Below are 121326 nucleotides of genomic sequence, written 5' to 3'. Positions count from 1 at the left end.
TATGCATTGCTCACGTTATTTTGCAAAATTCGTAAGCAAAAAGTATTCGTATTAAATCAATTGATCCCAAGAATATTAACTAGAGTCTATTCATAACAGCCAAATGTGCTATCCACAAAGGCTTCGAACACGACGTGATCGGTAAAGCGTCCGTCGTAAAAGCATATACTACGACATGGAATCCAGATGACATTATTAACGCGGTGACAATAGAAAACGATAATTGGTACACCATCATACCCCAAGCCATTTCATCTATCTGATGAGTGCCTATATGAGCTAATGGCTTCTGGATTTCTTCTCACAGCCGCTTATCATGTTCCACGTTGATGCTGAGCAGAAGCCTTTTATCAGACTTTAGGACATTGTTGCTTCGGACGACGATCAAGATCTACGGGAACATCAACGCAAAATATTGCGTCTATTATTAGCAGCAGGTTCCAGCCCTCCGAGAGGTAAAATGGATTACGAAGGTTTGAATAGGTTTGTATTTCGATATACTCTTTTGCCTTCTATAGGACTGAATGCCAGCACAAAGGCACGCTAAGACTTCCACTGAATGAGATTGAGAGTGTCAGCGAATTAGAATAATGTACTTTTTAGATGACACGTTCCTGTGTTCCTTAAGCCTCCTATCTTCTAAATGCGTCCTATAGGTTTCTCGCTTTGCTGATGGAATATGTGATGCTCTTCTGGGCAGGCGGTCTTTTTTAATTGCCATCGTCACGTCTGATTGTTGTATACTGCTGGCGTTTAAAGGAGATCCCAGCAGAATAAACCAACCCTCGACTACACACTAAAGAGCTACAAAAATTAAACTGGGAGACACTGAAAACCCGATTCGGGCGGCAAACATGCAACTATTGCGCTGTACATATTATAGATCGTCCTGCAGATAGTGAAAAAAGCACAACTGCGCTCTTAGTTCATACCACGTTGCATGAGGAACCATAACGGTAGATAACTCTTCTGCTTCGCAGAGTGTTGGGATTTTTATGAGACGGGAGTTACGGTCGGATAAGAACCAACACTATACGAAATGCTTCAACTTAGTCAGCAAACAAAAGCAGAAAATGACAGAGATCCATAGCCCAAAAAAGTCTTCTAGTTAACGCAGTAATACATAGGTATATATATACCTATGATAACTGTAGTGTTTACATTTACATGTACGGTAGTAACTGTGGCTCATTTACTCAAAATGCTATGCCTGCACCTAACAGATGCGTTATATAATACAAAGGCTCATTGACTAATGCGGATTCATACTGTTTGACTTAACATAATTTACATCAGTTACCTTCCAGAAGTTTGAGTTACCTACGAATATTCGATGCACATCTATCTGCTTGAAGATCCACCATCTTGTATGTATCGTAATATAGTAATTATGTCGCATGTGCCGTAAACAAATCATATGATTTTATTAGTTACTGGTCGATTTCTTTTTTAGTCGTCAATCTTATTACGAATTCGAATTGATTAGTATTCTTAAATTGACGTTACACAGCCTCTTTAAATTCTCCACTACTCACCATTTGTAACTCTGCCTCCGATGGTCGGATACTGAAAGAATCTACCGGTTTTTCATCTTCTACAAACAAATTATCCCGCCTGTATATATGAATATAAACAAAGGCCACTCCCTCAGGTCAGTTAACATGTGGTGAATAGACGGCTTGACAGTATCCAAATATGGAAACGTTCGCCGAAGGATATCTGACGTACGGATTTTACAAACACAAGTCGAACTAAATTTTCCGGATCTGTTTAACGTCCATCCGCCTATTTTCTTCCCGGTTGGGGACCACATTGCGGGAACCGCGTTTAGACCTACAGTTTAAACTCATGACCCAGGACATCGCAAACAATGCGCAGTCCAGCGGGTGCATGGAACACCGGCACGAGAAGAACGGTAGGACAGGACTGAGCCCGAAAAGGCTTGTTGCTGAGCAGGTGACTAGCGTTTAAATTTCAAATTGTCCAAGCCGTACCAGGGCATTGTAAACCGAACCTCATCGCCGCTGTTTAACTCCGCTGAGCCCGTCCCTGCGCCCTGGTTCTGTTTTCATGTTGCAGGTTGATGCGTGCCCTCTTGATGGCGTCAGCTTGTCCCAAATGACGTAGAGCCCAAAGGCCCCCTTGTCGTCCCCTGAATCATCTTCGCTTCGGTGCGCGTTCGACTAGTGTGGCTAGACTCGGGGTAGTGCGACCACCAAAGCAGCGACTGTCTCTACAAACGGGCTAAATGAGAGAGCACACTTTACGGCTGTTTTCGACGAGAGCGATTTACAAGCCAATCCTGGAAGCAGCAGTCGGATGGAGACGGGGCGTGAGTGCAGAAATAGGGATTCGACATTTGGGATTTAAGCTTGCTCTGAGGACGAACGGAGCCACGCAGCCATGCCGCCAGGTCCTCCATCGTTGCTATGAGTCGCTTGATCCACCAGAACAACAGCACAGCACAGACGACCGATCCATCGACAAACCCGTTTCTATTTTAGCACACGGTAAAAGGGGATTTGAGCTATTAAGTGAACAAACGAATCGCATCGTTGTTGTGGTCCTCCAACCTCGTACTACCAGCAAACGAATGTTCTGTCGAGTGCGAGGATTCAAGCATCGTTAGGTCAATATTGGCATTCATCGCGCTCCGACGAACAGCAGCTGGTTAAGGTCCAGGCCCTCACCCGACACCTCCCGTTTCATCTGTTCCTTCCGTGAGGTCAGCCGAGCAGCAATGAACGAGAGAGTTATACACATTGCGACACGTTCAATCTATGGCTGCATGTGTTTGTTCCGACAGGCCACCACCAAAATCTAGGTATTATTTATTAGACAACGCATTTAATAGCAAAGGAGAGGTTACGATAGTTCCTCATGTTATATTACGTAGCTTCTCGAGACACCTAAAAGACAGCCTTTATGCGGGAAAATGATTCAAATATACCGTCGATAATTTCTATAACAGGTCAACCCTGTTGTTCCTGTATCCACCCATAGTTTGCCTTCTTAAATACATAGATATGTACCAAGAACATGAATTAGCTGCGATACGAGTAGTTCTGGGCGAACTCTATCAGCCCTCTATAGATGTATGTAGACTGCTGGTGCTGAGCCTATTAGAAAGGACAATTTTGATAGTCAGGACCAGTTCAGTATTTAAAAGAAATCATGTTAGATTATAACTGTCTATAGTCAGACACTTGTTGTGCTGTGAGTTGAATAGAAACGTACGGATAAGTATGGATGAAGGTAGCAAAAATAAACCTTTGGGTGCGCTCGAGGTGAAGAAACGTAGGCTACAGGATGGAAAAAATGAATTGACAGTTATTGATGCACAGAAATATGTACACATAACTATGGTTATATGAATACCTTTATCATTCTAAGCTATTGGTGTCAGTATGCTTAATTGCAGGACTGTGGGTGGTCATAAATGGCTCGGTGTAAAGCTCGTTACCACTACGGATTGGCAGGGTCCGCCTATAAATGAACTTTTATTTCACTAATTACACTTGAATTTCCGCATGTACCCACCAAAGCTGATATTAAAGCTCGAATTCCTAACAACTAAGCTATACATTGGTTGGGTACATTTTTAACATGTGAGTAGTAATTTGTGACATCTTGTCAGACTGGGGCTTCTATATTAGAATATATCATGCCTGGTCTATGTTCCAGTGCCTTTCTATGAAACAGCTACCACATCATTGTAATATATACATGTATCTATGCTTACCATGAGATTTTTCTTTTAGGTGTACTTAAATAGATTCTATAATCGATGTTTCTTTATAGGTTTTCTTTTGGCCGACTTGCGGGCGTCAGGATTGCCTTATCGTGTACGGCTTTTCAAACCCTTATTCATTGTCTGGGAACTACGAGGTACGCATGCCCAGCCTCGTAGCCACGAGTCTTCCACACATGTTCCTTTAATATGTTATTGGTAGCACTTTGATTTTGTTTAAAGACATCTTTTTTGTGTTCGTCAGGTTTCTGATGACATGATGTACTTACTGAGTCCTGTCCGTTATTCTCTCGTGTACGAGGTTGTATCTTCTTCATCATTTGCTTTTGCACCTTCAGGTTACTTTCTTGTGTCCACGTTAGAACGACCCCAAGCCACCAAGTTTGTGACTTACATATGAGTTCCCCACTGTGGAGATTCTTTCCTTTTATGAAAAAGGTCCGGGTAAAGCTGTTTCGTGTGAATGTCCAAATTCAAATACGTAACTTTGGCAAAATTGCCTTATGAATACTATGCTGTATTACAGAACCCTAACCGCATCTGGCATGTTTGAAGAGCCACTCGTTCTGTGTTGAAGATAAAATTGGCTATGTATACAAATCCCAACTGAAGTTTACACATGAATTAATGTATAATTATAGTCAATATTATTAGGCGGTGCGCAAAGAATCTTGTTGTTGGATAAACACGTGCTTATTTTTAATTTTATCTTCTAATCTCCCATCTGTTTATATATATATAATGTAAATGGAGAAAGTAAGTTGAATCGTAGTAGTAGATAATAATACAGTTGTAGTAATGGTAGCTTTAGCATGCATCGGATCTCTTTCAAACATACGTTGTGGGTGAAAGTTACATTTTAAGAGAGCGGAATGATAGAAGTTCCAAAGAGATCTAAACGAATTGAGAGTAAAGTATGATATCTTATATATGTGTATTCCCTAACTATATCTGATATCCGATAATTTCGACGACAAACCATGTCAAACTAAATCGAAATTGATATATCCGTATACTTTGGTTCTGTTAAAGTGTATGAAAAAGTGCTTCCGACTCTCGGCATATGGATTCCACTTACATACGTTTCTCCTGGGTCTATGTAGCCATGTACGGCCCAATCACTCCTGGTACGGCCGCCTGCTTGCCCTTGTTAGAGAATCAGATTTTGGACGTTACTACTCGATATCAAGCACGCCATTGGGCAAGTAAAGCAAATGAGCTATCAAAACCTTATGTAATATAAACCAATTAGTCACTATGGTAGGTTAACCCAGTTTATTTTTAGGCATAGTTCATGTTCAGGGCCGTTGCGCTCTCAGTGAGCTGCTAGATGTATCTAGAACCATCAGAAACAGAACCAATTTACCTGTAGATATCTTTACGCGCTACCATCCGGCTCTGTCTTCACGAATCTAGTGAGCCTGGCAGCAATTAACCCGAATCAATAATAATAATATAAATGCTACAAATTGGTTTTATTTTTGCTCTAAAAATGCACCACGCCTGCTAGACATGATTTGAAGAGACTATCCTACTATGCTGTATCTTTACGTTGAGAAAAATCACACCGACACAATATTATAACACGACAAAAGATAATCAGAATAGGTATTTTTATTAGAAATAAGTACCATCTTCGCTATCCTTTGAAGGTATGTAGATTTTCGGAGACTCGTTTTTATGTATAGTATTCTATGTATTTAATTAGTTTTAGAACCATGAACGTTCTGGTGTTACCGTAATGACAAGATAACACTATAAATAGACCTTACGATATTGCCTAGTATTTTATATAGGCATATTCGTTATACTTACGGTCACATAGAGGTTAAGTGGAGAAAGATGGCCTATTTTTTTGGTTAAAATGGTTATAGAAGGCCGCTATTCCTTCCTGATTCGTTGTACTCATTACTATTCTGATCTGTTTTCGATTCTTGTACATCAAAGCTCTAACAAGCGAGCAAAAAGAGAGAACAAGGCTAAAGAATATCACTCAATTATTATTAACCACTAACGATAACACGTACCATAATGGTCATTGTGCTATATATATATATATATATACATATAGCCGCGACGTTTATAGGTTTCAACTTCACGGCCTATATAACACATCACACTATGGTATACTCTGTTTCAGCTGCGAGAGTAACTTTACGATGGAACATTATCTCGTATGTCCTGACGACTTAAAGGAAGAAAATAAAAAGACCCCTTTAACATGTATATGCTAACTTGCGGGTTACTAAGATTCGTCATAGTTATTCACGAGATAGCCAAGTAATGGCATTGTTGCCAGTCGCTCTCGGGCCGAATTAAAATCCACTGTACCTAAAAAAATATTTGATAGCGCACGGTCCTTAAATGTAAGAACAACAGACATCGCTGACTGGACCAGCAATGTAGCACCAGGATACGTTGCTAATCATAGGAACAGGTTGTGGTCTGGGTCCGAATTCGGGCGTAAGCAGACTTTCGTTTCGTGCTTAGCCGTCTGATAGAATGCCTAAGGGAGATACTAGACATGAAACTCAGGACATGGGGGATGCGTGATGAACGACGACGTCAAGAAGACTACCATGGTAATTTCTTTCAAAGCTTTGCTCCTATCAATTACTTATTAGATCAGATTAAAACAACTATTGTGATCTTTCAATTGGATATTTCGTGTAGCTTGGAGTCTAGGGCATTTTTAGCTGTATTTGGTATTGTAATGTTAAAGATTTTGATGCCCTCTAAGAACTCTACTTTGATAAAAATGTAGGCCTAGGAAATAAATTTGCTGATAGTTCCTATCAGGATCTCTACCAGTAGATTGTCATAAAAATAAAGAAAATAATATAAAGATAATATTATTACGGTTTAGCGTTATATATATATATATATATATATATATATATATATATAGCGTTCTGCAGTCTTTTGTATCTTTGACCTCATCACTCACATGAACGTTCACACAAGGAAATTCTTCATACGCATATCATATTTGGTGATTAAAAAACAATGACGGCTTTCGAGCCAAAATTTAAGCAAATATTTCTTATATTTTGAAACAATATTACTGCAGTAAAGACATGTTATTTTGACCGATAACCTTCTGAAATTTTTCCGATAACATCATAATCACAAAAACGTAGATTTTTTGTGGTTTTTGGTCTAAAAGTTGTATTAAGGGATTTTTGTTTCCCCAAACTTTAAAGCCATTAGAGGGAGCTCCGCAGAGACCAAAGCGGAAAGAATCTGATGGTGGAAGATACGGGTTATACGACGAATGTGTTCTCAATGTGTGCATCAACAGGTACGGAGTAACACTATGCAATCAGTTGAAACTAATCAGATAAACAGTTTTTTTTTTTTTTATAGCCAATTATAAGTATCTGTTTATAAAATAGCTGTTTATTATTTTTAATATACCGTATATGGCTGGCACAGATTGAACCGCATGGAAATGGTTACCTATCGTCGGGAAATACAGTTAAGAGGGGCTTTATCGACAATCGAACTTTAAGGGTGGCTATTTCCAACAGTGTAGGACGAACAGAGGTTAATTTAGAGGGTTCACAATGGCTTGGATAGCCTCAGGTTATTGCAAACCTCCCCTTTACTTTTTCTTTTTGTTCCTTTCGCAGATCTATCGGGTTCTCGTTCACATAGATACTTGGATTTTTGACGAAGCTCAAACGGCAACGATGGAAACTAGGATTAGAGCCTAGAAGATAGGAAGTGGTATCTAGCCCAAAACTCCAGTTCTGTTTGTTGATTTATGGTTATATACATTTACGCAGCATCTCTTTTCATAGATTAAAAAAAATTACTCACGTTACTGCGCAAAGGCGGCGTGACATATAATCTTCGTTTTTAACTTAATGGACATCGTAAATTTGGAGACATTGTGTGTATCGTATAGTTTTAATGCACCATTAAAACGGGTGTATTCCTCTTGTAATGCGCGCCTCAGCTTAGTACGGAACGCGTATTTTCAAGGCAGAGTTCCACGTGAAGAGCTTGTAAAAAATAAACCTTCCATTTGCTAAGTATACTTCAACGTCCAAGCTGGCGTAAAATCCCTAAATGGTTTAATTTTCTTAACCCATCATAAGGCTTAGTCATACCCAATAAATAAAAGTAAAATGTCGTTGTCTAAACCTAGATCGAATAGATAGGCTATTCGATGGGATGTCTGCTACTTTGAGTTCCGAACTGAATTCATGAAAAAGGTTACTCTTAAGCGTCTGATATGTTGTCTAGATGTTATTCAACAACGCCTATATGTATGTATGTAGGTGGTTCCATCAATTTCGACACACACTTCCATCGATTATGGAGTAACACTCCGTAGAGTCGAAGTAGAGCACCTGTCCCTAAGTAGCGGTGAAGACATAGCTAATTGCTAGTGTTAATTTTAGGGACACAGATTTGCGTTGTACTTGTATTGCCGTTTTTGAGGTACCTTACCTATAATTACATGGTATTATTGTACGCCTATATACGATTTATCTTTTTCATCTGTATCACTTACGTAACTTTCACCCGAAAACACCGTTGGCCTATTCGTACAACAATACGTTCGCATAGTATACATCTGACACGTCTTATAATGTATTATTTTCTTCACTCTGCTTCAATTTAGTACAATATTACTTTAATTTCCGTATCACAGCCAACGACTGAACTTTGAACAAATATATTTGATATAAGCGAAAGCTCCATGTCAGTTAGTTAACACAATTCATTCGTGTTTGGCTCTTTACTAGGACAGGGTTTCATAGTGAGGGTAGTTTTTTTTGCCTACTTAAGTTCAATATTTGGAGTACACAAGTAACAACTTGCCCATCAACGTCGGACGATCGACGATGTTCTGTCTCCAACGCCTCTGCGCCTTACTTGTTGTTTAAATATCTATTCTGACGGCAGTAACTAGGCCATGTTCGGGAGCTTTTTTTAACGTATTTAGGTGCAGTCTGTAACACCTTCAAGTTCCCTTCACAAAGTGCGAAAGCTGAATTTAAGAACAGCTTGACGAAATAGGTTTGCTTTAAGAATATGGAAATGCAGCAGATCTGATGTTCCATCATAAATAGCTAAAGAATTATCTAAATGCTTAAATGAACATAACATATAATCATTGTAGTGGTTCAAATAAGTGCGTGTCGTACTTTAGGTAGATATTACATGATAAACAATATGGCTTTACTGGTCCAATCGCTAATACGCACCCGCCCAGTCAGACGCGAACCAGGAACCACTATTTCCAGCATAATCAGAATAGCTATAAAAAAAGGCTTGATATATAGATCTATTTAATAGCTTAACTTAAATAAATATATGAATAGGATAATACATGTTCCGCGTTTGGAATCGTACTATACGAGCTATGTAGCCGATAGTAAACGGAGCTACGGTTTTTCTGTCTTCTGCACCACCATATTCAGACTGTAGTATGGCGAAGAATTGCAATCATCGCGTTAAAATTACCCATTATCCTCAGCCTTGACACCTGACAATACGTAGCGACTTAATTTAAGTTTGTATGTATATGTATAATTGTTCGTTTTTATATAAATCCTGCCATGTCGAAAAAACGCTACGCTGAGAGTAATAAGTTCCAGACACTCGAGGTTACATAAGAAGAGTAAAATGCTCGAATTAACGGCTTGTAAACTTTTTTCCAGCGCAGGCCGAATGCTTCCGTGAGCTGAGTTGCGGTGCTGACCACTACGCTAACCGATCATGTACGTATGCAGCCGTAGGAATGAATGCCCCAGGATGGAACCCATTAGCACTAGACGAAAAGGGGCTTGCGTACAAATGCTTTTATACAACAATTATTTTCTGGAAGCATACTATCCGCTCTGCAATAACACTTAAAGGAAACACGAATGGCATTTGAAGGGATTCCGGAATCCCGATACCAATAGTGTGTTGCTGGTGCCACAGAAGACAATAATCAGGTACTCTGGAATGCCAACGAGAAATACTTTAGTCTGCCGTGGAATGTCTTTTCGTTCTGTCGTTTCGGTGGTTGCAGTCAACTCGTCCATGTGACCCGCCACTTGACAGGGCAGCATTTCCATAAATTGCACCAAATAATGCCTATACAGAAAAAAAAAACCCATTCTTCAACAAGAAGAACCCGTAGTTCATATGCAGATAATTAGAATAATGAAACGGTGGAGCTAAACAACATAAGATCCACAAATGATACCAAATCGATGTTGCCTTGTTTCTAGTAAATAATTCTGCTGACAGACTGGTGATCGGGCTCATTTAGATGAAAATTTTCGGTGCGGAGGATGAACAGACCTTAAGTCGCGATTTGATAAGCACAACAATTGTTTGGATACATATATATATTTTATCTCTAAGCCCTTTGAGATAAATATTAGTCTAGAATAGGTAGATTTTTCAAGATAGCGGATTTCGAAGCCGTTTGTTTTTTGTCGTTACAACCTGTTCACATTTTATCGAATCATCACACATCTATTGAATATATATGAATAAATATGCGGGTGCTGCAACCGTGGAAGAGTACAGTTCCTCAAATTTCGAATCGATGCGATGGCCTGAACGGCCAAAGTGACCCTCGGCTAAACAAGCTAATGGTCACGCACTCGACGATAAACTGTGACGGAACAAAGAACGAAACTCATTTGCTTCTCAGATATTCCGCTCTAATAGCAACAAAATTATATGCGACAACCAATGGTTGATTTTGTCTTGTACAGTCCTCATATAGGTTTAAGGTCAATTCGGTAATATTGCACTGCTGCAGAAACCCTGACAGAAGACGCTCTAGTGTACCTAGCCAAACAGGCGTCATACTTTACAACCATAGAAGGATTATAGTATACATATATATAATAACTAGACGTCTGTAAACTTGTATATAAGGCTAAAATCTATTCACTACAGAATAGTAATACTCTCTAGTAGCAGACCTCCTAATTTTATATTATAGCAACGCGCAAATATGAATTGGACTTGACCAAAATTACAAAAGAAAAAACTGTCTCCGTTTAATATGTTAGTGGTTCTGGTAATTTCGGATGGTTCGATTAGTAATTTTGAGACCCATGTCAACATACCGTTTTGTCATTTGTTTCACTACCGTAAAATACAATTTACAGAGACCCGCAGTTTGTGCATGTAACTTTTTTCTTCAACAAGGAAATATACATTTGAATTCACCAGTAGACAGCTTATACTTAGTTTGCCGGATAAAAACAAATATTATCCTTGAAGACCCGGGTGGATAATGCGCACAGTTGCTCTATAATAACGCAGCACCTACCCTATTATATTATCGTCGATATGCAAGGACCTCAGTTTCCATGATGAACGTCGTTTGAAAGCGAATGCACATAGGCATTATTATGGATACTTTAAGCAACTTTTTTAAACGATTTTTTAGATGGGCATCAACAATCCTACTGAAAGTCGTGATAAAAGTAAATAGTACCGCATTTGGATGAAACTATTTAATTCCTATAATACCTTCCGTCGATCATTGAGTATTGAAATCAGATCTCTGAACTTTCAGACGATGCCTTACCATGTGGCTCGGCAAATTCTAGATATTGGGGAAATGCACGTTTAAGATTTCGTTGCTTGGTATTAATCTCTTTCGATCGGTTTTTACGTTGCAGCAAAAATTTGTATCTCCTTTTTACACTAGAAATAGCAGCTGACATAGCCAGGAATAATTCTGAGTCTTCGAGAAGAAACCCATACTCTTCCAAAACTAGAAGCCTCACGAGGATACCATGAAGTTCTCCATGGATCCGTCGCTCGAAAGCAGACGCTTAACCTCGCGGACATAGGTCCCTGACCCATGTATAGTTCAGAACGTTCTTCACAAGATTTATCTATTCACTCAAGATGAATACTCCGCTGTACTCACTGATGCGCAATACGTTCGAAAAGTCTTAGTCTTAGTCTTATTCTTATAGCACTACTATGATTTTGCGAGGTTTGCTACTAGGTTGACGGCCAGCATGTAGTGCTACTGAGCTAGCATTGGTTTTTTATGTGCCCTCAATTTCTGAGGTAAGTTTAAGATAAGTTCACTAGACACGCACTGTAAAACTGCTTCTTAGACGTGTTTCTCTGGGGGGCACGTCCAGCATGAAAATAATGATTACTTTCCTTGTTTCACGAACAACTTGCTTTGGCTGCACAACTCATAGAGGGGCATAGTTTTTATAGTTACTCTATATGCTATTATTTTAGGATTAAGTTAATAATTGTATCCAAGAAAAACTAGACTAAAAATTTAGTTGTCAACTACTCATCCTTAACTTCAAAACGTCGTCATTTCTAAATGCCAAGATGGAATGACAATGGGCTCCTTTTATGAATTTATATGATAATGAAAAGAATAAATATGCAGTAAAGACGACACCTATCTACAACAGAGGTTTCGACTACTTATCATTAGCGTATCATCAAGTTCGACATTTCACTTACGGCAAGGCGACATGACAAAGCAAATGTATTGACTCGCAAAAACACTACCCTAATTATATATTTTTCGTTCGTACTTGCAATTATAAGAGTCAATGATGAGATACTGAAAAATTGTAGCAAGTAAAGGGTTCAAGTTATTCAATTTAGCCTTTTTCATCTGACAAGGCATAAATGAAGTTATATACTAAAGCGAACGATAAGATTACTTTGGTATTTCGCGAGCCTAGAGGAAGTTGGGCATCCCCCATAACAATATATTTATATTATAATTATATTTCATATATTGCATTTAACAAAAAGTCTCACAATTCGGAACGAACACTTTGTGTCTTATTGCGACATATACTATAATTCGCAATTTACATGATGAAAGAAAATAACTTAGTTTCCTATCTGAGAACTTATTGCGAAATGTTACATCGAACGGCCTTGTTATATAAAGTACTTTCATGGAGTCTTATGCCGCATGTGCATATCCATTTGGGGCATTTTTATGGTCATCGTACTGCTTTTTCCCCCCATTAACTTCTTTTTAGCAATCTGCGGAAAGGGCGAATGGGACTTGATGTTTTTGTATGTTCCTTTGTTCCGTTGTTTTTTTCACGCAAAATCCTGTTTCTGCCTCTGTGATGTTTCGTTCCTCGCGACGCATTCCATTTACTATTGACGTTTCTGTAACTTACGGTAGCTAAAAATTGAGAGTAACACTTTGAAGCGAGAAACAAAAGAACACACAGTGAACGTTTGAGGTAAAATGGCAAGATAAATAACTTTAGGACGACTGGCGGATTTTTTTTGCCAAGAGCTGACAGCCTTGAAATTGTAACACATAGTCTTATCACTTGATAAAGATTGAAAAGTGAAACGCCAATGATCATTTTTAGAAATACTACCTAAACAATATCGAACATTTTTGCAAGGATTTTTTAATATTAGTAAAATGCGTTTAAGTTAACTTGAGCATTCTTCAAGACAATTCAATTTTGAAGTCGACAATTGTGATAGTAGATAGATTGATCTATGGAATTATTCGATTTAGTCGTTACATTTTCTTTCTAAACATTTTTTTTTTTTTTTTTTTTTTTAGAAAAAATTTAACTTTGTTTTATTTTCATATCTTACAATCATTTCCATGGATACTTCTTAACTAACACAGAAATGTATTTTGCCCTTTAACTTGAAAATTGCATCTTCTATTATCGGAAACAAGAACGTTTCACTGTTCTGGGTTAGCATAGCAATAACAACACTTTCGTTTGTAACAGAAGTTAGTAACAACGAACATGGAGCACACAAAAGGACCTTTGTGTTTAAATTTCTCGTTGCATTGCAGCCAATGAAAATATTTTCTGGTCCAGAACTCTGAAGGGATTAGCCCGATCCAATCACTGATCACGGAATCCCATTACTTTGGGTTTTCTTTTTAACAGTTAAGCCTTTTCTTGTTTTTAAAGGCCTTGATCTAGCCGGCGTATTCGACAATGGATCCTCAAATCGGAGGTGAAATTTGGCCGAGTTCTAAGGCTGCTTTAAGACATACGCTGACAACAAAAGAAAAAAGCAGCGTCAATTTTTATCACTGCTGTTTGAGATTTTGAGTGTTCGAGTGTCCGTCACGGATAGCTAATCTCAAAGTATGAGCTTGTGCTTTTAGCAACAATCGTACGATTATAGTATCGTACTTGCATGCCTAGCCCGGTGTTGCACAAACACTTATGATGGCAAAATTCTACACTAAATTGGAAAGCAGTCATAAAAGTAATGTTAAAATGATAAAGAGAAAGTAGACATCGTTGGCTGACCAATCGCCGAGAAACGAAATTCTACTATATTATATAAGCCCAAATAAACCTAACGAAAGCTTATTAGAAAGCAAAAGCTCTATTCGTCCGGTCCTAAGGCCACGTACATTGTGTACAACAACACATTTCTACTCTGTAGAGCCATTTTGGCTTACGTAAACATATATTGATCGATTAAGGAAGCAGATCTAATATGTACATTTATATTCATCGCAGGCAGGAGTCATAGAGAAGGTGTTTCTCATACTCAACGAAATCATTGAATATCATGATGATTCATTTGTCAAACTGATTTAGTTCCCGAAAGTACTTCCTTGGAACCTACGAATTTCCTGTAAAGGAACACTTCGTTATAGCTGCAATTTACTGAAAGGTCTCATCTATGCCAACAAGATAGAAAGTGCTTTCAATTGGTTTCTTTAATACTGCCTCAAGAGCCATCCAAGTGGCTGCACACTGTTGCAGTGTGCTTGTTTACCTGTTCTTCACTAAATACGTTGTTTGCGTATTTTTTGTTACCATTAACTAAAGTACTCCTACTAGCATTTGGGATTAGCGCGAAATTTTGCGAGGTCGTCGGCTACTGTAGAACGGGCTTCTGCTTGGACGTGCTTACTGCGTCGGAAATGCATGGACCATTTCACTCTGCCTCCATCCAAAAATATTTGTTTGGACATTTCTAGCATAATTTTTCTTCATAAACTGAAATATATCATCTTATTCCGCGTAATTATTTCTCATTAAGCAACTTTTCTAGTTTCATTTCTTGCTAAATCTCTGTTTATAAATGCACGCTTTTGAAACGTATATTAGAACACAAGAAACGTATTGCTTGTACTTATAGACGATTTGAAATCTTCGAGATCAATCATTTATATGATTGGTAAGCTTCTCGTATTAGCAACATTTCATAGAAGATCTGGTTTGTTGGAAATCTTCATACTTAAAATTTCACACAGCCCATAGATATCCTAAAAAAGATGTAAAGCGACCATTTTTAACGGTGTTTAGAAGGCCGTTCACTGGTTATCTTTAGGTGGCCGAAAATAAATTTCTACCGCATATTTTAATTCGTTCCCGAACCAATGTGACGCTTGGCGGTCCATTCATAACACTATGGCGTCTCTTTTGTGCAATATATACATATATATGTATGTTCTTTCTCAGTAAGGTATGTAACACACATACTGGTACCAATGTGTTGGCACGTTAATTACCTTCTTTGGTTTATTACCATATACTAATGAAATGTACGTGTCTCTAGATACACTCAGCTCTCCGCCTGAACCCATCGCATTAACTGAAGATTTCTGCAACATGCTTGCATACAGAACAAAGAAATGATCTCGACCCAAACGGGGAGAACCCGCCGGGGCCAGTCAGAAGGTGAGAGATAATCACTAGTAGCTTTTTGAATTTAGCTCACAAGTTGATCTGCCTGAGAGATTTACACAGAAAGCATTAAATAAGACGTTGCTGGTAATCAAGCCATGCATCTGCAACTGATACGTATAGGCAATATTGAATTATACTCTTAGAAAAATAAGATTGATCACCTTATTTATCTAAAAGTATAATTCAAATGTACCTGACTTTGCGTTTTGATCATTGTATTGAATAGAAAGACTCGAGATTTAAACTAGGGCGTAACAATGATTTATTATACTTAACTATCAGGCTGTAGATGAGCCCCCTCGTTAGGCCCTAACATCGTACGAGACCTGGTTCTCCGCTTTGCGAATAAAAGCTACCGATGCGCAGTTGTAACGTGACGTCCTTCAATAGAAAACCAGCTGATTCCGTCCTTTTATATAGGCTACTAGATGCAACGATAATATAAAGGATATGATATTATATAGAGTTGCGTTGTTTATTCGCTGCGTTCTACCCCTGTTTTGTAAGCATTCTATCCCAGCTAAACTAGCTTACGTTTTCTCTTGTTACATAGGATACTTAGTGTATTACATATGATGTGTTACAAAATCAGATCTTTTCTTTTTGTAAGACCTATGCAAAAAACAGCGTCCGTTTAAGGATTACCTCCGGAGGTTACACCAAATTTTCCGTGTATCTATGAAAACATTATTAGCTTCAAAATTTGGCAAATATTTTAGACTTCATGGTAAAGTAACGGTAGCATAATATGCTGATCATTGCATTTTCAGGACATATATGTGTGTACATTTTGTAGTGTCAATAAACAGAGGGCTAAAAAAATATTACCTATCATAATTCGGGGTTGCATTTAATGATATTTAAGCACACCTTGACCTATGACAAAATTTAAACGGTACGTCGTAGAGTTAACATGTATCATTTGGCTTTCAAGTGAGGGCATGCGCCTAGGCTAGGATAAAAGAATAGAGGTGCAACAGATACACAATCGAACCATCCTGCTTCGTGTTTGCCCTGGGATGTTAGGAACATGAAATGACCTCAAATACATCCTGCTTCGTGTTTGCCCTGGGATGTTAGGAACATGAAATGACCTCAAATACATCCATCGTTATTTTGCGTCATATATATATATATATATATATATACATATATATATAACGCAAAATATATATAAAAAAAAATATATATATATATATATATATTTTTTTTATGTATTACTATTTGTATAGTTTAAAATTGGGTTGCTTTTTGTCCAGTTTTTTCATATAGAGCACTAGTGTATCTATCGTCTACCAGTGCCGGGAATATCACACCTTTATGAATCTCATATAGCGCAACGTATAGCGCTATCATATCATAAACGGCGGCCTCTTTTATCAAGACTTAATCAGCAGAATCGTGCGTCGAATTATGTTCGCGATTAAGTTTATATGACCAAGAAAGTATTTGCTTCGAGTAGATTTAGCAGTGGTGAGGGCCATCGAAAGCTGTTTCAGTGATGGCTTCCAAGTCTTTAGTGCCCTTGTCAGCACATTTTTTTGGAGCTTTATGTTTCTCCGGTAGTTGGTTTCAATTTATCCCGGGTAAAGCGCCCCAGGCTGGTCGATGAAGGAGAATAGGCTGTTCACTTCCCCAGCTGACGCGAGAAAACTTCTACTCGGTAAGGCGTTCTATAAGTTCGTTTCGAACTTCAAAATAGCGTGTTCATTGTCTTCCACACCAAGCAAACACTCTTCAAAACAACGCTTAACAACTTTGACAAAGGAAGATTTTTGCTTATCATTATAGCTCTGAGCAAAAAAGTGGACCGACAGGTGCAAACGCATAACTAGCAACTTATTATGATGTCTTAACGACACTTAGAGTCAAACACGTTTATTGTGTTCATTGGCCATCGTAAGGACAGTCCTGGTTGCGATACCGCCATTACCTGTCACACTGCAGGAAAAACAACCTTTTTCATTAATTGGCGCAAGTATATACCTTCGGGACCAAAAAAAAACAGCCTTGTTAACAGATTATGCCCCTAAGCATCATATTATAGAGTAAATACCCCTTACGCAAATAACCTCATATGAAGGCAGGAGGGAAAAAATGGCTCGAGGAATAAATGGCTTACCAGACAAAGGAGTTCACCTTAGAAATGTTCTAAATGTAGTATATCGTAATCTTGAGATAAGCAGTTACTTGCTACAGCATTAAACTTTTCTGATATGCGGCATAATAAGTCGTTAATTTCTATATGTGTTCTATATATATTTTTATAGTCAAACGGAGGCTCTATTTATTCACATAAATGTATGTAATACTTGTGTTGTTGGAACTGGAAGCAGCATATGTATCAAAGATAGAAACGTTTGTATGATTAGTGTGAAAAGTTGCCCTAAGCAAACGCTAATGACGTTTTGCACATAAAAAATTAACGATATGAAGAAAAAATTCAATTTCGGGACCTGTGTTCGACATTCAGTTGAGAGCGTGATTTCTATATCCATATATCGTTAGGAAGGGTATAATTTGTATTTGAATGTAGATTCGAATATGTGGAAATATATCATAAAACCATTGCGGGTTGAAAGCCCGAAAAAAATGATGAGGTCCCAATTTTGGCCCTCTATCAGTTAGACGTGTGGATGTTTCTTAGCATCCCGCAAAACAATGTTTACCGGTCTCCTCAATCTTTGTTTACTTCTCAGCTGTGACTTCCATTCAGCTTTGAACAGCTTTCCCTGTTGATGACCCGTATCGCCTCTAGAAACTTTAACAACCGTAGAGTACTACGTCTAACTCGTACCGTTTGGGTCCAAACTCGGTGCCCACAAACCAAACATCTAAGTCGATCGTAAGTGAACAACCTGATTATTCGGGGAAGGGGGCTCTAAGCTTTTCTGTACTATACTATTATAGCTTGCATTTTTTTTTTGCTGCCGATTGTTAAAATATACTGCTGACTGGTCTTGTTCACCGCTGCCCAACTTCCAATTAGAAATACTGACACGATAGTTGGATTAGAGTTTCTACCTTAAAGTGGTACTTACAAAGGATACACCTGGCTTCTGTGATAAGCCAACTCCATCCCTGATGAAAAGGCAGCCATTGGTGTCTAAAAGGAACAAGGAGCATGAAGTACACCGCTGGCCTGCGGTGTAACCATTAAACCCATCGCTTCGTTCGAAGCTGGCGCTGCTGCCGTCGCCGTTTCTGTTACAGAGTGGTGCTACAAAACACGACAGGCCCATAGCCCTTCTCTAGCCTAACTGCAAGCAGCACTGAGCCATTTCGAAAAAACACGCATACAGTTTGCAAGCAATGCTCGAAAACTGGCAGACAAGCACCAAACATCACCACAAGTACCAAAACATAAAAACACAGCAGCAGTAGCGGCAAAGAAGGCAGCGTGATCGGTTCGTGCATTTGCGAAGAGTGTTTAGCGGTGGTCTGGCCTAAATGGAAGAAAGGATAGGGACGATAAGCTGACAGCGACTTTAAATTGCATTGTAGATAAATTCCAACACTTGGCTTGTCTGTTGGCATGATACTATCGTTCTTCACGATATGTTCTTTTTGGGTAGCTATATACCACATAAGTGAGTAGCGCATGTGACCCATATAGGAAAGCGGAGCAAAGAAGGTGAGCCTATCATGAATAAGCCTGGGTCGAACTATCGGCATGAACGGTACAGTGAGACGATTCGCATCGAGAGTAAAAGAACGCGGAGAAAAAGACAGGCAATATTGAGACCATAATGGCTGGCTGGAGGGGTTTGTATCGTCAGAGATAGAGAGAGAGAGGGAGAGAGAGAGAGAGAGAGAGAGAGAGAGAGAGAGAGAGAGAGAAACTAGCAGTTTGTGTAGGGTTTAAAAGGTCATCGAAAAGACGGTGAGAACAAAGGGAAAAGATGTTGTATTGAGAAGGGGAGGCAGACACGCGAATTTTGAGTTTTGGGAAAGTTATGATCAAGGCAAAAGGGGAAGCAAAACAGATTTGAGTCGCGCGGGGTTTCCATAGGCAGATGACGGGCGGGGGTAATGGGGATTACGGCATACGCAAGAGTCGAGAGAAGAAAACGCATGCGTGATGTCGACAGGTGCTCAAAATCTGTGAAAACTTTTACAGCTATTTTCGATAAGATGATAGTGATGGTTTCACCTTTAGCTATGCATGTTGTTCCAACGCCTTATACCGAATCGGTCGGCGAAGTCACCTACATACAACAGTGGTTTCAGGTAATGTTGACCCCTTCTATATAATGGTACGGTTTACAGAACAATTATTATATGATCCTCCCCACCCATAGGCATTAACATAATTAGGAGTAATAAAAGTATTTTATCATTAGAAAAAAATACTAAGCTACCGGATTAAAACGCTATGTTACAACAAGCGGCTCAAGGGATTGCTCTATTTGGATGATTTAGCAGAATGATGTTTTTATATAAAAACTTACTTATTGAGCGAAGTATCTTCTTCAAAAAGCTTTCTTTCACATAACACAGTCGAGAGAAATTGTTGCAAAGAAGAAAACAAAGTAATTAGAGTTTAAGTTTGAACTAAACTAACTTTTACGGACGTACGAAGCAGCAGACGTTACGGCTTTTGACTTCATCAAATTTTTTTGTCACCAACGTGATATCACGGAGTTTCGCATACATGTATTATTTGGATGATCCACTCTGTATACACCTTGCAACTGATTATCCTAAAGCAGAAGCTCCACGCTACAATGGGATTCAAGGGGTAGTCTGATGTTACCTTACGATAACGCGTTATATAGTGCATTAAACGGTAAACGTATATAGTGAATCAATGCAGTAAATGAGTTCGATCCACGGCGATCTACGATTTACAGCGCTATAAACGTGTTCATTTTACACATAACAAGACAATATTTATGGTTGAGTCGATTGTGTCTTCAATAGAGCGCTTGATAATGTTCTTCAAAGTTATGTGCTTGTACACAGCTAGAAACATCGTTCACACAGATTTCCGTGCGCCTATTTAACTATTTTTTCTGACGATAATCGAGATAGCATCGTCGTCTGTTGACGATCGCTTATGCTAAAACTATTCTTTGTTACGAGTGGGACAATTATGCCTGTGGGGCGATAGGGATAAATTTATAATAATCTAGAAAAAAAAAGAGAGCGTAATCATATCCAAGCTGGTTAAAAAAGTACGAACCATAATTCATTTTATATATAATTTATATCATCTGAATTGCATAGCGACGATGGTGAACAGGTCAGCCGAGAGGTATATTTCATAGCTCAATAAAGTGGTACTGGGGTCTCACCTACACGCGCTATTGGTTATTAATTTTTTAATAACTAATGTTAGATATTGCACAACATTTAACAACAAGGCATCCGTACCTGGATGAATTTTCTTCTAGGACAAAGGGCCCTGCAGAAGCTTTTACAGCCGCAACGGCCTCATAACGGCTGCCTGCAGCTTCAGTCAATCAGTCAGGCAATTCATCCCCATGGGTTTTGACTCGGCTAAAGCGACATTGGCCTTAGGAGCCGCAATGAAGCCGTCGTAGTGCCCACGTTTGCCCATGTTCTCTGATTGTGATAAGACAGTTGCTCACGTTACTGGTTGAACATATTATATTACCTCACGCAGCTCCGACTGCCGATTTCGTGGCCCTTTGGGAGATCGGCTAATTCATCGTCGGCTTCGCATGAGTCCGTTCCTTCGTATCATCGTCTCACTATGTTCAGTTACCAAGGGTATTAGAACTACGTTGCTTTCCAATATGTTGTCACTAAATATATTGCGTTCTTCGGTTTTCCTAATTCGCGTTGGGGTACAGCACGCGCGTTGTACAGTTGGTATAAGCTAATTCAAAGAGCTGATGTCTTACTTGGCTGTGATCTGACTACCATGCATGCGAATGACGCTGGAAAACTGCGGCAACCTGTATCGGTATATGCTGAAATCTCCAGTGAAGCACACGAAGCGAAATAGTCGTTTTAAAAGCTCGTAAATTTATGTTCTTCCACGTTCGTTACATGTTCCTTAATTTAGTATATTTGGTTTCATGTCCAGGCTTTAGATGAAGTGGTTGATAGTGATCCACAATGATGCGTGGCGGATAGCCCCTCTGTTAGAAGGCCTATTTTCCGTATGGAGCTCCAGTCATGTATAACGTAACTGTTCATCAAATGCTACATCATCTAAAGTATTTTTCAATATGTATAATTCCATAATCTACAACTTTAATTAGATTCTATACGGCACTCAAGTTCATGGCCCACTTGTCTTTAGACAGCTTGCAGACCGACATCTTCTTCGCAGATCTATTGTTATAGAAGAGTTTGTCAATGATTCGTTGCAACTATGTAAAGCGACAAGCGAGTATTTGTAAACAAGGAATCGTACGTTTTTTTCGCCTTGAAAATGGATGAACGTCTTAATAAATCTATAGCAAGTTCACTTTTACGCCACATTTTGGCCATACGCCATTTTTTTATAAATATCGAAATAGCAGTGTCAAACAAAGTAGGACGATGTAGATTACGTTGAAGGTTACTCATATTAATAGAAAGAGAGCAGATTTACGTAGATTCCGAATTGAGACAATCCAGCGACGCCAGTGCATATTAACTGCAAAACGAAACAATTTCTAAAAAACTGAGTTTTGCGTCTATTTCTATTTGGAAGATCCTGGAGCTGCACTATGATAGCTATTAGAGGCTTAGTTAAATTATTGCCGACAGTTACTCTTTTGATGTGTCCTGTGCAGAAGCCTTTTTGCCCTGTCAGCTGCTTTTTGAGTGTTTTGGTTGATTTACTGGTGTTGCGGCATGCGGATGACGAGGTTATGCCGGCAAGCGTTGGCTTTGCGGTAAAGACCAAGGGTCTGATGGAGCATCCGAAGATGGGATGGTAGTACGGAAATATTATTGAACCCAAAACATAGCCATCAATTCCTTTTTTTGCCTGACCTTCGCGGATTAAACTTGTCAATGTTCTTTAACGTTCCTACTTGGTTCTTACACTTCGGGTCGCCCTGTCCTATGTGAGATTTTTTTCCCTTCGCGCTACCTCGTCCTATCATCGTCTTCTTAACCATCTTAGGTGGGCACTTGGGTAGGCACTCACACAATTGTAATGCTGTTGCCTTTTTTGTTTCTTCTACCTTCGTATCATTGAGAGTAGAACCAACACCTTGACAGTATCAGGCACTAGCAATATCTATCGAAGTATCTACAAAGAAAACGGATTTTAAGGCTAAGCGAATGGAGTGGCACACTTTAGTTCGATGCAGTAAAAAAGCGCGCTGTTCGTAGGATTTTCTACTGGCAATATTTTCGTTAGAAGATTTAATATTTATTTAACGATTACGGCGTCGTATGCGACTGATGAGGTGTAGAATCGTTAGCTTCTACATTATCTGCTGAAACCTCAACTGATTGCGTTTGGTATCAAATATATTTAATAAAATTCGACTTATAGGACAGCTTTATAAAGCTACTTCGTAACGAAGAGTAAGCAACAGCTATAGAAACATTAATGTACAAGAACGCGCAGTTGGGTCTTTGTAACGCTCTATTTTGACTAACACTGTTTGACGCCTTCCTGTATCACAGGTGATTGCTGGGATAGAATGTTAGAACTGGCAGAGTGAGCTAAAAAAGATAATGTTGCTTGCCCTTTAAAGAAAGCATGCATGGCCAGGAATTGGTTGGGACAAGGAAAGTTGAGTGAGTAGAGATGCGTCAAGAATCAAAGGAAGGCGCTTTTCGACATTTCTCATCCTTTGCCCCCAGTCGTCCGTCAGTAGAATGATGGCGTTGCCGTTTTTCTCCCATCTGCCTTTTCTTTATCCAGCCAAGCGGGTGGAGTGTTGGCTTCAAAGTTTCTTCCGCTCGAACGCCTGCTCAACTGGCAGAAACGAAAATGGGACCTTTGAGATGTCTCATTCTCTAGTGAGACCCGTTTTAGGTAAGTATTGGGGTGCTGTTTGAAATATAACGGTTCTGTTGTCTTACCAAATTAATAACAGAAATTTGGCCAGTTACTACCAAAGCACTCTGTAGAAACAACTGGCTATTTGCCAATCATGTTCCGACAAAATGGATGATCAGTTTAGATTCAACGGAGCTATTGTGAAATGTTTATGCATCACTAAAATTGTAGGTTAGATGTGCAGGTGGCATTCTCGAATGAGGCATCGAAATTTCATTCAGAAATTTATCACTGTACAATTATTGGGTTACGAAAAAAGCATACCCTTTTGAGTGACCCTGGGCACATAAAAGCTCATGTTGGTACAACCATTTTTCGTGCATTGGTAATAGGGGTTAACACTCGATCTTCCATCACTTCGATGGGGCTTCCGTGTGATGGCCGATTGCACCCTTAATAGAACTGTAGTGGGTAAACTCATATTCGATATACAAGCAATCTAAACATTGGCTCCTTATATAAATATATATAAACAAAATATTGAGCCGGTTACGATTAATACGAAATACGACGAGCTGAGAAACGTTAATCTGCTAAACAAAATGCCTGAAAAAAATATGTGCTATCACAGATTTCTATCTGAAGCGCTTATACTAGTCTATACTGGCTTACTGACGATGTAAGCGAAAGGGTAACTGCGTGGCTAACTATAAAAGTAAGTTGTCGATAATACGTTTCATATGCCTTTTGGCTCAAGGTGTTATATGCCTTAATACAGAATCAACGATATTTTTGAAGCAACAATATATATCTTATTTTATGTTATGTCCGGACCCTAAATGTCGTTGTATAGCGGGTAAAACAGAATCTGGGCATATTCATTCTCTTCCAATTCGGTGCGCATTCTTTCCAGTGTCAAAAAGCTGCGAAAGCAACTATGCACGACCTCATAGCTAAAATATTTAGACTTGTCTAACAACTAAGTGGCCCAAATAAATACTTGACTAACTCCGGAAGCCCTTTTATTATTGAATCTGTTATATTTCGAAGAGTGATCTCAGCGGTAACACACGCCAAATTCACGCAGGCTAAGTTCAGCGGTTTGCCCTTGCTGAAAAACAAAGAAATTGTTTCAAAAACACTTTTCTTGTCACCGAGCAAATTCTGATTTGAACAAAATGGCGACAACAGATTTGAAGAGAAGAAGGAACTTAACCCTTGACCATCAATGAACAAAAACAGATTTACTAATCACCGACTTGGTAATTTTTTAGGAACTGTCTCTGGAGATCTAAACGCCTATAAAAGTTGTCTTTACCGATCTTCTTTGCGAAATCAAATTCGTCTTCACAAACGATCCGAATACCCCGCTTCTCAGAAGATAAACACGAAAAACTTTCGAATATCGAAATTACTTCCACAATAAAAACAAACAGGATTATTATGATCATAATTACTATGACTCCCATAATAGGTTGCTCTTTAAACCTTAAGCGTACTAGTGGATCCATATATTTAACACAAAGTTAGCGACATATATGCCAGGATGAACCATGTCTCACTCTCGTCGGTTTCGTTACAAAGACGGCTTCGCGTGTATATGACTGACAGCAGACAGAGAAAAACCTTGAGACAAACGCGTGGTTTTTTCGTGGATGTTAATCATACTTCAGTGTCATCATTTATTTATTTCAGCATTGTGCATTCTCTTGGAGCTTTAGCTAACATCTTTCTTCCACTCCTGGGACAAAGTACGTTTGAGTGGGTCTTCTTAAACACTCCCTTTAGAAATCTCAATGTGACTTGCCGGTGGTACTAGCAGTATTCCTACAACATGAAGGGCGGATGCAGTAGCGACTTTAACAAATGCCCTTGTCCTCTTTAAATTCTTCAAGTCTTCGCAATGTATCTATCCCATCCGTTGTCGTTGTTGGGATTGTGACCATGCGCTCAACGCGGCCCAACCATAAATATAATTTTTTTTATGTGGATCGACTCGTCGCCATGAGCATTGCTGTCGCTTTCATCGTCTTTCTGGGGGCAGCAGCTTTTCCACATCTCTTTACCGGGTTTCACTGTTGTCCGTTTTTCTTTCTGTTTGCTGCTCCAGAGGTCGCCAGTTTTCGTAAGACGAACAAGCCACATAGAATATTTTTTTGAATAAGAACCACTCATTGAGGCCAACACCAATGAGTACTTTCTGTTAGATATCGGTCGGTTTGTAGGGTGGTACACACAGGATCGGACAGACAGGGCTCGTGCCATGACACAGGGGCTCCGGACGACGAGGAGGTTATCAGTGACAAGTGAGGTCCAAGAAGACTAGTAGGCACTAAGCAGCAAATAGCTAGAGTGTTAGTGTTGCGTCAATAATCAGAAGAGAAATAAGATTAATGACATGGACGGCAAATGCGTAATAAGTACCTTTATCAGAAAAGGAACTTGGACGATGTGTCACTACCGCTTCATTCGTGGAGCCGCTGGAGAAGGACGTGGGACGGGTAGTTGAAGTTCAGTTTCTTTATCCGAGAGTTGTTACGCAAATCATTTTTTTATGTCGACGGAATCCTTAGGCAGGTCATCTTCATGTGCGCAGGGAGTCGGCTACAATGAAAAGATGGTCTAAATAGAAAATTGATCCTTTGAAAAAATCCTGAAAGGCTCCTACTGCGGCAAGTGAGCTAGCTATGTCGATCATGCCAGAATAGTTTTTACACGTCCGACAGTGCATGTTAAAATAACACCACTTAAATAATAATAAGAACACGAAACAAAGTTTTTATAAAACGCATCATTGCATCTACAATGTACTGACGAACATAATGCCAGCACGCTTAATATCAGAGGACAGGCGCAAAAACCAGGCCGATTTATCCGTGCGTCTCTTCGTATTTGTCTTACAATCGTAGTTTCATTTATATACTAACTATATACAAAAAGAATAAATATAAAAAAAAAACACATACAGTATACGAAGAGAATGATCACAAAAAATACATTGAAACTTAGAACAGAAAGCGGGCTAAAATACAATAACGCCTTGCACTGCGAGCGCAGTTTCGGCAGTTGACAATTAATAATCAAATCCTTAATAAAAAGAACGCTAGAAAACTATTTATGGTCTGCGCATGCACGTTACACTTTCTCCTACATATACGACAAACGCTCGTGCGCTTCTGAGGTAAGAAACCTTGTCAACATCGGTAAAGTTACGATTGTCCTTTTGCATACGGCTGCAGCTTTGGCGAACTTTGTATATCTTGGTGTCATGCCTCTGCTGGATCAGTAGAGATCAGTGCGTGAAACGATAGGCTAGAATGACATGCAACGTAGGAGGCCCAATGAAATATTGTGGTTGGACACGTCTCAACCTATTTACCGTGCAACCTAATCGTGCGGGACGGTATTTACCATATTGACATTTGCGTCTTTGCGCGGGCCGAATTTGCTGCAGTTGTTCTACAGCTGGGTGCATGTGCGGACGTAACTGCTTATTGCCCATCTTACGTAAATGATGGTACAGCAGGACCTACTTTGGATGCTAGCGTAATAATAAAGATTATTCGGAGAAAGAGTCGCTGCGTTGAGGACATAAAGCGGAAACGACCGTGAGAACAAGGGAAAATAGTTAAGTACTAAACTATTTTCGTCCACACTTTAAGTCCACCTTGCTCTTATCACACGTAGCCAGTCTCATGTTCTTCCTGCTCATAGTGTGTCTAATTGTGTCTCTAGAATTTAACTGCTACGTTATAAACGTAACATTTGTTAGCCCTAATTTTTTTATTATAAACAGCTGAGTTCAAAAGCTAATGGTCGAACATTCAAAGACTATTCATTGGAAAAAAGTGGCTTTAACATGCATAATGTAATAGGCGGGTACAAGCTTTTCTTTCTAGCACCAGATCAGCTTTAGCGGAGACCGCCTCCTCTCAAAAGTTCCAAATAGATGCGGAGCGCCATAAGAGTTAACGGAATAAGAAAACTGGGAATTAGGCTTCTACGGCAGCGGATGACGCGAAAAGCAAAAGAAAATAGGGGGCTATCGCTGAGGCAATGAAAGAGGACAAGGAGGAGGTGACTCATTACAGTACTCATACCGTTGTTGTTGCTCCATAGCGGCAGTTGTTGTCAATACATCATCATGAGAAAAAGCAGCAGCATTGAATGTTACGGCGGAACAGGGGCCCGCCCCTCTTATTCACTTCGCCTATCTACTGCCTGCCCGAGTCTCCGCTTCTTGTCGAATGGATGGAGGCAGATTGGGTGCAAGAGATTGGCCGGAGGGGCATTCAGTGGTGCTGGTAATAATAGTAGTAGAATCCAAGTGCAGACTCTTAGAGGAACAGGATCCGAGGCAGTATCGGCCCACATTGAAAAGGTGACACTCAGTGCGCCTCCAAAGGAGGCTTGTGGATGTACGGCGTTGGCATATACCACTTGTTGAAGTGAGCTTTGATCCATTAGTACAGAACGTAGAATAGAACGTAGGTAACGTGGTGCCTACGGACTCGTCCTTATGGGTCCATCCTCACAACGATGCGAATGAGGAAGAAAAGTAGCGGCCGTTGAGTGGGGGTGGCAATAGTGTAGAGTAGCCATATGAGCTATCCCATACTGTATTGACCTTGTTTGTGTAGAAGAAGAAGAAGCAAGCCTTCACTTCTTTTCCTTGGTTCGTTTTACCCTATTTTAGCTTCCTTCATTCCTCTGTCGACCCACTCTTCCCACAAGCCGGATAGCCCCCACCGAACCTTCTACGACTGCAACATCATCATCATCATCATCATCATCATCTTGTACCGCTTCGACACAATGTTCTGCCTTTCTTATGTTTTTCTGAACGACAAGAATCTACGCATACATATATACACATCTATATCTGTGTTGTCTTGTCCCATTTGCGTTAGAGTTACGCTGCTTACGGATCGGCGACGAGACTGGCTATACGGGACGAAAGGACTATACGAGACAGGCGGTTTGCGAAGTCGGAAAGTCCCAACTGCCCTAAGGGAGCACCTACATTTTTTTACTTTCGCTTTAGATATGTCTCGTGATGGCCTTCTTAGCTCTGTTTCCAACTTCGAAGCAGGACCAACAAGTTGAAATGGATCCGAGAAGAAAAGTATATTTGGTTGACTCTGTATCTTCTGATTTTCAAGGGGCGACCTGAATCGGTGACGCGACAAAATAACTCAAGTCTCTGTAACCAAGCGTCCCTGACCCGAACACCTAGGTCAAAATATCTCACTTGATTTACTAAGACCTCTTGGGACCCTGTCCAACAGTAACACTGCTTGAGCTGTGACGCAAGACGAGTCTAGCAAACGTAGAGAAGAAGAACCGCCCCGGGCATTTACATACAACACATATTGGCCTGCATAGCTTATGTATGCAGAGACCCGCGATTGACAAGCAAAAGAAAGAAGCAGTATAAAGGAGAACGTTAGTACGAGAACAAAGGGTGAACTAAACGAGATAAGATGACACATAGTAGAAGTAGCTGTAGTATATGTGGTAGTAAAAGGTTGAATCGAGGATTTCGATCTGAAGGAAGCTGTTTGCCTCTTATACCGGTGCTAACTGACTGGGAATACATGATGTATCGATATCAGAGTCGTAATCATTTCATTCTAAAAGCTACGTAAAATAAGAATCTTACGCAAGCTCGAGCAATCCCTACAAAGACCCAAATGGTTATAAACCCCAATGTAAAATTTCATCATTCTGTGGCTACCCTATATAGGCAACTAAAGTTGCTCAAAGCAATTATTACGTAGCGTATTTCTGTGCATGAATTAGTACAAGCTTGTATCCGTGGGTCAGTGGAACTAGCATAACCGGTTACCGCTAATCCTTCTGTCATTTCACAGGGTCTATCTCGCCTATAAAGTGTACATAATACAAATAACAATACATTCGAGATGCACCAAAGGGCAAATCGTATAGAAAATCAATTGGCCCTAAGCCGAAGCCAAATTAGCTCACGCCTGCATATACAAAATGCCATGTTACAAATCTTTTAGCATATATGTATATATACATTTTTTATTCAAAGTGACATACCGGCATTTCAGCAGGAAATAGAACAAGATACCCAACGTTGTTCGGTAGGATTTCTCTATCAGTCAATTTTAGCAAATGACATATTTTAATAACAACGACATGTTTTTTTTCACACACAAAACACTTAAACATATGCGATTTGTAATACAGTCATTGAAAGTAGCTCAAGCGTCACCATGACATATCGTATGGCAGACCTATTTGTAAAGCTAGAAATCTCAGCTTCAATTGGTCAAACTACGATGCGGAATAAAAATTATGTATGTGTATTGGCAGTACAGTTTAAGGCAATTTGTTCCAAAATAGTGGATAACATATGGTCGTACTTCTTTTCGTTCGCAGCCAGAATTAATATAATATGGCTTATAGTTCCGTGTGTCGCAGCTGCACATAAGTGTCGTTCAAACCAAAAATGGTAACACCCATTACTCTCGAAATATGGTTACGTGAGGTGCATCGCGTATTTAGCCCACGACCTGAGGTAGTTTATAATTGAGTTTGAAAAAAATATTGTTTACTACTTTCAGATGCACTTGGCTCTTCGATAGTATAGCCCCTGCTATTGGGGTACGGTTGCTATATAGTTATCCACTAGGGTATGGCCAGTAGTACACTCACTATCCGCTATAGCTTTTATTACCGAAGAGGCTTTCGACACGGACAAAGACTTGTGGGATCTCCAGCCTAAATAAAGGCCAGACTTGGTGTCGTATTGCACTGAGCAGACAAAATATTAGGTTACAATATCGCTACGAGAATGTCCACACAAACAGACACAGAAAAAGTGCCCCGTCGGGTTGAAGGTATGTTTCAAGTTACACACGAGGATTCTTCCTCTACGACATTTTTGCCTAATCTACAAGCCCTTCCCCTTATGCCTCTGTCATAATTCAATTGTTCGATAGCTTAATAAAGCGCATTTTGATCAGTGCTTCAGACTGTCGTCTCAAATTCGAGCGTACACACTTTTTCCGGTGCAGGATTCAACGTCGGAGTCGCTTTTTCAATTTGTCCATTGAATAAAACAATTTAGTGAAATTTAATGCGCGGAGTAACATTATTCATGGGGCTTCTGTTCGAACACCTTGCCAATGAAGCTTGCTTACCACCATCACGCGCTATCGAGATTTTTTCGACTGTTAACAGGTAGACACAGCCTCCTCCCTTGCTTTCGTCCAACCTCAGTAAGGACTCCATCAAAATATTGCCCCTGCACTCACTCTCCATATAAACCGCATTTAACCGGATCTCCACCAGAATGACTAAATATTGTCTGAACTACAACTCGGTTGAGGTTATATAGTTAGGTTGGGATCATATTAAAATCTATTCTAGTGTGATCCTAACTGATACGCTCTCCATTGCCTCCCTTCCAGATTCACAAGGATCCTATCATTTTTAGGGTTATTAAAGCGCATAGCATGCGGTAGCGCCTGCTTTGTCAGTGAATTCTGCCTTAGAGCTCTGTTTAAGCGACAATGCAGGCCATTTTCAACTCGTTTTTGATGTCCGGTAGACGTCGATTGAAAGCCAACTAACAACCCAGCTAAAAAAAAGCCTTAATGCCATCGTAATGGCGGAAGTAGGGCGGCAAAGATAGCCAGGCCGTGAGCAACCCCATGGCAGAACAAAGGGTCTAAATCTTGTCGCTAGTTATTTGGTTGCTTTAGGAAGACGGGCTGCTGGTCGGACCCGATCCTGTCATGTTGATACATGCCAATATGCATAGTTAGTTAGTTGGCAAGCTCATCCTTCGGACTCCGTAGCTCATTGATGCTGAACTGAAACCGCTGGGACTTGTTCCGGTCTCAGAATTTCGGACGAAGTCAAAAAAAGGCGGGGCGCGCTTTAGACAGCTATCACTCAGGCAACTCAGAAGCTTTTGGGGCACATGATAGGCCACGGAATTCTGGACCAGAGGCAAACGAGGAAATCCCGTGGTTTTAAGGCTACATACTATACGAAAGCGACGAGACTGATAAGCGGATGAGCCTATTGTGGAAGTGACTCTGATATGTGAGAATTACCTTAGAAAAAAAAAGAAAGCGAGTTTTATTAAATCCAATCCCTGAGGAGGCATAAAGGGGCTACGAAGCAATGAACAGCGAAACCGTTTTTGTAAATCGTGTAGCAGTAGCCGCAGCCGCGGCGCGAAAAACTGGCTACCCTTAACTCGTATCCAAACGAACCGAGTAACAATCACACGGCAGGCAAAACAAGAAATTGGTCGGCGTCCTCATTCCTACAGTATCCATCTACGGCAAGCAAATCAGGAGCGCTACGGAACCAATGCCCTTACCTCGTTACGTTGTAACGCGTTCATGGAAGCGGCTATCTTAGCTTCTCCCAAAGGGCAACATGGCTAAATGGGGAAGGCCACCCATACTCTTTCTATTCCCAGTACTAAACTCGCGTTAAACTAACTCAACACCCCCTACAGTTGCCTAGAATAGTAGGTTGAAGTTGGCCGATTAGTGCTTACCGTACACTTGGTGCGTGACTGCATCGGTCAGGCAAACCTAGTGAATGTCGACAGACATTATCGTCATCTGCCTGTAATTAAATGTTTCGCTATTCGTTCAAGTATGTAACGTTGTTGCTCATTGTAATCCTTGGCTAAAATGGTATCAGATAGAATATATCGCGGAAAATGACAGAGATTTCTAGAAGAGGGTAAAATGGACATAAATGGTGACTTCAATGATAACGTCAGGATCGAACGTGAGCGAGTTTCTCTAGTAAAAGCAAATAATAATCAATAATATATGGTTTATACTTATCGATTGTAAAGAATTTCAACCATCCTCACACGGGAGGGCCTCAGCAAGCTTCAATTTCTCACCAATTATTGGGTGCATTATATACATAAAAGCTGCAATGAACTGTTCAAGATATAGCGATCGATAAAAGAGCTGCTAGCTCTTTTAGTCGCGAGTACACGAAATTTAAATTATCGTTTGCAGGATCTACCAATGAAGGTTGAGGCATTTTTTGGAACCCACAGAGAAAGACGTTTGTCTATGAATAAATAGACTCATTACTAGACATCGTTCAAATACACTCAAGCTGAAGCTCAAGCTTTAGCTAGGAAAGTCTGAGATTCCCAGTTCGAGCTTTCGTGGAATCAATCGTAACCGAAAAACTTTTTCGAAATTCTAATTTTCTATATAGCATAAAAGCTCGGGCAAAGTGAAGCAGGAGAGCAATCAACACGATATCGACCGTAATATATGATTGCAACACACATCGCAGTCTTCAATACGGTTGAAAAGTTTTTCGAACTTACACGATCTTACCGTGGATTACCGGTGTCTAGCAATGCTACTTCGAACCTTATTGTCGTTTATTATTATTATATAGGCCATTTGCCCTGTTGTTGACTGGATCAGATTTTGCTTCTCAAGTGAACAGTATAAGACAAACGATTTTAAGAACAATTCTTTTTTATTTTTTTTTATATTTTATCGGCCATCAGTAATAAATAGTATTGTTCGAACGTTGCAAATAGGTCATACAAGCTGAGTAACTAAATCTTGGCAAGTTTCGCTTGTCGAAATGTACACTTTTAGATTTTGAAACGCTACCATGTTTAGGGCTGTGAGCGACTATTTTTTTTTTAGTGGCTATTATTTTATATAATATTTCCAGTCAGTTAGCAGAAGGGCAAAGTAATTCTAAAACTAGATGAACTTTAGATAACCAAACAAGTAGTAGCATCTATGAACATGGAGCCGTTTCTTCGCGAGCTAAAACTGGAAGCAACAACAAAACAAAGTATGTAGCTTTTTACATGAATTTAATGGAATCACCATTGAAGAATACCGCAATGTTGATTTTCTATCCTAGTCTCCCCTGGAAGCATTGACTAGCGTTGTGCACACAACGCATTTTTATTCAACCGATTCGTTTTCCACACAAATACTATTTTTTTTAAGTCAAAAAGTACTCGACCAAGTACATCTATATGTTTCTATTTGAGAGCATACATTTCCATTAGCATCGATGACTCTCTTCAAGGCTAAATGTTCATGTCCTGGCGGGAACCATCCTGAACCTGAGCCTGTTCACCGAGAGTCTGGCATTATCGACATTCGTCAAGCGTAATTGGATAATAATAGTAAATGATTTAAAAATATCGCTCTCTTTCAGTTCGGTAACATTATCCCTTTCTCGTGAGTCCTGCACCTTACTCATCCTGTCACTGAAGCAATTTTTACATTAGTTAATCGATACGTATCAGTATGTTAACTTATTTGGGTTTGTGCTTAGAACTGGTTTCAGCCATTGCCAATTCGAACTCTAGTATACGGTGAAAAACGTTCTGCAAAAAAACATTCCTATAATTTCCTATCATAATCTCGTGATAATAATGTATAAGTAAGTGGGTTAATAATAGTGGGTTTAATTTACTGTAACTTTAGTGTTAGTTGCTAGAATTACACTCCATACTCTTCAAGATTTGCTTAAAAACGTTAGTCTACGATTTTCGTCTTATGAAGGTAGAGACATAATTATTATCTACAATAGACTAGGGATCTACTACAATAGATCGATAGACTTTTGTAGAGTAAGGCCGTACGATACGAAGAAACCATATGGGGTCACTTCACTAGCAAGGAAACGTTGATTTTGGGTTTCGTTTCTTTTTTAGATGTACAGGTAAAAAAAAATCTTGTACGACTCGCATTACTGACCTTATATTTCGGCCAAGGGACGAACAGTCGAGCTATGTGAGGCAGATAAGTATTTTTGTCACTACAGTAAAGAAGGAAAGTAATCACCATATTTTTTTTTATCACAGTTACTCCTGTCCTTAGTTTTTAAAATCAAGCTGAAAGTAGGTCAAATCTTCATTACATTTAGTTAAATTCTGTAATCATACTTGGAATTATCTAAGCCAATATAAGGTGAGACTGTGTGATTTACTGAATTTCGAGCATGTATGACACTAGATACCGTCAATGCTAATTTTATAGAAAAACTGGAAAAACCACATGGTTTTAGAGTACGACCCAGCTTAGAAAGAAAGCGTGTGCGTCTACGTATACCACGTAAACCATGGCAGCGTAGTTCCTATTTTGTTTTATTACATCCCACTGCATTCTTCTTCGTATACATGCATCCTGTATCGTTCGGTCAAGCTGTATGGTAGATATGTGTGCGACATCACAAATAAGCGTGACTCTAAAGTAGAATTGACCACCAGAATCCATGACAATTTGACGGGCTGCAATCCGATCGAGTTCGCCTTAGCGCTTATTGATACTGTTCCTCCTTCTGCCCTGAACATAATGCAACTTGTGGATCTGCCACTAGTTGAGCATTCAGAAGCTGGCTTTACACTGCGCAGCAAGGCTTCAGCAAAGAATCTATAGTAACTGGCTCATAATTGCTGATCTGTTTCAGCCGGCAGTAAATAAATACGAAGCATCGGCTTCTCTAGTTCCATGGGGCAGCAATATAGGTGTCTCCAAATGATATTTTGTCAAAAATAAGTTAATGATCATGAGCCCACTTTGACCATATACTAGGAGAGTCTTTCACAAATATACCGGCCCATAGCGTTCGGAAAAATTATATCGACATTTTTTTTCGCTGCATCTATCACTAAGGGCGTATATGTATATATATATAGTCTTCTATTCTAGTGGCTTGAGCTAAACAACTCACCTTAGTTTTGAGCGCTTTTTTGGTATAGCATAGTAAAAAGCAAACCCACTTCCGAGCGTCAAGGGACCTCCAATATTCTCCTTATAAAAAGCAAAAAAATCAGCTTTTGGCTTAGACGCTACCCGGTGACGATGAATAGATAAAATACAAAATGTACGTTTGAAAAATAATGAAACGATCCTAGTCGTCGGCTGTCTGAAAAAGAAGTCGCATGCAAGTGGCTATTGCTACAGATCAGCCGGGTATGATGGTTTTTCTTCAACAGTCCTCTGGAATCGCTAAGAACTGGTAAAGGCTATCGTACCATGTCATGGAAACATGAAGATGTACCCATCGGATTCTACCAGCCTATTACGAACACTATTCACGAGTTCTCCAGTGTCCCAACCAGCCTTTGCATGTGTCCTAGTATTAGTGGACGCTGGAAGGTTACATTTTCCGGGAAATTTAACTTATAATAAAGTAGCAGTAATTCCCTCAGGCCGCCGCAGTGGTAGCCGCATGGTAGTGCGTAAAAGAGATTTCTGAAGGCATCCTACGCAGTTTGCAGTAGATGCCTCATTCGACGGAAAGACCTCCTAGAAGCAAACGCCAAGTAACTGATTTGGGTTGAAGTACTAGCAGAAAGTGGCAAGACTTGAGAGAAATAAGAGAGGAGGACGGGAAACGTTTGCGGGGGCTGGCGTTTAGATTCTGGGCAAGCTCCTTCCGTCGTGACATCTCTCTTAATGCGAATGAATGCAAAGAAACAGAGCGCCTGAAGTAGGAAAATTTAGTCTCGAGGCCGTGGGAGTGGGGTAGATGTTTAGTAAGGGAACTTCTCTCAATGTATTTCGTGCCTTCTTACTGCCGCCTTCTTTTAACTTGAAGAAACTGCTATCTACCACCCCGCTGGGTTTGCCACATACACGCAGAAGACCAAGTACGATCATCGCGTCAAGTGCATCGACGCAAGGGGGCGTTGTTATTAAGTACCAACGGCTAATTAAACATATATATACAGATGGTTACAATAATGCTTTACGATCTACAAGTATAGAACAAAAGAAAGAATATGTATAAAAGAAAGAAAATGAAAAGCAAAACACATATCGTGCTATTGGTATTAAGCAATGTATAGAACCTAGGAAATCAAATGGCAAATTTTTGTTAATTTCATCAACTTTATTTTAGAAATTGTATTTGAGCATGACTATGAGGTTTTCCTTGGCTTACAACCATACGGGTCCAGAGGTAGCAGAAACGACGATCTCTGCCATTTTAGCTTGGTTGCATCCTGTTGATACGTTCCACCGAATAAACATACGTGCGCAAGCCAGCCCTCTCTTTTTCCGTCATTCTCCTTTTCGTTCCAACCGAGCGGCTACTTAAATAAATGCTTTGCACTTTAAGCTCTCATCCAGCGCCGACCCTGCTTAGAGGGAGTCAGGGGCGCACGGCAAACGTAGCGGGGCCTTTTTCCCACTTCAGCCAAGAAAAGGAACGTCCACGGTGTGTCAGCAGCATCACCGAAGAGCAGGCAAATGGAATGGCATCGTAGCACCCGACTCTATGCTTCAGAGCTTCGGAGCTCTGACGGCAGCAGGAAACGGATCCGACGATGGGAGCGCCCATCGTAAGAAAAAGACAGAAACGAAGGGAACGAAACATACATAAACAGAAACACGCAGGCGGGGAGAAAGAGGAAACGCAGTCATAGGAAACGACAAAAAAGAAAAAGAGAATGACGAGGACGGAACAGGCGAAGAGAGACGGGGAGTTGGCCAGGAGATAAAGCGGTAGCTGTAAGCGATGCCGTGAGCAAATAAAATGAAAAGTCTGACTAGAAATGAAGGGAATGCACCACCTACGCCACGCATCTCGGACCCAATCTCATCTGGATTCCAGCCAGTTCTGCCAGGCAGGGCAAAGCCATCACAGCAGGTGGCCATTTCTTTCAGCACATGCGTACAGAATAGATTCTGGAATACATGATATGCGCTGATACCTTGCATTTATATTTGATTCCTAGCTAACAATCAATAGTACAGAAGATAGGCTCGGAGCAGAGTAATAATTAGTCATTTCAATGCTTAAATGATCTGTGAAGTGCTTGTCTGTAATGTGCTCCTTCTGGTGTCGGGTAATATATTTTTAAAAAGTAAACATAAGTAAAGTCATTTTTTATACCTGCACGGTGCCTAAATGCTATCGGTATTTGAAATAACTATTAACGGGAAATTTTAAACGTTAAACTAAAACTTTAGCATGAGTTCATTTTTGAGATTAACTTAGCGGAAAATCAGTGAAACAAGTTCCAGACATCTTAGCACGTAAATGAATTTTCGCGACCCCCGAGGCCGTTCTCATTACAGAGTGAAGCATTCCTGTGACATCTCTTTGAACGCTGCTTTCATATACCGCTTAGGAGTCAAAATATGCCTTTATGCATCCCTTACTATACTGACCTTATGGATATTCGACAGCGCCCGGAAAAAGCTACGTACCACCCTGGTAAACCAAATTTTAATTGTTCCTGATTAATAAGTAAAGGTAATGAGAATTCCATAACAGTAATTACATTTTATTTAGATAGATATGCTATGGCACTCTTAGTTATTATGTCGTCTTCACTGCTAGCAACATTGCTGTCTAGAATTTGCATTTGTTAATGAAACTTTGAAAAGTTAGCGTTTGTTATACATACATTAGCTCTACTGTCGCTTTGATGACCAAGTAAGCAGAAGGTGGTAATCCTAAAGGAAAAAAGTCGAGGAAAAGCCTGTATCATAGGAGCGTCAATCTAAACTGCAGCAAAACAGCACACTTTTTTCTTACTTGATTTCAACTTCGACTTCTTAAGAAGCACATCGATTTAGCTAACGAAATGAAAATTTTCGTTGCTAGCACAGACACAACATAAGTACGTGTTATGGTTCACGGTAAGAAAGGGTCAGGGGTTGTCCCTCGCAGACAATATCTTTTTAATGTAGTGGAATAGGCGGCCCTTTTCATGAACTGTCTGTTTTCGATGAAAACATTGCATGCTATCAGACTATAATTATAGTCGTTATCGGCCTGTACGTAACTTAATTCTAGTACAAAAAATATGCAAAACAGCATTTCTGTAATACGCTCGAGCTGCGACCTACTAGTTTTTCTCTAGGGCATTTTTCGGTGAGTTTTTATGATAAAATAACCTATCTGGTAGAACAAAGAACGCTTTTATCACAAATACGGCAATCCAAATCATTAGTTTAAAGTTTGTTGCAATTAATAAATAATGTAATCATGCTCGCGTTGCACAAGTTCTGCGAACCGATGCGCACGTATCTAAATGGAAATCAACTACCTTTAGGTAAATGCTGCTTAACGAGCCGACGCATATCGTAGCTGAGGGAGAATTAGTTGGCAAGCTGGCGTAGGATTTGACTGGGTTATGTTTTTGCTAAATTAAGTTCCTCTCAAGGTATATTTTTATTTAAGAATTATTGTTAAAATATTATATTCTACTGACATTATATCAAAGAAGCGTCCCTTGTAGACACATTTTATTCGCTAGCTTGAGGTATATTTTCACAAAAAGTTTCTATTTCCCAAAATAATATAAATAGACAAGTAAATGATAAGTCGAAACTGTCCACACTTGCCAATATACAGTATACTCAAATATGCACTTCTGATTATAATGAAACACTTATTAACTTACAGCTAAGAAAAAAGAGAGCGCATTTGATCTTTCACAAAAACAGTTCAATAGGATTGCTAAAATAGTGCTACAACATCTGTCGTTAGTTTATGAAAGGACAGCCATTAAATGTCAGTAATTTCCTAAGAAGAGCTAAGTCTTGCATCCTGCATTGTTTTTCTAATCGCTCTGAATGCAGTGCAATACACCGAAGTAAACACATCAAGTACTCACTGTAAAGTGTCTATCTGTGCGTTCTCAGAACTGTTTCAGTTTGCTAATAGCTCAGGCTAGCCTCTTAATTAGAATTAATTTCATAAAATAAAACTGTTGAGTATGTGGTAACGCACCTCGTCCAACCATGTGCTTAACTCGTTCCGGACAAAGGCTCCAGCGTTGTAATATAATGAAGCTTACTTCTTTCGGTAGAAACGGCAAATAGCAGGATCGCAAAAACTCCACAATAGTCAAATGTAGCAAACGTCAAATGTCAAAGCAAATGTCAAAGTAGCAAACGAGAATCATCGATGGAACTTGGATGAAGTTGCAAAAATACTTTGCTTTATAACAAAAAAAAAAATGTACCTGTATCAACAATATGTAGAGCTCATTTAGTTAGCGAGAATGATTGACGCATTGTAATTTTAGGTACTGTGTTTCGTAAGCCAGCCTGACGAAAAATACCGCATCTGGCCGCGTTTGCGCCAGTCTGAACAAACGGGGCTAACAACCAGGTGTTGTTCAGGGTTCGCGGTCTTCAATACCTTTTTCATTTGAGCAAATCACTTGAATCTACTACTATGCCACAATCGCCACACTATATATGCTAGCAGTCGGAAAGAATAAAAGTAGCCGAAATCGTCCGATAAGTATAATCTCTGCACTTCTGATTGATGCTAGTAAATAGATGGTGTGCTTTTTGTTGCTCTTATAGGCACACATAGGGTTGTCGTCTGATCTATGTAGTTTGGTTTAACGAAGCCCGCGCGTCATAGGATTCTAATTCGAAACTATCTGTGGTGACCTCTGTTTGTTTTGTAGTAGCTTCTTCTACACGGGTCAGCATAAAACTGATCAGTGGCAACCTACACAGTTGGGGAATGTGTAGAAGAACACTACAACTCAAATAGTGCTAAACTAAGCAGCACCGATTAACGAAGTTAAATAGGAACATTTTTAATATCGGTTTAATAATCTAATACTATACTCAGATTTAACATGAACGTAAAGTATGCGTAGGAGGAAACTCCCTTTGCGTGTTGACCATTTTCTTTTTAGAGTAAGTCAATACTATCTCGAGAAGAGACTCTGTTTCATCAAATAACTAGACTTATTTCGAGCCGCGTACGTTCTGTATTCTACGACATGGTTGGTCTCGGATGGGCTGTTTTAGACACAATAATAGTAAATAGTATTCGTGGCTGTGACGACGGACAGCGACAACTCAGTTTATTAAACGGCAGAAGGATTGACTGACCGGATGAACGCTAATGGAGGGATGACACATATATGTAGGGACTGAGCAAGAGACGGAACAGCCGGTCTGAGCTGCATCTGCCACAGAGAAGGCACAGTTATCCTTAACTTAAACAGAGGAGACAGAACAACGCTGGCGAAGATCAGAGGCCGAAAATGGACTCAGAGGTAGTTGGAGAAAGGGAACTCCGAATACTAAGGGACTTCTATAGCAACGAGTTTGGATACCGAAGAGGCGTGGATGAGGGAGTAGGATAAAATTGAAGGAAATGTGTCAGTGTCTTCGTTTTTGTGCCCGTTAACTCCCTCCTTTCGTCTTTTTCGTCGTGTACAATTCCTCTCTTTTTCCAACACTCGTAGTGCTATAGAAAGCACTAGCTGTGACAGTACCAGATGGCAACAGCTACTGTGCCGGCAGCAAAGCTCCTCAACGTGCCTGCTGCTCTCGGCCAGTTACGCCTTCCTCTAAATTTGTAACGTTGTATACTACTCGTTTCAACTGATGCTGACCCTCAACCATACTCGTCGATTAGATGGTACATTTTAACACTTCATTCAGTAGGTCAATGGAAAGGGAACATGCATCCTTACCATTTAGCCATTCGACTTTGGCCTTATGCAATAAGCGTCTCTTGTACCTCTCCGGCGGAACGCTATACGCCGTACATCGACTGTCATGATCTTATCTTCCCCCTTGCCTTCGCTCCTTTTTCTCCTCCTGGTGCTTCTGTTCTTTTTCCTTATCCTGTGGCCCTTTCTGGTTCGGCTAAAGTGCTACTCCTCTTCGCCCAGTTCCAGCCGCCTCTTTTTCTCAGGACTGTATCGCACACTGCGGGTTTCGATTACACGCACCGCTGAAGCGCTTCGTCTTTGCTCTTTCTGGGTTCCGTTAAGGTCTGCTCTTCGCTTTTTCGTTGCCATCGATGGCTGAACAGAGGGACAGCCATCGCCCAACGTCAACCTCTTCGAATCCCTTCCGTATCCAGTGGATTGTCTTCCGTCGGACGTCAAACGCTCACCGTTATTGCGACAAGTAGCAGGCTTTCCATAAAGTCAGGAAATTCACATCTAACAAGTTGGCATACATATAATCCACTACACATTGCATTTTAGTTTCCCTCTTCCAGTACTCATTTAATATACAAGAGGTAATATCTACGTCAATTGTCTATAATTACGTTTTTTGCCAAAAACTTGTTTACCATGATATTCCGTGTACCATTTTCATAAAAAATATGATTCAAAGATTACCAATACGAAATTTTCAGTTAGTTAATCTTCATCACAAAACGGAACGTTTGCATAATACAGTATCTCATTTTCATATCTTTAATTAGAGTTTATTTAGTTGGTCTCCAGCTACAGCAGATATTATCTGTGTGGGCTCATTCTCTGACTGGTGTTTTCTGTTACGTCTGCAGAGTGTTCTTTGTCCTTTATCCACCTGCGTCACTTCGGGTCCTCTCTTGTATCCTGCCGAGTTTCTATCTCATATGCTATTAGCAGTCATGGTATACTGTACTACTCATGGGAGGCCTGTTACAGAAAGGGCATGCTTGTCAGTACAGCGAGCTTTGCTTGACAACGTTGGGATTCATTGTTTTCTTCTCAAAGACTCCCAACGGGCTCTTTGAATCCCACTTTTTTCAGACCTCCCAGATTGCTTGGACCTTTTTCTCTTCGCTGCCCCACTAACTTTGTCAATTGGTTGAGAAAAAAGCTTAATATAGGCGTTTGAAGACTCACTTTTCTCGAACAACATTTAGTGCTATTTCTCTCAATATTTTTTAGGCTGGGAATGATATTGGTCCTAAACGTGTATTGGTTTTAGCAAGATCTTAAACGAGGCAGTTCAAAAAATATACACGTGTGGGTTAAAATCTACAATATCTGCATTTCATATACTACAAACTGATTCGTGGTCGGTTAAGTCTTATCGCATAACAAAGGCGCGAGAATAGTATTAATAATAATTCGACCTTTATTTACTTTCTATGCCCGCGCGAATTTCAATTCTATAGCATATATCCATGGTAGCTATAGCTACCGTGAAATTGTGACTTATCTTAGTTACAATAGCATAATTATTGCTTTTTTGGTAAGCATTTTAAGTCAGATTTTTCGACGGCTGATATTCGATTAACAAGCTAGTTGAAGATACGTTAAGGGCTATAGTGGTGACATCCTGCTTGCAGTTCTGAGTTGAATTACTTACCAACCTAACAATAAGAGTATGTTCAGTAGTTTAATCAAAGGAGGCAATCCATTAAGTATACGTGTCTAGGAAATACTTGCAGACTGAGAACACTGTCCAGACATGGACTGTATATATCTAGAAACCTGTTTTATGTGCGGGCTACCTGTACCTTTCGTCGTTTTCTAAGAAGGATCTCATTAATCACGTGCCAGTCCAGGGAAACTTTCAACTAAGGTATTATATGATTCACAATACAATTCACCCCAGAATAACCATTCTCGTACGAAACTCTATTTTGTAACGTTTGCTACAGGCTACGTGAGTCTACAATTTGTATTTCTAATGCAAGAGCAGTTGCAAGGGCTAGTTACAAGATTCCCAGGCTCGTATTGGTATATAAAGGATGTTCGATTAATCATCAAAAGTTATTTTGTTTGGGTAAAAGTAAATTTTCTTTAGCTAATACATTTGGGTTCTGATGGTTTCCTTTACATTTTTCAACATCGATCTCTGAGGTATCTCTAAGATATCAATTGTTTCAGGATTTTTTTTTTTACTTCATGTAGTGGCTTAAATATTTTTTTATCGAATATTTTCAATAGAGGGTACAGGGAGCTAAATCAGGTGAATAAGGTTCCAAGACACAGCAAAAACTAAAGGATTCTACAAAATAATTATTCCAAAAAGGGAAGTGTCTTAATGCGGTAGGCGACTCAGAAATTATTCGTCCAAAAATATAGCCTCTTGGACGAATTGCACTAAACAATAGTTTGGAAACTTTTTTGGAAATACTTTTCAGTGTCTATAGAATTATATAAGAAAAATAGATGGTTTAGGATCTACGCGTTATTTCATATTTTTCAAAGGCTAATGTGTAGACCCCATTTAACGCTAGATGACGTTATTTGTAAATGGCAGTCTCAGTAATGCGAACATTTTCTAAGTGCAGTATCCACTATATTCCCATGCCCATTTACCTATGGCCCCACACCTTGTCTCATGGTACCATACTAATCAGAATTATGATGGTTATTTATTCAAAGAATAAGCACTTTTTGCATTTTGCTTAAGTGATTCTTATTTTTATTTTGATTTCATAGTTTTTGCTCAGACGGAGTCCGCCCAGAGAGCTGTGAAAATTCCAATCAAGGCAAACGGCTCTCTTCCTCGGCCTACTAAGACCTGGTACAGCCATGCACACGATTTCAGTTGAGCCTTGGTCGAGCCTTTTGGGTGCTAACTCTTGTAACATTGCTATTGGCTAACGCTCCAGCTTGTAATATTGCATAGGGTTATATTAGTTGTTTTCTCTACTTCATTCTGGATCTTGGCCGTGATCACTAACAGTAGGCCGTCTGCATAAGTTATGGTATTAACTCTTTATGTTAGAGATGATATGAACATTTTATAAGCATGGTACTGAAAGCCATTTTCTGTTTAAGTTTAGAACATATACACCTCGAAAGAGAAGATATGGGTTTATATTTTCGACGGGTCCTCCTTTGCCTTCAGCATGACCAAAGTCATCAAAGTGAAGGCAATTCTTACACTTAGAAGAATAGAAAATAGAAACCCGTGGTCTTCGACGTACTTTCCCATTCTTTATAGGCGCGTTCCAGTACTACTTCTTTCGGTGGGTGTCGATCGACCTTCCCAAAACCCAAGCAAATTTTGCAAGCGCTCCATTTTCCTCTATTTCCAGTCAGTCTCTTCATGATGAGGGTTTCAAGGATCTTATTCATAGTATTGAAAAGGCAAGGTGGAGTGTACGAACTCGGTTGTTCAACAGACCTACCACGTAGTACTAGCCTATTTATCTCCATTCTTTTGAGAAGTGACGTTCCAGTAAATGTTTTATGGCCGTTTGTTTGAAAATTTCTGGGTATTTGGTTTGTAAGTGCTTTACAGTCTCAAGTGGTATTCTATCTGGCCTTACTGCTTTTTCCACTTCTATTCCCTCACCCGCTTCCACGACCTGTTTTCGGGTCAACTCAATATTATCTTGGACCTCAATCAGTTTTCCTTCATTTTGTGTTCGATGCACCGGAAAAAAAAATTTCGACTGTCTCTTGATCAAGCGATTACATAGTTTTCCGTATCTCTATCGTAGCTTTTCTCCGTAAATTGTCCTTCGCTTCTCTGATAGGCCCTTGGCAATTTTGACCCTTGCTATATTTATTCTTTTTGTCTAGATTGACGCTGGTTTATTGGACTTCTCTGAAGTGCTGCATAAAAACCCTTCCTTTAGCTATGGCGTCAACTTAACTTGCTTTGCTACGTGCTTTTTTGATTCACTTCCTCCGTCCGGCTGTATTTTTCTTAGCGACCAGCCGCTAAAGTTTTCTTAGCTTTGCAGGCTCACTTACATCACGTAATCATATTCTAAGACGCTTCGTAATGTACCATCGCCCTAAAAAATGTCCTTTAACTGTTCATTGTGGGTTGCTGGGCCGTTAATTCCTTGGGATTCTTCCTGAAACATACAGGGTATTTATTCGGTAGAGGTTTTGTTTTGATTCATTTTTTCTAGATCAGGGTCCTATAATTGCTAGGAAGACCCCGCTCGTCTATACCATGTCAGTCCCTAATTTTCTTTACTAGAACGATTTCGGACGTCAGCTCTACGCAGGTCTTTTGTCTCTTTCAGACAGGAAAGACAACGGGCCTATTTTACGCGAATGATAAGCTATTTGAGGGCCTTATTGTCAACCGATATAAGTGCATCATTGATTCACTACAAGCTTTTTCAGCGAACCCCTCGAGAAAAGCGCTCTGCAACTAGTGACAGCTGCGCAAAAATCTATAACGATCGCCGTTTTGTCACTTTGACCTAATCCTTTCCTCCTCTTTCTGGTGGTTAAAAAAACTTCAGATTTTTTTATCACCTGAGTTTTTATGCAGCAATTATACTATAGAATACCCGTTACAGAAATTCAAACGAAGCCTATACCTTTTCCGGCCCCTCGACCGGCGGCTCCCCATGCTTAAAACATAAGGTAAAACAAATAGGACATATACCTTGCAACATCTGTCGAGATTAATCGGAGATGGCTTTTGGGTCATAATTTTTATCATTGTTAGTTGGCCCGTATTTCCATTCAACTTTCCAGCTTTAACATGTTAATTCTATGTGTAGAGTAAAAATTCGTGCTTCGTATTCTACAGTCGAATATTTAAAACAACATTTGCTATAAAACGTACCTTTAAAACGGTCGTGCATCCGTTGATTCTTCTTAAGATAGTTAAATCACACGGCAGTTCAGCCACCTCGCTTACGCGTCAGTAGCTTGAAGAGGTTTCATAGTTCTTTGTGCTAAAATGTTCGGATTTAAATTCGTACTAGCGCGGTCCAATCCCCTGTTCTTCCTGATCTAGGCACTTCTTTCGTTTTCTACTGAGATATTTCTGCTTTTTGAGATTAGTCTACCTCTCCGAGAAGTACCAGTTCGCTTCAAAATTGCCAGTTCCGGTTTCCATTTCTGAGACCCTAGTGATGACGACGAACTTAAAAACGCCCAGTTAGAACGCCGTCTTTGGATACGGCTGTAGCTACCTCTCGTGCTGACAGTCCCAAGTCATTGAAAGTTGAAGGACTTCGCCACCCTTCAACATTCTTTGGAGATTAAGACTAGCTTCGTCGAGTGTCTCTTCCCCGAGGATTTTCCTGTTGATCCCATCTACATGTATGCATTCTCCGGCCGCTTCAACTGAACCAATGATGTTATGTCTTCATTAGAATTTTCTGTTCTTTTCATGTTGTGAGACCTCAAAGGCAATGCCTTGTCACACCAGTTGCGAAATATTGCCACTTGTCATTCCTGCCTTGCCGCCGATTGCGCTTTTTATTTTTCGGCAGACAAGATAAGAAATGCCTCACTCATTTAAATTAAACTAAGAGCTTTTTACTTTCCGTTTAGTTGGAAGCCGCGCTGGTCCAAAACCACTGGTGGCAAAAAGCACAGGTGGTTCAGTGGCCCTTGTGTGCTAGTAAGATATCGTCTGCTAAAAGATAACGCAACAAGTGCTGAAAAAAGTCCGTATTCAAAGTAGGGCGGTCAGTGTGATTGTGGAAGTCAGTTTAATCAAATTGACTTTGTTGTGTGACCGTTTCTACTGTTCTGTAATCAAATCCTGTAATGGTAGCACTGGTTCCAACAGATCCAAGCCTTGTGCAGAAAAATTTATGATAAATTTTTTTGCAGATAACATTAATTTTCCCATTTCAGATATTTTATTTGAATAATCTGTTTATATTATCATGTTTTGAATTGAAAAATAGTGCGGCAATACTAGGACTCCTGCATAGACTAGTAAACCCTTCGACGTAATCTACTCGGTTCCCCTTCGTTGCCCAGTTCAACTAAGCTTTTCAATTTTAAGGTCACAAGAACATCTTGTTCCAGTATCTTTAACACAATGCCACCTCGGAAAGATTAGTTATGCATCAGCTTACATACAGGCCGATATACAACTAAAAAAACGGAAATTTCCTCACAAGCGCATAAGGTACAAACCCTTGTAGACAAGGATAGATTAAAGAGCAACGTTGAAACAAGATATTTTTAGATAAAACATTAACCAATGAGTGATGTTCATTCTCAACTAATAAAAAGCACAGGACATCACCTAAATTACAACAACAAATTTTTTTTGTATTTGCAGTTGTTCTCTACGAATTTCACTCTTGTTCTAGCCATTTTATTCCATTCCGTCCCATCAGAAGTTTTGAGGTTGCGAAATTCGTTGAATCTATTTTGCAACTCTCTATATTAGCAAATGTATTGTGATGAATTTCATTATTTCAGCGGTCGAAAAAGGAGTGATGAGCTCCGTTTAATGTGGTGGGTGCAAAAGTGTAAGGTAAAGATCTTTGCCTTGCTTTTCAGATATATTCTATTGGACAGCCTCGCTAACTTGGGATAAGTGGGCCATATACAGATTCCTGTCGATAGTCCTGCTTTTTGAAAGTATTTTTTTCTTTTCCAATCGACCTAAACGCAAATCGTAGTCTTGTGCAAGCTTCGCTTAAATCCAGACTTAGATGGGGCCACTTGTTCCTTTTCCGCTTTATATTGAAGTAGCGACATCGCTTACTTATATAAAAGTTAGCTGAAAACACTGAAACTATATATATATATATATATATATATATATATATAAACCACACCTTTTTTGCCCCGCCGATACTCCCACCTTGACGTGGCAACGACGAGAGAGAGAGAGAGAGCGAGAAAAAGCGGCAACGTAAAAGAAAACGAAATCTGTTCCCGTCCTCTTCCCCGTGAGGACGGCGCGCCAGTCTCCACCACGGCGAATCGTTGATGACAATGAAACTGCCACCATCACTACAGTCGCTTTACGATGCTTATTTCCTGTGCTTAGCTTGCACTGGAGTCACTATGGCAAGTAGTGCGAGAGCTGCGCGACCAGAGGCCAAAGCGGCCGTTCGAGGACGGCCGTCGGGCCCTGCCGGTGATAAGAATAACATACGGCACCCCTTCCCACACCTCAATCTAGGAAGTTAGCCCTGTTCCATCGAACACCGGTCGCCGGCATACTCACTAGTGAGTTAAATATCAGGGGTTTGTTTTCGGCGTTACAAGTTCGATATATACCACATTTCCTTCCAGTTGGTAAAAGAGGTGGCACGGAAATCGCATCACATTGGGGCTGGAATGTACGTTGAGGTACTTCTTATGACAACGTTCAATCGCGTACACACAGACATTCTAGCCCATGAAACACATACGAAATTACGTACGACAAGACAGTGAGAAAAAGCAAAAGAAAATTGCATGGTGGAGGACGGTCCAGTAAGCCATGGGAAGCTGTCGATAGGTGGGAAAGCAAGCGATAGAAGATTGGAAACTGCGTAACACAGGGGGAGAGAGCAAGGCTGGGTGATACTGGACGTGTTCTGAGGCCAAGATGGGCTCATTAGCTGATATTAGATAATTCGATCCATATTGCCTCCATCCTTCCCGTCGTCGCCCTATGGTCCGCTTCTGCCGATGACAAGCGGCCAGCTGCTAGCTGCAATGCTCACGCTTTCGCGTTCCCATCCAATGACTTGACCTTCGCCTTTCGCCGCCTCTACTCCATCTTGATAACCAAAAGTATCCAGCTATGTAGGACCAAAGCAACGGCTAGCAACAAACCGCGGACAACCACCCCACGAAAGCTGACAAGCGAGCATGAAAGCATGCTTGGCGTTACAAAGCATGTGTGATGATACGGGGACACAGTAGCGGAATTTTGGGATAGAATCGAAGCACTGGACGGAATAGACGAGAAGACGGAAGGCAACGCAATACCTGAGCTGAACGGGGGAATAGGCCAGGAGTACAGACCTGACGAGCGTATCCGATTGCAACTTGCAACCAAACCGAAGAGATGGCATCGTCATGCGTGCTAAGCGCGATTGACCCAGTGGACATCTCGCGAAGAAACTGGGAATAGTAATAGGAGTAGTAATAGTACCAACAGTAAGTAGTAGACATTGGTTCTGTTTACAGCCATAAGGCGATTTGGATGGCCCGATTGCTCAGCGAATAGCGTATACGACATGTCTAAGGCGAAGCACCTGTTGTCGCTGATGCGAGGCGTATGCATGTAATGAATATCAGAACTACCAACGCTTACTATAACACGTCAATACGGCAAAATGTATCAAATATGACCGCGCAACAGAAAACAAGATGAGCTAAAGCAAAATTTTTATAATCTAGATGCGACAAAAGCAGTGTAATTTCATGCTTGAATGGCTATAAAATGAAAAAAAGTGTCGTTCTAAAATGCTAGTGGATTTATATGGTCAATATGCGTTTCGGAGCAAGAGTATGCTACGTGAAGAACGTGTAATAATAATGTGAGCAACAACAAATGAACGAACAGAAGCTGAAGTGTCTCGTAACCATCATCGTTCTACTCAAACATCATACACGTTTTGGCTATTCGAAGCGAGAACGGTAAGTTTCGCGGCTCTGTGTATTATGCGTGTCACATAGTATATTCAAATGACAGATAGAAGTTACTACTATGTTCATAGATATCGCTCTGTATACCACATCAATGACACCCTGGCCGCGATTTATTGTGGATATATCAAAAACACAATAAAGCCACACCCGTTTTGAGAGGTTAATACCATCAATATTTAACACTGACAAGATTACCAGGCCTGTTGAAATTGAACCGAGGGCAATAAGCACCTATACGACAGAAATTGTTCCCTTTATCACTATTTTTTAGTCGGAAAAGTATTCAAAGTAAAAATAGGTGTTCTTCGTTATCAGTTTGTTTAAGGACAACATAATACGAAACACCGTCGTTTGACGGGCTCTTAATCTCATGTAGATTTACAGCATTTCAGGATGATTGGAGTAACGCCAATATAAACGATTGTCATAACTAGCCAGTTCAAACTCGCTCAGTAGTGAAAAGTATTTTTTACAAACCTTTCCAACGGTAGAAACAAGTCAGTTGCATGAGCTTGAGTCTAATGCATACTTTAGTAACGAATAATATTGACAGAACATTACGAAAAATTGGATGCAGCGCCACGGTTGCTGGTTTTGGTCGAATATTTTCTTACATCCGGAAGAGTCGACTGAATTTTTCTATTTGGCGATGGAAACTACAAATCCAGAAAGGGCGGATCCAAGAACTACAGATCTTATTTTCCTTTCATATGCTTTGAAAAGGAACTGCACCCTAGCTCCAGTTGGAGGATCTATTCCCTGTCGTTAACGAGGATCTAGGATGTAGAAGTTCCTTAGCCTCGTTCATTTGTAATTTGCGTTACGTATTTGTAATTTTCGATCTTCCGGTTACTGTTACTTCATACAAGATGTCACATTTTATGTCCATGTGCCTTAATCTCATTATTACGTATTAAAACATGCCATATTTATCGGGTCAATGCGCGGGACGGCATGGTTCAGGTAGCTGGTGCGCATGTCTTTAAATGCGTTGCTGTGGTAAGTACTTCCAGCACTGGTAAATGGTTACTATGACATATGATTGCCATACCGTTTAAAAGGTCTGTTAGAGAAACCCTAGACAGGTATAGCAAGACCCACTTCTGTCAGACCTTCTAGTAAGGGCAAGTCGTGCCGAAAACGCTACTCCGGGAGCTTGTACACAGAGGAATAACACTTAGAATTATAAAAACCTAAAATTACAATATAAGTAAACTTTGGTTCGTTACCTTCCTTGATCGTTTGGGGAAAATTGCAGCTTTCATCCTTCTTTGCTTTTGGGAGCCATATCGAGAACTTTTTTACGATTAAATTAATGAGAGAGCATTTTGTAATGCGTATCCTCCATTTCTTGAATACTGTTTTATCCCCTAGTAATTAATCAACTATTAAATTAATAGACTCATCTAGTTACAGTTTCACATTGAAGTGTACCTACTGTGGCGTATATGCGGCTCCCAAAAATCGAAGAGAAGCCTTGTTACATCTTTTAACTCTAAAGGTGATGCTCGAAAGCAGAGGAAGATTTTTGGCGTGTAGGAACAATATCGGTTCTCTCTAACTCGCAGTCAAGGAATCGAAAGCTGTTGCCTTCATTTTGACACCGTCATCATCGACGAACGCTTTCACAAGCAGAACATTTTCCGGCCTTCGTAAAGGACTTGATCGCCGGACGCTTCACAACGGAGCCAAATACAGCGTCGATTTGCTGTCCACACAGTATCGTGTGCTGAGGGGGGTACAAGAGACGGAGAAAAAGATTGATATATAGTGTATTTGGAAGAAAATTGGAAACAGGAGAAACAACGGGCAATGTGCAAGACAGGGACTTAGCTATGTTCCGAAAACGATTGGTCGAGTCGTGAAGAAGAAAACTCCGTTCATATGTGTCCTGCACATATTTCCGCTGTAAATGTATACACGTGCGTTGTATGTGTGTACTCGTATCTGTATGACAGGTACAAAACACGGTGAAAAGACTGCGGAAAGGCTTTTTGGTATATCGAAATTTTGCTCTCTTTACCTTTGAAGAACGATAGCATTAGTAAAGGTTTGCGAAATTTATCGAAACAAGAAGAGAAGTTCTGTCTAGGAAGGCAGTGGCCTGGATGTTGCTCTATGACGAAAAGAAATTATCTAGCGAAATAGGACTACAAAACCGAAGAATCCAGAGACGAACAAAAGTCAAATAACAGGAAAAGCCGAACAACACTAACGCTTCTATGTTAAAAGTCTAACGGACGGAGAGAAGGCGAGGGAGAAAAACTGAACAGAAAGGCAGCGACAGCAGCCAATGACAAAAAAAAAAGTTTAATATCGTAATGAAATGTGTTTGAAGTTATGTCTTGTTCATCTGAAGTTATTTTTGTTAAACCTCCAAGCAAGCGGACAAGCAACTTCATATGAAACAATAAGTTAGTTAGCTTAAAGCTCAATATTACATTCCTGTTTACTATCTCTCGCCCACCATCATTGGATCTGAGGTGTTTAGGCTATGAAAAAGGACAAAAGTCGGCTCCTTGTCAATACAACAGAATAAATGCAAAGAAAGCAGAGAAGCAAGTACCATGGATGTGGAGACACAGCCGAGCCTCGTCGTCCGAAAAATGCCACATGTTCCAGTCAGACTCGATCGGATCCAGGCCTTGCAAAAAGGCGACTTATTGGTTCCGTAACCTTACAAGAAGGAAGTCGCTTACCTTTTAGAGTTGTAATGGCATCGTACACCTGTATGGCTGCGACATGGCCAACGGCCTTGTATACACTAAATAGTCTTGACTAGAAAATTATTTGCTGAAAATTATTTCTTGACATATTATAGAATATTATTAACATTAAGTCAAAATCTATGATTAATCACCAATTAATAATTAAGTCCATTATATAATATAGTAATTTAAATAATTAAATAATAATAGTATTAACCTCTAATAGTCATTAGAAATATATTACTCTACAGCATCAAAAGTTGTGAATACATTCTAAGAGTAAAACTTTAAAAGCTAATTCGCTTTTTCTTCAACTGACCACTATATCGTACCACACAACCTATACGACTGTAGCTACAAAAATACTAGGTAATAAGCAGCTCTTCTCGCTGTTAAATTCTAGCTACATTAACCCAATCATACTGATAACAAATTTGCTGAAGAGACAGGAGATTTCTTATAATAGCTCTGACTTTTCGTTTTAGATGCTTTTGAGCCTTTTTAGGTAGAAATAAAGACAGGTATATCTTCGATTGGTTGTCATGGTTATTGGCACAAAGGAACCCTAGGAAGTCCATGAATCCACATGGAAGAGACCGTAGTTCCAGATAAAGCTTAGATCATTAGACAGTTAAACGTTTCGCCTGCTAAAGTTACAAAATCTTAATGTATGATTCACTTTTGATCGGATACTTCTTTAGAAAGCAAGTAAAAGTAGCCATGTTTCTACACCAATACCGGAACAAAACGAAATTCGATTAAGAAGAACCTCCCATCTGATAGTGATGCCACGAGCAACGTTAATGGGCTACGCCACTAGCAATAACATAGTAGCTGTTGGCAATGACTGTCCTGCGATACCTTTTAGCTACACAGAATAGATACCCTGCACTAGAGACGCAAGTAAGGAGTGCAGCAATGGAAACTCGAAATTTCCCCCGGGGCTCTATCGACAAGCCACGTCCCAGGACATTCATATGTGCTGTATGCCTGCCTTAAAGCCTCACGAGGGGATTGGAAAGTACCAGACGATGGGTTGACGCACAGGAAAGGATGAAGCGAATATGGTTTTTATTATGTGCTTTCTCACTTATCTCCAACCCTTCGAATTTATACTGTATGCCTTTTACAGAGCAGCGTGCACAAAACGATGACTTATTTCAATGGACAGGATACCTGATCAAAGGCCAAAAGCTTGTTGCGTAGGGCTATCGAACGAGTCGAAGTACAAAGCAAAACCTAGTTAGTTCAAATAACGCAGACTCGATTTGAGACCGACACGACTTGTCATCTCTACAGCGGCTAATGCAAACGTTATCAGACAGTGTAATTTCGCTCAGGAAGACGACATTATACGGTTGTACCTACAGAAGTACAACACAGAACTGGGCCTATCGCTAGTAACTAGGTTTATAGTAAAATTATATTGACACACGAACCCTAACCTTGTGAAGTTCGCTCGTTCAAGCGTGTCCTCTGCACATATATGATCTATATACACGCATGGAAAGCTTGTAACTTAAAACGGAGTTTGCAAGGACATTTCGAGACGAGTATCCTTGCTTGCAGTGGACAGTAGTACCTACGTCATGAAGCGAACCAGTTGTAAGTATATTACGGAAAGCAAATTTAATGACATTCATGCTCAATAGCCTTAGCTGCAAAAATTCGAGAAGAGTGAATTGTCTTATTATTTTGTCAACTCCTTGGGCATATTTTGGGTACCAGGATTTGACCTAACGAGATGATAGCACACAGTTTAGAAGCTCGAGAGAAATAAAGATTCAGTGTGATTATAATACCGTGCGGCAATATTTTATTAATTAAATAGCGACACGATCAATCGAGTGGAACTAGAGACGCTATTTACAATGGTGCCAATGTCCATTGCGCTGCTTATTTAGATATTAAATGTTCTGTTTTCTCTAGTAATTTCTGGGATGGAACAGGCCATCGCGACGCATCTAAAAACCGCCGAGTTAAGGGTCTTCTTAGCCTTTTCGATTAGGTTTCCAGGTTTTGGTCCAGGCCCAATGTTTTCTATTGCATGGGACGTCCTAATTCGGTTTAACTCAATTTGACACATTGTTGAAAGTGTCTATGAAGCAACAAAGTTACATATGTAGGTAAATGGAGTTGATATCAAGATATTCGTCATATGTGTATTGGTAGAAGGGACTCTCACGGCGTCAAGTGGTTCTTTACAGTAAGCTGCATGCATCTTTTGCAGAAACTTCGAAATTTCCCCCTTGCGAAAGCTTTTAGCGAAAATAGCACTCCTGGACCACTAATACCGTAGGTTTTTATTTATAGTTGTGTCAAAATATCAAGATAAAAAAACGTTAACTCTTTTAAAATACTATGCCTTCGATAGAATTCGATAAAGATGTTAAACGTCATAGATGATAATTTTAAATTCAACTAGTTTCAAAGTTTTTCATCCTGTTTTCACTGACAAGATCTAATCCAAAGGCTGCAGTAGGTTAAAGTAACGAATGTGCACCGCCGTATTCGATACGTGGGCCTCTGGACAATGAAAAATAGAATCCATTATAACAGCGTTACTTCAGCGAATGATTAGGTCTTGTGCCGTCGACGTGTTTATCTATTTCGCATACCCAAAAGGTGAATTGGTCGGAATAAATTGCAAACGCAATTCTTGGAACTGCATTTTACATGCTGGGTCTTGCTGTACGATAAAAAATAATATTAAGTAAAAAAAAAATCATATACATAGGTACGTAGGTATTTTTCCTTCTCTCGATTTAGCCTTAGCTATATTACTCATGCAATCGTTCTCATGTAAAAGCGAAAATATGAGATAGAGATATTCGTGCTCTTGCGCTTTTGTTTTTCATGTACACATAACGTCCAAATCGGCAAAGTTTTCACTCGCGTCAGCGGGTTTTGAGACCACACAGCAGCTCGTAGCCTCAACAGCGTGCGTGATCGTCATCGATAGCGAGTTCTCCCATCTACCTCATATCCAATATACCGTACAGATCTTCTACTATTGACAAAAGAGATTGATCTGCAGGTATTGTAAGCTTCTACGGTGCTTCAGTGTTTGCAAATATAAGCAGTATACGCGTGCGATACGCATAGCGTTTTAGTATGCAAATATCTCTAGATAGATGCACAACCGTTGTGATAAGCGTTCGTCTGCGCACTTCCATATCATTTATGAGTATCCAATAAATAGCGATCTGATAAATATAAGAGAATGTTTTCGACTTTGCAGGCAATCTCTGTCTGATATCTATCTGTAGGAGACAGTGCTGGGGTCGCGGTTGGTCAACAAATTCGTTTCATCACTCTAACTCTCCTTGCTCTGCTATTCATGTAAAGGACAGAGGTTGAGAACACACGTGACGTAAATCAGATAAATTGTATGACTATAATTGCGGCCACGCATTTTCATGCAAAAGCTTCCCACGTTAGCACTTATGTAATTGTTAAATACCATTACCTTTCAACTAAGAACCTGTCGCAAAAACAATCCGAAGGAACGACGACAACGAGCGTATATAAGCGTTTTGAAGTAACTCAGAATCAGGATTTTTGTGAGGTCCATAAGTGTTTTTCGCAACTTTTTTTTAGAATACTTTACTTGAATATTCGGAGCATTGGAAAATGTTGCTCAATGTTGTTTAATTGTTTAAATGTCCAGTTTAAGGGAGAAGCTATCCGATCTTTATATACCAGCAGGGTGAGAAATTTTCAGTGATGTTATCGTAACGGTATACGTAGGAAAAAACATTACTCTTTACCTTCGCATTTGCATCTATAGATACTGGCGTGATAAATATACATATAAATGATATGGAAAGAAACATAGCACTAGTCTCTTTGGCCAATTGAAGAACGCAAATGCCTCACATTTACATTAGCTCCTCTGTACTTGAAGCATTTTGAAACTGTGACAGTTTCATTGCTGTATAGTATCGCACGTTGAACTAGGCGATGTTCAGTAAATGTTCACCTCTTACGTGCTTTTCACACTTCTGTGCAATTCTTGAAATTGTTTTGCTGTCCATATAATTGCTAGCCTAATGAGGCGCCGAGTACTTGAGTCGGCTTATTGAAGCTCATTATCGGAGGCGAACAGCAGCGAATTTGTGCTTGTTATTCTTTACACTTAGCTTCAAAATCTTCAAAAAGTAATTTTATAGCTCTGTGCACAAACACAATTTATAAAATCGAGATGGTCTTATAGAAACTGAAGTACATTTACAGAGATGACTGTAAGACAATAATGTTAAGAGACATTTTAGCCTTAGAAAAGAACTTTTAGAGGTGAATGAAACTCAAATAAACGCTCTAGGAACAGTACCAGAGAAGAGCATGACTTCTACACTGCTTATTATTCTACTTTTGGTCATGCAAACCACGATATAAAGATAGAGACTTTCACTTATAAGCTAGGTTTAGAACGCCATTCAAACGAAGAACCTGAGGATTGTCCGCTGCGCATGACCCCTTTCAATTAAGTGAGACTATGAGAGAAGAGCAGAAAAATGCTGACGCGGGTCGCGGTGAAAGCAACGTCTACTGCTGATACTGTTGTATTGCTACAGCCGCTCTTCTAGTCAGTCATAAATGACCCCATAACACGATGCTAATTGGATCAGTACGTTCAAAATTACATCCAGACTGACATGGTAATAGCAGAGGCCCAGCAATCATTTATTATTTAGGGCAAGTTAAAGTCGATAAAGTAATGTTAGTGCTTTCGTATCGTCTACTGCATCTTAAACAACTAACCGCAACGGGTTCTGCCATCCAAATTGAAGAATGGTAACTATTAGTAAAAGTGAACAGCTAGAATTAGAAACATTGACTTGAGACGACAAGAAAGACAGGTGGGGCAAGAAGGCCGAGAGGAGGTGCAGTAATTCGTACCGTTCGTTTCAGACCTGCACGATGTAGTTATATTATCGGTGTTTTGACTGTTTATTGCTCAGGGAATGGGCGTGAAAACAACAAGGGGTTGAAAAGGAAACGTGAGTAAAAAACAAAAGACCGAAGATGGCCTCTTGGTCGGTTGGCCGGCCGGCTGGTCAACCGACATTTACGAGCTGACTTTGTACTTTGGTTGATAGCTCCAGACTGAACTTGCTGTTACAACTCCTGCCGCCTTCTCGGAGCCCTCCTTGCATCTCGTCTAGTAACAAATTTATTTCTTCCATTATCAAATAATAGAGAAAGGCTGGGCTTCAGCAAATACAGCATATAAACGGCATACCAAGACTGAAGGTTCTTATCAGTCCTCATATTCCAGCGCTCTCATAGTTCACATGAACCGCAGACTTATTGCGGCGCTCGGATGGACAGCTAAGTAAAAGCACACCTTGTTTCATCCCCAGTTTAAACTGCCGTAATTTATTAAGTTATGGTTCTTTAATTAACCTCTATATGCGATCCTGTTTAACATAGCGCTGCGCAATATTTAATACACGTGTTTCTGTTTTTACTCATGTAATAAAATGGAATGTGTTAATAATCTTTTTAATAACCTTTTTTACCTAATTTGAAAATAAATTATAGGTAAAATAGAACGTATTGGACCACTTCAACCATTTTCAATTATTCTAAGCAGAATAAAATAACCAAGATGTATTGTAACGTTCTTTTTTGGATATGGTAACATTATTTATTTGGTGCTAGGGGCTTAAGAAAACGGATGTCAACTGCATAATTATTTTTCATCATTATAGTCATATAGGTTCTATGCATCTACGAAAAAAGGTACCAGGCAAATTTCATAAATCCTCAAATAATAAAGGTGGACTCGTATGATTTGTTTTTAACGTGAAAAATAATAGCTTTTGTTATTGTCAGGTACCTTCTTTTGTTAAAACTGTATATGAATCTATCGGGAAATAAAAAATTGCTTTAGATAGAGTTTTTTTTTTAAGGATTCCAGATTCCAGCATATCATATACATCACATCTCACAGCTTTGGGCTCATAGGTTGAGTAGTAATTAGTTGAAGTACCAAGAATCTTGGATTCGTGTAACTGTTTCGCCCAAAAGGAGGAAATATGAATTGTCAAAGTCTGAGTCGCATTGTAAAACTTTTAACTAGTGATGTCCCAACTTCATTAACAAAAATATAGGTACATTTTTCTACTAAACGAGGAAACTCTTTTATTAAAAAGATGAAAAAGGTACCAGAAGCCTCATATTTATGTACAACAATGGTCTTCAGTTGCGAAATACTGAACTAGATTTTTATGAGACATTTCACATAGAGTCAAAGAGTTGACGCTCGGTTGCTTAGTCTTCCCTCAAGCTCGTCACTTGAGCACTACGCTGCGCATGCAATAATTCTTAACTTACGCAGTGCAAAGTTGATGTTGAAAAAATAAACTTAGAATCTTATCCGAAACAAGTTCTGGTGGTACTTTTGTGACACGTGACTAATGAGAAGGTAACCTGATTTTATGCCAAAAGATTCAGAAATATTTCTCATGAAGCCTAACGGAAATCAAGGAGCAGATGCACTTTTTCGACACTTTTTTTACAACCGAGTGTTTGCAAAGCATACTACTGTAACAATTGTTTAAGTGGACAAGTTTCTATCCAAATGATAGGCGCAACATCGGATTTCCCAAATAAATTTAGTCTTTGTTCAATTATGGAATTCAATATAGCGTACTCTTTCAAGATACGGTCAATATATTTTCCAAAAATTTGTTCATATTTCTAGATCACTTGCCCGTTTTTTCGATCGCTGGAAGCTAACGAGTGAAGAATCACAAAGTAACGGACAAATAATGGAAACACAAAATAATTGATGCGGGGCACATGACAGTTTTTGTTTATAGCAGGATAACTAAACAATTGAAGTAAATTAACGAAAATACAGGAAACAGTATGATAGAATTGCTAAAATAGACTGATGGGATGATATAGCGAAATAAATATATGACTCCATTTCGGCTGTGAGTTCGCTAGCTTAACAGAGTGAAGCTCGAGGAAGAACGAGAACAAGTGCAACGGGATTACAAAGGTAAAGCAACAAAGTAATTGCAACGAATTTGCGTTGACAAGTCGAGATCAGCCGAACCATTCTGAAATAGCCTTAGATGAGATTCGAAAAACTACCATGAACGCTTTCAATCTATTTCGGCACAATCGCATCAAGATGGGAGCATTTAGGAATTCGATGCAGGAACCGAGTATGCAAGAACACCGGGATAATGTCGAAGAGCTAGAAACAGTACCGCCTGAATATTTGGAAAGGACCGCATACAGTTTTGAAGCGTTCAGAAAAAGCCTACAAATCAGATAACCATTCAGAAACAGTTATACAATGATAACAGCCGCATCGTGTATACCATAGCGGAGCCAGCGCAAGCTGCGGTTGAGCCCTCGTTCGTAGGTGTAATAATGAAGACATGGTTCTGCCCTTAGTAAGTCACACGGTAGCTTTTTTCGGTACAACTTTCTGTCTTAACACAGCTTATGTAGTGTGTGTGTCTAGTTTTAGCGGCGAAAATAGGGATATCTGTGAAATAATAGGATCCATTCTATAATCATTAAACTTTATTTAACTGGGAGAAAAGTTCCGCACTTTCTCATGACAGTTATGCCGGTTATAGCACTGCGTATTACATCATCTAAATAATCTTATTTATATGTAGTCTTCACTTGAACTTTACGAAAGACGCTAGTGAGTTCACCAAAAATGGCAAATTGCAATGTCTAGCTCCATGCAAACCTAAACGTGCCTTCCATGCTTTATGCAGGAAGGACCATCGGGGCATCTTCGTAACATCTGTGAATCCTACCTGCAGAACAAAAATAACGATTCCAATATTATCTGAAGCCTATGAATGATATTTTTACGAATATGATTGTATTATTCCTCCCACTTGTCTAATTTGCATATCTATATATATATATATAAATCCTTGACAGCGTGACGTAGTTTCCGTGATAAACTTTACGGATGTAAATACATCTGCTCCTAAAGATAATATTATTCGTAATCGTTGCTTTATATCGATTGTAGCACTGCCGTAATGTATCGAAAACAATTACATAAATATTAATTCGTACAAAATTGACTCCATAATGGAATCGATTTATATCCGCTCATGTAATCCAATTTTAGCATTTTCAACATTATCGACGCGCGTCTGTATCAGAACACTGTCAACATCATATCGCACACTTCGGAGTATTGTGACGTTCCTGTCGAAGCTGACGATACATTATGTAGACGTCCATTGAGGAGATCCGTTTTTGCTACAGCTTACCTTCAAAGTGAATTTGTATAGATAATAATTTGCGGCGAAAAAAAATATAAAAATAAATGAGCCCCAGCGGTATTGTGCTTCAAATGGTCTAATTTAACGATGACATTTTTCAATATACAGCTACATATGAATATAAGGTGACAAATTCGACTTTTGCAGCAGTTAAGGTCACCTAAGTTCACAAGTCCCATTCATAAGGATTTTTATGAAACCAGTCTCCTTCTACTCTTATCTACGGCTATCTAGTCGGAGGACAAGCATGGCTACATCAAACTCTTTTTTAAGAGTAACACTGTTACCGACATTAACTCGCTGCGCAGATGTAATTCACCGTAATGCTAATAACGCTAGAAGGGGCATCAAGGAATATTTTCTCTGTGCACTTACAAAAAATATATGTTAATAGAAAAACTATAGTTTTTTAGTACATATAGAGGTCATATATTCTGTAGAAACGATACTGCAATATACAATAGTGGGCTAGGTATAGCTTTGTAATAGAGCCATTATGGTTAGGTATTATCGGACGCAGCCAAAATTGCGAACATCATAATGAAGTCCGTTGCGACTAGATCACAACGTTACAACCGTAAACGCAAGCACTATTGCTTAGATGCCACAAGCCAGGAATCCAGCCGGTTTTCAAGCATTAACCTTAAACAAAAACCGCTAATACGTGGGTTGATCGAAGTAGAGGGAAAAGCCCAAAGAAGAGTTGCATGATCTTAAAAAGTACTCATGCTATGTTAACTCAGTTAAATATAAGCAGAAATGTGGGTTTTACTTAAATCGATATTCAAGCATGTACGATTCACACGCACATTTACTTCAATAGGCAAAAGTGCAGTTGTTTAATTAGTATTCAAAAACTTGTATTAACTCTGTCGCCCACTTTGCAAATTTTGTCATTATGGCTTAAGAAGTCTTAATTAGATATGTGAGGCGCATCATTGTTTCCAGAAGCCCTGGTGTCATAATCAATTTCTAGAATTTTCTACCGTTTCGACCGAAAAATGTATACTACAGACGTAATATCTTGCAGCCTTGTTTACTCTATAACAAAGGCGATAGGAAGGAACGATAAAAATTCCTCAATATTACTTTGTATCTTTACATTTGTTTTTCTCAGATGTATTTCCCAGGTGAGGATTCATGCTCTGACAATAATTCATAACCAAAAACTCTGCACTTTATATCGTGAGAAACAAGAACGAAAATTAAAATATTTACCACGATGTAAATCAATCATGCCGTTGTTCAAACGTTATGTCACAACGTCGCCGACTTGCGCGTTATCAGGTTATCCGTTCTTAATTAATAATGTGCTTACAGAAAGGCTGCTTCGATGGATACGTAATGTACTTCATTCTCCACAGCTGGGAGCTTATGTCCCACGTATCCATGGATTTATTGGCCTCAACGTCAATGGCTTCTGTGGTATTTATTCCTGTGCTTAGCTCAGTTGAGTTTCGAAATCTTTGCAGACGAAGGTGACCCTGGAGCACTGCCGCTTCCACAGTTAGTGCTATTATTGCTGATACTTCTGACACCTGGCGAAGTACTTCGTGAGAGCGCTCCAGCACCTGAGGTCTCGTTGATCTTGGGAACATCGCGCTCAGCTTCGGGTTTTTGATTCGTCCGAGGAGAAATGCCTTGCTCCTCCTCCCACTCTGAGAGAACATCATCCAGTTGATAACGCTCCCTGTGAGTAGCGTAAAAATGCTTCACGTGAGCTTCGGTTTTATTTCCAACTACTTCAGCGATAGCTTTGAAATCAGTACCATATTTTCGAACGCCTTGAACAGCCAAAAGAAGTTCTTCATTTGTCCAACGCGCACTTGTTTTGCCACTTCCAGTCTCTGGAGGACGCAATTCATCTATACCTTTAGAAGTTTCCTCGCGCAACTTCGAAATATCCGCTTTGTTTAGCTGAACCTGTATCAGTAAAATCAAATAGCACATGACCAAAAGGTTCTTCAGTAACACTTATTAAGATACCATTACGCGCAAGTATTATTCATCTAGTTGAGGTTACTATCAATACTATTCTACAGTAATGCATAAATTTTTCATAAATTTCAAACAGTAAACCTCACAAACCTGCCGCTTCAAAGAACATAGCTCAGAATCGAGCCCTTTGAGAATGGCATCTCCTTGGCCGGGAGGTCCCGCTGCGATTGCCATAAGGTCTTGGTAGTTTAAATGCATGCCTTTTGGCGGTTTTTTTTGCTTTTTGAGGTCTGCGCCAGTCACCCCATTTAAAGCACCTCCGAGTCCAACGATGTGCTTCGACAAGCCGCCGGTTTTTGGCAACATGCCAGTCTTCTTCCAATGCTGATTGCAGCCAGCACATAGGCTTCCCTTCGGCGAAGCCACCAATCCACCCTGTTATCATCCCAAGATAATTTGAATCGCTTTAAAATTAAAACAAGACGTCGAATATAGTGAAAAATAGTCTTGACAAAAAATACACTATAATATAGAACAAAATGTAGTTTTGCTTCAACTAGCTGCCAGAACAAGGTAGCACCTTTTATTCTGTATAAGTGCCGCACCTTTATGGATATATTTGTTATAACATAACATATAATACGATAACATAATATTATAATTACCTGCGGCCCACCGCTTTGCCCGCAGTGGCTACACGCGGGATCCTTTTCATCTGAATCGGACTCGTTTTCAGTTGCGTTACCGCTTCCTGTAAAATCAGGATTACAATCGTTACTGTTTTATTATCTTCTTCAATATTCTATCTAATTATTTCAGATACCCTAGTTCAAGTAGGCACGTACGTGCTACAAAAACGGTAAATTTAGATTGACAAATGGCAGTCAAACTGAACAAATAGCCAAATTGATCTTCGTTTTACATTAAAGTACTTGAACAATGTTTTTTTAAGCTAGCAATACGTGAAACCATCTGGTATTTCGAAGCTGATTGAATAACAAATTCATAAATGTGTACTTTCACATATATGTTATTATTACAATAACTCTTCTGCTTTAAATAAATCAACATTTAGTAACTATCGCCGTTTATGTGCCATAAAAAAAATGCATCAGTTCAAGCTGAAAATAATAGAAGGGTTTTTAAGAGTTTTGATGTAAACATAATTTCGCTCAAGTGTATCGCCAGAGTTCCATTTGTGCTTTTTCGTTAAGCTAAATCTATACATGAAAAATCATAGAAATCGCCAGCCTTTTTTGATATGGTTGGCGTATATATGCAGCCTTAATCTATTTGAGGCAAGGGGATAAGATCAGGCAAGAAAGAAGCGTTGTATTTCTGGATTTTCTCATACCTCCATCGTCAGCTTCGTCATGTCGAAGCCTTCTTGCCTGGCGGTCCATAAGTGATACTCGATTTTTAGCTTTTTTCCAAGAATAGTAGTACTTAACAAGTGAAGGAATAGTCTTGTCAGGCAACATCTGACGAATTTTTGCGAAGTTCTTGCCGTGGAATTGGAACGCTTGTTCAAACAGCACCTGAGGACGAATGCGAAAATGAAAACATTAACATTAAAATCAAAGCACTCAAAATGCAGACTTTGTCCTTAACTGGACGCTAAATATATTAACGGGTCTATTTCCAAATACACAGTGCGGCCTTACAGTGAAGCAGACAGAAAAGGTGCTTACACAAGATCACATTGATTTATTAATATATTTAGGTTTCTATACAAACCTTATCTTCCACGGTCCACTCATCCGGCAGCGGCGTGAAGTTCGGCAAATCGTGGATTGCCTTCTCCACATCATAACCGTGCCAGTATAACATACCCAACGCCTGTTCTCCGTTGTAGCTACAATCATATCACAAATCGTTTCAATGTTACTAAAAAAAAATATGCGCACGCCCTTTTTTTTTATCAACAGGTTGAGTCAGAAAGCAAATGTGTATTTTAGAATAAACTTACCCATACTTCTCCTTGGCCAAAGTGATATAAGTTTCTAGAGAACTGTCTGAAATATGCGCTTCGGGTTTCCATACTAAGAGGGCCTTATCGGGCACTCCGGCTGGACAGGGTGTACCTGAAGAAATAAGCTCTGGGCAGGTGGCCTGATATGCACTGCCAATGTGAATCACATTCTCTGGAATAACAAAAATGCGCATAATATTGTTACTTAATCACTGAGATCGCTCCGAATCAGGCTAGCAAGCATATTCTGAAGTGTAATATTATGTGAAATGTACTGTATAAATTTAATTTACTACTTAATTAACATCCATCGAAAATAATTGTATTTTACCAATTAATTTATGTTTCTAGAATTAGTTCGATAACGTCTATGTATTAAATAATACGTGTCACATATTATAATTTCGGGTCGTTAATGGTTAGATTGAATCAAGTAAAAAAAGTGTTTTGAGTTTAACTCACCAGAGTTGGTAGACACAGTAAAGATTCAAAAACACTCCAGAGCACATTCATAAGTACTACTTAGTAATGACTGCATGGTCCGCCTTTTTCATTCGTACTTGGACAATTTACTTGAACCAATCATATATTTTACAATGTTTTACAGCAACAACGTATAGTAAAATTTCATTTAATCTTCTGTTGATTTTAATTTACCTATAAGTGTCCCACAAAGCTGATTCGCATCTTCAAGAGGCCACTAGGACAACTATAGTAAGCTGTCTTACATTAATATATCTTATCCTAAATAATAATAATACTTACCGCGTTCACGGTCATCATCCGACGAGTCACCGTGATGCCCGTTGGCGGCGAGCACCATCCTGCGACCGGCGTTGCTATCCGTTGTGCTCGGACGGCCCGTAGCGGCTGGATGGCCGCTACTGCACTGCCTGTGTTAGCTACGACTCCAGCTAGTAAAGACAGCGACAAGCGAAAACTCACAAACAGCAGCTTTTGCAAGAAAAGTTTTTACTGTCTGCAAACGGTTGTGTCCATTACGACTTGAAAAAAGATTGTACTCAAAACGTAACAGTGCCCCCACTAGCTCACAACATTCCTCCGATAACGCAAAAGAGTACACACGGAGGCTACAGTATTGCAGCAAGTCACAACGATTAGAAGCTTTGGAATATTTAATAACATAAGACCCAAGCGAAACTTCGGCAAGAATCCAACATTTACCAACAATCCACTTTTCAACTTCCAAAAACCACACAACTTCCACTACCTGGTTCTGAAGTACAACACTGTATTAATGTTAGTGGTAGCCGAGAAGTAGATGAAGTGATTCTTAAACAGCACGCTAATCTAGATCGGCGCCAATTGCTTATGTATATATTTTTTTATTTGGTGACTTCATATTATAATTTTCCATTGCTCGTGTATTTGTTCGAAATTAGGGGTAGTTTCTGCATAATTTGTCACAGTTTATAAAGATGAAAAATAAGAATGTTCAAATACGCGGAGTAATATGCTTGAGGTATAAAATCACGGAGCAGCGTCCTTCCAAGTCTTACCTTTATTTAAACGATTTTAGTGATCTAATAAAACAATGAGGATAATCGTCGATTCGAATCTGCTAAGCAAAGTCGACAACGGCTCTCATATGTGGTTTAGATCATAATTATAGAATGTTTGCGTAAAGCACTGAGGAGTACGGTGCTCCGTAACGCTGATGTCGCATCACAACTCGCATGAAAACAACCGATTGCCGCGCACTGATCACATGCGAACACTTGGGCGCTCCAATATTCTACTTCAAACGCGCGAAAACCATAGAGTGGCGGTTTGTATATTTAATGCGATTTTGAAACTAGTTTTACATTATTAAATTTCAGTAACCGAGAACACACTTTTAGTATACAGAATATATATATATATATATATATATATATATATATATATATATCTGTAAGCGAAACGTTTAACGTACCAGGTTATAGAGGTTGTTGCATCACAGCAATGAACGAAAACCAAAAATCGACCCAGATATTTTTGCTTTTCTTTTTCCTTCCAAAATGATGTGCGCCGGCTTAATCGTAGTTAGGTTAATTGAACTACAAAACTTTTTTCTGTTTGTATGATATCGTAGTGGGAATTATCCAATTATGTCCGATATTTAGGTCGACTGAGAATACGAGTTCATTTTTCCAGCAGATATATTGCATGTGCTTGCCAAAATCAAGCGAAGATACATATTTATCATTACCTTCTGTTTAAATTTCGTATGACACGAAAAGTGGCATACGTTAACTTTTTGAAGAATTCGGACTCCTATCCATAAGGAAAATCAGAAGTAGTCTTGAGATCAGAAATTAACCACTCGAACAGATTTGGAACCACCGGCAGACAAAATTATGTGCCTTCTTACCCTTCCTACAAAGAAGTTGAAAATTGATTATTTAACCATCTTGCATAATTGCCTATAAATTTTATATGTATGGAGCGACAGACACTGCGATTATTACAGCATTAGTCAGTACTACAGATACGTAAACTAGCGTTTTGAAATCAACAAGATGATCTAAAAAAAGATAACAATTACCAACAACTGTATTCAAAGTTCAAGTATAAGAAGCTTCTGTTAGTGCTTACATTTTTTATAATTTTATACTTTTATATATAAAGATTCCCTCCATCGCGTGCTCGAATGAGCTTGCGCTTAACTAAACACAAGAGCTCTGGTATTACCTTGATGACCACCATTCTGAGGAATTTCGGCCAGTCTATACCTTGTAATCTACAGCAGGACGGTACAAAATTGAACGAATTCATAAACGTAGAGCTAAGAAAGTTTACGTAGATTTTATTTGTTTTATTATGTAGGCCATAAACTTTATACCTACAAATATATGTATGTTTATTAATGTCAGTTAGCAGATATCCCACACGTTTTAATTACCCTGTTTAGGTCTACTCCTACTACATTCGTTCTGGAGCTAAATATAAAACTTCTTGGCCAGCTTCATTAGCAACGATGTGACAATTAGATAAACGAGAAAAGCTTTCTCAGCAGATGTGTAGCAAAATCTGTAGATTATATTTAACAATTTTAATTCTTTTATGCATTACTGTGACCTCGCTGTAGTCGTATCAACTTTTATAGAAGGTATTGCTCAAAAGAAACTAGGACATTTGCATATATTTTTGTCGAGAACAGTTCGGCTCCAATCGCTCGCAAAAAAATTTGGAGTCTTTTCAAGTTAAAGATGAATCGCATTCAAATCTCTGAAGGTAAATCTCACTCGTGTATAACGGTAGAAAAAATAGTAACTGGAACTTGGAGAACGTACACAGTTTAAGCTTTTACAATAGCCTGTACACTCATTCAATATGGCCTTTCCAACGGATAAATCTTTCTCTAGTTTAACTATGCTACTTTGCCAAGGATAATGTTTATTGTCCTTTGTGTATACAAGTTTTTTGTTTCAAATATTGTAGCGTGTATATTTAACGGTATGTCATTATCAGTGTATAGATGAAAACGGAGCGAAAATAACAGGAAAACGGTGCTCCGTAATCTAGGAGAACCTTGATATCGCTCCGCCACTTAAAGCCTTGTTGTTGAAATAGCAACCTGCGCTTCATTACGTTTAACTGCAATTAATTGTTACTCTTCCCGCATCACTGTAAAAGCCAAACTAGCTGCCTTAGATAAACCATTGCAATAGCATGCTACGCCTGTGTCATAATTAAGAATTAATGAGGATCTAGATGATAGCCGCAGTAATCGAGCTATTTCGCACTCTACTCCACAGACTACTTGCTTGGCATAGTAGTCGTCGGCTATCTCTTCGTGGTGGTCTATGAGCGAAGACAGTTACGTCAATTAGGTAAAGTCTTTGCAAAAAACTTATTCTGTATTCGTGTAATTGTTCAACTGAGATTTCGGAGAAGTTTACCATTTGAATTTCGCGAAATATTTCACAACTGGAGTGGCAAAGAACTGCCACGGCTTGCTCGCCATCACGGCCACTGGTAATACGGCAGTTATTGGCCGCAGGATGGTGCTCGCTGCAAATGGGCATCATGGTGATTCATCTGATGATGAACAGGAAAGAGGTAGGTTCCAATATATACATGTATATATGTGTACATATATGACAGTCTCTATAATTTCCAACAAATGTGCATGAATATTAATTATTTATTTTTGTGCCAGCACTAAAAGTAAAGTTAACTTAAAGGCATGTCACAAACGTTTACCAACTGCGCATTGTTGCATTAAGTTATGAAATATGCGCGGGTGCATTTATTTCACTGAAATACTTGAAGAGGAGCATATACATATGTGAGTATTTGGTACATTACACGTCTAAGGGTAAGATCTTAAGCTTCTTGATTTTTTAATGATAACCACTGTAGTACTATAGTTCTATAAACTTAGGCTAACAAATACACATATATAATGTTCAATAATGGTGATGTATTAAAATAACATGAACAATACTTGAGGGGCTGTAAGTCCAAAACCATTATATGACACCATCGGAATACTGAGCGAAATGTAGAAACCGAAATAAAGTCAAAGATTACTTTAAAGCCTTTTAATATTTTTACTTTTCTGAACATTTATGTTCGGAAAAATAGATATATTATAGAAGTACCTAAAGTAATATTTCACTCTTGCGGTCTCTACATTGCATTCAATGCTCCGATGATGTCGTATGATGCTTTTGCGCCATGGAATGTATGGCCCTCTGAGCTCGTTATATTAACATTATTGAATAAGTATGTAATTCCGAGAATATTCAAATGGCTAATTGTATCCAAAAATCATTTAAGATACATCATCGTTCAGCTAATATTTAATGCAATACCAATAACAAACAACAACATATATATTATAAATATTATATTTTGCTCGTTGCGACTTTCGCGTACTTGTTCACGAAAAGACAGATAGCTAAACATATTTATATGGTTAGTTTATCTAAATCATTTATTACTTTAATATATGTATATTTTTCTTAAGAACAAGAATTTTGTAATATTAGTTTTCTAACTACACTGAAAGATTTATTTGAATTTTCTTTTATATAGCCGTCTACATTTGTCGACACTACTTACCACAAAAGATTAATAAGCGCAATAATACTCTTAATATTGATACTATAATATTGCCCCAATCTACGTGCATTCCCTTCGTCCAGTAAAGATATGCTTAATTGTGCTTGACTTGACAAATTAATCTTGAAGCTGCTTTCTCTTTTAATCGCTATTAAGACAGGTACAGAATTAGTTTCGGTTATTATGAAAATTAAACATTTTTTTTGTGGTTTTGCTAGCGCATAAGTATAAGCTTTTTTTCTAATTATATCATTTCTGTGGTCTTAGGGAACGTAATTCATATTGGCAGCGCATATCAAGCGACTTGCCCGGAGCTGATATCGTCTTGCACCCCCTGTCCCGCAAGCGTACCTGAAAAAGCTTTGTTGGTATGGAAACCCGAGCCACATATTTCAGACGTTTCTCTCGAGAACTACATTACCCTAGCTAAGGAGAAATATGGGTATGTCTATTATGTCCTTGATTCCAACTAAATATCACCAAAATAATCTTGACAGCCATGAACAAAAGTTTTGCTGACGGGTGCTCTAAATGCTCATTGATTACTTTATCTGTGTCATAATTATTTCAAACACCCTTCTCTCATATAAGTGCTGCTTTCACAATTCGGCGCCCAAATAGTGAAAATGGCTGTATTCTTGTAGGCTTTGTTTAATACGATTCATTTGAGAATATCGTCTTCAGTCATTGGGGTCGTACTATACATGTACTTAGGTCATACGCACATTTAATCTTTTAGCCAGTCAGTCATCCAGAAAATGAGGCAGATTAAGAAATACTAGTTGACGGCATTGTTTGCAGGTATAACGGAGAACAGGCCCTGGGTATGCTGTACTGGCATGGCTATGATGTGGAAAAGGCAATCCACGATTTGCCAAACTTTACGCCCCTTCCCGATGAATGGACTGTTGAGGACAAGGTTTGTGAAGGGTTCAATCAGTAATTATCCTACTAAAAAGACTAAAATGAGCAACATATATTGATGGTGTGCTAAAAGCATCGATTTTATATGAAATTACAAATAATCATAATTAACCGAAGCATACGCAGAATAATGTGAGGGCTAAATCGACGTATCAACTTTATAGGTGCTATTCGAACAAGCCTTTCAATTCCATGGAAAAAACTTTACAAAAATTCGACAGATGCTGCCGGATAAAACAATCCCATCACTGGTAAAGTATTATTATTCATGGAAAAAGGCCAAGAACCGCGTGTCGCTCATGGACCGCCAAGCTAGAAGACTTCGCCACGACGAACCTAATGACGCAGGTGAATTATATTTCGTAACTGACTGCTACCTTCAATAAAATGAATGTGCACTTTGATTAAATGGAAAGCTGGGTTAAACTGCGTAGTAGTAAGTAGTATCTATTATACCAATAGCGGCCGACGGTAATACCTAGATAACTTGGGTAATGAAGCTCAGATAAACGAACCGAGTCTCGCGTTCATATATTATATTGTAAATAGAAAGTCTTAATGTTTAAATTTTGTAATCATGCAATTGCATTTGTCTGCTCTTTTACCTGTTTAATCCGTTGAGTAAAGAGTTTTCAAATACGTTGTCCGTCAAGACCGACGAACTCAGTACTTTTTGATATGTACCGTATATGTCAGTTGGGTTAATGGGTGTTAGTATTCTTTATTGGTATAGCCTGTCGTGTCTCGTTTGTTCTAGGAAGCGGAAACGCTACGGAGAACGAATCTGACTTGGATGAAAAGGATGCAGCGTGCAGCCATTGTGGACAAAGCGGTGGAGCGCAGGTAAAAAGAAGTATTTAAACCTGTAAATCAATAGGACTTTCTTACGGTATCATCATATACAGGGCGTTCTTTTTGTACTAAAACTAAGGGGCCCCTTGTGAAAACGACTCTATTCACATATTATGCATTACAAGGTCTCAAATGGCCACCATAGAAGATGCGAATTTTCGTGGGTAAAAAATCCAGATCGAATATAAAGACAGTGCGAACTGACTATAGCCAACAAGTATTGATATAGATTTATTCTTTTCTTTATAGAGCGGTCTTGTGTCTTCTCCAAAGGGAAGCTTGTGTACAGACTGCAATCAAAATTGGAAGACGACTGGCATGCTGCCAAAAACTGGTAGCTTGTCGAAGCACATCGTGGGACAAGGAGGCGCCGCCAACGGTTTGACCGGAGTCGATCTTAAGAAACAGAAAAAACCGCCCAAAGGAATGTACCTTAATTGTCAAGACCTAATGGCTATTGCCACAGGCCCCATCGGACAAGGCGATTCCATTTTGAAGGCACTCGATTCTGAGCTTTGCTCGTTAAAGCGGCAGGTGTGTAATAAGTACAGATATTTGCAAACAATTTATCTACTTTAAGGCATGAGGCGTAAAGTATATCAGCTGTGTTCCTCTCTCTGCTGCCCAGATCGAAAATAACATTAGTTGCTACAATAACTATAGAATATTTTTTTTTAGTCGATTTAGTTGTGCCATGCAGTTTACGTTCGCTTTGCCTATTTTGCCTATCTCTAACTACTACGGTCAGAAAAAATAGTTGAATAATCTTTAAAGACAAAACGTATACTTAGGTTCAATTAAACAAAGCGGACATCTCAAAGTTACGCGAAGAAGCAGCTAAAGGAATAGATGACCTGCGGCCGCCGGAAACTGGGATAGTAAAAGCAAATCCTCGTTGGACAAACGAAGAACTTGCGCTTGCCGTTCAGGGAGTGCGCAAGTATGGTACTGACTTTAAAGCGATAGCTGAGGTCGTTGGGAACAAAACCGAGGCCCACGTGAAGAATTTCTATGCCATTCACAGGTAAAAAGAGATACATTGAATTTCAGGAGTGAGAAAGTTCAAAAAGTAAAAACAAAAATGAGACTATGTTTCGAGTGTTAAATTAGTAAAACCTATCGTTGATAAATCTTTAATAAATAGCGTAAGTATAAAAACGTATAAATTGTTTTGATGAGATGCATTGACAAATACAATTACATACCTAAAATACGATTCTGAGGCAGCATCAGTTGCTATAGTTTCACGTGACGAACGGTACAATTTTTCTTGTATTTCGTTATGACCACAGCTTTAACTTAAATGTAACTAATTTCAGCGGATATAGTTTTCTTCTACTTGACTTAGTAAGGAATAGTAATTTAGGTGCATGGGATTTACAGTAATTTCCTTAATATTCTAGGGAGCGCTACAAACTGGACGATATTCTTTCCGAGTGGGAAGCGGAACGAGGTATTTCTCCTCGCACAAATGAGAAGCCTGAAACCGAACGGAATGTTCCCAAAGTTCACGAGGTAGCCATTAGCAGCGCTCTCTCTAGAAGTGCATCTCCCAGCATTAGAAACAGCAATACGACCAATTCTGCAAACGTAGCTACCGCGCCGGGCTCACCGTTAGCCTCTAAGGCTTCTAAACTTTCATAAAGCGCAAACGAGACCCGATGACATATTATTCATTTGGTCATTAAACTAAGGTTAAATTTACGTGTACGCTATAAAGAGATTACATTGACGCTCTGGTTTGGCAAGTTTATTGCGCCGACAATGTGTTGCGTCTCATCAACAAGATATCGGCGATCTTTAACACTATAAGCAGATCAAGAAAGATATATAGGAAATGTCCAACAGCACTTAGGTGAATTGTGACTAACGCGTTAACCTTTCCTTTTGAATGGAGCTTAGCTCTTAGTTGATAGCTCAACTACATTTAAGCTGACGCAATTACTGCACATAAGAAAACATTGGCATAATCATCATTTATTTCACTATTATTATAGTGCGTTGCGTTTCCGCTCAGTGTCTGATTTAATCAAATGAGTCAAAGCTTTTTTGCGAACGATAAAGCGATGTTATGTTTCATGCCACAAATTAAACTCTATAAAAATCGCAATTTATACAACAGAGTCATAGGTTTTACCACAGAATCGTTATTGAATATGTCAGGTGGCGGTGACTTTTGTTTCAGAAAGGCTAAAATATATTACTTATCAGAAGCAAAGGTAGTAATTGTTATTGTCATTTTTCTCACACTTAATCCGAGTAACTTAGCAATTTTATTCGTACTTTTTATTAAATCTGATTTGTTTGCAAACGTCGTTTTACTTTTTAAATCAAAATAAAAAAACAACCTGATTTTTCGCCTATTCCTTTGGCTAATCACATCCAAACAGTATGCAATCTAAAGTACAGAGGGTAGAATGCTTGCAGCTATCCTCAATTAGCAAAAAATACACTCTTAGAAAAATTCATCGTAAGTAGAGCCAAGCAACATATAAATGCAACACCTATGTGTCAAATAGCTCTTTTTTGTAAAAAATATTAAGCATGCATAAATGAGTCTTTCATCTATGTTGATTTATCTTAGATATATACTGTATATAGGTTTCCTTCAGTTGACTAATTTTCCTAAAAACAATAGTTCTAACGCATGTTCACGTGCAGCTTTTATTATTAGGATTCAATTTTTTATTATTCAATTTAATATTAGGATTAAATTAGGATTCTTTTTTTACAACTTTTGTAAACTGAGATGAAGCTTAAAAACATTATCTTGTACAACATAAAATAGCCGTTAAATGCTGTAGACTTTTACCTGAAATTCTACGTCAAAACGTTATTCAGTACATTCGAATATCCTTCATTAGTGTTATTGTTCGGAGACAATTATCGTACCAAAATTATTCCACTGAAGTGGAACTAGATGGAAGGTTCATATCTAATGCACTGGAAAACAAACAAGTGTCTCTTATTATAAGGTAGGCAAATTTGCAAAATATTTATCAGGTGAATACTTTTTATTGGCTCGAGGGGCATTAAGACGCAGTCGGAGTATATCTTTAAGTACTGGCCTTTAAATCGTGGTACCATTGTTATATAATCCGACTTTCTTTACCGCGTGCTACCAGGAAAGAATAAGAGAATTACATAGCTATAAACTTAGAATTAAATTTTTTAAAAAATTATCGATACTATCGAAATAGAAAATCGACTACATTTAAAGATGATAGTATTTTATTAATATATTGCATCACTACTGCATAGTGCGCAAAGTTAACCGGTAACATTTGTGCATGGATTTTTTCGAGTTCTGCTTTTTTTTTTTGTTCTTAGTTGTCGGAATCTTAACACATTAAGATTGAAGACCCAAAATCGGCATTTTTAGTAAGATACGTTTCAGGTATCATCTAAGTTGTACGTAAAATTTATAATATTATTTCGCATGCATCATAATCATACTTTATTTTTTGAGAAATAGTATCAGATTTTCATCTGTTTATTTTATAATTTTGATTGAACCAAGTGACTGTGATGTCCAACGATTGCAAAATGTTATCCTAATTTTTTTGGGTACTTACAAGAAATGCGTTTCTATAATAAACAGTAAAGTCAGTCACTTTAAACCGTATTAATAAAGCATTTCCATCCAGTGTAACTAGCGCGAAGAAAATTAGGTCACAGAGCATTCGATTACAGGTGATCAAAATTATAGTATTACAGTTTTTGAAAGCGAAAAAGAGCTCTCATTTATATTCCTCATTACTAAAGAATCCAAGAGAAAACCTAGAGCAATAAAATTAGTACTTTTAATCAAATTACGACTTCTTTGTACCTGGTTAAATAATGTGGTAAGACTGAATAATATCTAATATATACAAAAATAGTCCTACACAGACAGCCACTATCGATAGTACATTTTTAACAAGTAGGATGCCCTCGTCATATAATCGTTAGGTTTTGGTCTAGACATTTGTTAAAATCATTCATTCTAAGGTCAAGGGCTCTAAACTAACCCCTTGACCTTGAACGGTTAGGCTATATAACACTTTCTAACAGATATACATGGTTAGAGGCCATTTCAGCCAGACAATCCGTAGGCTAGCGTGTGTGTATTATTATGAGCAGATTTCCGCTGTTACATTGCGTGTAAATCTGTGATTCGTTCTCACACACTTGTTCTCGCACAATTTTATGGGTTATTAGCAACTATGCGTTTCAATGATGCGGCGCATCGGATTATTACTGCCAGTAACAAGTTATGGAAAATTCTGTCGTGTGACGATAAATGTATATAACAACCACATAAATTAGATGCTACCTCTTTCTCTAAGGCTTTCAAATGGGGATGTCGTCTTGCTAGTAGTATTGTACTCAACCATATCAACTAGCTATTATACCGATACAGCTGAAACATACGCATATATGCAATTATGGTTAAACGCGTCCAATAGTTACGCCTTTACCTTTTTTTTAATGTTTTAAAGCTGGAATTAAGCAAGTAGAAAAGCCGCAAATTGACTGTTACTGCCACTGTGAACACTTTTTTACTAAAAATATGAATGAGGCATTAATGTCCAGTTTTCTGTGGCGTCTTAAGTAAGGTATAAATACCGATAAGAACCTAAATACACTTCTTTTTTATGCTTGTTTTTTTTCCGTCTTTAAAGGAGCAGAATCCTAAAGTAGCAACTTCCTGAATTTTTCTTGTTTTGCTTATGAATAAATAATGCATTTTGTAGTTATAATTATTTATAAGGTTTACGGGAGCCATTTGTTTATCGCGTATATAATATTACGACTTGGGAAATTTGGGTTTTTGTGGCTATTCATTTTTCTTCAGTTATATGGTGGGAGCAATAGGGCATATAATGTGTCTGCGTATGGTCTGTTTTCGCCAATATATCTCACCAATGTCTGTACGCATAATTCCTTTATTTTACTGTGCATATAATCGTTAAACAGCTTGCGTTTGCTTGCAAGACATTGTGTTGGAAAACGTGATGTAGGAGCAGAAGTCAGCGAAGGGACAAATCTCTATTGTGAAATTTTAAAATTTTACTAAATTTCCTTTGTAACATTTTATTAAACTAATTAAAACAGGACTATTTAAAATAAATTAAATAATGTTTATCTGCACTTCTCTCAAAATGTTTTTTCAAATCTTTTGTGCGTTGGCCAGCTGTGACGAAAAATGGTGTACCGGTAATAGGAGCCTTGCCTTCTATTCTGATATGCAGCACGCACTCTTATGCTTTACAAAGGTGATTATGTAAAAGCTACTGGAGTGGAGGAGCAACGCGTGTGAGGATTCCAGAAAAAATAACATTAGCTCTTCCATCATTTTCGCGTGCGATATCGGTACGCTTCAATTGGAGCCTTAGATTCTCTAGTGAAGTGTTTTTCCTATCGAAAGCACGAGACATATTTATTGACTCCTAGAATCTCGTACATTAGAAAAAAGATAACTTGTCTAAGGAATCACGAAGGCGAACGGCATAGCAACAACAAGGTTTAAGTGTAAGCATGTATATGTGTGGACGGATTACGTGCTTGCAGACTCTTATTCGACTTGACAATTTACCCGTCCTGGACATTATCACGCAAGTGTGTTGCTCGAAGTCGGTGTTTCTGAAAGGAGCTGGATATGTCTATTTTCATCGTCGTCTCTCTCGTGCTTTCAATCGATTACGTTTCAGTTAGGGGTTTTAAATGCTAAAATAATATATGAGCATATGGATCTAATTAAGCTTTCTTCCGACACTGTAGTGAACCGTTAAGATTATCCCAAATTGTATAAATGGATTATTAAACTTATTACAAAACTTCAACTTGCAGAAATTTGCTGTTGGTAACTATTTTAAAAGGACGTAGTAGATAACCTATAAAATAGAATTTAGTTTATAGCATCGATTTGGACAGCGAAGCAGAGTGCAATGAAGCGCCGCTAACTACGTTTCAAACTTATTTCACCTTTTGTCTATGGCTTCAACTATGTCAATAGCTACCATATTCCATAGGTTTGTTCCTGAGAGATGCCATATGTATCCTTGTACTTATCATATCTGTTTCCACTTGATTGATTTCTATATCTTCAACCCTGAGCTATTGGACGCACTTAAAATCTCTGTCTGTATTTGACACATTATTGCATCAGAATCGTGCCACCTCTTTAAGTCAGCGATTTATGTGGAGAAGATATAATAAGTATTGTCACAGGAGAAGTGATTCGAGCTAACCGTTTAAAAAAACAGATGGCCTAAACTTTAGATCAGCATTTTGGAGAAGCAGAGACATATAAGAGGGTCCTTTGGGTTTCTCTTGATCATACTAATAAAGCACTAAACATTTTCGCAATCAATACTCTTCTCGCTGCCTTGTTTCACCGTAAGAAATTACTAGCTAGCGCTGCTGGCATCGACTAATTTTTAACAACCCGTTTTTCATAAAGCGTAGTTTGGAATAGAAATTTGTGAACACCAAAAAAATTTGATGACAGTAAAATACATCGACAGCCCATAGACAAGCAGGATCCAGACCACATTAACGAGCTGAAAATGAATTTATTTGCCATACGAAGACAGCAAATTGTCAGCTTCAGCAGTCGAAGTCAATGCATTTTTACAGAAAAACATTGTTAATAACAGCAATGTTCCAACTGACAGATTTCGCCACATATATTATTTTTTTTAATTAGTGATATGTTTGACGTGTGTCCCTTGGACTGAGACGGTAGAGTGGCACGACGTTGTGAAAATATAAAAGTAATAGTAAAAACGAGTTCCTGGAAATCGGAAAGGATATTTTCCTGTCTCGTTCGCCCATTTCAACACAGAAGATATGTTGGAGTAAGAGAAATCGTTTGGTTTTCATGGTAAATCTCCAAGAAGATGTAACATGTGGGCAAAAATTCCTTATTAATACTGAAACCTCATGGCACCAATTCTTCTATGATAGACTACTACCGTGGAACTGTGGAAACCAGTTTAAAGAACGAGATGAAAGTGGTTTTGTCTGATTTTTGGATTCAGGAAAAGAAAAGCTAGTGACATGTATTGGGAAAGGCGTGTAAAAATTTTATTGAAATAAGCATTACTCTAATGAACAGTAACGATGAAGTATAAAGAAGTAACGAATCTTTAAAAGCGAATTATAGTTCTTTAAAAGCCTTTGCATTTTGCAAACAAAGTTCATACGCAATACTTTAAAACAGTTCTTTTCATGAACTAATTAATTGCATCAAACAATTATAGAATCGCAGTTTATTGAGAGGGTGAATTTACTGCTAAGCCCATTTGCTTTGAATAAAGAAAATATCAAAAGTTCAAGTGAAAGCATAGTATAATAAATGTGTAAGCGTTTTGAGAATAGAGGTTGAAATGTCGAACACCAGCGAGGATTGACCAGATGTTGGTGGTTGAAACACGAGAGCGTATCGTCACAATCGGGAAAAATGTTCATGAAAACAGAGCTTGGAGTCTAACGGCTTTGTCAGCCGTAACTAGCATTGCACATATATCGTGTTACAAAATTATAACACGAAAACTGAAGCAACAAAAATGGGTTCCTCCTGAGTTGACTCCAGGCCTTTTGAAATTGTCAAGTTTGTGGAACTTTAATTAAGAAAAATTTGCCTGAAACATATAGGTTTCATAGACAAAGCATAGTTCAATTTTGACCGCCACTCGAACAGAGATCAGGCGAGAGAATAGCGCCGCCTTAAAGTCGAATTTAATGCGTAGAGCAGGCTGAAATGTAAAGTAATGGTAATACCAGCAACGAATGTCAGGAGCATCTATGACTGACTCACCAAAAATGAAATCAATAATGCAACCCGCTATTTCGAGTTCCTCAAATGATTCATAAGTCGTTGGCATGGCAATAGGGATATGCAGTCTAGTTACTTATCATTTCATTGCTACGCTTTAATTACATCCTGGATTGAATAAAGGAATATCTGACGTTGGTTCCGGCCTACCGATTTTGTCGATCTAAGCCCAGATGATTACGAGGCATTCCATTCCCTAACAAGTGCAACTGATGAGCAAGAGTATCCTACTATCAATATGATTTGCGAAGGCATAAATAGAGAAATTATGTGGGCATACAAATGGTAGATACATGGCCCTTCAGAAGCTGCCAAAGTACTGGAACAAGTACATGAAGAATAAGGGAGAGTACTTCTAATTTATATTGAAAAATCACGACTATGGCCCAGCTAATTCAAAGGTTACTGAATTTCAAAATTCGCCAGATTCGCTTGTATTTTGAAAAATGAATTTTTTGCTTGAGGTATTTGTTAGGTAGACTTCGAAAAAGGGTGGAAACCTTTATGTTTTGAAATTCAAACTGTTATCAAGAAAAGCCACTATTCAGTTGGACGGATGTTATATAACTAAATAAATCAGCCGGCATCATTCCACGCCTGTTCTGCCTTTGGGTTGGATGTTACCTCCAGCTTAGCGTAAACGACAATCTACTTCAACAGTACTAACAGCGCGCTATACCACCTAACGCTTTGTTAAATAAACGTGTAATAAACGGATTCAGTTCTTTCTACTTGCCTAAAAATCTACCATGGCTTTTTTGAGATCCTGCAGCTATAATTCCGTCCGCAGTTAAACTGTCACAGTAATTCTTTTCTCCTGATTCAGCCAAGCTATTGTCTGCCTTCAGTGACCCTGCTTTATCGGTGCAGTTGTCGTATTATTCTGTTCGAGTGATTAGTTAGAACCAACATAATCTGCAGCTGCATCGCTGGTGTTGTCATCAACAGTTATTCTTCATCTCTTGTGGAACCGTCCTTGATAAAGTTATCGCATTCCGCCATTATGATTGACCTGTTGTCTAGCTCTCGTACTTATATAACCCATTAATATCTAAGAACTTTGTCGGCAATCACAGTCACACGCGCTAGCATGTGAAAAGCTAAAATATTTTCCCAAGTCAGTTTCATGGGCTTAAACTGTGTTTCGTTGCACTCAGGGAGGATTTCTTCGTATTGGACAACTGAAACTAAATCGGAATAATTACGGATACTATCTTGACCCAGTGACCTTGTTTCTCTGTTGCAACACGTCTATCATAATGATCCCAGTTACTACAGTCTTCTTGTTTCTCCCATTGCATTTGTTTTGTGGAGCTTAAAACACAATTTTTTGAAGCTTAAAAAACAGCAACAACTTTTTGATACTGATCTTTGACAAATTCTAAAAGATTTTCCAGTAAAAAAGATCAATTGCTCAATAGAAGAAAGAGATTTTTCCAATCCGGAAAAACATACGAATCGAATCTGAACCATATACCGAGATATTTTACCAATTATTTTGTGGGTTAAGCAAATAGCCAAGAAAAAAAAATTTGAAAGATAACTTTCCAATAAGGACGTGGGACATCTAACGGAAGTGAAGTACTTGCCTAAAAAGTAACAATTTGTTTTAATTACCATTATGCTTTTTAAGAAAAGAAATTCCACCCCGAAAGACTTATTCACCCACCCGGCTTTATCTCAGAAGATTCATAGAAAATCAACCCAATACGACCAGTCTTCATTTTGGTCGGACAGACATAATCGATGCAAACTATTAGTTAGCATAGCTAAGCCAATAAATGATTAGCTAGATAGTATAGATGCGCTCTTCAGAATCTGAACAGAACCGATGTAAAAGAAGATCACTTGATTGATTAACATTTAAGAGTCTAAAATGTGAATTATTTTATTTTTCCAAATGTGTACTCGTAAAAACTGTAGATCGTCAAAATTATAAATGGATAAACCTTGTTTGTGATGTTGCGTAAGTGCCTATAAAAATGCGTATACTGCGATAGCAAAGGAGTCGTTGGTAGTCCGTACTCTATGGCGCGTAGCGATTTCTCTATGGAAAGTGTCGTGCCTAAAGCGGTTGAAATGAAAGTCACTGGATTATATGCCTGCAAAACTGTTAACTTTTTTCCTTGGATCAGCGTATTTGTTTATCTATTGTTACTTTTTCTCATTTTACCTTGCTTGGTTTCTTCAGTAAATCACAGAAATATCACATCAGCTAATAATTTAGATAATCAAACGCTCAATGCTACCGTATCGGCGTTATGGCGGGATGGAAGAAATGTCCAGGAGGTGCAATACTCAATTGGTACGAAATATACAATAATGTAAAAAAAACGATTATATTTTATTACTATTCTTCCATTTTCAAGAGCTATAACTAAAAGAGCTCAAATGCCATTATCTTATTCACTTCCAGCTGCCATTGCAGCCCCTACTCCCACTCTTCTACTTTAGTTACAGCTGGTGTTTACATTCCTATTCGCTTTAATTTATACTTCAGTAATAATTTTATACGTGAATTACTTATAATTATAGCTTCTCCTTAGCCTTAAAGACAACAACGATAACTATTTTTTGCATGTGTAGGCGGTCGTTCATACAAACAAATAGAAACTAAAAACAGGCTGAGCATCTGTAAAAAGATGCCACTGCAAAATTTAAAAAAACTGGTTAGTCAAAGAAGCTTACTGACTTGTAAGCCAGTAGATATAAAACGAGCATATTCCGAACTTCTCATTTACAAAGAACATCTCGGAACACTGTAAAAACTCATACTGAAACCACACGTGCTCGCAGCGACACCATAAACTGCTTACTGAGTTAATAGTTTTAAAAGATTCAGTAAAAAAAAGATACATATATATATCCATATGATATTTGACCCGATTACATGCCTCTTTCAAGATCGTTCAGCTAAAGAAATTCGGACAATAAGAAACTAAATTAAAATGAAATATGTTGTATACCCATATACCTATGTTCTGCTGTTCTGACTATTGCCAATGACGGGTTACCACCATCCAAAGCTGACATGTATTTTCGCTTTTACAGCTTTTAAGTAGAATATGTATGCATCCCTTAAGAGGCCCTACAGTATTTAATAATTTGTTACATGTTTGTCAAAGATATGTTTTGTCTTTTTCCATTTACATTTAGACAGTAACATTTACATTTGACAGTAACTTCGCCGACCAGTGTCGGTTCTTTTAAAATTAAAACAAACAAAAAAAAACTTCCTTAGATTATTCCGTATTGCATATGTAATGTAATGATTATATCAAAGCAAGCGCTACCTCGAAGCTAAAACGGTATATGCCTAAATGTTTCTACGACTCATATCTTGTTGAGTTATGTCTGTTGTGTGTTATACAATCCGATGTAAGTTACTTTTTAAAAAAACCGGCAACAAAGAAAAAAGGTCAATACGCGCTCTGATTAGTCCGTTTGACTTGGATCCGCCTTCCTGCCTTGGGAGTCCACGATCAAACTGATGCTGATTTTCATCGCATCTCTAAATGTTGGTCAGGGATGAAGGGTAGACTTTTATGTCATATACCACAACTGTTTTTCTTTCTATTATTGTGTATGTAAGAGCTTTTATTGAGCTCTCAAGTGAGATTGATTAAGCTGATCTTTGTTGAACAAAACATCATCTTCAATTTGTCTATCATTTTAGCGATAAGGTAGCCGTTTTCTAAGAGACTCCCGATGGATTTGGTAGTGTTATACATTAGGGGGTTCGATTTTTAACCGGCGACAAGGCTTGTTACTTTCATATTGAAAACTAGTAGCTAGGTTTATATTCACACTTGGTATACTTCTAGCGGAGGGCATACGATTACATGAACAAGTGATTGAAATTTGCGAAAACATCCAGTCTATATTGAATCACACTAATATAGTCAGAGGTCATACTATGAGCAACGCATTTAACACGGCTGGATAAGTGAATGTGTTTCTGGTGAGACGGAATTCCATGTCCTAGACATACGTCAATGATATTAAAAGACTCCAAGAACTTAAGTAGAATAGTTTAGCACAAAGCACACTTTTTCCTTCTATTAATTCGTTACTGTTACCTGCAATTTTCTCCTGGAACGAGAATGGGCTGGTGACGTCCATGCGTACAAGATCGTATGGACGCATTGTATGACAAATGAAAACAGGCACAATTAAAACCAAATCAAATACTTTAAGCTCAGACATATACTTCTGACATAAGATATTTAAGACAAATCAGACATTTTCAAACCATAACGATCTTTACTTGAATAAGACCAGCTGCTAACTGAAGTGCCGACTACGTTTCGAAGGTTAGTTTGAGAAATTATCACAAGATAAACTGTCATGTATTACATTTGTTTATTTCTCAGTGCAAAGTAGATAAAATGTATTTGCTTTCGCCATCTTAGAAACAACGGTAATGATGCCTTCTGTCTCGTAATGTTTAAGCAGAGCTTGACAAGAAAACAGATTTCTACCGACGACTATCTAGGAAATATCAAAACCATACTAAATATACCTAGAGATTGAAACGCTCTATTGTCATAATATTATCTATGTCTATTATTAAGTCTAATATTAATAACCTGTAGGTTCCAGCTTTTAAATGCAGTGGTACAGAACAGTGTTTAAAATTAAAAAAAAACATTTGGATGCTCTGCGTATCGTTGACATGATAAAGAGCACCTTTTGCTTCTAGTGGTTTGTCACTTGGAGATTTTAACGATGTTTTGTCTTTGACAACGGATATTACATACGAGGATCCAGTAAGATGATTAGCTCTACCGCAATGGATACGAAGTTTGTATTTTACATTTTGGGCAATGTTCGATTTACAACTTGTTCCTTATGAAGTGAAAAAAAAAAACTACATAGATACATGAATATTTTAAAACAAACGCGATTTTTACGGCAATTACGGTTTGAGTAGAAATACATGTAAGCGATGAAATTGATAGTCCTAATTATTATTACTGTGACATTAATTACCTGCAAATTTTGTCGGCAAATGCTTTAAACGCCCATTGTTTATCCGTGTTATGTTGCCTGTTTCTCCATCCTCTGTTAGATGTCTCCCAGCCCTATAAACTCTGTATGCGTCATAGTGGAACAATAACGCATTTACTTCCTAAACTTTGAGACACGTCGGGCTTAAACTGTGAATCCATGAGGAGCTAGCCGTACAAATCAGTGCTTAACAGCAGTATCAGATTGAAAACTCCGGATATCGCTTACCCTCCTCTGGGGAATATGAGCGGGATGTGATTGTTCTACATTTTCGGGTTCTTGATTTTTAAAACCATTGTTTATTGTTATCATTATACCGCCTATATATATATACTATTATAACCGCCTGGTAAACTAAAGTAGTAACTTTTATTACAAATTATTTTTGCTATTATCAGACAGTTCCGATAATCATGATAAAAAAAAAATTAATTGTCAGTCCAACATTAACGGAACGGATCTTACAACTAATTGCTCCGCTTCTTGTAGACGAGATAGTGTCAACAACAGGGTCCTAACTTTTCCAGTAGGACATCGCTGCGTATGACTATACCCTTACGTAAGCTTACGTAAGTTCAATATAGGACTAAACAACTTAATATGCTGCTTCCGTAAGACACGTTTCTCGTACTACTGTCGTCTGAATGCTAGACGTCGCTGTTAGTAGATACTTAAAATACTGAAAAAGGAGCACTGACTACTCCTGAAATGCCCTTTTCAGCCTCAGTGCATTTAATAAGCTGCCCCTATGGGGAATACATCGAGCACAACCGACGGTAAACACAGAGTTATAAGCTAAAATTATTTAACTGAGATATTGCAAATGCCGTTCTGGTTGGAGTTCCTCTGCTAGCATATTGAGATAAATCTATTTTTAGTTGCTGAACATAGCCATTTCAGTGATTAGCAACACATTATCAATCTCAATTTTTGAAGGGATAGTGATACCTAAGAGATATGGCAAACAAGGCTTGTTTTTTTACACGCTTTTTTATTTTCACCTTTGTCAGGTACCTTGTAAATAAACAATAAAAAAACATTTTCAAATCGAGTAGGAATATTACAAATAGAATAAATAAATAAAATACTTAGCACACAATCCTACGATTGTGCTGTTCTTTTTTGCGGTACGCTGTTCAAGAAAGGAATCTTTAGGCATGAGCCACGCAGTATCGTCTAGAAGGGCTTCGCATTAAACGCAGGTGCAACTTTTGTTTGGATTGCGGTGCAGCTTTACTAATACACACACGGTGGTGCTAATGAACCACGCATTGCTTAGCGGACTACCACGTGTGGATTCCTTCTGTATAATTCCCTCCATGTTCCCTCCATTTTAGCACCAGTGGCAAGGAATTCTAAGTCAGTCTTAGCCATCTGTTCTTCCCGTAGTCAGATAAATTCTAGATAAATTGACGTTGTAGATTCCCAACAAATAGCGGCATATTATCGCTAGCCTAGATACACAGCGGTTATATCCAGATCTGTGCACACCCAGTGCTTCCTTGAAAAAGTAGGTATTACTTAATCCAGCCTATGCAACTGGACCGTCCTGGACTTGCCCCAGATGAGTTGGATGCCATATAAGGTCATTGGTGCGATACTGCTGTCAAGGAGATTCGGGAAAAGAAACGATGGCTTTTTTGGTGCAACGCTTACTACCATTGTTTTTCTGAGCTGTTCTGCTACGTGTCAAGTAGAATAAATTACCGGGCAGAATAAAATCAGCCCTAAATAATAAGAATGCTCCATGTATTCGAAAGGCGATAAATGCAAGCGAGTGGTGTTATTTGCTGATGGCAGCCCCAATTTTTGGAACTTCTGAGCTGGCATACGTTACTTATCGTGGAAGACAAGCTAGTGTCTGCTAAACCTCAAAGCGACTTGTATCGTAGACTGCGGAACTATAGGTTTGCAGTGGAATACCTGCCTTTATACATTTACGCATCCCAATTATTCTGCTTAGGAGGTTGTTCAGGAAAACTGAGGAAAGTAAGGGACTGAGGTTCTCCCCTGAACCACTTCTGTCACCTGTGTGAAAAGGCTACGTTTCGTTAGTTATTTTTTATCGTAATAAAATTGTTCTGTAGAATCGAAGCGGTGAACTGGATGAGCTTATATAGAACTTTTGCTTCGACAAGCTTGTTTATATATATATATATATATGTATATAAATATATATATATAGTTTTTTTTCATTGACAATGTCGCTATGGCTAGAGTTTTTTGGTTTTCGAAAGGTATAATTAACTATTAAATTAGAAATTAACTATTAAAAATTTATTGATTGCGTTTATTGAGTTATTTCTAACAAATTCAAAGGGTGGAACACGTAAATAACAAAATAATTGATGCAAGTATAATGACGACACAAATGAAAAGTGTTTCGCTAATGTATAAAATAATAAATGAAAACTATTATTTTTACCATAATCATACACTGAGGTTGTTTTCTTTACGTAATATCAATGGTTGTGTGTTAGGATAGTACAGTGGATTTACCTGATCAATTTCAGGCTTTACCTTTAAACTTTGCTTCGAGTTCCTCTGTTTAGAAATTGCATAGCACCAGACGTGCGATTTTATCAACCTCCGCGTGGCTTCGATGACAAGTGGGAAATGTAAAAGCCTTGGTTAGCTCTGGTTGGGCTGGTCGTGGTGATTTCAAACTGGTCCTATGTAGCATGCCCTGACTGAAGGCAAGCCCATTGACTTCCCATTCTTCCTGCATCGTGCCTGTGATTGGTGTTCACTGAAAACTGGCTACTTGATGCGCTTTATCCGGTGCATGAGGAATATGCTTTTAATGGAGGACAAGCGGATTGACGGATCTGCGTTAAATGTCGCAGCATCGCCTTCACAGTCTTATGGGGCTATCACAACTGGAGAGCTTGCCACCTTGGTTTGCCTATTCTTAACAACTGCATTCGCGACCGGTGAACGCTAAGAATATGGCCTCTCGGGACAACAGTAACTACTAGCATTCCATCTTTGCAGGGTGTTCCTTTAGAAGCGGGTGTTAGCACTCTCCGGCGTATCATCTTAGACCACTCAAACTTATTAGGGATTAACCTATGCTATTGTGATCAAGCTAGCAAAAGTAGTCGATGTCGCAGATTTTTGGACGATAGAAAAGGCCATGGTGAAATCAAGCTTGTCCGCCAGCCCATCCAGCAGTGCTCGTTTAGCACACATAGCTTGTTTGAATGTCATCCGTTCCTTCTATTGCAAAAAACCACTGAAACAACCCGGCTTCTTTTGTTGGCAAAAGGGTCGTGTACTTTCTCTTTTGAGCCGTCCCATTTAGTTGTGCCAGTTAAACCGTACCTTAGACATACTTCGCAGTAACGATCGTGCGCTTCTTTTGGTCAGCCGATCGCCCGCGACCTTCATTCGGGTACTCTAAATCTCGACCCTTGTTTTATTCGTGCCTTTTCGAACGCCAATTCCGACGACTTCGCGGAATCGCCCGGATAGTCTGCTCGTTGGCTGACAATCGCGGGCCTTTAATCAGCGATATATATATATATTTTTTTTCTTTGCTATCAAATTCGCAATCGGGCCCATGCTTTTATTCAACAGTTATGAGTTAACTATATTACAGATTTAGTAAAACTAACTTAATAGAGTAATGGCTGAACAGGAAAGATAAAAGCGTGCACCAATACAGAAGTAGTGTCCAGCAACTTTTAGCACGGTTGCTTTAAAATAATTACTGAATTGATAGGTTTTTTAATCAGCAATGTTGTTATCAGTGCAAGAAAGATGCTTTTAAATGCAAATAGAGGCCGCCAGGGGTTCTCTTAAAATTGAGGAAAATGACCACTTTGAAATTCGACTTTATCGAAGAATCAAAGCGTAAAAAAGGGTATCCTAGCCGAGACTCCTCTTGTCCTTTTCCACTTTGCATTATTATGGACTACAGTAAGGATATTTGCAGGTTCTAACATAGGTGAAGGCCAACCTTCTCTCCTTAAGAACTACAGTAAAGTGAAATAGAATATACGTCGCATGCGCCTTTTTTGGGAACAGCTTTTTGTTGCCTAACGGTAGCTGACTGGCTAGATGCCGGACTTCTAGTGGTTCATGTCGAGACATTTTGTAAACATCTATCAGGTATTTGGCATTGTTCCCATACAGTTTCCTGGTTCTTCAGTGCCACAATAGATAATGCTCGATTTGGCAAAGTGCACATTTACTGCTTTTACTGCGAACCGATAGTGCAGGAGGGCGCCAGCTAATAGACAGAAGGTTTACTGTACCCAATACATGACGAACTAGCTTGTTAAAGATTATTTTATAGCTAGTTGTTACTGCATCTTGACGCTTAAGCCACGTTTTCATTAGGATTAAAGTCCTAGGAACGGCACATCTTGGCAACTCTCAAGCGAAAGGAAATAAATCTTGCACATAGGAACATATATCAAAGGCCCGATGCCAATGAAGAAACGCCTGACGCAATTTAATTTAATCGAAGTGAACTCGGAAAGCTGGAAGCCATAGACTGTATCTTGCTCGCCAAACTTCGCGCATCATAATATAATCATATACCTAACCCACATGGTAGCATAATAAGCAATAATATTACTTTATATGGAATTACCAGAACTTAATATTTTTTCATAAACATACAGACACAGTTAAGCTTCCTGTCGTTTTCAAAATGCTACAGAATAATTGCTTTTGTCATGTTATTTAATAACGGACAAAATTGTACTACAAGATATTCATTGTTTTATTCACTTTACTCACAACTGCTAATACGTGTGCATGAGCTACTTTACCCGTGTAGGCTCGGGAACTACATTCGAAGTGATGTTCTTAATCTGTCAAATTAGCGCAGTCTCATCTGAGAGATAAAACGTATTTACGTCTTCGCTTGTTCTATTAGGAGTACGGAATTCTCTAAAAAGGCGACAATGGACAGAACGGTCTTTTACACCAACAAAGGGATAGTGAAGGTCAGTTAATAATCACCTTTACGAGTCGCGGAGAGAGAAGTTAAACATAACAGGTTTCTCATAACTTGTAACCACTGTCACTATACGTACCTCTGTAGCACCAATTGATACCAGTTACAAATAAATCACTAAAACGATTAACCAAATGTAATTGTAGTCTCTTAAAACAATTTAGGTTTTTTGATAGATGAATTGTCTGTGTGAATTCGCTGAGCACCTAAGTCAATAAAATTAAATTATTTTTTTGTGAGTGTTCTGTTGAGGTGCCTTAAAATGAAAAAATTCGTGAGCAGCTGGAAAGTAGCCTCTCAGAGTATCTCTTATTCCAAAATAAATGAGTCGTTAGTTTCAGACTGATATTTATTGTTCTAATTAACGTTCTACCCTTCAAAGGAATCCATGTCGGACTCATGCCGTCGGGTTTCCAGTGATTAAATCGTTCGTCAAATTCGACTGTCGGCATAGCCCTGAGCTCGTTAAGCGATTGTTCTTTTCTTCTATCATGTTAAAGAGTAAGCAAGCAGTCGTTGGGGCTAGGTCCGCTGAATCCGGGGGGTTAAGACAACATATTCTTCTTTTACAAAAATTGTTCTACGAATAGTGCACTGTAAATCGGTGCATTGTGTGATCAAAGGCCCAGGACTGTGCAAACAATCCTGGCCCCTTGCCTCGTAGAGACTTCCCCAATACTTTGCAAGCTTGATAGTACCCCTTAATGACTGAGAGGCGGCCGACATGTACCCATGAGAAATGATTCTTCTTCGACTGTCAAAGAAAACCATGAGGGTCACCTTGGTTTTGGACCTGGATCGTGCGACTTTCTTCGATCGGGGCTCGATTTGAAAACCATATTGGGAAGATTGGCCTTATATCTATGTTTAATCATGGACGTAAGGACGAATTCAAGCAAGCATAAATGCTAAGACGTTTTTCTGGCGTTGTTCTTCATAGATGTTCATATGCTGGATATTCTCGTCGTAGTCATGTCGTAAGCCTTCTGAAGCTTAAACGATCGGTCAAAATGGCCTCTCCTAAGCTCTATCTCTTCCGTTAGTTCTTTCGCGACGATTCAATGGTCGGCAAGCATAAGTTGTTTTACCCTTTCTACGTTCTCTTTCGTGATCGTTATCACATGTCTTCCAGAAAAGGATCGTCCTCCATTATTTGTTGTCCGTCTTCGAAACGCTTGAACCACTTATTTACTTGAGCTTTACCCAGCGCCTGGTTTCCGCATGGCGTTCTGCATCATCGGCAGGATGGCTGTGAGATTTATTTTGCTTTTCACACAACACCTGCTGTACGTTCGTTGTTCCATTCGTGAATGCTCAGAGCATTGACTTACCCAATTTGACCGAAAAACTTCAGATGGTATTGAATTGTTATATAATTTTACCTATATACCAGAAGCCCTGCCCTGCCAAAATCAGTCTGGACGACAAGCGTTCACCAAGTGACACGAAAATACAAACGATTCACTTATTTTTAACCGAAGGATTGGTAAAAGAGGTGTTTCAAGAATTATTATTTAATAGCTGAAATTCGTTCTTCCTGCCTAAAAGTAGTTCTGATCGGATATGCTCATACTTGTTATTTAATAATCAATGACATTTCTTTAAATTGAATGCATTTCAAATTTTTGACGGTTCTCCCTTGATCTCGTGTAACGTCCTCTGAGTAAGCTCATCATTTTCTTTAAAAGGCTACTTTGAATCTTAAAAACAGAAAAAAAATACACCATATATTGGGCCTAAACAGTTGTCGTTTTAGAATTATTTAAGAATGCTTTCTTGTAGGATAATATATAATAAGAAGGAGCATATTACTGGCAATCGCTCGATTTGTTGCCATGCTTAAATTAACTATTAAACAGGAAAGACTAGGTTTTCAATTGTAATAGACGCTGCCTCAACTGTCAACTGAGGATATCATTTTTTGTAATTGTATTAAGTCTTTTTGCGCTGTAAGCTTAGTTTTAATAAAATTTTTTAAAAAAAAAATAGATAATATAACTATATTGTGTATAGTTTCCGATAAGAAGAATTAGTATTGTCTCAGTTACCTTCGGCACAACTGATCGACATTATCGTTGAGTGTTGGTGATATACAGAAGTATGTAAAGCTCTTACCGGGACAGTGGTAAGTTTGGGACATAAGATGCAAAATATATATTTAAATAATTTTATTACAAATTAAGATTGGGGAGACAGATTTGAGTAATGTGGATAGCATCACGATTTCGAAAAGAACACTATATGTTAAAGTACATTATTAATGGACTAATAAGCTAAATAAACGCTACGCTTTAGTATGCGTCAGTAATCGCTACGATGAAACTGTAGATAAAATATTGAAAAGGAAAAATCTACCTCTCAAGTTGACCTAACCGATGTCCAATCAACAAATATATCTACTACAACATCATAAAGTTCTTAATGATTGGGATCGAATTGTAAGAGCAGTGTCTTCAAGGCCGGTCAACATGTTTATTTCTCCTAATGCATTATTATAAACTAATGTGGGTGAAGTAAAGTAATTAAGGTCAAAAAAAAAGCAGTTTTTGAACAACCTACATCAGGTCAAGGATGGAGTGGTTTTCATCCTCGAACAGAGCTATTCTTCGGCTACTTAGTACAGAGTCTAAAGGATCAATTATTTTAGGTAAGAACGAAGTTCTTATAACGATAGTACTATCTATACCACTGTCCCCTTTATTAATAACCATTTTAATTTCAAACTATATTTTCGATTCTACAGTACTGGCCCACATCTAAGTCTTAGAAAATTATTTCTCTTTAACCATAGATTTACACCGTATACGGCCTTCACAATTGAGAAATGAACACGGTTATCCACCATATCAGTGCATATGAAGCTACTTTAAATTAGAATTTAATGGCTGTCTTATCTAAAAGCCAGTTACCCTGAAGTTAAGAAGAAGTAATTCAACTAAATGTCTTACCATGCTTGGTTTTATTGGCGTGGCGTATACGCATCGTTTATTACATTGGGTGAGATTTTTGCTAAAGTCAAATCGTCATAGGCAGACTACAATCTCGAGCGACACTGGAATTGTAATCTTGTTTTAGCGATATGCTGAATATATTGCATCGCAGAAAAATCAGGAAGCGCAAGTGGAGGAGCTATTTTACGGACTAACGCACATCGTTTCATTACAATATTTGTAAAATGCACATCTACTATATAAGTGAACTGTTGCTGATAAAGCACATGCAGCTTTCATCGAAAAAAAGCTACATCTAGCACAATTTTTTTTAACTAGAGGATACGTGGCAAATGGCCTATAAACTTTGGTGCACGAACAGGACACGTGCAACCACTCTCCTAAATGGTGGTTTCACTGACCTTTATTTTCTGGCACCCTGCATGAGAATGAATAGTGTGTTAGCTGATTTTGATTAGACGAACGATCTAGGCAGTGGATGACAGATGCAAGCACGTCTAAGAACATAGTGTGACTTTAGCCTCGCATAAATCTAACCCTTACGGCTTATAATATATACAGAATGAGGCGAAACCCTAATAGTTAGTATATTGAACATAATCCGAGGCGTTGCGTCTTACCGAATGAAATGCTGAGGGTCTCAATGATGAACAAGGAAGTACAAACCGGGGCGAGGGTGATTCGGGGATAACATTTGTGTATGTTACAAGTGACGACTACAAGTCCAGGTCAAGTAACGCTCAGTCGGCCTTCCTTTACTACTGCCGCATTTACCCAAACTACTGCTACTATCGCTACTGCTCGGCAGTTGAAGACAGGATACAACAGAGAATATGCTAAGAACATATATACATACTATTGTATTCATATGTTTACCTTAGCTGACACAGCTAACCCTTGGCTTTTTAGCTTTTAGTAGAGTTTTACGTCCTTTACCTCCGTTCAATATTGCCTCAGAGAGAATGAAATAGCAATCTAATTAACCAATCCATGCCTACTCAGGCTTGCCAACATGAGTCAATTCTACGAACGTTTTTTACTATCGTACAGTTAGAGTGATACGTAATTAACGAGTATTGGTTGGATAATTAACGAACAGTTGCGCTTCCGCTAAAGACTATTGGTTACAGGACCTTCTGATTGTATAAACACATATTTATGTTTTATAAACTTGAAAACATTTTTTATGACTCGCCATCTTATCAGCAAGCATTGGCGTTATTCGACACCTCAGTAGAACGCAAAGACGAAGTCAAAGGCGCATTTCAATTCATGCACTGTCTGTTTTGATCCATCCGTTTATACCTACCACACGATCTGCTCATAGGTCCTATATGAACGCCTTGAGTAATAGATTAACTTAGTATAACAAGAAAGCGTACACCCACGTGGTGAACCCGAAACCGGCCTGTTTCTTTCTCAATACTTGTTCAACAGTTCACTAAGATTGCTTCAGCAATTGATTGTCTCGGATATTCCACCGTCGTGTCCTCTGATCCGCTAGCAAATTTCTCGTTCTCCCGTGCGTGTTTATACCGCCAGTAAAGGACATAACGTGCTATTGGTCGCCCGATACCCCTTTGTGCTTATTTTCTCTATCAAGGTCACGAAAGTGACCTTAATTTAATATTATTTGCACAAGTACGGAAATATTAAACTGCTGAAGAAACCAAGCAGTCTAGCAACGTTAAAACATTCGTATTTCTCATAAATAATTAAAAATGAAATGCATGAATTTTTTTTTCGAAAATCAGTAGAGTTAAAAACTAAACAATTTAATTGTGTAACTGTTACTGAAAGAACTGCTCTTTACATTACATAGGGAAAGTTTAATATTTTTAGTATAAAGAAATTTTTCATTCCTTTTTTGTCAAGACAGTTGTTTACACAAAAACCACTAATATCGTTAAGACTATTTCTATGATGGTCAGCACGTTTCTATACCTCTATATATATGTATACATACATGTAGATGTATAGAAATACGTGATCAAACGCAACCAATTGCACAACAAGTGAACCCATTTAGATGTGTACCTAGAAAGGTTATTAGGTTTGTTACATATCTAACTGGATGTACAAGTACGTAGCCCTCCAGCAGAAGGAGTCTGAATTGAAGAAAACGAGATATCATCGTACTTTTCTGAATCACCTATTAGACTAAGATGATTTTGGTTCTCCAGATTATGCAGCTATACATTTCAATCGTTGTAGTACACTTATTTCTATGTGCAATTTATGAGATGAACACAGTGAGGATAGCTTGTATAGTGTTTACGATGTAATGTGCCGTATCCACTTATAAGCTGCCTGTAAAAACAAGGCGATTTGTCATTATCAATTTTTTATCATCTGCTTAGGTCTTCCTAAATCGCTACAGGTCCTGGACCACATCGGGCTCCGGCGTGATATTGTCTTCCAATATCTACGCTTGAGCTTAACTTTACAGGTAACAATCAATAAACATCCTTGGACCACTTACTGTCGAATAGGCTTAAACCACCTGAAGTGCTTATCAATTTCAAGCGTCTAACAACGCTGATTCATAGCAACACGACGACATCCGGACAACGACACGACCAGCTCGATCATCTTCTCAAGGTGATATTTACAGCTGCAGTCGCATCATCTTAGGCCAATAACAAATTCCCTTGTTTGCTATCAGGGAAAATATCTTTATATATTGCTCAACATTAGCACTGTTTCAAATCATTGCGCGCGTTTAGTCTTCAGCTAGGACTTTCGAATGTACAAGCTTGGGTAGCAGTTTAAACATATGTTTTACACTAAGATAGATGAGCTTCTAATTCTCTATGTGCAAAAAAGGCACTTCCTCGTGATAACACAAAAGAACATGAAGTACCCATGTTGGAGAATATTATGTAAATAGAAGATTACCTTCTGATTCCACACATCTAATCCCATATAATGGTCCTATTTTACATAAACTATGATTTACTATATGCTGATAAAACAGCAAGGAGAATATTTGCTATATTATGTATTTTTTTTTAATGAATGAATGAATGCATTGCTGTCTAGCCAGAGGAATTAGTACTCTATTGTCCCATACAAAATTAATATTATGTGATCTAATTTTTCTTTTGTAGCCAGCATCAACCATGTTGTTTAACCAGCTCCACAAATTCATCTAAGCTAATTCGAATTTCGGTTGCCAAGCAAACATAAGAAGAAGAAACACACTGTATCTTCGTTTCGATATAATTCGAAGGTGTTGGAGAATGGTATTTTGTGTATAGCCTACAACAATGTGCTGTCTACACCTATGAGATATAAAACTGCATGGAGCTTCCTTACTTCCTCGTGGCTAAGATCGAGGATTAAAGGTCGACTTGATTTCAGCAAAAACGCTTCCGCCGGCGCTCTCCTATTCCCACTAGAGAGGGCGGCAGTTTTAGAGATTCTTCCGACCGGATTTTCTGAAGTCCCGGTGAAAAAACGTCTTCGTACGGCCACTGGACAGTATTTAATAAATTTCATTGGTCATGGTGAATATGTGCTGAAAAAACGAAGCTATCAATTTACGACTTTATTTATTGAGCCCCATCAGAATCATGCTTTCGATTGGTCTGGACAGCATGAGCATTTCAAATAAATTTTATCCTTAATCTGGGCTGGGTAACAAATCGGAATTTCTCTGGAGCGGTGAACCTCGTTCCGGCGGGACTCTCAATACATTGTACGAGCGATAGCGATTTTTTCTGGCGAGCTTTTTGTATATGTTAAAGGATGAGCATAGAATCGGGGAAGCGTAGCTGTCTCCTACAGTGTTTTTTTACTGTTGACTCTTATGCGGGACCGAACATTGAATTTTATTTCCATTTATATGATGTTTATTTTAAAAATGTCTTACACACACACACATATAGATATATTGCAACTTGAATTTTTCCTACGTTAGACTGGTGAAACTGCTCTGTTATATAATAGCAAATGTACGACTCTCGAGTGAATCCGAAGTGGATTTTGAGCTCAAAACGGGAGTCTTAAACTGTTATGATATTTGTATACTATGTCTATACGATACTATGAAGTATCGTACCAGAGTAAAAGTTAGAGCATTGTGCCTGCCTTATATTGTAAGTATATTACAGTATAGTAAAGTAGATAGTTAATTCGTTAATTTAATTTTGAGACATCACTGTCAAAAAACGTATCCCGTCAAGCTTATAGACAGATCTATGACGTGTTATCATCGTTGTTCTTTAGCAAGTCACAGCCTCTTAGCAAACTATGGCAGATTATTCAAATCACAATCTTAGGTACTTATAAGTTCTGAAAACAAAAAGATTGAAAAAGCCAAGGATGGGCATAAAATACTCGATGCCGTGGCCTTAATAATGCGGTATCAAAATGATGTGTTGGTCGCTGAGGAACGAAATTGAAAACAAGCTTCTCGTCATAGTTCGATGAGTATGCGGACCATTTGGCCTCTTTTGATTCGTCCCTTTTGTTTGAAGAAAGTTTCCATAAAGACGTATTGAAGACATTTGCTTCATGGCATGTTTTCTCCTCATTAAGACGGAAATCCAAGCATAGTTTTGATACAATTATCGTGGTAAATTATAAGATACTAGTTGGCAAGATACAATGCGCCAACATTGGCTTGAACCCAAGTCTTTTACTGCGAAATGCATTTATCTTAGGGTATCTAGAAATATAGTCAATAAAAACGTCATCATACTTTCAATCTCGTCGGTTGGGTTACAGCTGTTGTTTACGAGAGATTGTATTCTGCGTCGCATAACATTAGAAAATACGTTTTCAAGAAAATTGCAAAACTATCAAAAAATGCGCAGCTATCGAGCTGCAGTCTTCTTTCTACTTGCCAAAAAATTAATCTAATCGCTAGAGCGACACTCGTTAACACTGATTTTTTCGGAATGTGAAGAGCTACGAGATTATTTACGACACCTATCTTTGACACCCATCTCAAATAACAGAATAGAAAACTAAGCATAATGGCTCGTGCTCCCTAGCTATAATTGCTAGCTGCTCATGCACTTTAGTTTCGACGTGATCTAAAGAAGCATTTTTGAGTTCTATGTAAAACACGTGCGATTCGTGGTAAACAACTAAATCAGCCCAACAAAATACTAGGTATTGCATTGAAATTTGTTAAGAATAAGCTTAACAAAAGTTTCCTGCTTCAAGCAGCCGCTGAAGCAGTTCCTGAAGGTGTGAATAAAAACCGGGAAAAAAAAACTCCGAAAAAAGAGGGAAGTTTTCAGCTCATGGTCAGAGCTATTTCAAATAGGGATGGACTCATTTCATGCGTCCGGATAGGTTTTGAGCTTTTTTTTTTTTACATCACCGTATTAACTTTGGAGCAGCATTAGCTCTTCATTTAATTTACTCGCGCAAAGTCTACCAGAAGAATTCGAATACCTTGATTTCAGTAGTGCTAATTAGAGCTACCGCCGTCTGTATTTCTTACTCTTTTGCTAACATTATTACGTGCATTCTCGCACTTGATTTTTTCAGCTTAGCTTAAAAAGTACATTTTTGCAAACTAGATATGGGCAGAAAATTTTTCTTTGACGTGAGCACGAACAATATTTTGTGAACGGAGACTTTTATAAAGCGGTAACATTCTGGCTTTTTATCGCATTTGTCTATAAGTAAGAATGGAAGATTGCTCAAGTGGAATATCGGATTTGAATAAATCGAGTCGATTCTAAGGATTTCCTAGATGATACATTGTGATGCTACAAACGAATTGAAATTGAAGAAGTTTTTAACTAGTTGGGCCGGAATTATTACATTTTAATATGTGCTAGAGGTACTTCCTATTTTTTGCACATTTGCCATAGCGTTGTCATGAGGCTGTTCAGAAACTATTAGTTTCTGAACTTTTTTTTTTCTATCTCTGGCTTCTCGAAATGTATTGACAGAGTTGCCTTTTTTAGGACATGGAAGACCTCGTAACAACATTGACTTAAATCGGGAGAATTAGTGGACTGAAACCAACTTTAGATATTCTTGCGCCTAATCTAGATATGGCGATAAAATCTAAAATTGTTATCAAGTACCCAAACTGCGTGTCTTGGATTGGCCAAAAATCCTTAAGTCTTTTGGGGAACTCGAGATAGCGGGTTGCTTTTACTGTTTCAGCGATTTTCGGCGAAGCCGATAGAAGCAAATACCCCTGATGTCTATTACAAGTACCACCATCACTTTAGGTTCGAGTCCATAGTGCCAGCGAACTCAAATTCTTTCCAGAATAATGCCATTTTCTAGCCTAATTTCTCTTTAGTTGGCAGTAGAAATTGAACCATGCTTTATCTTTGGCAACCGTATGCTCTAGGATGTTCACTGTTAATGGAAGTGCTGCAAATTGCATGTGGAATGCACCCCACGCATTTCCACGCGGCCTGCAGGAGACCAATTATTAAATCAATTTTGCATTCTGAGTATTTAGATTATAATTCTGTAACACACTGCATATAAAATCACAGTTTGAGCAGACTCCAAGCTTGACTTTCGTAAAAAGCTTCCTTGATTGCGGCAATGCGTTCTTGTTTATGGTTTCGATATTTGGTTATCCTTTAGCTGGTCTTCAACCTTCCAATGTCTGTTCAGGAAACGCTTGCAAAATTTACATAGTGTATTGTCGCTTAAGGCCTCCTTGCTCAATTTCTTCACTACTCTTCGATAAATTTACGCGGTGCGGTGGCCTTCGAGGAAAGAAAACTTGACCACTGAGCGTTGACCTTAACGACTAAAATATGTTTTTGTTTTAAAATTATTTTTCCGGAAGTAAACACAAACGGCCTTTACATACAAGTTTTTGGAATAGCGTAGTATTTATGAGCCAAATTTCGTCTGCTAGTGGCGCGCAATTTGAAGGTTACTCGATATTAAATTTCTTACGATTCACTTAAAACAGCGTAAACTTTTTATATACTTGGATGAGCGGCTTGCAGCGTACATTAACTTGCTTGGATTTTACATGTTTTAATCATAACCGTTAACACATTTGTAAAAATATGGCTTATATGTGGTCGATAATTGAATGTTAAAGTGGTTTAGAGTGTAGCTCATAAAAATAGCACATCGTTGTCAATACAATAATCAGTAGTCTTCAGTGCCAATGACTGAAAATGAAAGTGGTCAAGTGCGAGAACTGAGCGTTCTTAGGCAGTTTAATCCAGTCAACATGACATCGTCTAAGATACCAGTTATCAAATTAGTCAAGCTGTCTCAAGCCTCAATCGGTTATAAAAATGTCTGCAGCGGTCTACAGTATTAAGAGTATTGGCACGGCAAAAATAGTGCTTGTGTATTTAGAAATATAATATTCGTATTAACAATACAAAGCATATCCGAGTGAAATTAATTACTGCATGACTCTGGACATTCCATGACGTACGCAACGATTTTTAATATTGTGTTTACTTAGTAATCATAAAAGGCCTAGAGTGCAGGATTGAAGTTTTCTGGTTGACAGAATTTCGATCAAAAACAAATCACTTGCATATTGCTTATGATTAATAATCTCTACCGCATAAATCCTGGAAGCTTCAAGCAGTAACTAACCATTCATGTAATTAGTTTTTACTGGTTGATAGTGGCCTTGGCGGTTCCACTTTGGCCAGTTTGGAACGTGACACAAATCCACTATTTAATTACCTTATATTAATCCTCTAGGAAAGCACAGCTTTAGACTCATTTACTGTGAACTGTCATATAATCATGCTAGCCGGTGTTGTAAAACTCGGCGTGACTGTCTGCACCAGTACCGATCAAACCTAGTTTTCAAGCTAGCTTAGAAGGCGAGAAAAGGGTTTTTAGGGCTTTGGTTCCCTTGTATGCTCTCTTTAGTGGACTTTTAACGCGGTCGAAGATGGCTGTTTGCTATATATGATTAGTTTAGTTAACCTATATCAACGCAGACACTTGTCAAATCTATATGAAAGCATAGAATATAACATCAGTTTTTATAAGAACGCGTATGTGCCGAAGCTCCTTGAAAGAAGCCTTGACTTATATTATATATATAAAGATTAAGATTGCCTGGTCCGTGGTATGCTATTGTATTGTCTATAAATATAGGTGTGCTTATTACAGTACGGTTGCAAATCAGCTGGAGTAATTATCCACTACACATATAGTGATTAATGTAAGCTGGAAACGTGCCCGCGTTGTATTTGGCGAGTGTTCTGGATGCCTTACTATATCCCTTTGTCCTTTGAAAACATATTTAAGCGAGTTACGTGCACGTCAACACTATGATACACCGGTTGCTTTAACACTGACCACCTTTTAATATTGTATGCTTATATTACATAATTTGAGTGCGACTGAGCTGTATGTCTGTTGGAAGCCTGACGATGTAAGTTAATTTTCACATACGGCGCGTGTCCATATATTGTCGTATGTATAATAATGCAATTGTAAGTCTTCTACCGGCCTTCATAAGGTCAAATTAGGTAAAGAACAGTCTGCCAACCTCACTGCGACAGTTGTCCGAAACAACTATGAATGAGGCGTTATCGATTAGATGAAGCCAAGTGTGTGCCCTTCTCAGATAATAAACGCATACGATCTCTTGGATTGCATACTATGGCACGTTAGGCGTAGAAGGTAGGAATATATATTGAGCTCTAGCCATTATTCTACATCCTTCTATCGCCCTAAAATTTATTTCGTCTTTTGTTGATTAAAGCTTCAAAAAAATTACATTGGTCAGTAAACTTAGACGCCGCCATTACGGAGCTGTAGGTCCACACCAAGTTTGAATTTAAAATTAGGAGGAAATGCAAAAACAAATCGAGTAACGAGTTATAGTAACAAACGATGATTAGGGCCCATCTGTTAAGAGTCATGTCTGCGGTCCAGAGTAGGGCCCTTCCCTTGTGTTCAGAAGACATCGAAGTAGTGAAACCCCCGCTCAGAAGCGTATTTTAGAACGTCGGAGAACAAAAAGGTCAGAGAAATAAAAAATTGAGCAGACCAACATCACGAATGTTTCTGATGTGGTCATATAGTAACTCGAAAGTATCCTCAAAAAATGTTAAGTCTATGAGGAGCTAACTAGATCCGTTTTTATGCAACTTCCTTTTTGTTTTAATATGGACTTGAGATGCAAGCTATCTAATACGTTGGAAAGGCTAAAACATCCTTGAGAAGGCTGAAGTTTTCGCTAGTACTTCGTGTGTGAAAAAGAACTAAAATAGATGGTAGGAAAGCTACCTTAAAATCGACAAGGTTAACCCCGTTATAAAGCCACAATTATTTTCTAAACAATGCAGAACACGGTGATATTATTGTCGCGCATATTAATGCATAGATGCTCAGTAATGCTTCGTAATATCCACCCGAACCCTCACCATAACATGTTTGATTATAGTCATGGTGCCTTTCAGATGTGAAACGTAAATAACATTGGTCCTGAGATCTTTAAGGCTATCATCATAAAGGCTAAAAACAACAGTAGGCGATTCAGGAACAATTTTAAACTCCTAAATATTTGTGTTGTGTCTAATTGTTGTACAAATTATATATATAATTTATTCTCATTGGTTCTCAATATTTGAAATTATATATATATATATAAAATTTCAAATATTGGGAGCTTATGATATGCGTTTTGATAAATAATAGCTAGAACATGTAAAATATTCTAACATTTTATTTGCCTTTAATAGTCCGTGTCTCATAATGTCAGGCTGATCATCCTTGTGACTTAATAACGAAAACTTAATTGCATTTATTTATCACAAGTGGTGAATACTAACGTTTCGTCAGCATATTTGTCCCATGTGCAATATACAGTTTCAACACAGAGAACCAAAGCGGGCAATGCACCGACTCTCCGGTCTTTCTACATCGCGTAACAGTAGCCTGGACGACGCCAAGATCACTGTTATTTACGTTTGATGCATACAATTCTACGACAAATCCATCAACCAGGTTATGCTGATTAAGGTTAAGGGTATCATAATTATGCGAGAAATGAATTAATTTCGCACGAGAAGTGGTGGAAGAAGACTAGAGGCCGCACTAGAAGTATTTTTTTTTCAATTTTCGCGCGCATCCCGGTGCGCATGAATACATATGGGTTACGCAAGCAGACGATAAAATCGTGATTCTTCAAGGTCAAACCAGTTTATTTTTTAAGTGAGTAACACGATCCCACAAAAAGAAAAGCTGTAGCATCGTGTTCCTGCTAAATCGCCTGTATAACCTTTCTTTGACGTTTCAGCTTAACTTCCAGAAATGAATTCAGATTGGATTTCACACTTTGACAGTGTGATTATTTCTACTATGTCTTACTCGCGAAATCAGTAACATTAGTGTTAACCTTCCTCATCGTAACCGAGTCACATCAGAGTTTTTTTTTCTGGTTTAAAAGTCATTTTGAGCTATCTAGAATTCGATAGAATGTTGATGTTTAGTTTTAGATTCCGTAACTAGGCAAACTAACACGAAACCTTCTCCAGCTATTCAATGATCGTCTCACAAAATGCTCCGCAATACAATCGTTCGCCTCGAGAATATACCAACGGAGTTACTATCTATTCAACTATATCGACTAAATTTTATTCGCATTTCGATTAACTACTAATGGGCAGCGCCTGAAACTGCCCCATTTTATGTTGAAGGTAATCCTAGCACGCGCACAGCATATATGCACTTGCTAAGTGGCCTACACTTGGACAACTACAGACAATCACAATCCTCCTTTAACTTAGATACCCCATCCCATAAATGTTCTTGCCTTGCGGCACTTATCAGATGCACCTTGTTTTAATTATTGCTACTTACTGTGAAGCATCTGCGAGCTCCGGTTGCTCACTCGTACGTGTTGCGCACTCGTTTTCATTGGAAGCATTTTATTTAGTTCTACTTGTAGTTTATTTTGTAAAAGCCCTTGTGTAGTATGAGCTGTAAATGCACAGTGATGTCTACGTTTCACAATAACAGAGAAGATATGTGGCACTGACTTGCATAGCCATAGATCAACTTATGCCTACGTATATGGCGGGAAGGAATTTAAGCCTGTAGTGTATGTGTGCTTATAAGAATTGTCGAAATGGTTAGAAACATCTTTGAAACCTATGAAACATCAATAAACAAATCTTGCTTATCGTTCAAAAAGCCGTGTATCACATATCTGAGCGAAATAAATCATGTTTATATTTATTCAAGTCTTCCTAGGGATGAATCAAGGCCTAGTTATTTATTTAAATGAGAGGAATAATTTATTATTGTGACCTGCTTCTTTCTGTCAGAACGCTCATCATATCGTAAGTGTTAAATGGGTTGGCACCTTAAGCGTTTGTGTTCGATTGCCATATTTTGCGGGTTTAGATAGCTTGCCTCCTTTTAAACAGCTTAACAGTTCTTTTTTGCCTTCTTTTAACAGCTTACACTTGTAAGAAATTGTTTTTTCACTTTTTTTTTTTCTTGCTATATTATATAAGAGATAAAAAGAGAGAAGCATTATATATATATACATATATATGTTGGCATTAGAGAAGCAAACATTTGCTGTCAAAAGGTACTATAGTGCAGGCATGCAGAGTCAACTTTCTCAGTTTCTCACTAATAATTAATTATATGCTACGTAACGATTATCATCCTGTAGTAACACTGCCATGTTTATTCAGAAGTGAATATGACACTTGTGCGCATACTGAATATCATCCAATGATCACTGACTAACTAAGCTGCTCGCTATACTGATAAAATATATCGATTGTAAAACAACTGCGCGCGCAGACTCCATGTCTCTCGAGATACTCTTAATTTATCAATTAAACCGAACTAATATCTACAGATTCGTCATTGTGGCTTGAGTACCGCTGTTGAGATAACTATTAGCCGTGTAGGGCATCGCCAGCGCCACTGCGGCAACTGTTACAATTTCGGCTATGTTTAAACTTCCATAATGTTTGGTCGGCGGATACCGCGCTTCATTGTTTTTCCTCTCGGTTAGGTAGTTATGTAAAATTTTAAACGTTTTATCCATCATTCACACGCAACACGCTATCGCTTTTGCTTCTCTTACACTATGGGGTTATGCGAAACACTGAACTGGTGCCGGTCGCTACTTTGGACCGATGAACGCGGCCAATGGTTGGCCGTACGATCTGTCATTTTAGTTCACGAAAATGTGGGCTGACGATTCAACAATGGCGTAGGCGATGGCATTATATTAGCCCATGGGTGAGGTGTCCACAGCTTCAGAGTGAGCAATAGAAAAAAAAAAACTATTCATTGTGACATTTGTTTGTTAGCGTTGCTCATCTACTACGTAATGCTCTACCGCTGCTACACTGATTTATTTGTTGTGTAGCAGCGGTAGTGTGTGTAAGTAAATACTGTTTTTGTTAGAGATTTCCATTGGAACCTTAGGTGTCTAGAAGTGTTTGAACTATTTGAGTACTGTTAATGAAAGCATCGATAAATGTAAGCTATGCTAGTGCCTTCTAGTCTATGATAATTAATAACCACTTAATGGAATTCAATTAGTAAGAAGAACGTATAGTGACCTACCTGAGTTACTTTACCACTGTCAACTAGGAAAAGCACGGGAGGGTTTGATCTGCGCTAGACGTGAAAGCAAATGCCCAAAAGTGTAGCCATTGAAATCACGTCAACCCACCTCGGAGAGTGCAGTCGTCTATCACTAAAAGAAAAAGACGTACAATCCACCCTCAGATATAGTTCGAAGCGCCTAGTCCATATTTTTTATAAGAACAACGAACACAGCTTAATATGTACTTAAGTAGGTGCAGGTGTAAGTATAATGAATACTTTACTTCGCAAACTTTGGGTGTTTTATTTTCAGAGCTTTAAAAAATGCAAATGCTATTTTCTAAATTCGGGTTTTCCACCCACTATCCAAGATAGTGTTCGAGATAAAGATCACTTCATGATAAAAACTACGTAATTGATTTTCGTACGTAAGAGGATCCAACACAATCGAGGTAGAGTGCTTTTACTTTGCAACCTTTGCTATGTAAGTACTCCGCATATTAGAGGAAGAGAATAGGTATCAGAGGCTTTTTGAACACGCGATCATTCTTATGCGTTTTCCCTTTTTGTTTGTATTATTAGAGCTTATATAACTACTCGTTATAGAGTGCGTCTGTCAAAAGAACAGATATGTCTGTGGTTGTGTTTGTAGGTTGTGTTGCCATCTCTATGTAATATAAGGACAAGAAAGAACTATGGGCTATGCTCATTGTAGGAAAACGACAGACTAGGTATAATAGGCTAGTTTCTCAACCGTACATTTTAAACAGTCGCTAAGTTTATATTTATCAGGTAGCTGATTCGGTATTGAGGACAGTGTAAATGCTGCACATTTGCCAAAAACAAGTCACTCCAATAGTTGCCTGAGCTGGTTAATAATAATTATGTAAACGTCAGGTCGATTAAGCGTTAAACATTTGACGTTTATATTAAAAAAAAAAAGACAACTTAAATTTCGTAAATTGTAGATTTTCCACCATTACAAACACAATGAATGCAGTATCTGTAGCAGTGTTTGCGTAAATATCGAGAACTCATATCGGAACGAGAGCTGATTGAACCATGAAAAGCGGATTCAGAGTGAAACGTCGAATTTATTTCTTTAGTTAACAGAGGCTATTCAACGAGCAGCCTTGGTGACTTGGATGCTTAAGCCTCTGCAAAAAGGAACGCTCGTCGCCCTCTCAAGTGTCGCCGATGACGCATGATGATGACACAACTTGTGTGAGTGGCCGTAGTTACTACATTACCCAAAAAGTCAGGAAATACTCTAATTACTCTGTTCCCGGGCATAAAAAAGGCGTATGATGCAAAATAATGAAAAAGGCTATGACCGATTACCAAGGAAGGTCTACATAAAGCGTCCATTGAATCTTTCGAAAGAATAAGATGAATGTAGCTATGTGTACGCGAACCTAAAAATATTAATCCAGCACCTTTCATTTGGACAGGGCTAAGACAAGAAGTATCAATGCTTTCTGTGTATGCTCTAACTAGGCAGAACGTTTGTTTATGCTACTAATAAAAAGAAAGAGATTTGAATTAAGGCCAAGTGTCCTTTGCCGATTACATCGTGATTTTAGCAAGAGAAAGAAAATAAGTTGGGGAAATTTTCAATATTTTCAGTGAGGCTGCCGAAAAAATTGGACAGTATTTTCCAAAATGAAGTAACCTGTGGAAATGTGATCTGTGTAGGTAATCGAGCAGAACTGATGAAAGATGTAACCATTTATCTAGAAATATGTATAAGTGTTGGGCAATGCAAATTGTGGGCAAAAGTGATTTTTTTGCATAAATAGAGATTCATAAAAAACGACAAGCTCCATACTGTGAAATGTAGCACTTTGGACGCGGCGATTAAAAGTGGGTCGGAGTTTCTAGCCTCTAGGCAGAAAACACGCGGGCGAATATGTCACTCCACAGCATTGTGCAACGAGAATAGATTACTGAACCTCAAAAATATATCACCTCATACAATCTGACTAATAAATAAAAATCATGTACAGTATATGAATTTCTTTATTCATACAAAGCTATGTGTATGGGGCAATACCTACCGAATAAATCAGTCAACAATTGATGATGCAGAAGGGCCGAAAATCGAGCTTATTGGTATGAAAATCTAGAGAATGGGTAAAGATGTAGCGTGACAGACGCACTGTATCTTAACTTGAAGGTATCTGGTCATCTGGTATCTGGACAACGCAAGAACTGGAATTTTATAACCAAAAACTATATAAGAAAGCACACGAACCGTGCGGTAACAAAAAAGAGGCAATGGAACAGAGAATGAGTGAATGTCAGAGATTAGGAAAGGGCACAACGTACATTAGGAAAGCTTCAGGTTTTTGGTAAAACGGACGAAAGGGTTGAAATGGACGAGAACAGCGCTCAATATGGTATCTATTTTTTTTTGCATATAATTTACTTATATGTGTTTGTTCTATTCAAACATATCGGCTAGTGTCTACTTAAATAATAACGTACTATCGTTTTCGCAAACTCTTTCGAGTTGTGTGTTTCAACCTCTCTCACTCTTTTGAGTTCGATCAAAAATGCTGAAAACACATGAAAAGAATAACTAAAATCCTATAGGGCAACATTTCGCCTGCCATGAATAGTCAAAAGCTTATCGGTCGATTGTATAGATATCTCCTGTCAGCTAACAGAAACCCCTGCTTTATGTATGTTTTTAAGTTCGTTTGAACCGTCATTTCAGAATGCGCTTTTTCCTATTTTTGCAAGACTATTGTTTATTTTCAGGGGATGACATTGTTCGTGCAGTTCATACCCTAATGTTTTAATGTGTCGTTAAACCCTCTCTAGACCTGTTAACCTGACTTAATTTTTTTTATCAACTACACGTGCAATACTTACGTACAACTACACGTAGCATGTACGACAATGCAATTTATTATACAGCGACACTGCACTTAGCAATTGACAATTATCTGTCTATCAGGGATAAAAGGCTGAATAGTCTGCTGGGGTGTTAAGGTTTCGTCGAATAGAGTATTACTACTTTTTTTTTCTACATGCAGCTTTTACTCCTTCTTTAAACGATTTTTTTCTGTTTTCTGTGACCATTTAGAAACACGGTCTGACATGCTTGCAGAGTAAGGCTAACAGAAGCAGCAGACTGAGTCTACCAAACAAAATGCTCAAATATCAACGCGTTGGATTCACCATCTGCAATGTCTGGAGCTATAGATGAAAAATCGAATAAGAAAATACCGAGTGATGAATTCGGTGTGTGTACACATGCGTCGTCTCTGACCGCAACGAATTCATCGAATCACAACAATCTACACAGATACTTATCAGTCGGCAGTCTTGCGATGATAAGAAGATAAACAGAGATTCATCTTTTGTGCCTGGCCCTTTTCTCACTATCCCTGTTCGCGTTGTTCTTTTACTTTATCAACTAAACAAAAAGTAAAGAAAGAACCGGAAAGGAGTCGAATATCTTGTCACTACGATTTTCCTGTGGCCAGCTTCTGGCTCTCTGATGGTCCACTCTTACACGAATGATGCAATCTCAAAGTGGAAGGTTCTGTTTTCAGTACGCTAGTAGAAGTGGAGAGCGAAACCTGATGCAAAACACTGACTTGTACTACGGTTAGAGATAATATGGAAAAAAGACCTTTATTAGAACATGGAAGGAAGTTGATTGCCGGATGGGATAGACTCCAACAGTGCAGGTAAATATGAACAGTACGTGCCGCTGCTCTAACGGACCACTGTCGTTATCCTTTCTACTGACGCAATATGTAGAAAAACCTCGATGCTCTTTCGATGGTATAAGCACAGTGGTTCTGTTATGAATATATGATTCGACAAAAAGTAGCGATCTTGAAGCGCAACTACATCTGTAATGGCAACCCAAAAATTCTTGCTTTGGCTCAGTCGTTAACAGGATTCTCGGAATGTAAATGGCATACAAAATATCACTAACCCGTAAATAGTGTGTATCTTGATGGAGTAGTGGTAACGTGAGGACCAGTCACAAAATTAGACACTGCTAGTATTTATGCTGTACACTTATTTTACAGGTAAGCGTAGCTTATTTACTTGGCTAGAGGAAAAATGTTACAATAACAATTACAAGAAATGTTATCGGAAAAACTGGGCCTGTTTGGGCAGGGCCTGTGTGGAACAAACGAACTTTTCTAGCGATGGAGTGCAGGTTTTACAAGTGAATGCAATGAAACTTTCACCATTTTTGGGATACACAAAAAATGTGTGTAAAACGCGATTTGTATACCTCGGCCTTTTCCGTCATACATTTAATTCTAGGCTCAATGAACCTCTAATGAAAAATATTTTACTTCAATTTCATATACGTACGAGCTAACTACGATTGTTTTTCAGGTTCAACTTTAAGCTATCGTTTGGTATTTGAGGCATAAATTAAACAAACCGAAAAAACAAATCTGGTTCTGGGTTCTAATGTTATGTCCATAGATCGACTTTGTCGCCTTCGCAAGATCTACCTCACATATATCGACTTGTTAAAGTAGTATCATTTCTGTAAAACTTCCTTCTTGTAAAACAAACTATTGTATTTCGTTCAATTTTTTTTCAAAGGTATTACATCTGTACCTGGTAGAGACCGCCTTAAACGCACCTAGTGAATTAAAGATTCACAAAACTCCGTATTTATTTAAAGTACCGTCCAAATATTAGAAATTGTTATTTAGGCGGCTTAGTTTAGCATAATAAAACACTATCAAATCAGCAATCCACGATCAAATATGAGACTGTAACAATATCGTGGTTAGTGTAATGTTAATACGAGTGGCACGTCAGTCATGAAACACACAAATGCTGACTTACTACAGTGACTAATTTGGGGTTATTTTCTAGCGAGCGGACTGAGATAATCTGACAGATAATCCGTGTAAAGCATAAGGACGCTCATTCATCAGATAATACCAACTTTCATCATTATTAGGTTTGCATACATTTTATTACGAGAAACTACAAACTACTGAGAGCTATTTTAGTTCAACGCGACTTCACGACTGACATAATGCCTCACAGACGGTTGCAAGTTTCGGATCTCGCGTGACATCTACCGAAATAGATTAATCATGTTGTGTAATCGCTTCTTCAGTGGCCTTCTTACGCAAAATACGCATTTAACTCACGTGACAAGAGAATCTGGGTGAGAACTGACGACACCAAAACAATGCCCACTGTGTTGTTTTTGTTATGTCGCTCGTAGGCTTTCACCGTTTGTGGCTTTTGCATGAAGGGCCGCCAGTCGCTACTGCATTCGACTCGCTCGAATCGACCATCTGTGCTTGTTAATGGCCGCCTGTGTGTATATGTCTTATTATTGACGTCACTGCGGCTTTCCCGACCGCGTTTTTTCTCCTTTGTGCTCTTCTCCGCCTGTGGCGCCATTGTGGACGACACCGTTAGAAGGCTTGGTTTCATTGGGTAGTGGTTTTTCGTCGTTTCCTCTCACTGTTTTATCATCGTATTTTTTCTTTGTTCTTTGTAGTGAATGACCTATCTAGTTGAAGGCGCGTATGTGTTTATCTGTTTATTAGATGATTGGCAGCAAACTATTGAGCCTCGTCACTACGATGCCACGCTGTTTGTATAAAGGTCACATTGCCGTTCGTTTGTCCGTTCATTCGCGTTACCCCTTTACCCCTCTGTTCCTTCTTATTCTGAGGGTGACGCGGATGAGCGCAATCAAAATCGACACGAGGAGCACAGCCGCAGCTGTGATGATGCTAATCGGCAGCGGCCGATAGGTGAGCGGTCAGTCGAGCAAGACACGCTAGCTTGACTACGTCATGTCAGTGCTACGCTGAATGAAAGTGTGCGTTGATTGTGGTCTTGCGATGCAGCGAAGGCGTATTATATTTATTAGTTAGACACACGCACAGGCCAAAAAAAGGCATAGAGCTTTACCACAATGCAGACTGGCTCGTTGTCAGCCGGATTCAGATATTGTTTGTTGAATTTTATTCAGTGTTGGCTATCGTCCGTAGTTATGTAGGAAACAGGAAGGAAAACTGACGTTGATAGATATTTTTTCTTCTTTAGAAAATTACTAACGGAGTCTACTAGGCAAATGATTAGGGATAATGGCCGATTTGGCGCCGCAAGTGAGCACAGAATTTTGACAGTTTATCAAAACCTGTCACATCGTAGTGCTGAGCGTTGCGGGCAAACCACTAGCCGTAATAGAAGCTGTAATAATGTGGTACACTGACAGTAACAATACGCAGTTAATCGTCCATCTTTTCCATGCAAAAGCCACGTTACTGACGCCCGTTGGACAGATCCATCTTCCACTGTACGTGCGTGCCGACACGTGGAGCATTGGTAGAACGTGAGATCTTAGTTTTTGGTTTACCATCGGATTCCTAGGTGTATGTATTTGTTGAGTTTAACTTACTGACTAAAACCGTTGTTTTTATGTCGTTCCTTAACATTAACGAACAGCAGACACTATACATAATTAATATGAGAGTTTGCATGACACGGTTTATAGAGTCTGTACAAACTCAGAGAATCATGGAAAGTATGCGACTGGCCAAATCAGCGTACCCAAAAACGATGGGACATTGTTTTTAAAATAGCTAATCTGAGGCTATCCTTATTGTTTAGTGAATCTATAGCTTTTAATGAGCGAGTTCGCAAACGCTTATGCGACCTCAAGTGTCCCTTAACACATTTGCGAGAGACGGGTTCTACTATTTTGATAGCAATGCAACTGATACGCGTATCAATTAGATTTGTGACATGTTTTCAGATTGATTTTTATCGGCATGCAAAAGAGCCTATTTACTTTTAAAGGGCCCGCAACTTATATTGAGAATAGGTACCAAATGTTCCGGTGCTCTAAGTCCAGCGCAGTGCTCTCGACTGTTGGAGACAACTTGGCTGTTGTTAAGTTCAATAACCTTATCTGTACGGGCTATGGCTAATACTGTTACGTACTAACCACAATAGTTTCTTACGCATTAAGATCTAGTTATGGATGGTTTATAATTATAGAAAATGCCGAAGGTTGGTGCTAAAGACCCTCAGATCGATATCGCACATCGTAAGATTCTTAATTCCAAAACGAACAGCCATCCCGTTCGTATGATTGGCATTAAAACGGCTGTCGGAGGACGTTACAGAAAGTCAAGGATTAATTACGAAGCCTCAAAGTGGTACATACGACAAGCGTTCAACTTTTTTTTTTACAGAATCTCAAAACCTTCTTATGCTGTACTAGGAAGTACCGTATTGACGCAAACTGTATCAACGTCTATTATCATCGCGTTTGCGTATTTCTCGGAAGAATGCGTATCGGTAACTACAAACGGTGTTGAAAAAGGCCGCTGTCCCTACGACCTGCATAAAAAATTGGATCGGATATTAAGAAATTCAAGGTTTCATGAGCTTCAGACACTCGGCTGGGGATATAGTTCTCCGGCTTGTTTTTGACAATGCAATTTCTATTTGAATGCTCTAAATTTATTTACGTTTCAGATAGAGTGCTGTGGAGCTTTTATTATTATTATTATTATTTTTTTTTAAATGCAAGACAGTTCCTTAGAAGCCAATTATGTAGTGAAGTTCAATATATATATATATATATATATATATATATATATATATGGCCTGCAGCGTGATTTAGTGGCAATTGAATGCGTTGCTTATAGAGAAGTAAGCGTTACTACAGAATAAATCAAGTTGGCCATTGCAGGGCATAGACTAGAAACAACGTAAATCGGTAATTTTAGCTAACACTATTCTGCTGCGGTGTTTTTTTCGTCTTCTCGCTCATTTCTTGGTTAGAGCGGTAGCTTATCTGGTCTGATGTATAACAGGTACCGCTGCCGCTGTTATAGCATCAGCAGGGCTGTTGTACTTGCTAGCGGTGACCGCATGGCCGCGTTCAGATGGCAGACAGTTGCATCAGCCGGTTAGTGATTGTCTGAATTCGGGGCCCAATGAATTTGTCTTTCGCTATGTTGCATCAGTTATTTAGTGACATCCGTTATTACTTGAGTATTCGGGGGGTCGAAACGGTTGGCCACACACAAATGCCTTGTAGAATATATTCGGAGACGTGAAGAAGGGCTATGGTTTTTATATAGGAAATTTACCGTCGAAGGAAGCATCACAACACGTAGAACGAGTTCTTAATTGTATCAACGCGTTAGATCATGCGCTTCTATGGAGATGCCGCTGTTCAGCTCTCCTGTGCCGATGACAAATTTTTTGCGTCGAGTTAGCCAAAGACATAATTTGGGCTTTCCTATTCGATGCTGATAGCTATAGGTGACCGTTTTATAGGCCATCGAGAAAATGTCCGCTGGCTTCCTTTTTCATGCACTATGCATTGTACGCTCGTTCACCAATAGTGGAATCTTCACTATACGTCTTCGATCGTGACGCTTCTCGCAAGGTTCCCCAACATTCTGTTCTTCTATTTCTATCAGGAGCGTCGATCAACATTGTAAATTTCTTTCACAACGGTCCACTTAAGCTTCAATTGTGCTATAAGCCGAGTGGATTTTTTGGTATTGCATCAGCAGGCAAGATTCGGCTATTAAATGACAGTCGGCTGAGAATTCTACTCCCACTGGTGTGGCATTATCGCGCTTATGTTAGGTTGACTAAAGGTCTATATGCTACTATACATTTTCATCATATCTTGTGTCAATCTAATCAATCATTGGACGAAATCTTACAGAGGGTATCATTTGCCTGAGGAGTGCTTTCTCTTCACTTGTTGTTCTTATTACATTCGCGAGATGATTCTCGAGCTCTTACCATTAAGATACTCAAGCCAACTTCAGGCTCTTACACGTATTTACTGTGAGATGTGTCATATTCATGGTGTCATTATTATAGGTCAATTCCACAACAAACTTTAGACAAACGAAAAGCCTATACAGTAGGACCCGATCTAGGACATAAACGAATAGCGATTAGTGCACGCACATCCACCGATCGAGTCGCTATGATCACCAAAGTTTTTCCATTCACTTTGATAGGCTCGGCAGCGAAGTGATTCAGATGGGCGCAACCGCCTTATAAGTGTCCATCTGTCTATTCTATAAGAGGGCGATCAACGAGAAGCGACACAAATAGAGGTTAACGAAACCAGAAAATATTGGAATGATAATGAATTTTACTAACAAACGTTCATTGGGCAAAGATGGCCAGCAGGGAGAGGGCATTTTATGTCATTCGTCTTAGAGAAGAAAATTTCCAGGTTCTATCATAAACTATTGCCAACGAGTAATTTGTCTCAACTTCGATTTGGCGACAACAAAGCTTTCGGCAGATAATGAATTTGCATAGTATATTCCTAATAGCACATCTGACTCCTAAACGAACGATGAAAATTTACCATGTACGAAAGAAGACTGGAACCTAATTGTGCGTCTTCTTCTACATGTGAAATACTGGAATATGCAACTTTGCATCGTAGCCAGCGCCAACGTTTATCACGTCGTTCCCAAAAATATGACTGCAGCGTCCATGTGTTACGTACCTAATTGACTTTACGTGCTTTGCTGAAATAATTTACTTGACAGAAATCTGCAGATAAACCGTCTAGCACAACTGGGTTGATACAGGCCAATAGAAAAAGACGGCATACAAAAGGCTGATACGGAGAAGGACATGTTTTATTTTCCTTTCATTACATGCTCGATAGATGTGGGACGACGTTTCTTTTAACAGCTGCATTTCTATAACAAGGGAAAATTGTCTTGAGAACCGACCAGTAGTTCTATGGTAGAGGCATAATTTAGTTAAATACTTTTGCTTTAATTTAGCACACGCTTTCAACTCTGTTGATTTTGTTGAAAATATGTAGAAAAACCCGTCGGTGCAAACTACAGGTTTTTTTTGAAGGACGGCTTTCCGGCTCTGTTATTCGCATAGAACTAAGGTAACGCTGTCAGATAAAGTGCTGCTATTAACTAAGCTCTTTAGTTTTTATAGCTACTTTTAAACGCCGTAGGCCTAAATAACGGCATATAATAGCTTTGACCCTCTCCACAAACTGACCGTAAACGTTTAGGTACTTCATATAATTAGAACAGATTTAGATATAGAATGATATAATATTCGATATCGAACCAATAAATTCATATTCGTTCTAAAAAACGGGTTAGTCTCGTGGAGAGCGTGGCGCTTAAAACTCGAATTTGTTCGAAATAAACACGAATTGGCAGGAGCCAGCCGTCTGATGGAATGCCTAACGACTTAAATCTCGAAATAAATACATCGTGTGGCCGCGTTCAAAATAAAGCCCTGAGATATATCTGGAAACAAATTGAAAAGGATTGGGCTTCCGCTTACAAGACACTTAAGGCGCAAAGCCCATTGAAATGTTCTACTAAAAAGGACGTATACGGCTTTAACTTCGGCATTATATTACGACTGAATTTAACGGTTCTGAACCGTGGGTTTACCAGGTGGATGCTATTACCTTATGTGAATACGGTATTCTAAGCTTAACTATTTTACTAGTTACAGAGTTAACCTGCTGTACATCGCTAGTAGTTCATCTCCGCTCGTACCTTACAGATGAATCAATCTTTCTATTATCAGTCGCATTGCCCATGCTGGTTTTACTGCAGAGAGAATAAATGGCGCTGCCAAAGCACTATTAATATCGAGTTCAAAATGACCGCTGACTATAGGCATTGGGAAACTCTTAGTGTCAATATCGTCAGAAGGTCGAAACGACAACGAGGGTGACCGTACGAAACCCCCAGTGTAAAGCAATAGTTGCGGATGCAGTTTTTTTTTGCACCGTCTATAAGCAAGTGTTCTTTGTCGGCGCGAAGCAACTAGACCACACATTGCACCAGCCTTCAGAAAAACACCGTGCGCAAACCGACAACATCATCATTGGCCCGCGTCATCTGGCCACCATCAACAGCAACGATATGTCTGCTGCTGCTGGTGTATAGCCCTCTCCACTTGGCCGTTATCCGCACGCATTCCCTTTCTCTCGACGACGGGCCCGCCTCACCCGAGTTACGGCGAACCCTTTGGCTGAAGAAGAATACAAAAGCCCTGTTTCGACCCATCGCTGGCAGGCCTAACGCCAAACAGCTTGCGATTAACATCGTTTAAGCGAACCCTCCTGACCAGAATCTCAGAAAAAAGCTTTGGGCGCCATAGTTCTACTACATCCTAATTAGCTATTTCATTCTCGTACTCAGCAACGTTTTCGTTTCAATTTCACTTATCAGTAGCTTTCTTCCGTCTGACTGATTAACTGTCGTTTGATCTTATTGCTAGAGTCACCGGCGAGTGAAAAACCCATTCGTCTTTCTCAGCCATATTGAAAAAATCCGAGTGAGTTCAAATTCATGCTTCGAGTTTTACGTCTAGTACTGCCTTGAAGCACGACGCGAAGTTTGTCTACGCAGCATTAGACAGAGTGAGTGTAATCCCGACGCTGCCACTAGTGAAGCATCACTTCGTTCGTTCTAAACGAACGCACAAAACGGTGGTAGCTCCTATCGACAAGCATTAACGTTGTCTACTTGTGTTGCACTTGTCCGGTTGTGATTATGCCCATGAGTGTTGGAATCGCTAATTTTACCCCTATTAACGTTTTTTTTGCGAGCTCGTCCAACCTCGATAATAATAACAACAACAACAGTTTGAACAGCGTGAACAGTGAATTATCTAAGAACAATCTGTGCTCGAAAAATTCGAAAGAACTAAAGAGTGAGAACTGACAACGCTTTCATAGTTAGCGGTGTATAAATGCAGCTATCTAATTGTGCACAGCATCAACGAAAATTACAAAATCATCACTACTACCAGCGCCAACGATAGTAACAACAGAGACTTCGTGCGTACGTGACGAGTATTTCGCCTCGCTTCTGCTCTTCGGCGGCCATAGAAAGTCCATTCAAACATAACAGCTGTTTTTAGCAGTAATTATTTTCGTATTTTGCTTTATTTTTTTCTAAAAACGAAGCGCAATGGCTGGAAATTCCAATAATCTATCGCCATCTAATTTGAGCTCGTCACCTTCGAGCGGGAGCCTGTGTGGATCAAGCCATCAACAGCATCGGATATCACTTGACACGTCCTATATTCGTAAAAAGCTTATTCTCAACGACGATTGTATGGTTAGCCCACGTAATCCAGGCGATGCCAAAGAGTCAAAAGTGTTGGTTCTGTACTCCGGAGGTACCATCGGAATGATCAAAAACAAAAATGGTGTCCTTGCACCAGAGCCTGCCATGATGGAGAAGAAACTTCGAACGTATCCTCAGCTTCATGATAGCGAGTACGCTGAGAAGATGTTTCCCAACGTCGACTGTCCACCGCTCGTGCTGCCTGATACCGGTGACAATTTCCGTGTCGTGTACACGGTCTACGAGTATCAACCCCTGCTTGATTCGTCGAACATGACTATGGATGACTGGATCCGAATTTCGTTAGATGTACAGCACTTTTACATGAGCTTCGATGGCTTCGTAATTCTTCACGGAACTGGTACGTTTAATGCAATGCTCATACAGTCACAATATTCTAATCTCCCTACTGATCCTGGTGATCTTTTTTTCTCTTTTCGTGTTCACTGATCCGTTGCTGTCAATATATTCGACTTAGTTCGTTCTTTAGTTACATTTTAGACTTGATCACCGCGATTTTTGGCCCAATGCCAACAGATATGCGACGAAGTTTTTCTTTTTTATGTTGGCTCGACAATCATTGCGTCTCTTTCACTGCAATCTTTCACGTACCGAACCGTTAGCGGCAAATAGGATATGGTCTATTAGAAACTATCAGATGCTAGTGACAAGAACTTTTAATTCTTTAAATCCGTTTTACCTAAATCTACTCAAAAACGGAAAAATCAAACGTGACACGCCTCAAATATATTATTTTTACGTATATTTTGTCGTGGTCTCTTCAAATACAGACACTATGTCGTATACTGCATCAGCCCTAAGCTTTATGTTAGAGAACCTCGGAAAGAGTGTGATCATCACGGGATCGCAGATTCCTCTGTTCGAGCCAAGAAGTGATGGTCGGGAGAACCTTCTAAATGCGTTGATCATCGCCGGAAATTACATCATACCCGAAGTGACACTACTCTTCAACAACAAGCTCTTCAGGGGTAATCGAACTACCAAACATTCTGCATCCAACATGGACGCTTTCGGCAGTCCCAATCTGCCGCCTCTGGCGACAATAGGTATGCATTGGACATCGCTCGTATTTAAGTTAATAGCTTGGAGACAAACCAATCGGACCACACGCACAATATCAGACGTTTTTATGATAATCTTTATTTCATGGTTCATTGTTAAGGTATCAAGATTAACGTCGACTGGAAGGCCGTGGTGGTACCTGCATCGATCGATAAATTCCGAGTGCACTCGACATTAAGCCGAAATGTCGGACTTCTTCGTCTCTTCCCATCCATCACCGTTGAAGTGGTAAATTTATGATTCTTATGCATTTGTTTATTTAATTAGCTTGATCTTTCTAAGGCTATTGATTTAGCAGTCAATCGGTTACCTTGAAAATGAACAAAAGCTTTTCCTCTACTATATACCCTTCCTATTTTCATTTGACCGCCAACAGGATGTGGGCACATAAAGCTATTGTGGGTGGATCATTTCTATCTTGAAACCGGCAATAGCCAAGGGTTTCGGATTTCCAAGATGATTCGCAATGGCTTTTTACTTGTAATGATATTCGGCACTACCGAACCAATGAAAATTATTTCCACTATGTAACACAGGGTCGAATACGACTTGATTGTTCAATATAGATTGGGTAACGCAACCAAGAGAAGGGAATAAAAGCAGCGGTTAAATCCAGTGGTACGTACCATTAATGTCTGCTGAATTTGCATAAGTTTCGGTAGGAATACAATTTACCAATATCACATATGTATCCGCCGTTTAATAGTATTTTGACAATGAGTACAGTTGTCAGGCGCCTACGTGTCCATATCCCTTCTACATTTCCATTGTATGTGGCATATCCTTATTGAGGGAGCGTGTTTCATCGTCAGGTCCACGTTGGCTTTGATCGAAAGGTCGGGTTGGGCGTAAAACAGGGTGTAGGAAACAGCTCGGATATGAACTCTTTGCGCACGATTATAGGAACAGCGTTCGGTGTTGTAAAACGGGGTCAAAGCGTACTGCGTAGTTATAGCTTGTGTGTAAATTGGCTTTTTGAGCGAAGTTGCACGAAGTAGGCGGTACTATAGACTAATGAACAGCAAAGCGGATAATTGTGCTTTTATGAAAGCAAAGCTGGTCGTAGGGGTGATATGCCGCTCGATCGTTGTGCGGATTATGGTGGAACTGTTTTTTGTAGTTAATCAGTAGCAAGAGAATCATCCATTTAGCAACATGTGTGATCTGGGCGGAACATGCGTGGTACAAGGTCTAACGATAGTCTTGTTTCCTGCGTGTCAGGTGCGAGCGTTTTTGACACCGCCAATTGAGGGTGTCATCCTGCAGACCTATGGAGCGGGAAACGGACCGACAGCGCGCAAAGATCTCCTAGACGAAATTCGCCGAGCGACTATGCGCGGTGTGATCATCGTCAACTGCTCACAATGTCCAAACGGGCGTGTCGAGGGTGTGTATGAGACGGGTAATGCTCTGGTGGAAGCGGGAGTTGTTCCAGGCTCTGACATGACTCCTGAAGCTGCCCTATCTAAGCTCGGTTACATTCTCAGCAAAAAAGAATGGTCCCTTGCCACCAAAAAGGAGATGATGCAAACAAATCTGAGAGGGGAGCTGACGGTCGTCAAAGAGACCCAAGGAGACTTGGACCTAATTACGGCAATTGCCAAAACTATGAACATCTCGTCATCAGAGGAGCTTGAAGCGCTCAAGACAACCTTATTGCCTTCAATCCTCTGCAACGTCGCTGCTAAGGGTGACTGTGAACGTCTTGAAGTGATGAGACAGTTTGTAAGTACTACTTAATGTGTTTACATAATAAATACATATATTATTATTGTGTACGTATCTTTGCGTAGATGGACACGATGTATGCAATATATCACATAGGTATGCTCTATTATCGTTCCCATTCAGCGATCGATATTTTTCATTCTATTATTCCAGGGAGCATACCTTTCGGCATGTGACTACGATTACCGGACACCGCTCCATATTGCTGCTTCAGAAGGGAATGCCCCTGTGGTGGAATACCTTTTAAAACAGGGCGCTTCTGTCCATATGCGCGATCGGGACCGCAGAACGCCTCTGCTCGTAGCGATAGATTGGGATCACCACGACGTTATTGACCTTCTCGTTCGTGGAGGATCGCACCTCTCGTTACCCCCAGAGACCCTTGCTGAATCCATGAATTCGGCAGCACGCAAAGGGGATATTCGACGGCTGGAGAGCTATCGTCGTGCTGGAGCCAATCTTGCTGACAAGGATACAGCAGGTAGGACAGCAGCACACGCAGCTGCCGAATGCCGCCAGATTGAGGTTATGGCTTACCTTCTCGAATATGGCTTCTACACTGAAGCAACAGACGTGTACGGTCATACCGCTAAGGACATTGCTAGTATTCTTGGACATCAAGACCTTGTGACGCTGATCGAAGAAAACCGCCGACCCTCCAATGATGATGATGAACGTAGTAGTTTACAGGGAAGCGACGCAGGGAGTGACCGACTGTCAACGAGTGCGACCGTGGAAACGTGTCGTCTCAGCGATTCAACTACATTGCACTTGCCGAGGCAGTCGCCTAGTCCAAGACCCCACTCGCCGCTTCGATCTTCGCGAGAAAGTCTTCCTGGGTCAACGGCGGACAGCCTGACAGGGTACTTCTCTGCATCACCTCCAATGCGTTCTGACACCATCTCCAACGTACTATCGTCCAGCACAATGCGTCGGCAGCAGCTTGGGTTCGCTACAGATAATACCTCTTCTTTTTCAAGTTTGATGATGCAATCGCCCGCACGACGGAACGGTCATATTCTGCTTAATGGATTCGCCGTATGAAATCACTTATTGGTATTCATAATTGTATTGTAGAGGTTCGTCGTGAGTAATTAGATGGTTTAATAACGTGTCAGGAAAATGTAACGCTTTTGTTGAGCCACCGTATATTGCATATACTTAATACAGTGTTGGATTTGCTCAGTTTTCATTATCTACGTGAAGGACGTAAACGAGCACTATATGGAACTTATTATTATAATAAAGACATTTTTACGTTTCAATTAATTTGTGGAAGGTCTGACAGCTATCTGTTGTGAAATATTAATTAGCTTCTTGAAAAGCATAAAATGAAATGGCCAATGAATGTACTGTAACAGTGTGATCAGTATATGGCCAGATAGAGCAGCCGAAACTTCAGTTGTGGCCATGCCTGTTTCTATGCAGATAGGAGGAATGGCGTATCTGCGCTAGTCAATCCCAAGCCCAGATTCAACTTGAAGCTTGTAACATTACGATCATGGTGAAGTCAAACATCCGGGAGATGAGGAAAAGTTAACTGCGCCATATATATATATCGAGTGTTCCATGCTACGCAAGTACGCATAACAAGTAACCATGTTCCATATGTTCGCGTTCGTAACATACACACATGTGGTACACGCCCAATTAAGTACAGCGAAATCAATCCTCCCACGCAACTCCATGAGTAATACTGCATGTAAAAAGTGCAATTGTGTTCGAGACTATGATACTCTCTCTTATAACAGTTGATTAGGGTATCCGCCATAAAAATACTTGTAATACTCAGTTTTAATTGCTATTTAAACGCAATTTAGTAGTAGTAATTTATCGTCTTTAGTTTCCTAAAATCAGGATATTAGCACAAAGTGTTCCGAGACGTTTTACCGAAGTTCTAATAGGAACATGTGTATATATGATACATAACGAGTACTTATATATATGGAGAAACTTATATTATTATAATTTCTCCATAT

The 121326-nt window shown here is 39.0% G+C and overlaps 4 protein-coding genes and 2 long non-coding RNA genes across 12 annotated transcripts; 3 read left to right on the top strand and 3 right to left on the bottom strand.

The window, feature by feature from the left end:
• The first annotated feature begins 9430 nt into the window (after nt 1-9430).
• On the top strand, nt 9431-57549 carry LOC147758107 (uncharacterized). 2 transcript variants are annotated; one of them, XR_015323079.1, is made up of 3 exons: nt 9431-15408; nt 54985-55136; nt 55341-57549. It is a non-coding gene; the product is annotated as an uncharacterized LOC147758107 (long non-coding RNA). The 2 variants fall into 2 exon arrangements; XR_015323076.1 differs by lacking the exon at nt 9431-15408 and adding an exon at nt 48403-49379.
• A 2083-nt stretch (nt 57550-59632) lies between these two features.
• LOC111246861 (REST corepressor 2-like) lies at nt 59633-65683 on the bottom strand. Of its 4 annotated transcripts, none has more exons than XR_015323071.1 (9): nt 65054-65683; nt 64286-64460; nt 64054-64171; nt 63671-63854; nt 62982-63067; nt 62467-62751; nt 62250-62301; nt 61597-62068; nt 59633-60366 (listed from the first exon to the last, which is right to left on the bottom strand). XR_015323071.1 is itself a non-coding variant. In XM_022797186.2 (8 exons), the coding sequence occupies exons 1-8, from the start codon at nt 65109-65111 to the stop codon at nt 61677-61679; spliced, it is 1350 nt and encodes a 449-aa protein (XP_022652921.1). In that variant the 5' UTR covers nt 65112-65682; the 3' UTR covers nt 59633-61676. The 4 variants fall into 4 exon arrangements, 2 of the variants coding, with proteins under 2 accessions (XP_022652921.1, XP_022652912.1); XR_002671825.2 differs by having other exon boundaries at nt 59633-59895; XM_022797186.2 differs by having other exon boundaries at nt 59633-62068; nt 65054-65682.
• A 1990-nt stretch (nt 65684-67673) lies between these two features.
• LOC111246874 (REST corepressor 2-like) lies at nt 67674-73489 on the top strand. 2 transcript variants are annotated; one of them, XM_022797213.2, is made up of 8 exons: nt 67674-68353; nt 69629-69803; nt 70163-70280; nt 70450-70633; nt 71043-71128; nt 71387-71671; nt 71929-72161; nt 72541-73489. In XM_022797213.2, the coding sequence occupies exons 1-8, from the start codon at nt 68296-68298 to the stop codon at nt 72779-72781; spliced, it is 1380 nt and encodes a 459-aa protein (XP_022652948.1). In that variant the 5' UTR covers nt 67674-68295; the 3' UTR covers nt 72782-73489. The 2 variants fall into 2 exon arrangements, with proteins under 2 accessions (XP_022652948.1, XP_022652956.1); XM_022797221.2 differs by lacking the exon at nt 67674-68353 and having other exon boundaries at nt 69623-69729.
• A 15223-nt stretch (nt 73490-88712) lies between these two features.
• On the bottom strand, nt 88713-93405 carry LOC111255243 (uncharacterized). Its single transcript, XR_002675382.2, has 3 exons — nt 92510-93405; nt 91887-91990; nt 88713-90167 (listed from the first exon to the last, which is right to left on the bottom strand). It is a non-coding gene; the product is annotated as an uncharacterized LOC111255243 (long non-coding RNA).
• An 8121-nt stretch (nt 93406-101526) lies between these two features.
• Nucleotides 101527-110775, bottom strand: LOC147758106 (uncharacterized). Its single transcript, XM_086987363.1, has 3 exons — nt 109547-110775; nt 104415-104547; nt 101527-104099 (listed from the first exon to the last, which is right to left on the bottom strand). Exons 1-2 carry the CDS (start codon nt 109836-109838, stop codon nt 104510-104512), a joined length of 330 nt encoding a protein of 109 aa, XP_086843489.1. The 5' UTR covers nt 109839-110775; the 3' UTR covers nt 101527-104099; nt 104415-104509.
• A 4304-nt stretch (nt 110776-115079) lies between these two features.
• Nucleotides 115080-121219, top strand: LOC111255257 (L-asparaginase-like). Of its 2 annotated transcripts, XM_022817020.2 has the most exons (5): nt 115094-116897; nt 117328-117603; nt 117720-117847; nt 118841-119344; nt 119501-121219. In XM_022817020.2, exons 1-5 carry the CDS (start codon nt 116378-116380, stop codon nt 120389-120391), a joined length of 2319 nt encoding a protein of 772 aa, XP_022672755.1. In that variant the 5' UTR covers nt 115094-116377; the 3' UTR covers nt 120392-121219. The 2 variants fall into 2 exon arrangements, with proteins under 2 accessions (XP_086843484.1, XP_022672755.1); XM_086987358.1 differs by lacking the exon at nt 117328-117603 and having other exon boundaries at nt 115080-116897.
• Nucleotides 121220-121326: the final 107 nt, after the last annotated feature.

Source organism: Varroa destructor, unplaced genomic scaffold (assembly GCF_002443255.2).
Source record: "Varroa destructor unplaced genomic scaffold, Vdes_3.0 BEIS01000001.1, whole genome shotgun sequence".
In the NCBI taxonomy this organism is placed as follows: domain Eukaryota; kingdom Metazoa; phylum Arthropoda; class Arachnida; order Mesostigmata; family Varroidae; genus Varroa; species Varroa destructor.
This window is presented reverse-complemented; position numbering and strand designations above follow the sequence as displayed.

Coding starts and splice junctions, on each gene's coding strand:
- LOC111246861 (XM_022797177.2), bottom strand. CDS start 65,111: ATGGTGCTCGCCGCCAACGGGCATCACGGTGACTCGTCGGATGATGAC. Junction 64,461..65,053: donor GGATGATGACCGTGAACGCG/GTAAGTATTATT, acceptor TTGTTATTCCAG/AGAATGTGATTCACATTGGC. Junction 63,855..64,053: donor AGTGGACCGTGGAAGATAAG/GTTTGTATAGAA, acceptor ATTCGTCCTCAG/GTGCTGTTTGAACAAGCGTT.
- LOC111246874 (XM_022797213.2), top strand. CDS start 68,296: ATGGTGCTCGCTGCAAATGGGCATCATGGTGATTCATCTGATGATGAA. Junction 68,354..69,628: donor TGATGATGAACAGGAAAGAG/GTAGGTTCCAAT, acceptor CTGTGGTCTTAG/GGAACGTAATTCATATTGGC. Junction 71,129..71,386: donor GACAAAGCGGTGGAGCGCAG/GTAAAAAGAAGT, acceptor TTTTCTTTATAG/AGCGGTCTTGTGTCTTCTCC.
- LOC147758106 (XM_086987363.1), bottom strand. CDS start 109,838: ATGAAACCAAGCCTTCTAACGGTGTCGTCCACAATGGCGCCACAGGCG. Junction 104,548..109,546: donor CACCCAGATTCTCTTGTCAC/GTGAGTTAAATG, acceptor TTTTTCTTTTAG/TGATAGACGACTGCACTCTC.
- LOC111255257 (XM_022817020.2), top strand. CDS start 116,378: ATGGCTGGAAATTCCAATAATCTATCGCCATCTAATTTGAGCTCGTCA. Junction 116,898..117,327: donor CGTAATTCTTCACGGAACTG/GTACGTTTAATG, acceptor CTTCAAATACAG/ACACTATGTCGTATACTGCA. Junction 117,604..117,719: donor GCCGCCTCTGGCGACAATAG/GTATGCATTGGA, acceptor TTCATTGTTAAG/GTATCAAGATTAACGTCGAC.